The sequence below is a fragment of the Staurois parvus genome, unplaced genomic scaffold (genome assembly GCF_062004578.1).
Source record: "Staurois parvus isolate SC_StPar_1 unplaced genomic scaffold, SC_StPar_1.0 ptg000130l, whole genome shotgun sequence".
NCBI classification, from domain to species: Eukaryota; Metazoa; Chordata; class Amphibia; order Anura; family Ranidae; genus Staurois; species Staurois parvus.
In genome coordinates, this window is record NW_028317926.1 from 1 (window position 1) to 144,179 (window position 144,179).

At 41.6% G+C, this 144,179-nt stretch overlaps 2 protein-coding genes across 3 annotated transcripts; one reads left to right on the plus strand and one right to left on the minus strand.

The window, feature by feature from the left end:
- Positions 1-833: 833 nt before the first annotated feature.
- LOC149466411 (kinesin-like protein KIF15-A) lies at positions 834-79,399 on the minus strand (the record flags this gene model as incomplete). Its single annotated transcript, XM_089672544.1, has 24 exons — positions 79,188-79,399; positions 76,662-76,695; positions 76,382-76,565; positions 75,619-75,695; positions 72,841-72,878; positions 68,836-68,933; positions 57,634-57,813; positions 54,587-54,796; positions 46,392-46,517; positions 44,160-44,282; positions 38,153-38,276; positions 29,389-29,477; positions 28,425-28,634; positions 26,847-27,024; positions 21,745-21,883; positions 20,943-21,084; positions 17,900-18,100; positions 16,379-16,486; positions 11,440-11,545; positions 9,275-9,440; positions 7,180-7,330; positions 5,416-5,501; positions 4,938-5,016; positions 834-920 (listed from the first exon to the last, which is right to left on the minus strand). Coding segments are annotated over exons 1-24 (2,955 nt in total), but the record flags the coding sequence as incomplete, so codon positions are not given.
- Positions 79,284-95,098, plus strand: KIAA1143 (KIAA1143 ortholog). 2 transcript variants are annotated; one of them, XM_089672500.1, is made up of 4 exons: positions 79,284-79,437; positions 87,141-87,261; positions 90,987-91,131; positions 94,098-95,098. In XM_089672500.1, exons 2-4 carry the CDS (start codon positions 87,154-87,156, stop codon positions 94,298-94,300), a joined length of 456 nt encoding a protein of 151 aa, XP_089528626.1. In that variant the 5' UTR covers positions 79,284-79,437; positions 87,141-87,153; the 3' UTR covers positions 94,301-95,098. The 2 variants fall into 2 exon arrangements, with proteins under 2 accessions (XP_089528626.1, XP_089528627.1); XM_089672501.1 differs by lacking the exon at positions 79,284-79,437 and adding an exon at positions 79,476-79,562.
- The last annotated feature ends 49,081 nt before the right edge of the window (positions 95,099-144,179 follow it).

Consider the following 144,179-nt stretch of genomic DNA (forward strand, 5'->3'; position numbering starts at 1 on the left):
TATAAATACATCAGTAGTTTATACAGTGATCTTGGTGTAGAGTTATTCACCCTGAGGTCATCACAGAGGACAAGGGGGCACTATTTACGTCTGGAAGAAAATAAATTTAATCTCCAAACACGGAAAGGTTTCTTCACAGTAAAAGTTTTGAAAATGTGGAATAGACTCCCTCAAGAGTTGGTTCTGGCCAGCTCAGTGGATTGCTTTAAAAAAGGCCTGGAATCTTTCTTGGATACACAGAATATAACTGGATAATAACATTGATAAAGTTGGTAAAGTTGATCCAGCGAATATCCGATTGCCTTTTGAGGGATCAGGAAGGAATTTTTTCCATTGCAGGAGCAAATTGGATCATGCTTTGTTGGGGTTTTTTTGCCTTCCAACTACTATTGGTGTAGGATTATAACTTTTTTTTTTCTTATATGGTTGAACTGGATGGACTGTCTTTTTTCAGGCAGACTAACTATGTAACTTAGTGTATATCTGAGATCCCTGGTCTCAGTGCTCTTATGGTATTCAGAAAGCCATAAAAATCTACAGCAATCTGCAGAAACCTCTAGATGCCTAGATTTCATCCTTGCTAGTGGATTTTTATCTTTACAAAGAAAAAAAGGTTTTTTTCAACATTTCCTGGTAAAGTTCCAAATTTCCAGTTTAAAATAAATGTGAGGCACATATACTGAAGAAGGAAAACATGTGAAAATACCCCCCTTCAGCCCCCTTGCAAATTTTACCCTTTGCCTACTAACATGGCCTGGATTTGTGGAAAGGCAAAACAGGTCAATCTATTACTAGAAGTTTGGTGGCATCATTGACACAAATGGAGCTCCTACCTTATCTGAAGAACATTTTTTCTCAAGATTGGTTATGATTTCTTTTGAGGTAGTTAATTGGAGTTCACAAGTTTGTAGCTGTGTGATCTAAATGGGATTAGAATATAAGCAGCATTGCATTATCAGGCATTTTCTAAACCCCACACAGATACAAGGCAGACACATTCAATTAAAAGAAGACTATCAGCAAAACGCATATGATAACTGTATGCTATCTAGTAAACAATGCAACTGTATACATCAGAAAGGTAAAAACAGAATGCAATAATTTGCAAATCTCAAACCCATGTTAAGAAACAAAATAAGGTAATTTTGAAATTGCTGACAGCAACACATCTCAAAAAAGTTGGGGCATGGCAACAAAAAGCTGGTAAAGTAAGAGAAAGAGCCGGAAGAACATTTTGCAACTAATTAGGTTAATTGGCAACAGGTAACATGATTGGCTATAAAAAGAGCATCTTAGAGAGTCAACGTCTCAGAAGTAAAGATAGGTAGAGGTTCACCATTCTGTGAAAAGCGGAGTCTAAAAATTGTTGATCAATTTCAGAATAATATTATTTAATGTAAAATTGCAAAGACTTTAAATATAACATCATCTAGAGAAGGGGTGTGGAAATTTTTTTAAAAAACTACTTGTCCAAAAGGACTAAATTGGGGCCCCAATCTACTTGTCCCTCAAGACAATTTACTTGTCCCGATAAAAATACAGATAATTTTTTTTAACTGCTTAAAACTGAGGTGCTTTTAGGAATGTCTGGGGCTTTTGAAAACAAAAAGGAGGTTTATGGCGACTTAAACTTTTAATATTTGTAACATGTGTTGTTTATCTCCTCCTCACCTCCCTGCCTGGCTCCAGCACCCTACCAAGGGGACTAGCAGGGAGGGGAGAGATCTTGCAGTGTAATGAGCACCAACTGGGCTCTTTTAACGCTCAGCAGAAGCACGTCTGTTGAGCGAGTAAATGGCGGCTCATTGAGGCACCGGCCCCAATGAGGAAAAAAACAAAACAAAAGAAAAAAAACCCATAACTTTATTCCCTCAGGTTACCCTCGCACACAGAAGCACTTTGGTGCTTGGTACAAGCGCATGCTGAACAGCCAAATTAACCTTCGGTGTCCGCTCCTTTAAAGGAGAAGTTCACCTATAAAAAAAAAACCTTTTTAGCATGTAAAGAAAAAAAAAACAAAACTGCATTTACTTTTTTTTTTTTGGAGCCTGGAAAGCATTGCACCAGCGATCAGCAGATCATGGGTGTAAATGCAGGAAGTATCAATGAACTACCAGAGCGCTCAACAGTACCGTGGTAGTTCCGTGAGAACTACAATTGTTTTGCAAAATATAAAAGCGGAGACTTCACCGAGTAAATATGTCAAACCTTAAATCTGCATGCATCCATGAAATGGCAAAAAACTACAGTACCCTATATTTTCCATAGGCAAAGCACTTTCTATAGGGAAAAACTTTCTCAGCATGTATGTGGAAGCAATCAGGTGGCAGCGGAGCCGCCAAAATGCTTCCACCTGACAAACCCTGCTGTATGCCCACAGCACAGCTAAATGCAAAACAAAAACTACCTGCCTGGTACCCGCTGTCCCAGGTGTCATGCAATAAAAACTGTGCATCCCTGTACAGTACATAATATCAAAAGCACAATATTGGATGCCCATCATGTTTAATGTGGTTCTAAAGTTTTAAGTTTTGGGTTTTTTTTTTTAACCTTACTTCATTCTTTTGTGTGCAGGCTGGCAAGTGCTGGGAAATTTGTGTTTGTTAGAGATGTGCGTTGGTCTTCCATGTGCACCTTACAGGTTATAGGTTGGGGTGGTTGCCACATTATTGTACAGTTGATTGAATTGGATGTGGGAACGCAATGAAAGCCTTCAGCTGCCATTGTGCTTTTGCTGGGCATCCCTGTGCCTTTAATGAGGGGTGGGCTCCTTCCAGGCAAACCTGCCCTTAATCTATCCATTATTATATGTGCTCCATTTTAGGATTCTCTGGAAACTAGAGAATTAGGATTGCAGTACACAGAGGCACCTTGGCATAAGCACTGCGGCTACACATACATACCTGTGTGAGGTCCCGATTCATGTGATCACTGATTGGCCAATCAGTGATCACATGAATAGTAGTAAGCAAGATGTCACTTCTGACATCATTGCTTAGTATGTGTAGAATCTGTGAATGATCACAGAGGTCACATGGTACAAGGCTATTCACAACAGCCTTGTACCATGTGACAAGCTGTGACCAATCACAGCTCTCACAGTATTCTCAATGGCTGCAAGAATGCAGTTAGAGAGGAGAGCCGGTAATCTCCCCCACCGGAGGGGACATGTACACTAATCATCAGGGCACTGATGATCAATGTGCCCTGATCATCAGTGTAGCCCCAGCAGGGCCACCTGTCAAAGTCCACCAGTGCCAGCTGTCAGTGCGGATCAGTACTACGTGCCAGTGCCTATCAGTGTCACGTCAATGTCACATATCAGCGCATACCAGTGCACATCAATGCCACATATCAGTGCCCAATTGAGCTGCCTTTCAGGGTCATCAATCAGTGCCAGTCAGTGCCACCTATCAATGCCAATCAGTGCCACCTATCAGTGCTGCCAATTAGTGCCAGCCAGTGCCGCCTATCAGTGCCAGATATCAGTGCCGCCTTTCAGTGCCCATCAGTGATGCCTGTCAATGCCCATCAGTGCCACCTACCAGTGGCTCATCAGTGCCACCTATCAGTGCCCATCACTGCAGTCTCATTAGCGCACATCAGTGAAGGAGAAAAATCACTTATTTACAAAATTTTATAACAAAAACTAAGAAAAAAAATTTTTTCCCCAAAATTTTCAGTGGTTTTTGGTTTAAGAAAAAATAAAAACCCAGAGGTGATTAAATACCACCAAAAGAAAGCTCTGTCACAAAAACAATTATAAAAATTTCATATGGGTACAGTGTTGCATGACTGCGCAATTGTCATTCAAAGTGTGACAGCACTGAAATCTGGAAATTGGCCTCGGCAGGAAGGGGGTATAAGTGCCCTGTAGGCTAGTGGTTAAAAAAAAAAAAACAAAAAACAAATATTAAAAAAATATAAAAATTAAAAATTTTTTTAGAAAAATTATAATTTTTGGTTATAAACTAATGTGGGTTTTTTTTTTTACTAAAAAGATAACTGAATACATTTTGGCCAAAATTTATAAAGATTATTTGCAAAATTTTATAAGAAATTTTTTGGACTTTCATTTATATAGCAAAAAAAAAAAAATCCCAGTGGTGAATAAACACCACCAAAATAAACTTTTATCTGTCTAAAAAAAAAAGCTAAAAATTTCATATGGGTACACTGTTGCATGACCGCGCAATTGTCAAAGTGTGATAGTACTGAAAGCTGAAAATTGGCCTGGACAGGAAGGGGATGAAAGTGTCCAGACTTGAAGTGGTTAAAGCAACACTTTGCCGGACAGTGTAAAAACTTTCAGGGGTGAAGTGAAATACGCATCACATCATGGTCTGAGCATGCAACTTATTCCCATTACCCTAGGCCAGTGGTAGTGTCTCCTGCTGGTCTGGGATGTCACATGGGGGCAATGATCGATAAATCTGTGTAGGCTCTGCCAAATCAACAGGAACCTTATACAGGGCTTTTATTCTTTGGTTCGGGGGGGTGAATAGTTGTGTGAATGATGAAGATTGATGAAAATCGAGATGGGGAGTTAAGCAACTCATTTACAAAAGGAAAGGATCACTTTAGAGTAAAACTATCACAATTTTTTTTTACATTACTAGTAACAAATTAAACATTTCCACTCCTAGAGCCTAATCACACAGATGGTCTTTACTTAAGGATGCTTTTGAAAAAATGCCGGAGGGAAAAATGCAGCAGCTGTACCTATTGTTCTACATAGATAACTACACTGCGTGTAAAAGCAACAGTAAGAAAAAATTATGAAATGCATAGCATGGTTTTATTTTTCTGAGATTTGTTTTTTGCACAACAGCAATGGGTACACATTTTACCTTCCAGCACTTCCCTAGCTTTTCAGCCAGCATGAACTTAAAAAGACACAGACCCTACTAAAGAATCCATGCAAATAACTGCTGTACCTGCAGCTCACACTTTGTTGTCAGCTCAGAGCACTGTTTTTTGAGGATCACATTCTCTTCCAAAACTTTCAGGAGCTCTCTATATATAAAAAAAAAAAAGAATACCATTATAAAAAGAGACAATGGTTACAGAAAGATGAAAGTGCCTGACCCATTACAAAGGTGGTGGTTGTCTTTTTTGTAAAAGTACCCAGCTTAACCTAACACTGGGTGCTTAATTTAAGAGAGAATAAAATCTCTTCCTGTCACTGTTGTCTGTCCAGCTCTGCTTTTCTTGCCCCTCTATTGCCTTTAGAGTGGGATGGGGGCCAATAAGGAGGCAAGAAAAGCAGAAGGTGGTGAGCCACACAGCAGAATTTTTCCAGCAGCATCCAGTTTAAAGTAGACAATTTATAGTAGTAGCCTCTGCATGGAGGCACTGGTTGTGGCTGGACAACTGTAAGTGTGCTTTAATTATAATGTGATTTTGCTTATTTACTTGGACTTGTTTTCTTTGTCTTCTTCCAGTTGAGATTTCAAGTTTTGTCGGTGTTCTTTTTCAGTCTCCAAAAGCTCCAAAAGATTCTGCAGATAAGTGAATAAACATTCTTTTAACTAAAAGGTTTGTTCTATTTCAGGTTTGCCATTTCACAGAAAACAGACTTAGGCATGAGAGGATTAAAAAAAAAAAAAAAAAAAAAAAATCAATGGGTGGATGGAGCAGTTTTATAAAAATTATATTCTCACTAGTCGCAATCGTTTTCCTTCATATAAACTAAGTTTTTTCCCACCCACTCGAAAGCCATAAAAATGCAGGTCTGGAAGATCTTGCTTTTCTGATGACTGTGTGACCAGCTTGAACCACCTGTCGACCAGCAATTGAACTTTTATTGCTGGCCGGTGGTTCTGTTGTTCCTCTGCAACGTACCTGTACATTGCAGGGGAACTTCAGGGTTTACTGGTGATGTTCGTGCCGTGGTTGGACACAACACTAGTTTGTCAGCACGCTCAAAGCCAATGATTTGGATCATGAGGTGGGTCAGGTAATGGAAGCTCCTATGCTTGGCATATACTTTTTTTCAGGCAGAGATTTCTGCATCCACATTGATAAATGTGAATGAAGGAATCGGTTAGGCTCTTTTTCTCATTCAGCCCATAGGATAAACGAAAGAAAAAAGATTATTATATATATGCTCATCATTAGGAATGTGGCAGAAACTCCTAATGCTGGCTATACACATAATGTTTTTAAAGAATACCAGGACAGTTCAAACACCCCCCAAATTACCCCTTTTTGGACAGCTGACACTCAAAGGTATTTGATAAGAGGCATGTTGAGTCTTTTGAAGATCTTATTTTTTGCCACAAGTTTTTGGGGAAAAAAATAAATTTTATTTATTTTTTACACAAAGTTGTCACTTTACTAAGATATTTCTCACACACGTCATAGGTTTACATGGCATTACAGCCCCCAACCCCCCCAAAAAAAAAAAAAACAACCCAACATTCTGCTACTTCTCCTTTTTGGCCTAGCAGCGTACCGAAGCCCAAAATGCAATAAGCACCTTCTGCATTTCAGAGGGCGTAACTTGCGCATTTGTTTTCCTAACTGCCTATTGCAGTTTCGGAGGCTAAAATAGCCACGACAGAACAATCACCCCCCAAATGGCCCCTTTATGGAAAGTAGACTTGCCAATTATTTGCTACAAGGCATGACAAGCATTTTGCAGATCTCATTTGCTGCACCAATTTTTTTTGGAAAATGAAGACAGAAAACAAAAAATTATTTATTTTCTGTTTCCATTTTTCAAAACCTTGTGATATAAAATTAGATCTGCAGAATACACACCACCATACTTCTTATCAAATTCTTCGGAGTGCCTAATTTCCAAAAAAGGGTCATTTGGGGGGAGTGTTTGGGGGCCTGGGATTTCAAGTGCAAGAATCCTGCCAATCTAAATAAAATCTATTTTGCGTGGGCTAACCCTTTAATCAAATTTTATGCCCAATATACTTTGCTTCTGTCACATAATACAGTACGCATGTCCATCTTAAATAAAAGAAATGGCAGAACATGTAGGTCAATTAAAAAGTTTGCTGTGATTGAGAAAATAACAAACCTGGGGGAAAAAAAAAGTGCCTAAAACATGTGTGTGTGTTTTGAAGTGTTGGAATGGGCTGACCATTTCATTATCACAGCTTTGGACTTCTCAGCCTTAGGGACCGTTAAAGGAAAAACAAAAAAGAACATCACAGATCTTACACAAAGTTCAGCTTTCACGGTTTCATTCTCACGTTTGCTGTCAGAAAGCTCTTGTTTTAGTTGATCGGATTCAAACTTCATAACTTCTTCCAAGTTATCATAACTATCTTGAAGAGATCGCTTCTCCTCCAACAAACTTTCATGCTCCAACCTAATTTATTAAACAGAAGTAAAACATGGCTTGTTGGTCCATATCTCAGATTGTGACCATTTAACAGACATATTTACACAACGTAGTTTAAGATCCATTTAAAACAGTTTCCAAAACCACTCTCTACATAATTATACTACATCTTTACCTATCAGAGAGCATTATGACCCCCTAAAAATGTATAAAAAAACCAAACAAATACGAGTATGTTAATTTCAGTATACCATAATGTTATGAGGTTTTGGTAATATTCATGGGTAGTTATGCTCACACTTATCCAAGTGACAAGCTCTCTCTGAAATTCTGAACATACCTCTGCATCTATAGCCACATGGGTATTCCAGCCGTCATTCAATGTGCCAAGGCAGATATTGATTTTCCAAGAAAGTGTGAGGGTGTATACATTTTTTTGATCATTTGACATGAAGATTGGATTTAGCCAGTGGTGTGGCTATAAAATGATGGGGGCCATGTTCCTGACACTCACTGAACTAAAGAAATTGTGTAAAATACTTTTCTTAGAGTACAGTATAGGACACAGGCCCCATTAATGTCTTCTTAGCCATCAACCTAAAGTGATATTAAAAAGTTGTTTGTCTTTTTTTTTTTAAAAAAACAACAAACATGTCATACTTACCTGCTCTCTGCAGTGGTTTTGCACAGAGCAGCCCTGATCCTCCTCTTCTCGGGTCCTCCACCGGCTCTCCAGGCCCCTCCATCCCAAGCCAGTGTCCATTCATACACAGAATGCGACTCTCTCCTCATTGGCTTACTGGCAGTGATTGACAGTAATGGGAGCAATGGTAACTTTTGGTACAGGCAACTTTTTAAGGCAGAACTCCTCACTCCAGGAAGGTATACACTTTCCTCCATGGAGGTGTCTTTAGGGACTGGGACTAGCCAGGATTCGAATTTCTGCTTCCCTGAACCTGTAGAGCACTCTGCAGCTAACTACACAGGTTTGCACTGCGTTATCAAGGGAAAGGGCCACAGGCAGTGCTGAAGGCAAAATTACAGAAGCTGCAGTCATATTGCTACAGTGGTGCTTATGCAGTCAGGTGGAGAAGAGATATATTCATATGAAGAACCAAGCATAGTTTTTAGTCTTCCAGTAGAAACAGAATCCTAAAACAGAAACCTGCTCTCGGTAGAAAGAGGTTGTTCATCACCTAACGACATTAACAAAAACCTGATGACTGCTGGGAGTGGGAGGGGTTATTTGGGCTGTCCCAACAACGGTTTACCACTGTTCTCACCTTAATGTGGCAGCATACAACCCATGCTCAAAATTTAAGGGAGCCTGTGTCCTATACTGTATGATTAAGAAACATTCAGTAAAATGTGACCAACTACTACTAGCTATATGGCTTGGATAAAGAGAACCTACACAGACCTATCATGGTCATATAAACAGTCAACTCCAAAATTCCTGCATTTCTAACCAATACTGCTATACTTTAGCAGTGGCTCATTGGGTCAAGTCTTTTTGTGAGTTCATTTAAGACCTAAGATACAAGAACAATCTGTGCTCTAACAGGTTAGGAGCAGGCGCTTGTGTAATACACCTGCCAGAAAAGGCCTCTGCTATGCCTCTGAGATTGTTCCCCCCCCCCCAGCTGGAGCCTCAGCCACATGTAACAGGGCCGTGGTGGGTGGGGTTTATGCTCCAAGTCGAGAAATGAAGCACAGAGAAAGCATTTCTGGAGAGAATTAATAGTATGCGCCCTCTGCTACCAAAGGTTTGAGATGCAGTTCCCCAGCATATTCAACATGTTTTGCTTTGTAAACACTACAGCTAAGTTGCACTTTGCTCTACAGGCATAGAAAACCAAAATGGCTAGAGGGGCAAATTATTGCTAAAGTTATTTTAAAAAATGCAAATGAAAACATCAGAATGTCTTCCACTGCAACTATTGGCTTGTACCCACTCCAATCATGTAATACCTGACATTGTCCAATTGCAGCTGCACATTTATGTGGCGGTCAGACAGTTCACTCATCTCCTTTTCTTGTTTTTCTTTGTATGAACTATACTCCATCTTCACAGCCCGAAGCTCGCGGTCTGCAGACTGAAGTACTACACGTAGATCGTGGACCTCGCTTTTCAGAACTACAAACAGAAATCCAGCCTTCACAAATACTATACATAACATTATGAGGTAAACACTAGGATTAAAAATAATATCCATTGTTACTTGGCATGACAGGTTGTACTCTCCAGCGCTCCAGGAATCAATTGCCAAAGGAAAGCCAGGGGAACCTGGGCAAAAGGTGGCCTATGGATAGCGTTTTGGGGATGCAGCCCTCCTCAGACAGGGAAATCAACAATTGGAAAAAGAGTAAACAGGTGGCGCAAACACCTAGTGCATTATATTATTTAGTAAAAAGTAAAAAAAGGCGAAAACATACTCACAGACATAGCATGTTTGTAAAGCTTAGTATGGAAATTGAGATGGCCACAACAGTGGGCAGGGTGTTCCAACTGTCAGTGTGGTCAACACTGACGCGTTTCGGGGACAAGTCTCTTTCCTCAGAGCTAATCGCTGATCTCTGAGGAAAGGGACTCGACCCTGAAACGTGCCACACTGACAGTCGGAACACCCTGCCCACTGTTGTGGCCATCTCAATTTCCATACTAAGCTTTACAAACAAACATGCTATGTCTGTGAGTATGTTTTCATCTTTTAGACTTTTTAATAAACATTGAATAATGCGCTAGGTGTTTGCACCACCTGTTTGCACTTTTTTAATGTTACTTGGCAGAATTTGTTACAAGAAACAGTAAAATCCCTTAGGTAAATAATAGTTTACCCACTGATCCTTAAAGTGTATTTGTGTCAACATGCATCTAAATACAAAGCATTATTTAAATTTTGTATTGAGAAAGGGTTAGATGATGAGAATCACCCTTGGTGTCCTAGTGGCCACTGTCACCAGGACAGTAATCAAAGAATAATCCAAATATTTAACAGAAGGAAAATCTTCCAATAAGAAACCTTATTCTAGTGACAACACAGAAAAAAAAAAAAAAAAAAACATGTTTATTAACATGAAACACACTTATAAACTCTGCTGAAAGCATTTTTAGATTTAGGACTCCTTCATTCATGTGGTAGCCCTTGCCACCCCTTTGCGGTTGTGAATTGTTTTTCAGAGGTATTTGACAGTTGAGGGAGGAGACAATGTCACCTCTTGGCTGATTGTTTTAACCCTGTAAATTCCATACCTTCATGCATTACATGTGGTTGCAAGGCTGTTGCAACATGGCCTCTTAAATGGATTGTGTTTGAAGGTAATACTGCCTACTGAATGTAACATCCCTTTTAATTTTGAAAGTGCTTGCAAAACAAGAGCATCACCGCTGTGGCATGTGTACAATCCTGAGCAGCTGCATACTCTTCATTGGGTGAGTGGGTGGTTAAACCACAGCTCAACTACCTACTTTAAATTGCCCCTGGCTGCACATGGAAGCAAGCCCTTAGTCTCCCACAAAGGGCCCTTTCCAAGAGGAAGTCAGTCTGGATTGTCTATCAGTTTTTCCAGAAGGATCCAGACTGAATCATTATGTATATCTAAGGGCGGGTGAATGTAATGGATGCAAGTTAATTTACACTTACATTTAAGTCTGTGTGTAAATACAGAAGTGGTTGAGAAATGTTTTTATTGTCCCCTTTGGCAGCCAGATGGGCAGTACACATGTTGGAATGCATTGGAGCAACACAGTTGTGCCATTCCCATTAAAACAGCCCAGTTGTTAAACAAAAAAATACAAGTATTCAGGAGGTGCCAGTTTCTCCTCCTAAATTCCTGCACTGCTCTGTGAAAAGCAATCCACTGGGGACCACTCTTCATGAAGAGACCCAAGTGTACACAAGCACTTAATGAGGCAAAAAATTATCTGCACAACAAACACAGTCCATGTGTCCTTACTTTTAATGAGAACACAATTAGATTTCACCTGCTGTGCCACCTGCTGTGATATAGGTTATAGCATCGTTAGCATACAGGGCTTGACATTAATAACTTACTGCATTATTTGCTCATCCGCATTTTACATGCTATAATTATTAATTGGGACACATTAAAGACCACCCTCCAGTATTGCTTACCATCTTCTCTGCTTTTAAAGTCTTGCTGCTGTTTTTCAAAAACATTAATCTGTGCAAGAAGTTCTTGATGCCTGTTGTTCCAACTTGCCCTTTCTGATGAAAAAAGCTGTATAATACAAGATCAGGTTTGTTGGCAGATAATGGACAATAAGTGCAAAAGTCTGTCATCTCATAGGATTTTTGTACTACCTATAAAATCGCTTTCTTGAAGTCCATTGAGGAACATGGTAATTTCAGAGACTGTCACGTTATACTGCTGCCTACAGGAGGACTGGACACCCATATGAAAAGGGCCAACTTAGGAAACCATTTCCTTCTCGAAGCATGCCTGTTTTGTGGGAAGGCAGAACCAAGAGCATACAAAGAATAGAGTGCACAAATCACCATTTTCTTTCTCATCCAAAGAGGGACACTGGAATTCAGAATGTTAGAATGTTATCTGGAGGGTGAGCAAAAGCAAACCAAATACTAATAAACCCACATAAAAACAACAGAAATGGGGACTACCTGCAGCTCAAAGAATCTCCTAAAAGACATTATACCACCAGAAGCTGGTATCAGATGAGTCCAGAACATCCACCTGGTAAAATTTGAAGAACGTGTTAGCAGAAGTCCAGGTGGCAGCCTTGCAGTTCTAGGAGAGCCGATGCCAAAAAACCCAAGAAACATTCAGACCTAGTAGAATGCACCTGGACAAGAAAGGGGTACACCCAATCCCTAGACAACAAGCCATGATGCTATGTCTGAGCCTCAAAGAAGCTGGCTCCTTCTTTGGGCATCATGGGTCACAGAGTCAGTCAGGGAATATCCGATTACTAAAAAAAATCCCTTTTGAACTAAAGTGCCAAGAGAACAAATTTCAGGTCGCGCGGAGTCACAGGGGGCGTTAACAGGGGAAGCCACCCTGCACAAAGGTCTTGTTCAAAGAAATGGGAATCTAGTGACCTCTGGGAGAAAGAGCAAGCCCAGAAACCTGGCTCTGAAGGGTGCTAAGGGCCAGATGCTGATCAAGACTCATCTGCAAAAATACTGGGAAAAGTTTCTCCACTCACATCAAGTGAAATATGCCTTACAGGTGCAGTGAGGGGCCTTGCAGGAAGAAGACTTCTTAGCTTTTAGCATTGTGGGATCACTGACTCAGAAGTGCCTCTGTTCCTCTGGGATTCAAAAACCATTCCGTTAAGGCCAGCAACCGTGAAACAGTGTGGTATATCAGTCTCTGAGACAAAAGAGCCAGAATATGTGAAAAAGCTCATGGAGCATCTGCCAAGAGTGTTATCAGGTTGGAGTACCACATTTCTCTGGACCAGTCCACAGCTACATATGAGGATCACTGGAATGCCCTCAATTTGAATTTTGTGAAACAGAGGCAGGATTTTAGCGGTGTAAAAAGGCATAGATCAGGGTGTTCTGGCGGGAAATCATCTTGATATCCCACAAAGGGAATGCCCTGAGAGAGCAGTAAGGCTAGCGTAGGGGCAAGTATCTTGGTGAATACATGGAGGTGCAGAGGATAGTAGAGGGTGAAGGAATCACTAATGCGCTAGAAAATGGGCATGTGCAGATAAGAATCCTTGATGTCCACAGAGCCCAGAAAGTCTCCTTAATGAATGGATAGTGTAACAAACCTGGTGGGTTTGATTCTAAATTCCTTAAAAAGTAAGCAGATCAAAGTCCAAAAACCCCTTTTTGCTGCTCCACTATACATAATATTTGTTATGTATAGTAGAGCAGCAGTGCAAGGCTTTAATGTACTTATGCCAAGTAATGCTAATATGATGAATCTTTTTAGCTGACAGTTGCCTGTCCGTGTGTGTGTGGACAGGCTGTAAACAATTCCAAATTCAGGTATGGTTTAAGCAGAGGATTTGTGTTTCCTCTGCTCAGCTGCTTCCCTTTGGGGCAAGTAATATGCATCTGTCAGCAGTTTACTCATGTGTATGAGTTAGCGTGACAATTTTTGCTGGTATCTTATGCCTTCCCCACAGTTTTAGGTTGCTTGCCGACAAGCCTACCTGTGTGTATGTAAACTGATTTGTGACACCCATGCTACAGGTTATTATTGACAGCATGTGCGGCTGGTTTGATCAGCATCTGGGCATTGAATATTACTTTTGCACTATAATTGAGACTGGAATACCTGAGGTAAATTATCAGTGGTTAATCTAACAGCCGTCATGTTTTCCAGTGTTTTTTTCTTTAGATCATATATAAAATCATGTTTTATTCATTATCCAACTTCTGAAGAAGGAGTGAAGTATGCACTGAAATGCAATTACTTTTACCCAATCCTATTGAACTTGGAGTGTTTTTTCTCTTTTTCTTCTATGAAGCCTGGTGTGAATTACTTCATCTGGTTAGTGCTTGAGCAGATTGATTTTATACCCAGCATCTAAGGCTGGCCAGAGATTGATCAAAATTTGGCTGGTTCAGCAGGGACTGACATGCATTGTATCAAAGGACCAAATAAAATAAATATAAAAGCAAGAAATATAGTGTAGTACATCACAAAAAGGTTCCACATTCAAAATGTATACGTGCTCTGCTCACATTATTTTAATAATGCCATGTGCTTAATAAAACATCCAGTGTTTATCCGTGCAGTGAACTCCATGTACAAACTACTTTACCAGGTATTACTTCCACTTTTGCACATATCAACTTGTGAAAAGGCTTCCCTCTTTTCCAACATCCAGATGATTCTCACTTCCCAATGGTATGTTACCAAAAAGAAAAATACATAACAAATGTATTACTGTTTTTAACTGGGTCACATCAAGAGACATTGTCCTTCAAAGGAAATGCAGAGCAAGTTCTTTAGGCATGCAGGTTCTGCAGCCCGACACTTACGCTAAATGATCCTCCTCAAGTTATTTGGCAGGAGGCTCATACGGCATATGAGATGGGGGATCTCAAACAACCCTTCAACAAGGCTGCAAAAGCATGTGATTAAAACAAATACTCTATGACTAAGTGACCCACTACCATAGTGGTCAGGTTCCTTGTATTGGCCTTAGGCCAGTCAGCTAGAGTTTGAGAGATAAAGTTTGTGGCCAAGACTGGATACAGAGAATGTCCTCCCAGCAAGAGCAGAGTTCTAGAAAGGGCCTCCCAGCCATTTGGTGGTGTGGTCCTTAAAGTAAAGTATCCTCCACTGGGAGGCAGATGCTCTAAGCAGACATGGTGCTGCGATATACCTTTTTTGTTTAAGATTTGATACTGTGCAAGGATTTCTTTTTTACATTTTCTAAATGAGTAAATAACTCATCTGGTAGCTTTACGCTGGTGTTTCTTTCCACACGTCTTTCTTTGTTTAGTAACAAGAATGGATCCCCTGTGAGTAAGGATAGACAGAAATATACCAGTTAGGTCCACAGACTGGTCTTTGAAAAACTGAGAAGGAGAATCAATCTGAGAGGTAAGTGTTATCTAAAAAAAACAACTAAAGTGGAGATTTGATGCTTGATGGTACTCGCAGTACTTAAGACCCAATGCTAATCTAGAAGATAATGGAGAAAAGATAGGATTCATCAAAAGAAGGCTTCTTGTGATGGAATTTCCATGAAATACATATTCCAAGTATGGTAATAGACTTTGGGATGTCAATTTCCTGTCTATTTATCTTCTATACTATTATCATAGAAAGCGAAATTACAGAAAATCCCAAATTTTGGGTTGTCCCCAAGGGATTATCTTAAATTTGCTTTTTAGCTATGGGACAGTAAGTGAAGGGAAATCTCTGAAATGGGCCAAAGGTGGCAAAAAAAGACTAAAACACTTCCTTGCTCTATCTTTATCAAATAATGCCATCTGTGACGCAATCATTTGGAAGCAGCAAGATGTCCAGGTGAAGTCCATAGAACTGTAGAAACGAAAAATATTTCTTTGAGGAAAAAAAATTATGCCTATTCTCCTAGGAAACCAGAAAGAAAAAAAACAAAACACTGAGCCATGCAGGGAGTGGTTCTACTAGGCTATCTTTAAAGCTGTGTTTTGCCACTGTCCAATCTCCTGAAAGCAGCAGCATAACCCAACGTACCTGAATAGTCACACTGTGTCCCATTAATGTACAACTAGAAGGACCTCCATCTTTCTGGAAGAATTTTCCTGAGCTGGCCGTCATTTCCAACATTCTCTGATTCTCTCCTCAATGGATGAGAATTTTTTTTGTGTGTAATTAACTTGCGCTAACCAAACTGCTTCTAAAACATAATCTGCTGTGCAAGAAGCATAACAAAAAGGGTGCTATGTACATTGTACAATATCTCAGGGGATCAGTCCTCATATTCAGGATTATTCACTTCAGTAGTAAGCGCCATGGTCCTGGTAACTGTAGACCAGTTGACTAGTACACAATAGTAATATAAAAATAGGATGGGGGCCCTACTACCTCTACGTTACTCAAAATGATTTATAAAATTACATTTAACATTTTAGAATAGAGTACTACAAATATACGAATGCAAAATGTAAATCTCAGCTAAGGAACTCAGACAACAACAAAAAAAACAAAAAACAAAAAAGCCCCAGCATATTTATAAAGCAAATGTGTGTAAAGCCAAATTTAAAGAAATTAAATGAGAAGGGGGTGTTATCATGTAAACAAGTCATGTGACTTTCTGTCTTCCAGTGCTTTAAAGTGTTATTCACAAAACATTCCATGGGACATTGCAGGCTCCACACTGTGGTCTGTATTTTATGAATGCCATGTACAATATGAGTGTCCTTTGGTCTAAACACACACACCGAAAGCCAACATTGCACATGCATGTCTCAGAGTACATTCCTGGAAAGCCTTGGTAACTATGCCAATCATTTGCAGTAAATAAGCACTGCAAGCTACAGTATGTGAACAAGGAAAAAAAAAAAAACAACAAAAAACACATACAAATAAACCCCCCCCCCAAAAAAAAACCCCACTATATTATGGTGAACCAACCTCTTCCATATGTGTGGAATGATGCTCCATCTTGTTAACCTGTTGTTGTAACTTCATATTTTTGCTCTCTTCCTCATCAAGTTTAGCTTGCAGTGTTGTCACCTGCTCCTGTAGAATTATTTAAAACCGACAATTAATACAAACATTCCCTAGCATGTAACTCAGCTAGTCAGACTCAAAACTCAATTATAATCTGTTTATAACACATGCATTAAAACCTGGCTTTACTGTATGCATTTGTAAAAAAATAAAAAAAAATAAAAATAAAAGCCCCACCAAAGTATACTCTTCCTCTAATGTAGTTCTAAGTTGATTGCTCCCATGTAATGTTGGCTTTTGTAGCTTATAAAAAGGGCTAATGGAGACATCTTTACACTCTTTGCAAATTGCCAAAAATGCCCAACTTTTTAATATACCCTAGCTATAAACTGGCTAAGAAAATCTTCATTGTAGAACTCTGCCTCTCCTGTAAGCTCATTCAGTAAATATTCTAACATTACATGATGAGGGGGTAAGGCACAACTTGGAGGTAAACGTTATCAGCATGGATCAGCTAACCTAGTGTTTGAGGAGACAGGGCAGTGGAAACATATATTCAAACAGGTAACAGTTCCTTTAGAGTACGGGCTTTTAGGATTACCCAGTACACATACTGTATCCTGCATCCTTGTGTTATCTCAGTTGTGAATATGCAGCAAGCTAAATTGGACTATATATTTATTTTAATGTGTACATTTAAACATTTTGTGACTTGATTTTAAAACATGTAGTTTTGGAAAACCCACTGCATTTTAAACTGGACTCATGTTTCACTTCAAATTAGTGTTAAAGTGGAGTTCTACCCAAAAGTGGAAACTCCACTTATCTGCCTTCCCCCCTCCACTGCCACATTTGGCACCTTTCTGGGGAGGGAGGGGGGTAGCAGGTACCTGGTTTTGACAGGTACTCCACTCCCATTTCGCTGTGACGAACTGAGCTGGAAATTGGCCCCCCTCTCCCCCCCGCAGTCCTCTGGGACATTTCACAGGTTCCAGAGGACTGCACCCTATTCACAAAGCGCATCATGATTCGTACATTCACTGCGCAGTAGGAAACCAGCTGTGAAGCCGCACGGCTTCACTGCCTGTTTCCCTTAGTCAAGAAGGCAGTGCCAAAACTGACAGTCGATTGAAAAATCAGTTCGGGGTGAGGACATAACTGAATCCCCGGGCAGGTAATATTAAAAGTCAGCAGCTACAGTATTTGTAGCTGCTGACTTAATTTTTGAGAGGGGGTGACGGAACTCTTCTTTACGTAGGGATTGTCTGACAGCTACCCAAGAGAAAGCACTAGTTTGCACCACCAAAGTGCATGCTGAAGGGAACTGGAGTACCACTAACCTACTGGGAATACAAAAGTAAAGGCATCCTGCTGCAGACTAAGTTGAGGCTTCATTGTTACTGACCTTGCTTTGCATCAGTGAAGAATGGAAAAGCCCAGAAATGGTATGCACCAACTGGCATCAGCATATTTTAGCCTTACCTGCATCATTCGGAGTTCCTCGGCAATAGCTTCATAGGCTTGTTCACTCATCTCTGGAGGGATGGGTTCATTGATTATATTGTCCTCAAGATAGTCCCCAGATTTAGGAGTATCCAGCAAATCATCTAGGATGCCATCTGGACTGAGACGAGGAACAAGTCGTGACCTTAAGTTATAAGCTTTTGTTGGCGTAGTCAGAATCTGGTAGAACAGAAAAAAAAAATACAAGATCGCAAACTAAATTCAAAATGTAAAAAAAAAATATGACATGTCTACTTTGCAGTGTACAAAAGCAGAATAGACATTAAAGCACAGGTGACTGAATCACACTATGGATACAATTAGAGTCCCACTGCTGCCAAACAAACAATGGATGGAGATCGGACTCCGGTAAGTCCGGGCAGCACAGTGGCTAAATGGTTAGCTCTTCCGCCTGGCAGTACTAGGGTCTTTGGTTCAAATCCCAGCCATGGCACCTCCTGCCTGGAGTTTGCATGTTCTTCCTGTGCCTGCGTGGGTTTCCTCCGGGTTCTCTGGTTTCCTCCCACACTCCAAAGACATGCTGGTAGGTTAATTGGATCCTGTCTAAATTGGCCCTTGTATATGAACGTGAGGGACCTCAGATTGTACGCCCCTTGAGGGTTAGGGATTGATGGGAATGTACAATATATATGTAAAGCCCTGCGTAAATTGACAGCACTATATAAGTACCTGAAATAAATAAGTATAAGGGAGGCTGGGATGAAGCGGCACCCAAAAGATCTTTTTACATTGAGGTAAAAAACCTTGAGCCTTTAGAACCACTTTAAAGACTTAAAATTTATCTCTGGCTTTCCATATCTGCATAGTTTTTCTAAGTACTAAACTACTGTATATACTGTACACGTTTCACATAAGCGACTCAAAATATTGAATCCACTGGGTTTTGCATATGACAGTCAGGGGGGAAAAAATAGTTAATTGAGGAACACATTCAACAGACTACAAGAAAATTTTTTATCAAGTACAAAAATGTATTTTGTCTATCATCCACCAAGGGACACAGACATTGTAAAAAACAGTCAGGAAGTCCAATGACAGTCCATTGGAGGATTGGCAACATCCACTGATACGTCCAATAAATACTACCATCTGCACATCATAGGCATCTGAGGGAACAAACTCCTGAATCAAGGGCAGATAAGAATCCATTGCAAAAATGAAAAAAAACGCCATGACTTAGGGGAGAACAAAGGATCATACGTGTGTTTCAGAGCATGAATGAAGGTTGGACCTCTGCCATTGAGAGCTGGAGAGACAACTAACAAAATAAAAAAGAACAGGTAAACACCATCACAACACTAAATGGCAGAAGGAATGCAGAGTGACCAATAGTCCATCCAGCGGCTGATGTCCATGCTCAGTCCCTCAAGATTTAACCATTCTGAGGTAAAGCCAGTGGCAAGCGGGAAATTCAAAAGGTGCCCTGGGGTGCATATACAAACATAGCTCCTGGTGGAAAGTCTTCAGGCAATGCCAGCGGCTGTGGACTTTAAAAAAGCTGTGGCTAACTTGCTAACAGACTGGGCTCTGAAGAGTGCCTAAAGCAGTACACACTGCTAGAAGGTTATTTCCAGGCAAGTTCCACAAGGAATATTTACCAGAACACTGCAGAAGCAGGAATGGCTAATGCCATCTGTGACTTGTCACTGGAGACAGCAGTAAACATCCTGGATGATAATGGTGTGGCTGACAATATGGTGGGAGAGAGACTAAGCAGGCCTGAACATGCTTTAGAAAATGGCTTGTGCATGTACTGTATGACATACCAGAAAGGGGCTGCACATGCTCAGCAGGGATGCAAAGGCAGTGTAATGGCGTCAATTTAAAAAAATGGCCCTATGCCTCCTCCCGCCAACACCCTGCAGGTTTAGTAGCCAGAACTCCTAAGTCAACCCATTGGGGTACCCAAGGAGTAGTTTTTAAGCACACCCCGTTTCTCATAGGGGCGATTTCCTGACTTACTGCAGTTGTGTGGTCCTGGGACACACTGCAGTCCCAACTAGGCAGATTGGATTAGTCAAGATCCAAGGGACATGCGCCATTTAAATAGCCTCACATTCAGGGAGCTGGATATACTCCCCAAATCTTAAGGGAGAGTGTTCCACCACACAGGTGCACCGTAGCCCTGGACCTGTACAGCACTCTGCAGCTGACTTAGGACAGTACCTTCAACAAAGTCCAATGTGCTCTATTCTCAGAGTAAAGAAGACATCAGTTCTAGGACACTAGCAAAAACTGGAACATGATGAGAGTTGGAGCGATACTAAGCAGTCCTTATAGCTTTGTTTTGCTAGTGTTCAATTTTCAGGAGAGCATAACCCTATGTACCTGAATTACCCTTCCGTGTCCCTTAAAGCAGTAATAAGGCCTAGTGTTTATGGTTTATTTTTTTAACAGGCCCCCTGCAGTGGTATGCCATAATGTGCAATACTGCATATTAGCACACTATGGCAGACATTTTTAAAATTGAGCCCTCCAGTAGTGCTGCGACTGCTGCCAGTGCTCCCATTTTCCCTCCATGTTTGCGCCAATCCGGACACTTGAAAGGCTGGACAGCAATGATGTCACTTCTGCACATACACACACAGGAGTCATCATAGCGGCATAGCGTTCTGCATTCATTGCACTGTAAACCCTAAATGCAGAGCATCACTGCGCATGTGCAGAGATGTCAACTGCAATTGCTGATGTAAATATCTCCTTAATGGTGCATGTTTAGGAGATATTCACATTATCTACAAGTGAGCTATACCATAAGTTTAGCTGTAGGTACACTACCGCTTTAAAGTATGAATATGAATTATACTGGGCAACTAATAATCTTCCTTGCTCATCTTCTATGTGTCTATGTATTGTGAGTCCCTGATTGTCTTGAGGAACACAATACGGCCAATACAGTATGTATGGCTTTCCTTTGCATCTGCTGCACAATAGAAAGGTTCTATACAGATAATATTTAAATGCAGATTTATTTTGCTTGCCCAGTACTAAGGATTCTTACCTTTATTGTCTCTGCATGAATTTTGTTCAGTTGAGACACTTCATTCCTCTTGTGAGCTTTGATGGCCTCCAAAATGTTCTCAAGATGCTGATTAGACTTGAGCAAAGACTGAAGTTCAGATTCCTGTTCAACCTGCTTCTTCCTAAGAGATTCAAACATACATTTGTATAGATTAATTCTGTATTCCCTTCCAAAATTAACTTGACATTCAATATTAGGCACCTCTGCAGTGCTGATATTCCCAAGCTTGTGGCAAGGATTGCTCTTGTTGCAGAAGAATCCTTGAATACCAAGTAACTGTCATCAAGTGCAATTACACAATCTTTGCTCCAGTCATGCAATCCTCTGTGACAGCCAATACTTTGATCACTGGTGGACCCAGCAAAAGGAAAATTTGAAGAGGTTTAGGAAGGCTACTGGCTGTTATGAAATTGCTTACCTAAAGATGCAGTCTTCTGAAAACTTTATAATCTAATTGCTGTTTTCAGGCATTAAATATCTTTTTGAAAAAAATGTTCATGCATATAAAATGTGTGGTACTAGACCCAATATCCAAGAAGCATCACTAAAAATGGAAGAGAAAGGTGACTTAGGGCTAATCTCTCTTGCAAGTCAGAGCTCCTGATCTGTATAGTTGTTTGGAGTCCGTGTCAAAGCAATGGAGCCTTTGGATCAACATAGCAGCCAGGCAACAAGTACAAGCACAGCATATTAAATGCAAGCTCATCAATGGCATTCTCTCTCTAAATGTTATCTTTAGGATACATTGTATTAAAGGATCAGAAGAAGACTATCAACTAACTTTGTCAATTCTTTGAATTCTTCATATTCTTGTTTTGCTGTGGCCAGCTCACTTTGAAGCTGAAGTACCTTCTCCTTTAGTCTCTCCGTAGAAACTGCAGTATTTTCAGAGGGTATTGGTGTGGAGTGCATTGGTAAAGCTGGAGACAGGAGAAAAAAAAAATGTATAGAAAAATCACATTAAAAAAACAAAAAACAAAATCCCCACAAAACATTTAGGATAATATTTATAAAGGCTTTCAATGGATTTGATTACCTTTTTAAATGTTTTAAAAAAGGACTTGAGCAAAAGACACGTCCATGCAGGGGCTCTCAATGGCACAGTAAAAATAAACAACAATGTTATAACACCAACATTGCAGAAGGCAAGCCCATGCAGGGGATATCAATGGCACATAAAATACAAAAACAGTGAAGCTCAAACCATAAGCAAATATCTATCGCCTCACAGAAATCAAACAAAAATAAAGAGGAAAAAAAAAAAAAAAAAAGGGAGTAGAGAAGGAAGAAGACAAGACCAGAAGCATGGGTCCGGGAACGCCACCACCGAACAGAATTATACACCCAGACTAGGCAGGGGGAGCGTGGGAAAAGCATACATGTCAACCACGGCTCCCATATTTTCCAAAATTTCGGTTGGGAGTTATTACGCATACTCGACATCTGTTCTTGAGCATCAGAGTGGTCATATGGTCCTGCACCCCCTGAAGAGGGACAGATGTACTTTTCCAGACCTGAGCAATTGTTCTAGTTGCCGACAAGAACAAATAGGAAGCCAACAGGCCTGTTATGGGACAATGAAGCTTCCCGGATATATAGAGAGCTGGAACAAGGTGTAAAGAAGGCCAAATACACGAGACCAAAAACTAATCAGTCTTGGGCAAGACCACTATATATGCAACATCTCCACGATGGCCACAACCCCGAAAGCAGCGATCACTATAGGCAGGGTTCGCCTGGGATATATGAGCTGGGAGACAATACCAACGAAACAGTACTTTATATGCCGCATCCAGTGTGGCTGTATTAAATGAACATTTAGCTATAAGTGACCAGGCCTTATTCCAGTCCTTCAGATCTACGACCGCCCCCAAGTCGCGCTCCCACTGAGCGACATATGATAGAGATGTACGCGTTGAGCGCCTATTCAAAGGATGCATAGAGTAAGGAAACCCAGGGTGCCCGGACGCTGTTGGCTATAAAGGCTTTTAAATTAACTGTATGAATGTCACAGTTATATAAATATGCCCAACAGTATTTGAAGTCCCGATTTTTAGGTTTCTGATTTCATAAGTTGAGAAAGATTTCTAACCATTTCAAAATAAAAATAGGAAGGAAAAAAAACCTCTGCTAGACAGCAACTTTGTTCAAAGGAAAATTTCATATCAACACATTTTCCTTCCAAGATGGTTATTTTGCGCACCTGAGGCTTCCATCTTGCATTGAAGGCCATTACTGCCTGACCCCTGGAAACAGAGCTGGCATTCAGGTCTGCCATACTGTGCTCTGTTCTGTAACAATGCTGCAATCCCCTGCCTATAAACATTGCTGAGGTGACCTGGCCTCCAGGGCTAGGTGGAGGACCAGGCGGCCCACTATAAATCCCCCCTGACACGGTGAACTTTGATCTGCTCCAATTTGCCAAGAGAGAGCTCCACCTGCACTTAGCTGAGGTTACAAGATTAGAACTCCACTCCCGAAAGCAGACATATTTTGAGCAAGACAACAAGAATGGCAGACTTTTAGCTATGTTGGCACAACATGATGTTTTTACCATCTTGATCCATGAAATCAGAACCCATGATGGTAGAGTGGTAACTTCTCCGGATGCCATTCTGGATGAATTTAAAATGTATTATGAAAAGTTAAATACCCCTTCCTTACCATCGGCTCCAGATATACCTAGTATGTCCTCCCTATTGGACACAGTTGCCCTTGGTTGGCTTTCAAACAAGGAAAGATCTAGTTTAGTACAGCTGATCTCTCAAGATGGACTGAATAACTGCTTGCACTTCTTCTCTAATGGGAACCAGGTGCTGATGGTGTACCCATAGAATTTCACAAAGAACACATGGAGTTTCTAGCCTCTCGATTGGCGCTGTTGTTTACCCAATGCCTTGCAGTGGACAGACTTCCCTCCCCTATGAGTGAAGCCCACGTGATAATTTTTTATAAGTCTCCCAAAGGCCCCACACTTTGTGCCTCTTATAGGCTCATTGTCCTACTGAACAGTGACCTAAAGATTCTAACCAAACTTCTCACCTGCAGATTGAATTCTTTTGCATTCAGTGGTTGATGCAGATCAAACTGGATTCATGGCTCATAAAGCCACAGATATTAATTTGTGTAGACTTTTTATGAATATCCATGCTCAAAATTCCAATGTACTTACCAGGGTGGTGGCTTCACTTGACAGACAGGGCCTTTGATACCATGGAATGGCCTTACGTCTGGTAGGTGCTATTTATACGCTTGCTCCAGACTATATATCACAGCCCTACGGCTGTTCTCAGATTGGGAGGTGGTTTATCCTCCCCCTTCACCCTACATAGGGGTACCCAGCAGGGCTGCCCTCTCACCACTATTCGCTATTGCAATTGAGCCTGTGGTGGAGGCCCTGCGAGTCTAACCTTTCATTAAGGGTTTATGGATTGCTTGGCTGGAGGAGAGGCGTGGGACGTGGACGATTTATTTATTGTTCCTCAATGATGCAGATCCTTCGTGGAGGGAATTCTCTACCATTACGAGGCTGAGGGTTAACTGGTCCAAATACTTGCTATTCCCAATTGACCCTGAGACCAGTAGTTCGGCACAGTCACCTTTACAGCTACAATGGGATGAGTAATTCAGATATTTGGGAGCAATAGTATCAGGTAAAGCCACGGATTACGGCTCAAAGTGTGGGAGAATCTGCCCTTATCACTATTGAGCTGCATAAATTTGATAAAGGTGAAAAAGCTTCCCAAATTCATTTACCTGTTTAGACACTCCTCTCAATGGATTCCAAAGAACATGTACATTTGAATCAATTATTTTCTTCCTTTTTGTGATCTTGTCCTTCGTGAAACAAATCGACCACATTAATGAGGCCCACCACCAGAGGGGGTTTGGCTCTACCAGACTGCCACAAATACCTCTTGGCTTCCCAATTGGTGATGGGTAAGTTGTGGCTATGCCCCAATCTGACCAATACTCCCATAGTGTTAGAGGCAGCAATTCTACGCTCCTTAGAGGCCCTTCAACACCTTCTTTTCCGTGGCTCCAAAGCCCCCTACCTACTGACGCCCTCCTTTGTAACCACTATCAAAGCTTGGAAATTGGGCTTGGCTACCGAAGCTTTTCCACAGGCTGCGGTTTCCCCGAATACTCCACCTTGCCACATTTTTATACATTTCCTGACCCATGGGCCTGGGCCAAATACAGAATAACTCTGATGTCCCACATTGTAGACAATTGTTGCCTGCAACCCCCCATATTTCATCCTCAGCTTACAATGTTTCTGCCTGCTACTATTTTCAGCACCAACCTAGAGCAACTGCTTCGGACGGAGTTCTCCAAAATAACTGTTTTAGTGTTATACAAATATTTGCTTTTAGTCTCCATCCCTGATTCATCTGCTCAATGGTGTTTGTGGGACATTCTGGAATTAGACGATCAACACTGTGTGACTCCACAAAATGAACCCTGCAACCTCACCAGAGTGCCAATTCTCCTGGAGACTTCTCTCAGGTCTTTTGGAGCTGTCCTGCAATCACCAGATACTGGGGAAAGGTGATCCCCACAATAAATGGTATTGAGAGAAAGGGGGGGGAGAGAGAAGAGGGGGAGAAGGGAGAGAGAGGGGGGAGAAGGGAGAGAGAGAGGGGGGGGAGAAGGGAGAGAGAGGGGGGGGAGAAGGGAGAGAGAGAGGGGGGGAGAAGGGAGAGAGAGAGGGGGGGAGAAGGGAGAGAGAGAGGGGGGGGAGAAGGGAGAGAGAGAGGGGGGGGAAGGGAGAGAGAGAGAGAGGGGAGAAGGGAGAGAGGGGGGGGAGAAGGGAGAGAGAGAGGGGGGGAGAGAAGGGAGAGAGAGAGAGAGAGGGGAGAGAAGGGGGAGAGGGGGGAGAAGGGAGAGAAGGGGGAGAGGGGGGAGAAGGGAGAGAGGGGGGAAGGGAGAGAGAGGGGAAGGGAGAGAGGGGGGAAGGGAGAGAGGGGGGAAGGGAGAGAGAGGGGGGGGAGAGAGAGAGGGGGGGAGGGAGAGAGAGGGGGGAGGGAGAGAGAGGGGGGAGGGAGAGAGAGGGGGGAGGGAGAGGGGGGGGAGGGAGAGAGGGGGGGGGGAGGGAGAGAGGGGGGGAGGGAGAGAGGGGGGAGGGAGAGAGGGGGAGGGGGGGGAGGGAGAGAGGGGGGGAGGAGAGAGGGGGAGGGAGAGAGGGGGGGAGGAGAGAGGGGGAGGGAGAGAGGGGGGGAGGAGAGAGGGGGAGGGAGAGAGGGGGGGAGAAGGGGTAGAGGAGAGAGGGGTAGAGGAGAGAGAGAGAGAGAGAGAGAGAGAGAGAGAGAGAGAGAGAGAGAGAGAGAGGTAGAGGAGAGAGAGAGAGAAGGAGAGAGAGAGAGAGAGAGAGAGAGAGAGAGAGAGAGGGGGGGGGATAAACACACACCCCATGAGGATGCAGGCAGGGGGGATGAACTTTCACTCTGATCACCTACGCAATCCGAGCAGAAGTGGGAAAGGGTACTTATCAAAACTAGGTACATGCTCCCCCCTAACAAGAACAAAAACAAGAACAAAAACAAAAACAAAAAAAAAACTTTAGATGAAGTTGCACTTCAAAGACCAGTCCATACCACAGAGTGACAGGCCTACTGTTGCAAAGAATGCCATTTAATAAAAATCTTAGAGCCCTAGTAACATCTAAGTTTTAACCTACATCACAAAAGGCAATGAGACAGACAAGAGGATAACCTCTCACCTACCCATGTACCCATGTCCTAGGGCTTCTGTTCACTTCTGGTATATTATTTCTTTAGTTAGCTTTAGTCACACAAATTTGTAGTAGTGCTCATACCAATGATAACAGTTAATAAATATCAAAACAGCTTCAATTAAAACAAAAAAGAAAAATAAATTTACCTCCATTATTCTTTGCACATGAAGAAGCTTCCAAGAAAGCTCTCTCAAGCTCTGCGATCATTTGATTGTTAATTTCTTGCGCTCGTTTTACAGACTGGAGAGAGCGGAGACTCTTATTCTCTTCCCTTAGACTGTGGTTCTCTAAGGCATATTTGGCTACTCGTGGGTGATGCTCAATCTAAATATAGGACACATATATAGAGACAAGTCCATTATTTTCCAAGAAACTGAATTCTGCAACCTCTATGAAAAAATATGCATTAGAAGAAAAACATAGAAAGCAGAGAAAATGAATACTGCAACTCTATTCTTCAGGATTCTTATGTTACAGCAACACAGAAAGACCTTCAGCTCCACCATACCAATTAAGAGAAGACTGCCACCTAGCTATGCAGTTTACGATATTACGGCGTGTGAATGCTTCAAGTGAAAAACTGTCACGAGTGTCATGCAGTCTGTTTTTGGGTAGGCCAAGTCTGAATAATGGACATGGGTTCTAAACAAATGAAAAGTGATAGCAAGTGTGGCGTTTGAAAGTCACAAGTAGGTAAAAACTTAAATTAGATTGAACTGGAGAACCACTGCATTTTAGGATAAAGATTTAAGGACTGTAACGGGCCTATGCAAGCAGGGGTGCCTATGCCAGAAAATGTTGATTGTGCTACACATATTACTTATCGCTGCACACAGTGGGTTGACAGGAAAAATTATAGGCCCATTGTTCATGGTTAACTTAAATCTGATTAACTAAAGGGCTTTTAAAGCATCTATGAAAAATTTAGGGTACCAAAGTTTGTTGCTGCAGTTTTAAGGTTTGACATGTTGGGTATCTATTTAAATGGCACAGCTTTAGGAAACCTGGGTAATATATTGCATTTGTGAGTCCTAAAGTTAAAGTATTTTTTACTGACATCCCATTGCATCAATATCATGTGACAAAAAATTAAAGCTACTGCCACTTTATTCCTCAGGGTGTCTGCTTTCAGAAAATATATCATGTTTGGGGGTTTAGCTAAATCTTCATGCCCAAAATAATCTTTTAGGCGTGTGCAAAAGAAAAAACAAAAAGCACAAATCAATGTCAGTGAAAGAGTTAAATCTCATTTGTCAAATTAAATAGTGCAACACTGAACCTTAGACCATTCAGGAGTATGAATCATTACAGTGGTTGTCAACCTTTACATAAATCCTACTGAAGTGACTAGCCTCAGATGATAGATTAAATAAATGCTCCTACATAAGTTGTACCTGTTTATCTGTAGCTCTCTCTCCTGTACAGCCTTCTAAAATACATAGAAAAAGGGTTCCAGATGGCCGGGGGGGGGGAAATCGGACATCTCTCAGAGAATAAAGAGGAGAGTTCAATTAAATCTGGATCCTGAGTGAACACACTCTGAAGGAAACCTGGACAGCTGAGGATGTCTATCACCTGCTGTATGCTGGTGGGGAGAAGGCCGTCACCTGAAATTGTCTGGTGTCAACACATGCAGAGAGCAGCGATTCATGCAGACAGAGGAAGGAGACAGCAGAAAAAAAATGAAAGTTTGTGCTTTCATTTCAATGCATTTTAGTCTTTACCTGTCCTTTTAAAACTCTGAGTTCTTCCTTCATCTCTGCTATGAGGTCGTCCTGTTCAGTATTCGACAAGGTTGCTTGGCCGTCTCTGTGAGCCTTCTCAAGTCTAGCAATGTGATCTTCCCTGAATTTAACAATCATTTTGTTTGACTGGATGAACTTTTCTTTCTTGCTGCAGAGGTCTTCCAGCTGAGCTACTTTCTGTAATACGGCCTGCAGAATAATGTTGAACTTAAAAAGGTGAAGGGTTGCTCTTTAGATTTCAACAAAATGCATTATATTGATAAAAGTACATTAACATGCAATGAAACCATTAAAGTGGGAATTCAGTAACAGAACTGCCCCAGCAGGAATCATAGGTAAAGTAGACATACAAGTTAGTTGGCCACTATGCCCACCTTTGTCACAAATCTAGATAGAAACTGCTGAATGGACACAGCAAGCACAGTCATTCTTACAAACATCGGGTAGTTGTTTGCATTTATACATATCCAAAATTTATACTTTCAAGTCAGTGTATGGAAAGAGAAGCAGATCCCCAATAATGCAGACATCCACACGGTTGAGCTAAAATACCTGAAAAACATTTCAATTTTTCAAATATTGTACTAGCCCACTGTGAATCAGCAACTGCAGAAAGTGCCAGTAGGAAATGTTTACTGAATCTATTAATTTAGGCAATATTTTAAAGTGGAACTAAACCCTCATATCCTTTTCAGCCAAGGAAGCTTCCATCTTAGCCTCTGTTTAATCTGCAACTGCCATGATGCTGCACGTGGTCAGTTATGACTGCAGTCATTTGATGGTTTAACAGCATGGTTGAGAGCACAAGTAAATGTGACAGTTAGCACTTCTGGCATGCTGGGAAAGTACCCTTTCTTGAAACTGGTAAATTGATGGGATTAGTTCCGTTTGAAACACTGTGAAAATATTTGAACTAATATGACCAAATGGACCATAACTTTACCTTTTTCTCATTTTCAGATTTCTCCAAAAGTATCATTGCCTCTAAAAAGTTGTTCATGTAACCTGCAATGTTCTCATCAACAGAAGGTGCTGGATTTAAAGATATAGGGTTATAATAAAAGAATACATAAAATGGCCAAAACTGTACAAGAAATAAATGCATTTAAAGCTGAATTGCAGTCATCTAGAAAATGTCATGTAATGAAACTAAATACATTTTTTTTAAACCCCAAAAATTAGTTAACCACTTGAGCACCTGAGGATTTACCCCCCTTCATGACCAGGCCTCTTTTTGCTACTCGGCGCTGCACTAATTCAACTGATAATTGCGCGGTCATGCAATGCTGCACCTAAACGAAATTTACGTCCTTTTTTTCACACAAATAGAGCTTTCTTTCGGTGTAATTTGATCACCGGTGCGCTTTTTATTTTTCACGCTATAAACAAAAAAAGGCCAAAAATTTTGAAGAAAAACAATATTTTTTACTTTCAGCTATAAAAAATATATAGTAAACTCAAAGTTTGTTATAAATTTAGGCCAAAATGTATTCTGCTACATGTTTTTGGTAAAAAAAATTCCAATAAGTGTATATTGATTGCTTTGTGTGGAAGTTATAGCGTCTACAAACTATGGTATAAATACTGCAATTTATGCCATTTTTCTGCTATACAGCGCTGAGCTAGTTTAACGGACAGTTGCGCGGTCATGCAATACGGTACATAAATGAAATTTACATCCTTTTTTTTCCCACAAATTGAGCTTTCTTTCGGTGGTATTTGATCGCCTGTGCGGTTTTTATTTTTTGCGCTATAAAACAAAAGGCTAACAATTTTGAGGAAAAAAAAAAACAATATTTTGGACTTTTTGCTATAAAACATGTCCAGTAAAAAAAAAAAAAGAAAAATCAAATTTAGTCATAAATTTCTGCCAAAATGCATTCTGCGACATGTCTTTGCTAAAAAAAATCCCAATACGTGTAAATTAATTTCTTTTACATGAAAGTTATAGCGTTTACAAATGGCGGGAAAGATACTGGAATTTTAAATTTTTATTTATACTAATAATGGCGCCGATCAGCGACTTTTGGCAGCAATCAGCGACATATGGCGGCGACTTATGGCAGGACTGCGGGACAGCGGCGGACATTTTGACACTGGGGGGGGGGGGGGGGGGAACTGACTTGGGGTCACTGACATCCCTAGTGACACCAATACAGTGATCAGTGAAAAAAAACCACTGAAACTGTACTAATGTCACTGGGGAGGAAGGGGTTAACATTTTTAGAATTTGCAGTGTAAGGGGAGTGTTTTACTAGGGGGCGGGGGTGTGTACTGGACGGGGGGGGGAGGGAGGGGGGAGCTGATCCAGGGAGAGAAACTCTGCAGCTTCTCACAAGCTGTCAGAGAACTGACACAGAACAGGGCTGTGTGTAAACAATGCAGCCCTGCTCTGTGTTAGCGATCACTGGCAATCGCGGGAAAACGGCCGGTAAAAACCGGCCGTGACCCGTCGGCTGACACCCGCGGGACAGGTAGGGCGGGCGCGCGCCCCCTACCTGTTTTGAAGGCAGCCGTTTTAAAACGTGCTTTTGCCTACGAGCGCCGCCCTGCCACCGTTTATATGCGGTGGCTGGGCGGCAAGTGGTTAAAAACAAAACAAATATGTCTGTCCCACTGCTTGATTTGTACATGCAATGTTGTTGCTGTAGATGAATGGTGGGAGTGTGCCAGCAGCTGCGCACAGACAACTCACATGTGTTAGGGACAGACCAAAGGAGGATCACTTAGATCAGGAATCTGCAATCAGTAGATCACAGCCATGTGACTGGTAGATTGTGACCATGCTGACTCGCCATCCCAGAGCTTCAGAGTGCAGTGCAGAGGAGCTACTTGTAAAGTTGGAGCTGTAGTAAGGAGCAACTGCCGTATAAGCTGATGCCTCCTCTGTAGTGCTGGCTCCTGCTCTTCATGGAGTGATATCAACTGCACTCCACCTCTTATCCTGGCTACCATTCTCCCGAGTGCCAGCAGCAGGGAAGAAGAGATCTTCAGGTCAGTGTGAAACAGAACACTGGGCATTATACTATAGGGCTGCTTTCACATTGATGTGCTGTGGTTTACCCACACCACGGGTGCAGTGCAGTGTACCTGCAACTTTCGTGTGGGTTTGCTGCGCTTATCTATAGACTTCTATTGTATCCTGCAGGTGTGTTGCACTTTCTGAAAGTGCACCAAAACTCCTGAATACAGGAGTTTCGGGGGAGCTTTCAGAAAATGCACCACACCTGCAAGATATAATAGAAGTCTATGGCAAAGTGCAGCTAACCCAGGAAAGTGGCACATGCACTGTGCTGCACCCACGGTGCAGTGTGAAAGCAGCCTTATAGGGTGGTCAGAACAGCAAGGGTTCATTTACATTTGCAGTTTGGGGGGGGGGGGGTGAAACCCCATAGTTAAAATGTGTTTTTACCACCCCCACCCCCACTGCAACCCCTTTAGCTGATGTGCCGGAGGTGTACACATCACAGCCGAAGCAGGAGTTATACGCCCTATCGTGGTTGGTAGGTTTAGCACCTACCAAGCATGACCCATTCAAGTGAATAAGGCAGCTCTGCAAGTGCCCAGCAACCTTGTGCAGTACAGCAAACAAGGTGTTAAAACAGGCAGTGTTGTGTTGCTCTCTCACTACCTGCTTTAACCCCTTGGACCCTGCAGAAGCATACAGTTGTAGGGCACTTCCAGAGTGGCCCCATTTACTTGAATGGGTCATGATTTGCAGGCGGTAGCACCCACCAAAAGCAACAGTGAGTTCAATTGCTGCTGCAGCACGTGCACACCTTTGACAACTGCTACCACAGGGTTTTACCACTTCCCAACTTTTGACAACTGCTGCCACATGGTTTTACCACCTCCCAACTTTAGAAGTGAACAAGCTCGAAAGGTGCCGCTGCCAAAATGCAATTAATTCTCATTCACAAATGCAGCAGGCACTACTGCCCCTCTGAAAAGCGATCCAAGTGTGTTTGACAGGTGGGGAGGAGGGGATATGTTACCTCCTCACCACCTGATTTAAACCCATGATTGCCAAATAGAGGTTTAAATCAGGTGATGAGGAGGGGACATTGTGCCCAGTGATCTTTGACGTATCCCATGTTGCTCAGGTAGATCACCTCTTTAAGGTTTTCTGTCCCTGACTTGGATACAGTTAGCCAGCTGGAACATCTATTGCAATATATGCAAAGCAAGAATCCCTGTTCTTATGCAAAAGTTTGCTAAAAGCACTTCAACATTTTCACATATTGGAACTTCAAAAAATAAATATAAAATATATATACATGTTTAACAGCTTTAGGGCATTCAACATTTCAAATGTAACACCATAGGGCCTTCCATAACACAGCAGACTGAGAAGTGAGCAAGTCATTCCTCTGATGGTGTAGCATCAGCCGTTGAGCTCTTTAAGTAACAGGCTTTTTACTTCCTCAGTACGGCAACGAAGGGTAACCTGGAAAACCTGGGGACACTTCCAAAAGTGGGCTCTTTGATTCTAGGTACAAATAATCACAAAAGTCTATGAGTGCATTTTATGTTGCCATAAAATGCTTGAATTCCATCTAATGAAAAAAAAAAAAAAAATTCTTGCTCTCCACTATACAGCATGGGTAGACAAATCTCCTGCTGTGTCCACTATATTTTGGCAGCCGGCCCCTGTGTTGCCATGGCTACTTTAAAGTTTAAATAAATGGAATAATGCATTTGGTTACCATTTATTAGAACCTGGGCTTTTCCATGTATATGCTAATTAACTTGTTTGGCTTGTTATGCAGCTAATGAAGTAGGAAGTGATGTTGGCAGGAAGTTGGGGGGAGGGGGAAAACAAAAAAAAACTTGAACACAGGCATGTGTTCAACACAAAGCATTAGATTTGGAAGACTATGAGGAGCAAGGGGTAGTCTGGAAGAGATTTTGGATAGAAGGAAGAAGACTTCATAATAAAGACTGGAAATAGGAACTTGACTTGGGTTGTAGATTTAGTGTCATCCCCATCACATATTTTGTCTATGCTCATTTGCTAGAAAGGATAGGTAGCTTGTGCATGTGTATATCGTACTGTATGCATATTTTTTGATACTCTGTTTACTAATATTGTACAGGTGTACGTCGGTTTACGAACGCCTTGGTTAATGTAATTTTCGGTTTACGAATGAAAATCCATTGAAAATAATGCCTCGGTTTACAAATTTTTTTTCACAATACAAAGAAGTGTAGGTCAGTGCCGATATTTAAATGCAAATGCTGGCTTTTTTTTTTCTTCACTATAGCTCACAGAATTAGCTGTCACTTTCCCCGGAGTTAAAAGAAACTGTTTCTTTTAAGAAACTAAAAGGAAACACCTTTTATGTGGTTTTTAATGAAGTCCATATGTAGTTAATTTTGATTTTATACAGTTATATTTGATTTTTACTGACCCTGTGTTTTTAATTATAATTTTTAACACAATTTTCACAATTTTAATTATAATTGATGAATAATTGTATTTTACTGCTAACTGTACAATGATCACCCTAGTCTTTTGAGGAGTCAATTACTCTATGGGTCTGACTGTATTTATGATCTAGAAAAGTTGGATACTTATGTGCCATAATAACTGACCTAAATTGTTTCTGTCAAAGTGCAATTTATATCGGTTATTCCCACTGCGCATGCACAGATGCTACGGGTTTTGCACATATTTAAGGAATTGTAGAATTTTCCTGCCTATTGTTTTAAGCCACATTATGTTGCTGTTATAAGACTATCGGAGTAGCTGTTTGTGCACTCTGTGTTCATTCTCTTTGAGATGTGATCAATGTATTTATTCAGAATCCACCATAACAATGGCACGGAGATGCACGCGCATCGTTATTAGATCCTATTTAACTTTGCACCGAAAATCCACAACAAAATGGCGCCCAGATATCGCGCATGTGCAGGGACATTTGTGAATATGGAATCACACGTTCCGCGCATGCGTGCAATAGCCGCGAAAACGGCGGGCGCAACCATCCGCGTGCCATTTTTCATTATTTATAGAACCAGATGGACGTCAGGCGTTGATAGCATACCCCCTATGAATATGTGTGGTAGCACGAAACGCGTCAGGGGGGAGCTACAACGCTGTGACGTCAAGCTGCCGAGGTCCTGTGTTGGTCCGGCAGCCATCTTTCCTATACACATGGTCAGTGTCTTTTTTCTTTTGTTTTGCTTTATATTGTACCTGTGACTGGATTATTAAAATTTGAAGCAGTATCATGCTATGTGGCCTCCTCCTTTTTTGGACTCTTGAGGAGTCCAACCATCCGCAGAGTTCTTTGGGAAGGAGAGAGAAGCTGCTGTCATCCACGGGCCCGTGGATGACAGCAGCTTCTCTCTCCTTCCCAAAGAACTCTGCGGATGGTTGGACTCCTCAAGAGTCCAAAAAAGGAGGAGGCCACATAGCATGATACTGCTTCAAATTTTAATGAGGAATCCATACCAGGCTATAGAGGCTCCTTTAAGACGCTACAGGTGACCTTCTGAGATATTTTCTCAAATGCGCAATATTATTGCGCATCTGGTGAGTGCGCAATTTATTATTTGATTATCACCAGAAGATTTGGGAAGGAATCACTCCTGTATTTGATATCTCACCATTAGACCTTCACATCTGACCGTTTATGTGGACATTTGTTTGCACTTTATGCACAAATTTTCACTTTAATGAGTGATTGGTTATTTGACACACTTCATCTTCCAACGTTGGACTATTTTATTGCATGATTTATATTGCTGATCATATAAGCGCTGCACCTTTATTTATACTTTGTTCTTGAGAGGTTCTTTTGGTACCTTTTTGGTGTCCCAGCTGCTCTACAATATAGCGCTCACTTTTTTCCTTTTTTGAATAAAAAGGAAACATGGTTTCTTTTTACTTGGGAAATAAACTAAAAGGAAACTCTTTTTCTTTTAGTGACAGCTGAATCTTTGAACTACAGTGAAGAGAAAAGGAAAAAAAAAAAAGTGGTAATTACATTTAAAAACCAGCACCATAAGTAAAACAACGTTGTGGGGTCCCGCCTCCATTCGTACCAAGTCCTTCGGGTCTGGTATGGGTTTTGAGGGAAACCACATCAAAAATGTGTTGAAAAAAAAAAAAAAATAATAATATGGTGTGGGGGTTCCCCCCAAGATCCATACCAGACCCTTATCCGAACATACAGCCTGGCAGGTCAGGAAAGGAGGGGGGGGGGGTTGGAAGCGAGCGCCCCCTCCTGAACCATACCAGGCCACATGCCCTCAACATGGGGGGGTGCTTTGTGGCGGGTGTGGTCCTCCCCCTCCCCCCTCCAAAGCACCTTGTCCCCATGTTGATGGGGACAAGGGTCGCTTCCCCACATCCCTGGCCGGTGGTTGTGTGGGTCTGTGGGCTTATCGGAATCTGAATCTGGAAGCCCCCAGATCCTGCACCCCCCATGTGAATGATTCTTTGACAAGTCCTTTATTAAAAGAAAAAACTAAAAGAATGTCCCCTGTAGTACAGTATCTCCAACGTCAATCACGGTGTCCGCTGCTGACCCGAAACAAGAATAAAAAAAAAGGCTCCGCTCCAGACGCTGACACCAAGCTGTCTGCCTGCTCCACTGGCTTGACAGTTTTTAAATATGTAAGGGGCAGGGTCACCCAGTGACATCACATGTGTGGCCCCACCTCCTTGTGTCATCAACCAGGGCATGCTGAGTGAATGTCGTCACAAGGAGGTGGGGCCACACGCATGTTGCCACTGGGTGGCCCCACTCCTTACATATTTAAGAACTGTCAAGCCACCTTAGAGTCAGACGGCTGGGATCCATTGTCGGGAGCGGAGCCTTTTTTTTTTTTTTTAATTCTTTTTTCGGGTCGGCGGCGGACAATGTGATTGACGTTGGATCTACTGTGGGGGACATTATTTTAGTTTTTTCTTTTAACAAAGGACTTGTCAAAGACTGTGTCCTGTCTTTTTTCACACTACACTTTGTTTTTTGTGAATGAGTAGCAGGACCATGTACCCCAAACTCATTCACATTGGGGGGGGGGCACGCGATCTGGGGGCTTCCAGATTACAATAATCCCCCTGCCCACAGACTCCAACAACCACCGGCCAGGGTTGTGGGGAAGAGGCCCTTGTCCCCATCAACATGGGGACTAGGTGCTTTGGGGGGGGGGGGGGGGGTCCCAAAGCACCCCCCCATGTTGAGGGCATGTGGCCTGGTATGATTCAAGAGAGGTGGGGTGCTCGTTTGCCCCCCCCCTTTCCTGACCTGCCGGGCTGCATGCTCGGATAAGGGTCTGGTATGGATTTTGGGGGGGGGACCCCCACGTCATTTTTATTTTATTTTGGCGTGGGAGTTCCCCTCGAAATCCATACTAGACCCGAAGGGCTTGGTATGGATGGACCTCATGCCGTTTTTTAAATTATTTTTTTAATTGCTGGCAATTCTCTCTCTTTTACATTCAGCGGTCAGTGAAGAACACTGCTGACAGCAGAAACATTGTCACTACTAAAATATCGCAAGACTTGATAAAATAACTCATGCGGTATTTTAGTAGTGTTTACGTTTTTCTGACTTCTGGAATGGTTTAATTGGTTTTCAATGTATTCCTATGGGAAACAGCGTTTCGGTTTACGAATTGTTCGCTATACGAAAAGTCCCGCAGAATGAATTAACTTCGTAAATCGAGATATGCCTGTACGTAGTTTGTAGGTACAGCATTTTTCCTTTAATAGAGCATGTTAAATTACAGAAGTTTGCTTTAAGGTCTCCTTGCTTTTAGCGTAAAGTACCCTTAAAAAACAAAGCAAAACATCCCCCACCTACTGTCAAAATACCCGATCAGCGGTTGCATCTGGTTGGATGCAGCTCCTGTTCAGCTAATTTTTCAATTGAAAGATGTTGGGAGGGAGGTGGCAAACAGGGCCACCTACTGATCAAATTTGGTTCAGGGTATGGCCAGCTTAAGAGGTAACGTTTATGTCAGGTTTTAGTTTCAGCCTATGAGCCCATTAGTAAGAACTGCTCTCATTTTCCTGTTACTCCCATACAGGAAACAGGGGAGGCAGCTGTCCACAGACATACACTGAAAAGAGATAAAAAGACTTCTAAGCCTCTCTCTAAATGGTAAGGTGTGTCTGTTTCCCTAAGAAGGATATTTCTATCACTTTGTCTGGAAATGAGGGGATCTTCCCAACTGATAACTCTGCCCGAATCTAAATACGGCTGGAGTTAGGCTTTAGTTGTAAATGACTGCCATAACAGCACAGCAAATCATAAGTATAGCATCTAGCAGTAACTCGCCAGTGGTATAAAGTTACAAGTGTCCATATTAGGGGAAAAACAAAAAAACAACACATTTTTTAGCAATCAGAATGACAGCTAAGTTCTTTGGGAAGCCAAAGCAAAGGTTGCAATGGCAGATGCAGATTTCATCAATAAACAGTTAGTACAGCCTATCAGAACTATACACATTATTAGATTCTACCACCAACATAGTCTCCAAGAATATGTTTCAAAATCTGTACAAAGTAGATAAAAAAAAAATCTTAATTAAAAGTCAAATAAAAATGTCAGTTTCAAGGAGTTTGACATCCAGAGCCATGACAAATTATTTATGCACTGACAGCTAGAGCCATCATTATCATGCCATGCACACAGTGTGAGGGTGAAGGAGTTAAGCAGGTAATAGGAAATGCTTTTGATTTCTCATCTCACCTCTGGCAATAGAAATATCCTGTGGCATCTGTCCGGAAAGGAGCTGAGAAAGCTGTTCCTTCAGCTTCTTCACCTCTGCTTGTAGCTGACTCACATTCCCCTGGGTGTCTTCATTAACTACAGCCTGGAGGTGTTCAATGATGACAAATTAGAATTAACTCTAGGGAAGAGCTGGACACACAATTCAGTGGCTTACTAGGTAGCACTGCAATATACAGTATCATTAAATATAAGTCCTATTAAATAAAGAAACACAAATAAACAAACATTCTCTCCAAGCCTAATGAATGGACATCTCCAGTGAGTGTGAAATGCTGCTAAGGGAGACTGTAAAAATAACCCAAAATATTGCAGCAGCATTTCAAATCTCAAAATGGTACTTCGGACGGATGTACTGCAGATACTGAATATCTCCCAAATGTTCAAAGAAAAAAAACAAAACAAAAAACCCCAATTTGTTTTGCTGAAAGAGCTTCTAACTATGCTACCAGGACAAAAACAAAACAATAAATCAGTGTACATCATCAAAGCACACGGTCAGATATAATCATCATTATTCCTGTAATTCTATCAAGACAAATATTGCCTTCTGTTCCAGAAGTTTTTAACCACTTGACCTCCGGAAGATTTACCCCCCTTCATGACCAGGCCATTTTATTGTGATAATACGCTACGTTACTTTAACTGACAATTTCACGGTCATGCAACGCTGTACATAACTTTATGTAATTTTTTTCCCCACAAATAGAGCTTTCTTTTGGTGGTATTTTATCATCTCTGTGTTTTTTCTTTGTGCTAAACAAAAAAAGACCCAAAAAAACAAAAACAAACAAAATTGGCTGCTTGCGATAAAACATGTAAAAAAATACAATTTCTTCATAAGTGTATATTAATTGGTTTACATGACAGTTATAGTATCTACAAATGGCGGTGTATATATACTGGAAATATTTTTAATACTAGTAATGGCATCGATCAGTGACATAGTGGGACTGCGGTGAACATTCTGCCACTTACTGACACTAGGTGGGAACTAACTGCCAGTGACACTAGTACAGTGATCAGTGCTAATAAAATGTACTGATTGCTGTAATAATGACACTGGGCAAGGAGGTGTTAACATCTGGGGCGATCAAAGGGTTAACAGTGTACTGTGTTGCGATTACAGTGTGGCGTTTTACTAGGGGATATGCTGCTTTCCATCTCTCTGCTTTGCAGAGAAATAGAAAGCAGCATGTCCCCGCTGACAGGAGAGAGATCTGTGTTTACATACAGATCTCTCTGCTGTCAGCTTCTCCACCGATTATGGAGTCCTGGCCATGAATCTCTGGTCGGGATACAGTGATTGACATCTTCCGGAGCCCATGAGAGCGCAGGTAGGGCGACATGTGTGCGCTTGTCCCCTATCCAGAAGTGAAAAATTATGTATATATACACACACGTGATTTTGCACAGCGCAAACCACCCTATAGCAATGCATCTGCTTAGGGGCGGTCTTTAAATGGTTAAGGACTGTGGAATGATAATCAAAATCTAAATTCATACTTTAATCACCAATGAGCGGAGTTTGCTGAATCAGAGCTGCATTCAGTAAAAATAATATCTATCGGCAAGTACCATTTCAATTAAATTCTAAAATGTTCGACAAGTAAACATTTCATAAAGTTCCAGAAGTAAATGTCCACATACGCACATTGTTATTGCCATAGTAGTTCAGTAGTGTAGCAGGAACAATCCAATTCTATAACATATGTAGCAGTCTTCCCCACAGCATAATGACAGAGTGCATATAATTTTTGCTCATAGTCCCCACACAATGGTATCCAGGTCCAAAGCTATTAAGTCCTGTCTTATTGAAGCTTTAGAAAATTGGGAAACAGAATCCTGATGCAGAAATGTCCCAGTGGCACTTAAAGAACTAGTAGCATCACCTGCACAGGAAATGTTGGAACCCAATCCTTAAGACCGTAAGCTTGAATAATTGTCTGTCTGAGCCACCTAGAGATGATGAAGCAAAAAGCTAGTGCATTGTCGCAGGGACCATCTGGATACAGAAAATCATGCTTTGAAGGAAGCAGTGGCTGACAGGCTTAAATCGCGAACCACATCCAGGCAATGGAGAGAAATCTCCTTTTGATTAACTGCAACAGGACAGAGGGACAGAAAAACATCCTGGCTGAGGTAAAGGCAGAAACTACCAAGACAAGGAATGAAGTTCTGGGCTTCAATACCACACTGTCCAAGACAAGAAAGGATAAAGCCTCCAGCTTAGACCATTGCCTTGCAGAGGTCACGACTACAAAAATACCTTTCCACTTGTACCCATAAGGGAAATGTCCCTGGTACATTCAAAGGGCAGTTTAGAAGTGGCAAAAGAACTAGATTCATATCCTACAGAGTCAAAGAGGAACAAACATGGGAAGCCCCATGGGAAGCATCCTGAACAAAGTTCTTAAAGTGAAAGCAAGGTTGAAAAATGGCTGACAAGTAGGACTTTTATGTTGAACAGGAGCACTTAGACCACATTACTGGAGGGGATCACTTGTAAGTTTGGCAGAAAAGCTCCGGGGGCCCATTTTTTTTTTTGCGGAGGTTTACTTCTGCTTTAATCAATTAATAAGAAGTCAATAGTCCATAAAACAAAATAGCAAGAGCAAAAGACCCTTAAATAGTACGGAGAGCCAAATGCTGGTCCAGATCAAGCAAGGAGAGGATTCATTCAATGAAGAATCTTCTAGGGTGGAAGCCTGGAGACTCACACCATATGCCTTCCTCACAGAATAAAGAGAGACAATTTATCCAAAAACAACTGATATGTTGCACACAAACAGTTGAAAAACAATATTAAAATAAAATCCAGAAATATAAATAGGTCTAAATTATACTTTTTTTTTTTAATCTACAGTATTTGTTTATTTGAATATTTTTTAACAATTTGAATGCAACATATGGGAGGGGGGAGAAATATGGCATTCCTGTAAAAGGAACAGGTGTTCCCTTGCTTTCCAATGGGATTGGGGAGTCCAGGACCGCTGCTTTCTTTTAGGCCAGCTGAATACAGAGGGGAAGGTACATCCATATGTTCCCCTCCTTTGTGACATATTAAGCTGAAAGCGACAAGGATTTCATCACTTCTGGTTTTGGTTTGTCATTTCCCAACCGTTACCGATCACACAAGCATCTGATCAAATCGATCTTGGTATGATCAGATGCTTTTCAGGACAGAAGAGAGAACTGGGGTCTGACAGAGACCATGGAAAAAAAAAAAAGTAAAATTTAAAACTTTTTTTCTTTTTAAAGAGCCCCTATCCCCATGTGTCATTGCAAATACACAAGTAGGACCCACACGCATATGTAAACTGTGACCACACCACACATATGAGGTATCGCCACAAATATACAAGTGAGAGCAAATTTGGTACCCTGTAAAGGCTTTTAAAGTGTCAGCTTTGAATAATTTAATGTACTGAACTTATGTCGCCATTCCATGAGCATACACAATTTTAAAAAGAGTGACATGATGGGTATCAATTTACTCTGTATTATATCATCATCCTTTATGTAGTGTTTGTGTTCACTAAAATTCATTAAAGTATCTTTTCCTGAAAATTTGCACTTGATAAACTGTTGCGCAAATATTGGAAAGATATACAAATTGCAACAGCCATCATTTTAGTCTCCAGGGGTCTTGCTTTCAAAAAAATTTATACATGCTGGTGGTTCCAAGTCATTTTCTAGCAAAAAAAAAAGAATGCAGATTTTTACTTGTATGTGTGAAATATCAGAGCTGGCCCAGTATGTAAAGTGCTTAACCAGAGTTCTATGTGCCTCTGCATGGCTAACAGAGGCACATAGATGTGGCTCAGTAGTTTAAAGGTTTGTAGCAAGGTAGCAAGTCATCAAAGCTGAAGCATAAGGCTCCAGACATCTCTTCCACCTATTCAATCAAAGAGGGTGCTATCTAGGCGGTGAAGAGGTCCCTTTTTGAGGCATCTTATCCCGTTCTGATACAGGTTGACATAGTAAAGTCACTGCCAACACAGGACTGAGGGCAGAACTTGCCAGAGCAAAACAGATCAGTAGAATCCTTAACCACTTGCTCTCCTGAGGATTTACCCCCCTTAATGACCAGGCCTCTTTTTACTACTCGGCACGGCACTAATTCAACTGATAATTGCGCGGTCATGCAACGCTGCACCCAAATTAAATTTACATCCTTTTTTTCACACAAATAGAGCTTTCTTTCGGTGGTATTTGATCACCTGTGCGCTTTTTATTTTTCATGCTATAAACAAAAAAAAAGACCAAAAATTTTGAACAAAAACAATATTTTTTACTTTCAGCTATAAGAAATATATAGTAAACTCAAAGTTGGTTATAAATTTAGGCCAAAATGCTACATGTTTTTGGTAAAAAAAAAATCCCAATAAGTATACATTGATTGCTTTGTGTGAAAGTTATAGCGTCTACAAACTATGGTATAGATACTGCAATTTACGCCATTTTTTTGCTATACAGCGCTGCGCTAGTTTAACGGACAATTGCGCAGTCATGCAATACGGTACATAAATGAAATTTACATCCTTTTTTTCCCCACAAACTGAGCTTTCTTTTGGTGGTATTTGATCGCCTGTGCGGTTTTTATTTTTTGCGCTATAAAAAAAAAAAAAAAAAAAGGCTGACAGTTTTGAGGAAAAAAAAATATTTTGGACTTTTTGCTATAAAACATGTCCAGTAAAAAAAAAAAAAAAAAAAAAAATGTAAAAATCAAATTTAGTCATAAATTTCTGCCAAAATGTATTCTGCGACATGTCTTTGCTAAAAAAAAAAAAAAAAACCCAATACGTGTAAATTAATTGGTTTACGTGAAAATTATAGCGTTTACAAATGGCGGGAAAGATACTGGGATTTTTAAAAAAAAATTTTTATACTAATAATGGCGGCGATAAGTGACTTATGGTGGCGATCAGCGACTTATGGCAAGACTGCGGCGTGACACCAATACAGTGATCAGTGCAAAAAAAAAAAAACACTAACACTGTACTAATGGCACTGGGGAGGAAGGGGTTAACTTTTTATTTACTGAAAGGGTTAACTGTGTGAAGGGAGTGTTTTACTAGGGGGCGGGGGTGTGTACTGCACGGGAACAAGGTTGATCCGGAGAGATAAACTCTTCTCTCCGGATCAGCATGTCAGGAGTTGACAGGGGACTGACAGAAAACACTGCAGCCGTCCTGTCAGTGATTGCCGCTAATCGCAGGGACACGGTAGGTAATGACTGGCCGTGACCCGGCGACTGACACCCACGGCCGCGATCGGCGGGACAGGTAAAGCGGGCACGCGCCTCACGTACGCCCCCTACCTGTTTTTCAAACACACGTTTTAAAACGTGGTTTTGCCCAGCCGTGCTGACCTGCCACCGTATTTCTACAGTGGCTGGTCGGCAAGAAGTTAAGGGAAAACATGCCATCTACCTTCCAAGTTGTTTTCTTAATAAAGAGGAATCATTGGCACATCCAATGTGGGTACAGTCCACTGTTTAATTCCCTCTTGATGGAGGGAGAAGTTCTGTTACACACTCATCTGGGGCCCAGAACCCTTCAGGGTGTTTCCAGTTTGCACAGAAGAGGATTTCAAACAGCGTGTGTAATGGAAAGGTTTGTATTAGTGTAGAAGCTCTGAAGAGACCCAAGGTTGGAGAATTTCCAAACGTGCAAACAGAAGTGCTGCCAGTTACACAAGAACAGCATATTCTGTAATACCTGTCATTGGACAAAATTGCTGTATGCTGCAGCTGTAGCTCCCTGGTGCCACAACAGGTATATTTTACTTTGTACAGACATGTGCAAGAGCCCTTGATTTACAGTGTTGACTAAAGTGAATCCTTCAAAAAAAAAAATTGAAGCCTATGTAGTTGCTTATTGGGCCATAATTAAAAATTCTCTGTATCAAAATTCAAACTCATTGCTCAAGAGAGTAAACAACAATAGTAAAATTTAAATATTACCTTGTTTTTAATTAGTTTTGCTCTCTGAGCAAAATGAAGCGTAGAAAGCGTTTCCCCGAAACTCTTGGATCCAGGATGAACATTTGCAATGATAAAGGTTTTTGCATTACCTCCAAGAGAATCCTGAAAATTTAAGAGTGAAAACAAATACGTCAAACAAAAACACAAATTCTGAACAAGGTGGCACATCTTCTAACAGATCTATTTTTAAGTGCCTGGTCATACTGGTGCGATTTTCGAATTGCAATCGTACCTGAAATCGCATCTAATGATTGTGAATGTCAGTGTCTTAACATGTGCAATTTACTGCAGTGCGATTTCTAAAGTAGTTCTTCCATTACTTTTTCTGCATTTTTGTTGCAATTTCACATACATAGAATATAATGGAAATTGCACTGCAAATTGCAAGAAATCATTGAAAATCTTCACAAGTAGCAATAAAGTCATTAGAAATCGCTCCTGAAATCACGATGAAATTGCACACAAATTGCACGATTTAAAATCGCAGCGGTGTGACCAGTGACTTAAGGAAAATTCTTTAACCTAAAATAAAGGCAGAAAGGGTGGTGCTTGGATACTGGAAAAACTTTGCTAATTAAAAGTTTGAAGGTTACTTCCTTTAACCATTTGCAGTAGGTAATACTAATCAAGGAAGGTGCAGTTAAAGTAGTTGGAAAGACTCAAGGTTTTTTACCTTCATGCATTCTATGCAAGGTAAAAAGCCTTCTGTGTGCAGCAGTGCCCCCAGTCCCCTCATTACTTACCTGAGCCCCATCGATGTGCATAACAGCCTCAGCTGTCCCTGGTCTCTGTCTCCTCATTGGCTGAGATAGCAAGCGAGAGCCATTGGCTCCCACTGCTGTCAATCACAGCCAGTCAGCCAATGAGGAGAGAGAAGGGGTGGGGCCAAGTCATAGCTCCATAGATGAATGGACACATGGAGCAGCGGCTTGGGAACAGCCTGCTTGAGTGCCCCCCATAGCAAGCTGCTTGCTATGGTGGCACCCAACGGAAAGGAGGAGCTAGGAGCACCGACGGGGCCAGAGAAGAGGAGAATCCAGGCTGCACTGTGCAAATCCACTGCACACAGCAAGCAAGTATAACAAAACAATATAATAGTATTTTACAAAAATAAAAAATTTGCCTTTAGTATCGCTTTAATCTAACCAGGGGTTTAATCATAATGTAGGATTAAGTCCCTGCTGGGGTAAAATGTGTTAAAACTATAGCTGAGCAGTTAAAGCAGAAACTATTCATAATGTTTCACATCTTAAATTAAAAGAAATATGTGAGATCTATATAGATTATATAAAAAGATACATGTACATTACAGAAAAACACAGAACAGCATTCAAGTAAAAGCAACATAACTTTTGGGTAAATGGAATACAAAAACAAATACTCTGAACATGCACTGTATATTAGTTTTCCACTTATGACTGCAACCAAAAAACGTTCCATCAGTGGTCTGCACTTCCGTCTTGAGCGCTGGGTTCCCAGGTCTGAATCCAGGTTAGCCAGGACACTACCTCCTGGAGTTTGCACATCCATCCTCTCTGTGCTTGCATGGTTTTCATCAGTCAGCCAGTTTCCTCCCATACTCCAAAATATATGCTGGTGGGTTAATTGGCCCCAAGTATGCGTGCTTATAAGAGAGTAAAGCCGGCCATAGACAGGTTGAATCCCGAAAGAAGTTTCTTTAGAAAATCTTTTCTAAGAATTTTCGTTCGAAATTTTGTGGGTCAGAAACGGCTGATTTTCGTGTGACCATCGAATTTGAGTGATCGGGCATGTTGGAATCTTTTTGAAAAACAAACAAATTTCAAAGCAATGATGGGACAATCGTACGAGAATATAAACTAAAGAAAGAAAATTCTGGATAGAAAAGAAAATTCTTGGCTACAAAAATTATTTTCTGTAACATGAGGTGAAATTGAAGGCTTGGTTATTTGAATTTCGAAATCAATGGTGGCGCCATCTGATTTCAAAATGCACAAAATTTCCAAATCAACGGTGGAGCCATTTGATTAAAAAAAAAGTATGAAATTTCCAATTTTCTAAAGAATTGTTCAGAATTTGACCCATGTATGGCCTGCATTACCTTAGATTGTAAGCATCTTGAGGGCAGTGACTGATGGAAATGAATAGTATGTACAGCGTGAATCAAAAGTGCTATATAAATACTTGCAATAAATACATATATGTTCAGTATGTCTATGCATAAATGCTTACCCGTAACAAAAATGTAAGTTTGGAGTCTCTGTAACATATGTGTCTTTGCCTTCCATTAGCCACATCCACCAAGGCTGTGATCACCTGACCCAGGCAACTCAGCGATCGATTTATGCTGCCAGCCTCCTACAAAAAAAACAAACAATTAAAATGAACAGGACTTCCTGTGAAACTAGCAATACAATTATCAAAATTTCACTTGAAATTTTATTACATGCAATTTTTTTATGCAAACCACTTTGCAATTACAAGTAAAAATAGTACATGCATGCAACTTGTACCTCTGTAGACTTATTAATAAAGCACAGAATGTGACTTTCACCAAACAGTCACTGCAGGTGAATCGCAGCTTTATAAATACATCCTTCAACCACTTCGCCTCTCGCACTTGTTCACCCCCTATGGACCAGAGCAATTTTTACATTTGTGCTATGGGCCTGTTTATTTGGTGATAACTTTGTGATTACTTAACCCCTTAGCGCCGGTGCCTCCCGGCCCTTTAAGGGTTTCAGAAGCCGGGAGGTGGGGCGAGGTTTAGGGTCATGTGACCACCGTGACACGCAGTCATTGCGGTCACATGATCGGGAAAGGTCCCGATCGAAAGATCATCGGGACCTTTCTGTGAGTACTGGACGTGTGTACTGGGAGAGTGCAGGGCGCGCGCTCTTAGCACATATGTTCTTTTTTAATAGAACACAAATGTGCGGCCGCTCGGCGTCTAGGGCTAGACACCGGAAGGCCACACATTTGCGTTCAGCCGGCGTGAAGAGGTTAAGAAGATAAAAATGTAATACATGCGTTATTATTTTTCAGGACAAACAAGGCTCTCTTTTCATGAATATTGTCTTGCAACAATGATTTTTTTTCCCCCAATCATTAAACAGAACAAAACACACTTATTTTTTGGAGCAGTGTTCTTTAAAAAAAAAAAAATTGTGCTACTGCACATAAAAATGCATATTTTACAGTATTTGGTAATTTGTCCGGTTTAAAATGACACTAAAATTATGATTCTGGTACAAAAGGATTGCAAAGTTATTTACAAATTAAGTAAAGTGGGGTTTATTAAAGTCTGCACTTTTTTCAAATGTGAAATTTTGTAAATTTATGTTAAAAGATGTAAAAATATTAACGAACAAAAGAAGACAAGTTTAAAATGTTGATAAAATAGAAACAAAACAAAAAAATTAGCAGGAAAATAATTGAATGGAGATGTAGAATAAGGAGTTAACTAGGGCTGATTAAACCGAGTGTTAATAAGGGGTTAAACAGAGGAAGATTTAATTTAAAAAATATTTATTTATTTTAAACTTGTCAATTTGCTTTAACTGACTTCATCTGCAGATAGAAGGTCACCTCTTTGCTCTGTAGCTGAATAAACAGAAAGATACAAAAATGAAAATTGTTTCTTTGTATGTCTCAGTATTCATGGTTGAGCAATGTTGCTAAACATTGCCAGACAAAAATTTTTTGACAGCTCCAGCTGTCAGAACTTTCTCTGTGTAGTGGCCAATGCCACTTTGATTAATCAGAGCTGAACTGTACTGGGACAGGGGAGGTCCTGGCAGGGGGGCAGAAGGATTGGAGATGTTACACACACCCTGTGTACAGTGACACTTTTTGGGGGCGTTTCTAACTTGCCGAGAGTCTGCAACTGGAGGCGATAAGCCACAGAAGGTCTTCCTAGTGCCAGGGAGAACAAGAAGAAGGCCTGTTCAATGCCTGGAGAACTCCCAGCAGCACCAATAATTAGCATGTCTCATAGCCTCTGCCTGTGTACTAGGTACAGGTTGATAGAAGCCCCTGCATGTTTTGGTAGAGGTTGTCAAGTAACCTAAAATCTAATAGCTGACCTTGCACTTTTCTTCACACATTCTTTTTAATTCCATTAGAACTGAGCAGCAAGATGAAAAGCGGGAACACACACACGCATACACACACTATACAAGTACCTTAGCATTGTCTAGTAAAAAAATAAAGAAAAAAATGTATTCCGAACATGCAATGTGTATGTAACTGAGTAAATATCACCTTCATGTCTGAAATATCAATTTATTACTGTGTTCCATTATATTTGCCTTTGCAGCTCTCAAATAAAAACGTGCCTCGTGGTTGCATATACACTTATACTTTATGGGTCCTGCAGCCACCGTGTAACTGGATTTTGTACTAACCATAAACCTCTTTTCCTGGAGTCCATCAAGGACACAGGAAGCCTCTTGTCACCTACAGAAGGTCTGGACTGGCACAAAACAAATTGAAAAAAAATCAAAAAACAGAAAAAAAAAAAAAAAAAAAGATAGCCACTCCTATCACCATGCCTCAGTTTTGCAGCAAAGCAGTACCAAGAGCATGATTAAAAAAAGAGGGGCGAGACATGTGTCCCTTGATTCTAAGAAAAGGATCTTGCGGCAATTACAGATATCCTATTTTCATTCTCAGTACTATAAATAAAATTCTATACAAAGAGGGGGGAGAACAGGGTGAGCTCTATGCGTTTCGCGGTCCAAGCTGCTTCATCGGGACCAGTACATATCAGACTCTATATTCCAATCCAAGATGCATGTGGCTATTCGGGTGTAACCGTCAGCAGTCAGCCCAAGACCTGCCAGTGAGGGAGAGACATCCCCAGAACCATGCACCATTCCCAAAGCTAGAGACTGGAGCATGCTAGGACAGACTGGGTCATCACCTCAACAAACTCCAATATTTGCAATGTACCCAGATAGAACATACTTAAACCCTTAGCACTATTGGTGCACCAAAATGAAAATTCTTGGACCGAAACGTTAGCCGAAAACCGAAATAGAGTTTAAAAAAACCCAAAAAACTTAACATATATAAAATTGTATTATATTTGACTTTTTAATATCCTGAATTTAAATTAATATGAATTTATTTTCAGCATCTTTTGGCCAATAGGCTGCTTCTACACTGAGCAGTTTTTGCAGCGCTTTTGCATTTAAAAAAAAAAGCCTTCGAAAAATGCATCCCTTTAATCACTTACTCTCCTGAGGATTTACCCCCCTTCCTGACCAGGCCATTTTTTGCGTTACAGCGATTCGTTACTTTAACTGACAATTGCTCCCCCGCTCCACATTAAGGATTGGCACCTTTGGGGGGCGGGGGGGAGCAGGTACCCGAATTTGACAGGTACCCACTCCCACTTCCGGTTAAATCGCCTATGCGATTGGAAGCGGAAGGTGTCCTCCCTCTCTGCAGTCTTTTGGGACACGTGACAGGTCCCAGAAGACTACAGGACCATTCATGAAGTAAAGCGCTACTTGCGCATGGGCAGTAGGTACACGGCTGAGAAGCCACAAGCAATCACAGCTGGGTGGCCATACTGAAGATGCCGGCCTCCTGGAATACAGGACGGCCGGTGAAACGGGCTGCGTGGGACACACCACGGGACAGGTAAGTGGATGTTTTTTTAAGAGTCAGCAGCTACAGTTTTTGTAGCAGCTGACTTATTTTTGACCGGTGAGTGGAACTCCACTTTAAGGGGGTAAATCCTCTGGAGGGAAAGTGGTTAATACAAGTTGTTTTCTCTCCCCATAGATATAGCTGCGGCATGGTGTAGAGATTATCAACATCACCGCGGACCAAGCCATCCGTTTCATTTTCTTTTAAGATCGATAATTAACTTAAATGAACTTAACGGAGTTACATAAGGGCAGCACAGTGGCATAGTGGTTAGCACTCAAGCCTTGCAGCATGGTTAAGTTCAGTAGAGTAGAGTAGGAACTAAACAGAAAGGGATTACTTTGACACAGTTGGCCAGCTTAAACATGCATAGCAATGTATGGGAACTAAAAATCCCTGATTTTATGCAAAGTTTCCTAGAAAGGCTGAATAGCAGTGTGCAGAGGATTCATTCAGAATTTGTAATAAAGTGTCGGAACAGTATTTGTATCAAGCTGGTCAAGCATTAATTATCATTCACCTACACACATGCATAGAATATCATAAAAGGAAACTCATCATTGTCCACATTTTCTCTATTGATATCAGAAATGTAATAAATCAGACACAGCCATTCATACAGTAACTATATTTCTATTCAGTTCACGGTAATTAAAATGTTCACGCTACCCAACTAAAGCTAGCCATAGAAGGATAGAATTTAGAACAAAAATTAGTATGAAAAGGTGTATGAAAGTTGTCAGAACATTTGAATGTCAATCAAAAGATGTATGAATAGACTTTACTAAATGAAAACCACATACTTGGTTAGAAAATTGTCTGTTTGAGAAATAGTTGGCGTCAGTGGAAGGAATTAGGTTTCATCATTGTCAGTGGCAGGAAAAGTGCCCCATTGTTGGCATCAGTGGCATGAATAGTGCCTCAAAGGCCATATAAAAGGCAAGCAAAGGGCTGCACCCAGCCCCAAGGCTGAAGTTTGGAGACGACTGGTCTACGTCATTATGATGGTGTCACAATCTTGCCATTAGATTCATGTCTAATTTTTTCCGCTAAATTCCAGAGGATCAAACAAATGAGTGACACCTTTACTAGCTTTGAAACATCTCAATGGAGCACCTTCGGTAAATAGGAATTCATTTGGTGAGGCAACTTTGTTGGATATAAAGCAACTATCAGTTTTGGGCAGCTGCCCAAGTTTAGACTTGCTTAGTTTTCTATAAAATTATGCATGAAGGTAAAAAACTTCAGCCTTTAGAACCACTGGGTACACAGTTTTTTTTTGTGTTCCCATTCAACCCAGCGTAGTAATGAAAAAAACTGACAGATCGCTGTACCAACACAAAGATGTTAGTGTGGGCTCTTCCCCGCTGTGCTACTGTGTTCTGAGAGGGGGACTGTGTTCTGACAGGGTGACTGGCCATTGGCTGATCGACTGCTGTTTGGTTGCTGGTTTTCCAGCATGTCTGTTTGACAGAAGAAGTTTGTGTGACCATACAGGTAACTGTACACACTGACTGAATGTTGGCCGATTTCTGCTGAATTGGCCAATATTCAGATTGTGTGTACCCAGCTTTATTGTTAGTGTATTTTATGTGTAGCCCAAGACAATTCCTTTTTTCTTCCAATGTGGCCCAGGAGGGTTAAAAGGTTGGACACTAGTGGTGCACCAAAATGAAAAATCTTGGACCGAAACCGTAAATTCAGGATGCATTTGGCCAAAAAAATTAAATGGAGTTTATTAAAAAAATGTTTTAAATATATAAAAATTGTATTATACTCGACTTTTTAAATGGAGTTCACTAATGTAAAATTAATATGAATTTATTTTCAGCACCTTTCGGCCAATAGGCTGCTTTCACACTGATCAGTTTTTGCAGTGCTTTTGCGTATAAAAAAAAAAAAAAAAAAAAAAAAAAAGCACAAAAAAAGCTCAAGAAATATGCATCCCTTTAAATTAAATATACGTCGTCTTCACACTGGTCCCATTGTGCTTCCCTTGCAGCGCTAAAAATCCTGCTTACTACATTTTTGGTGCATATTTGGCAAGTTAAAAAAAAAAAACAAACAAAAAGAAAAAAAAAACAAAAACACAAACCACGCACCAAGAAATGCACCTCCCCATTGAGTCCTGGTGCACACCACTGCGGTTGTTGGACTGTAGTGCGTTATTACAAAAAGCCCTATTTAACATGGTTTATTTTTGGACTTGTTCCCATCCATGCATTTTTTGAGCTGCTGCGTTTTTGGAATGGGTCAGGGACTTTAAGCGCAAAACGCTGGGTTTTTGGTTCAATAGCCTTCAAATGGAGATGCTACAGAAAATGCATGCAGTATTTTTGATGCGTATTGACAAGCTTGTCGTGTTTTGAATCTGCCCAACAACTAGTTGGCCAACAACCCCCCCCCCCCAAACATTCAAAACTGCGTCAAAAAACTTGTGTATAAAACACGACACGGACTGAAAAAAGCACGGACAATAACACAACTGCATTAGTGTGCACCAGGCCTGAAATGCAATGCAAATGCAGCAAAAAACACACGCTTTGCATTTTATATATGTTTTGCATTTTTAATCTGCCCAGCAAAAAGTTGGCCAAAAAAAAAAAAATTCAAAAACCGCAAAACACATCAAAAAATGCATCAAAAATGTGCAAACTCAAAAAGCACTCCAAATATGGACAAAACGCAAACTGTGTGTTTGAATCAGGCCTGTAATGCATTGAAAACCCATCAAAAACGCACACTTTTCCCCAGTCACATGACCTATGAAAAACACACACCCAAAACATGGTAAAATCGCAGCAAAAATCATGCATTTTCGTCGCCCATTAATTGGCACCTTTTTTTCAATCTGCAAAATGCCAATAACACTATTTTCGGCCAATACATTTCAGCTGCTGATATTTCGGGGCATCCCTACTTAGCACATCAGGAAGATATTCAAACACCACCACCATCACGGACATGCACCACTCAAAGAACCACCTGAAGATCCCTTATGCCCAAAGTTGGCATCAAATATCCACCCATCCTGGTACAACTGAAGACCAGGTGGAAGCCTTGCAGATGCTGAAAGCAGATGCTGAAAGCACAGTTGCTGGATGCTGAAAGCACAAGAAGCTCTTGCATATCTGATAGAGTGTGTCCTGACAAGAAAGGGTGGAACCCCATTCTTGAGACCATGTTTAGATGACTGTTTGAGCAATCTATGTATGTTGGAGGAAGACACAAATGAACCTTCACAGGTGTACCTTTACATTTGTAAAACCATGACTATCAGCATGGGATGAAGGACAGAGCAGCTAGCAAGTGCAGAGTTCAAGAGGGCTTCCAACTACTTTTTGTTTGGTACCCTAAACACAAGCATGTCTTCCACTGGAACAGTAAAGCACCTTGTTAAAGCAGAACACTGCTGGATCCACAGTGGAGATAAATCCCTTTTCCACAAAATTTTTCAGCCTGACATCACACGGATCATGGGTACAATGCTTTGCAGGCTCCTGTAGGATTTTTTTTTATCCTGCAAAAATATGTGCATTTATTATTTTTCCTTAAAGCTGAACTTAGCCTTTAAATGTTCCACACTGAGGCACTGTTACTGTCCTACACAAAGACTGATCGTTTGAATTGTTATATATCGAAACTTAGACTTCTACAAGAAAGGTAAAAAGGAACTTCAGAACCTTCCACCAATATCCGCTATCTCTTTTACATGAACCTGACAAAAAACAAAAACAAAACTAGCCAGGAAGCACTAAAACTTTTCCTGACAATATTTTCCATAGTCAGCAAAACATTTTGGGGGGAGAGGATCAGTAAAGCCTCAACAACACTTTTCTGGCTGTATGGTACTTTTTGCCAGATTGAAAAATACCTGCTGATTTACTGATACGTGCAGCAGATTAAGGTAGTTCTTAGTAGCGTCACTTTCATAGAGAAATACACTGGAGGTAATGTCTGTTCCTGCAAATTGCTGTAGAGGGACAGGCAGTATGCCTGTCTCTGTACATGTTTGTCACCGCTACCAACAACCCCCCCCCACCTCTTACTTGTAAGGATGCTTTCGATTTCACAGCCAACAGGCTTCTAGTTACTTCTAACGCTGACAGTGCACAGAGCTTGATGGGTAAGATGAGACACTAGTTCCCCATTAGGGCTGCTCTCTCCTTGTGCTAGACAACAGGCAGTGGGTGGATTCTGTAACCAAAAGCAAGATGTCTATTGGCTATAGGCTTACTGCCTGCTGTCAATCACAAGGGTAGCAGGCCTAATGAGAAACTATAATCCACATCAAGATCGGTCCACCCACCTTCAAGAAATCCTTTGCTGCATTTGTAAAATAGACCACGCAGAAGCCATGAGAAGAAAGCACCACTGCACTGAGGACAGAGTGCGAGTATGGTCATTCCTGCCTCAGTGGACCTCTGTACGTGGTGCTGGCCCCAAATTCACGTACCTGTTTCCAACAAGCACATCAATCTGTTTTCCCCACAAACATTTCATGTGCCCAGGCAAGATGGAATACTACAGAATGCCACAGTCACCCTTTATGAATTACCCCATTTGTGTGCACCCAGGGAACATCTGAACCAAGGTACAGTCTGCACCCCATTCCTTTACTTCAGTTTCAGGTCAGAGCATGAACACATCTTCCATGGCATCCGATAATGCAACGCAGACATCTTAAACATTAGTAGTACTATAAACCAATAGCTCCATATACAAAAATGACTGTTAATAGGAATTAAAGATATCAATGTTTAGCTCACCTTAAGCCTGACTCCTTCAGTATGAGTGTCTTTCTGTCTTTCTGATCCAGCAAGATCCACGAGGTTAAGTTGTGAAGATCTTATGTTTACAATTTCATTAACTTTTTCCATAGATTCAATTGTGACAGTGAAGACAGCATGAGACCTGGAGGATTCTCTGTTCATCGAGGTTGAAGCTACTCGCCTATTCCGCCATCCAGTAGAAAGAACCTGGCAAGATATCAAAAAAATATGGCATTACAAAACCAAAGCACATTACCAAGCATACGATACATATATTAAAAATAAGTTCACGGTCATGAATTAGGATCAGAGATTAGCATGCTGACCAGCTCCAGCAGCTGTCCATTCCTGGATGCATTAGGGGGTAGTGTGGCTCCCTTTTGTTTTGTGCAAACTATGAGGTGTACAAAATGTATACTTCATTGATGGTGCTGTACAGCAGTGCAATGTGCTGCGCTACCATACAGTACCATGTGATTCTGTATGATACGCTACATTAAAATGCAACATACCTGCATTTTGTAGCAGCATGCTGAATGGCACACCAAGACAATTGTTTCATGTGTGTTCTTGCAGTGACAGATGTTTTACAATGCAATAAAATGTCTGTCAACGCAAGAATTAGTCCCCATGTGCAAAGGCCAAATTTCCTGGTAAATTTAGTAATAATTGCTCATTGGAGCTCCTACTCATGCGACTCAGGATTCCCAAGAAATTTAAAAGGCACAATTCTGAATTATCAGACAGGGAACAAGAAATGTTGCCTGGATACTAAGTAACCCTGGTTTTCCACCACTATATCCAAGGAACCAGACAATACATGAGCAAGTGTAGGGGGCCTAACATTAGCAAGAGGAAAGTAGCTTGCACTTCAATATAGCATATGTGCAAAAAAAAAAAAAATTGTGATTTGTTTCCCCCCTGTAAAATCATTTTCTTGGAGTACACAAAAAACTTCATATTCATGACTACTTGGGTTATGCTTCCATCTTCAGGTAAATGGATACTGCCAAGGCATAACCCTCTTAGCTCAGGTAAGCAATGAGGACCACCCCCCCTGCAAAAAAAGGATTTTAACAGACAAACTAAAAATCCTAAATTGTAGATCACAGGACACAGAGAACTTTGTATTTATGACTACTTGGGATTACTTAGGGATGATGCTGAATTGCCCCAGAAGCACCAACACTCCTGGTGGAATGGGCCCTAGCCAGGCATGGTGCCTAGCCATGAAAGCTGCCGTATGGAATCTTTATGGCATTTTACACCCCACAGGGATCAGCCACAAGCCTAAATACTGAAAGTGGTAGTCAAACGCTCCCAACAAGTCTCCCCAAATACTTTCAATGCTACTGTGGTGTAGTTCTCCGCCCAAGAAAACAGCCCAAAAAGGCGCAACACCACCAGGGGGAAAGGCTGCTACCTGCACCCCCTAGCTCAGGGGTGCTCACCTGTCCATTAAGCTAGGCTAACAGGCCCAATCTTTAGCCATCATGGCCGCACCCTTCAGGGACTCCGCTCCCACAGACCTGTAGAGTAAACTAACAGCGAGTTCACCTGGTATACTACCCAGGAGACCGCTACTCAAAGGATCTAGTGCCAACTGGTGGCATTAAAAGCCACCACTGCTCTTGCACGAAAGGTCTGGGTACCATCCTTCTTGGCCTAATGGCTGCAGCGACCAATTGGGATGAACCCATCCTCTATCCCATCAGGTGTGTTAGGAACCAGGAAAACTAAAGCTTACAAGAGGAAGTCTTCAAAGATGTAAGTAGGCAAATCCATAACCTATGGACACTAGCAAAAACTGAGGTATAGCTGAGCTGGAAGGGGTTATGCCTGGGCAGGGATTGCTGACATTTTTGGCAAGTGTCCTGGCATTTGCAAGGCCTCTGAAACTATGATAGGTAGTCAGGAAGTGTAATGAGGAAATGAAGCCCTTTGAAAGCCTGAAGGTGCTTATTGGATTTTGGGGTCCTGTACTTGGCTAGACTGAAGGATGTAAAACAACTGGGTAATAAATTGCTCTTGCGTGCACTAAAACTAACCAGTTCATTTTTTCTGAAAGTATTCATTTGATAATCTGTTGCGCTAATTTTGTGGGACATTAAAAAGAGAATAAAATTGTGGCAGTTGCTTTTTTTTTTTTTTCAAGGGTTTCAGCTTTCAAAAAACATATGTTTGGGGATTTTAACTCATCTTTAGGCCTAAACTGTGCCATAAACAGCTCTGGCAACAAAATGGTTAAAAGGACCAATTTACACTTGCCTTGCAGTAAAACACAAATTTTACTGCATGAAAATAAATCTCAAGTAGAAATCCTATTTCTTTCCTGTATGGCTGGTTCACCTCCATGCACTGCAGGTTAGGGAGTTTTTCAAAGTGAATTTACACTCTCCGGCCACTTTACTGGGCACACCTGTTCAACTGCTTGGTAACACAAATTGCTAGTCAGCCAATCACATGGCAGCAACTCGGTGCATTTAGGCATCTAGATGTGGTGAAGACAACTTGCTGAAGTTCAAACCAAGCATCGGAATGGGGAAGAGAGGGGATTTAGGTGATTTTGAACGTGGCATGGTTGTTGGTGCCAGACAAGCTGGTCTGAGTATTTCAACTGCCAATCTACTGGGATTTTCATGCACAACCATCTCTAGGGTTTACAGAGAATGGTCCAAAAAGAGAAAATATCCCGTGAGCAGCAGTTGTGTGGATGAAAATGCCTTGATGTCAGAGAATGGGCAGACTGGTTTGAGATGATAGAAAGACAACAGTAACTCAAATAACCACTTGTTACAACCAAGGATTGCATAATATCATCTCTGAACGACCAACACGTAGTAACCTGAAGCATATGGGCTACAGCAGCAGAATCCCACACCGGGTAGCAAGGTGTACCTAATAAAATGTCTGGTGAATGTATATTTCACAACACACATAAGCACGCTGCAGCACAAAGGCATAGATGTGAATGGTGCCAAATATAATCCAACACATGGAATTCCCCTCCTAATGTTGCAAATGTAATACATTTAAAAACATACCTGATATGCCTCAGCAGCAGAGGTCACTACTTGTTCAATAGCACCAACAACAAAGACTCCTTTCTTTATATGTTCCCTAAGCAAAAGTCCTGAAGATGCAGAGTCCAACAAGTCAAATATCTGTTCATTGTAGATTTCGATAAATGAACATTTACACAGAAAACTTTTGCCATCACCAGCCTGAAAAAGTAAAAAAAAAAAAAAACACAAATGTTAAAAATAGTGGGTTATGAGAAAAACAGGATTTTACGGTTAGTACAAAAATCCTTTCTTGCATTCCATTGAGGGACAAAAGAAGACCTAAACTCCACTACTACACCAGCATGCCTAAGTTTTGTGGCAAAGCTGTCCCAAAAACATGACTATAAAACACAGAAGGATGAGACATTTGTTCCCCCAATTGGCTCCAAGGAAAGCTTTTTAAAGCAATATTAAACCCCAAACCAAAATTGTATATATTTCAGTTTACCAGTCATTACTTTGTTACCCACTGTTTTCACCTGGTGACCTGGCCAGTATCACCTCCTGTCTTAGGGTGCCTACACTCTGGATGAAGAAGCAACAGATACACCATTGGACAGCAGCATGGTCAGTCTGGTGGGAGGGTAGTGTTAGATGCAGTTATAGAAACAGTTTTATTCCTTTTGGGATAAAGGTTTTACATAAATTGTGCTAGTAGTGTTAAATAGTTTGGCTCAACAATGGCTATATCTGCAGGACAGATTGTTCTGTTGAAAAACAGACTTACTGGCAGGATCACCAAGGGAAAATATAAAGGAAGAAAGACTAAAAAAAAAGTTTTGAATTTTTTTTTTTTAAAAGATTCTCATTCCAGTCATAAAAAATATCCAAAAAACTAAAATTTCATCATCAATTTAGGCCAAAATGTATTCTGCTACATGTTTTTGGTTAAAAAAAATCCCAATAAGTGTATATTGATTGCTTTGTGTGAAAGTTATAGCATCTACAAACTATGGTATAGATAATGGAATTTACACAGCCTTTACTTTCTGACTGCCCATCACATTTCTTGAGGTGCTAAAATACCAGGACAGTACAAACACCCCCAAATGACCCATTTACGGAAAGTAGACACCCTAAGCTATCCCTCAGCTATCTGATGAGAGGCATATTGAGTCTATGGAAGATTTTTTTTTTTTAACACAAGTTTTAGGAAAATGAAAAAAAAAATATATATATATTTTTTTTTAACGGTTGTCACTTAAATGATATATTGCTCACACAAGCCATGGGCATATGGGAAATTACACCCCAAAATACATTCTTCTACTTCTACCAAGTATGGGGATACCACATATGAGAATTTTGGGAGCCTACCCACATACAGGAGCCTGAAATCCAATGACCATTTTGAAAGCCTGAAGGTTCGTAACTTCCTCATTTCACTTCCTCACTACCTATCGCAGTTTCGGATGCCCTGAAATGCCAGGGTAGCACCAAACCCCCCCTCCCTAATGACCCCTTTTTGGAAAGTAGACACCCCAAGGAATTTAAAAATGGAGGCATGGTGAGTATTTTGCAAATTTCTTTTTTTATATTTCAAAACCTTGTGAGAAAAAATGAGAACATAGATGGGACTCATCAACATAGATTTTTTGCTTGGGAGTATAGACATCTGCAAATTTTTGGTTAAGGTTATTTGTGAGGGGCCAAATTTTGTGGAGCCGGTCAAATTCAGGGTCACCTCAGGGACGATAGAGTGTATCTTCGTTGAAATGCATAAAACACATTATACTCTCATATCTACGCCTGGCCATGGCAGCAGAGAACACAGGCATATGATGAACCGGATCTGTGGACCAATACAACCACAATTAATTTTTTTGTTTTTTTTTACTGATGCCCATGTCCAAATTTTAATTTGGAAACCGTAATGGGTTTCCATGCGAATGGTCTGGCAAGGTTTGAATTTGGGTTGGCAGCCATAAATTGTTGTGCATATAAATTGCCTTGATCCACAATCAATGCATACAGATCTTCCATGAAAAACAGCTCAAAAAGAAAAAAAATCAAGTGCTGTTTCCACCTGAATTTTGGGTTGGGCAGTGAAAGGGGGAAGTACGGGTGCCAATTCTGCGAACACTGCGGTTTTGTGTGCATTGTATCAAGTGACAGTGACCTACTGATACTGCACTTGCTGGGGGATTTTTGGGGACACTATACTAATGTGAACGCTGATCTGATCAAAGATATTGATCCGTTCAGACACTATACCAGCAATGGAGGTTTATTGTGTATGAGCATGTTCCTGGCAATCAAGGGGTTAAATGTGATTACTGGTGTACTGACAGGCAAGCTGACGCTATCTTGGAGGGGTGTGAAAACCACGGAAGCGCGAATCACGTATATATACACACACGTGATTTTTTGTACCCGTACCACCCTGTAGCGGTATTTCTGCTATAAGGCAGTCAGGAAGCGGTTACAGAAGTGGTTTGTTACGGTTCTGCATTACTGTAACTGACAATTGCGTGGTCATGCAACGCTGTACCCAAATTCAATTTGCGTCCATTTTTATCCATGAATTGAGGTTTCTTTGGTATTTGATTGCCTTTGCGGTTTTTATTTTTTGCGCAAAAAAAAAAAAAAAAAAGGTTAACTGTGTGATGGGAGTGGTTTACTAGAGAGCGGGGATGCTTCACTGTAAGCACGCTGATCTGACGGTTGTGCTAAGTCATCCCGAGCAGTGTGTAAACTATGCAGCCCTCCTCCCTGTTGGCGTTTGCCGGTAATCAACGAGCTCCGGCGGGTAATCACCAGATGGGACCCGGTGTTTGACACCTGCAAATCGGCGGCGCGGGTAGAGCGGGTGCGCGCTCCTACCTGGAAATGCAAAATCATATATATATACACACACACGTGATTTTGTGCAGTGGTGCCGCCCTGCCACAGTACAAGTACTGTGGCTGGTCGGCAACCAGTTAAACAAAACACACGCCACACCTGAGGGACTTTACATACAAAACTGGTATCAGACGAGGCCAGAACATTCACCTGTTAAAACGTGGGGAATGTGCAACACCCTGGTCACATCGGGTGCGACTTGGCATGCCATTTGCATGCCATGTGAGTTTCAAATTGTATGCCAAGTCGCACCCTACTGTCCGCTATTAAAGCAGTCATATTGGTGCAGTACCGACTTGGTCAGAGCCGCACCAATATCTATCTGTGTCAGATGTCTTGCAAGTCGCAGCTCAAATCGGCAAGTCACTCGACTTTGAAATCAAGTCGCATGACTTTAAAATCGGCTTTGGTGTGACCGGGTGTTAACATAAGAACAGGTGCCAGCCTTGCAAATCTTAGAAACAATAGCCTGATGCCAAAGAACCCCAGAGGTATTTACAGACCTATTAGGAGTACCATGCAGGGTGGCATTCTATCCTTGAGAGCATAAGTTTCCACAATGGTCTGTCTGAGAATCTATGAAGTGGTGAAATGAGAAGCTGGGTTACCATTGTCGGGACCATCAGGAAAGATAAAGCCAGTCTTTCTGAAAGAAGCAGTAGCAGCGAGAAACTCTTACAGCCAGAAGTACATCCAGGAAATGGAGAGGGTGGAGACAGAGGGACGGAAGAACTACAAGTAGCAAGTGGTTTACTTAGAAGATAAGTTAAGGGAGTAAATTGACTTTAAGAAAGGGAAATTGATTGTAGCAGGGATTTAAATTTGTGCATAGACTCCCAGCTCGATACATCATCGAGTGCACAGAGGGATAGAGGTAAAAGGTCTAAGATCTATTAAAAATTATATCAATGTCAACTAGTAGATGCATCAAACATGTAGGAGTAAGACTATACATTTTATTCTCCTGTACATGTGACATACGCTAGGTTGGATTATATAGTGATAGAACATAGATTATTGGAGTCCCTAATTAAATCTAATATTTAAGTTACATCATTATCAGACCATGCTCCTGTTACGATGAGATTGAAAGTGAGTGGGGTGCAGAATAAAACATATGCTTGGAAACTAAATGAGACACTCATCCAAGATCAAGAGACGGAGGTGAGAGTACGGGAAGAAATCGAGCAATATATTTTAGCAAATGAAACGGAGGGAGTCACAGTGGCATCAGTATGGGAAGCACATAAGGCGTATATAATGGGTATCCAGATTGCTATAGGTGTGGAAAAAAAAAAGAAAAGAAAAAGAGGGCAGAAAGGATAAAAAATATTTATAGAGGAACTACATACAGTTACATAAAAAAAGAACAGAAACAGAAGTACAACATATGATTATTATAAAAAGAGAAGAACTAAGTAATCTATTAGAACAAGAAACAAATAAGGTCTTTAATATGGTATTGAGAGAAAGATATCAGTGGGGGAATAGACCGGGCAAATTTCTGGCAAGGAAAGTCAGGGAAAAGAAAATAAATACATTTCATAGAGAAAATCAGGAATGAAAAAGGATTAGTTTACCCAACTAAAGTAATTGCTAGCGTATTTCAAACAAGATTATAGTTCCTTATATGCAGTTACTAAAGAATAAAAATCTGGAGGGAGATAGAAATATATAATGGAATGGGTGTATAATCCACAAGGGAAAAGTTGGGTAGGGATTGAATTAACAGAGTGAAGCACAATTAGATAAAATTATTTGGATTCCACAACAGTATCGAATGTTTTCTGAAAATACTAGCACTTTAACTAAGAATGTATTTGGATATGGGATGTAAAGCACAATCAAAATGGATGGGAGTATATTTCACCACTAATACCACTGGTGGGATGAGCACTATTGTAGGAACATGGATTATAGACAAGAATGCATGGTTAAAGGATGTTATGAAGAAAGGGGAGTTAAACACTGTACAGGAGTTGAAAAACAGAAAAAGGAAAAATGTTTCAGACTATGGATGAATGGTGGTACTACCAATTGAGACATTTCGTTGTATCACTCCCACAGCCATTGAGAAAGGTGAACAATTTGTATCCATTAAAGCAATTATTGAATTTAAAGGAACACAAACATTGCACTTCGCGCATTTACAGGACACTTTCTACTGTGGCTGAACAGTTTGTTTCACTGTATATGTGTAAATGGGAAAAAAAGAATTGAAAACACAGTTGAGTGGTCAGCAGAGAATATTTTTTAGGATTGTACATGGAGTTGTTGGTATGAACACAGTGGAGATGAACTACAAATTTATAGCAAGATGGTATATTACACCCAGTAGAGCTCATAAGTCACATCCACAGAATTCACTGTTGTTGTGGAAGGGATGTGGGAGGGATGGCACAATGGTACACAAATGGTGGGAGTGTCCCAAAATACAGGAATTTTGGCAGGATGTAGTTCAACAAATAGGAAAAATTATAGATGAGGAAATATCCAAAGATCCATGGGTGTGTTTATTCCAGAACACTGACCGAAGAGAAAAACAATATAAGAATAGAATGATTCCTCATTTAATCAATGTGGCACAAGGGTTGATCCCTAAGTTTTGGAAGGCCCCGGAGACCCCCAAGTTAAAAGAGTGGATAAAGAGGGTAGAATTTATACAAAGAATTATATTATAGTGGAGAAGATAAAATGGGTAAATTCAGAAAAATCTGTAAAGGATGGAGTGAATTTAAATCTACAAAGGGGTTCGTTGAGTTGATGGTGTAGATAAACAAAGAGAAAAGAGGAATGAGTAGAGGGCGAGAGATAGTGATAAGAGGTTAGAGGAGAAATGAAGGTGTGAAGATGGACCACTAGAGGAATGATAAATGGAAAAAGGGTGGTCTTGGGGGGGGGGGGGGGAATATGATAAGGGGTTTTGGAAAAAAATTGTAATAAATTGTAGATGATTGGTCATAAAAAACTAAATCTTTGGAATTTAATAATAATAATAATAATAATAAAAAAAGAAACTCACCTTGCAGAGGTCATGTCAACAAGAAACACAACCCTGAGAGAATGGAAAAGGTAAAACCAGGATAGGTTTAACCGGCAAATTTGTGGTCTACAGAGAGAGAATCAAAATTCAGATTCCCCAGTCACAGGGGAGTGATATGGGAGACACCCAGCACCAAGGCCTTAAAGAATGAAATGCCATTTGCCTCTGCAACAGAATTATAAGTGCAGGAACCTGACCCTTGATGGTGCAATGGGCCTAATGCTGATCCAGACCCATCTGCAAAAATGCAAGGATTTGTCTCACAAAAGTTCCTGGGGGTAATAGCCCCCCAACAAGCTAAGAATGCCCTCCACATGCAGTGACAGACCTTGTGAAAAGTAGACTTCCCAACTTTTAGCATCATGGGAATACCAGATTTAGAGATGCCTTTGTCCCCCAGAAGCTGGGATTCAACATCCATGCCACAAAATTATTGACTATGAAGCAGGTCAGTAAAACTGGTCATTGAGACAGAAGATCTGGAAGAGCTAGAAGAGCCCACAGAGCATCCTCCAGTAGTCTCATCAGGTGGGAGTAACACATCATCATGGACAGCTATAAGGACCACTGGAATGCCCTTCATCTCAATGCTGCAAAGCAGACGTGGAAGGAGATGTACAGATCAGGGAGTATTGATCCCATGAAGCCATAAGAGCATCAACTGCTTCCAATAGAGGATCTCTGTACCTGGAGACAAACCCGCTCAGTGTAAATGACTTTAAAGGCCAGGAGGTCCAACACTGGCATCTCCCACCTTTGACACAGTTCCTGAACAGCTACAGGTGTTAGGACCATTCCCCTGTGTCATAGGTGTCAGCTGAAGAATTCTGTCTGCCAAAAATAACAGAAGTTCTGCCCATGATGGGATCTGCTCTATGAGAGATGGACAGATTAGATAGATAATTTATTTTTAAATTTTATTTCTTCCCCCTCTGACTCCAGTCACCACACCGGAGATTACCAGAGAAACTCAAAAAATTTGAATATCGTGCAAAAGTTCATTTATTTCAGTAATGCAACTTAAAAGGTGAAACGAATATATGAGATAGACTCATTACATGCAAAGCAAGATAGTTCAAGCCGTGATGTGTCATAATTGTGAGGATTATGGCTTACAGCTCATGAAAACCCCAAATCCACAATCTCAGAAAATTAGAATATTGTGAAAAGGTGCAATATTCTAGGCTCAAAGTGTCCCATTCTAATCAGCTAATTAAGCCATAACACCTGCAAAGGGTTTCTGCGCCTTTAAATGGTCTCTCAGTCTGGTTCAGTAGGAATCACAATCATGGGAAAGACTACTGACCGGACAGTTGTGCAGAAAACCATCATTGACACCCTCCATAAGGAGGGAAAGCCTCAAAAAGGTAATTGCAAAAGAAGTTGGATGTTCCCAAAGTGGTGTATCAAAGCACATTAGTTATGTGGAAGGGAAAAGTGTGGAAGAAAAAGGTGCACAAGCAGCAGGGATGACCGCAGCCTGGAGAGGATTGTCAGGAAAAGGCCATTAAAAGTGTTGGGGACTTTCACAAGGAGTGGACTGAGGCTGGAGTCAGTGCATCAAGAATCACCACACACAGACGGATCCTGGACATAGGCTTCAAATGTCGTATTCCTCTTGTCAAGGCGCTCCTGAACAACAAACAACGTCAGAAGCGTCTTACCTGGGCTAAAGAAAAACAGACCTGGTCTGTTGCCCAGTGGTCCAAAGCCCTCTTTTCTGATGAGAGCAACTTTTGCATCTCACTTGGAAACCAAGGACCTAGAGCAGTGATGGCGAACCTATGGCACGCGTGCCAGAGCTGGCACGCAGAGCCATCTCAGTGGGCACACCAGGAAGAAGAGGAAGATGAGCGCACACGGACCACACACACTGACCGGCCATCCAGATCTCGTCCACACTGGACCCCCATCAAACTACATCTCCCACATGTCTCTGGGGCCAGGATGGGCGTGGAAGAGAGGAAGAGGCTCCCACACTGCTCCGGGGCCAGGGGTGATGTAGCCGGGGATGGGCGTGGAAGAGAGGAAGAGGCTCCCACACTGCTCCGGGGCCAGGGGTGATGTAGCCACGGATGGGCGTGGAAGAGAGGAAGAGGCTCCCACACTGCTCCGGGCCAGGGGCGATGTGTTCAACGTGGATGGGAATGAGCTGTTGGGTTGGAAGCCACACCGACACTGCCAGAGGTGAGATTAACTGCTTGCAGTGTCATCCATCAGTGCCCAGAAGTGTCACCCATCAGTGCCCAGCAGTGTCGCCTGTCAGTGCTGCCCAGCAGTGCCACCTGTCAGTGCTGCCCAGCAGTACCACCTGTCAGTGCTGCCCAGCAGTGTCGCCCGTCAGTGCTGCCCAGCAGTGTCGCCCGTCAATGATGCCCAGCAGTGCCGCCGATCAGTGCCATCTGTCAGTGCCTCCAGTTTGTGCTATCAGTCAGTGCCGCTTATCAGTGCCCATCATTGCTGCATATCAGTGCATCATCAGTGCCTCCTCATCAATGTCCACCAGCGCCGCCTCATCAGTGCTACCTATCTGTGCCGCCTCATCAATGCCCATCAGTGCTGCCTATTAGTGCAGCCTCACCAACGCACATCAAAGAAGAAATATTACCTGTTTGCAAAATTTTATAATAGAAGCAAAGAAAACCTTTTATGTTTTTAATTTTTTGCTCTTTTTTCATTTATAGTGCAAAAAATAAAACACCCAGTGGTGACTAAATACCACCAAAAAAGCTCTATTTGTGTGAAAAAAATGAGTGTTGCATGACCGCACAATTGTCATTGTCAAGTGCAACAGCACTGAAAGCTGAAAATTGGTCTGGGGAGGAAGGGGGTAGAAGTGCCTGGTAGGCAAGTGGTTAATTGCAGTGTTGGCACTTTGAAATAAAAAAGTTGGTTTTGTGTTGCAGTTTTGGGCACTCGGGCTCAAAAAGGTTCGCCATCACTGACCTAGAGTATGGAGGAAGAATGGAGAGGCACACACTGCAAGATGCTTGAAGTCCAGTGTGAAGTTTCCACAGTCTGTGGTTATTTTGGGGAGCATGTCATCTGCTGGTGTTGGTCCACTGTGCTTCATTAAGTCCAGGGTCAATGCAGCCGTCTACCAGGAGATTTTGCAGCACTTCCTGCTTCCTTCTGCAGACAAGCTTTATGGGGATGCGGACTTCATTTTCCAGCAGGACATGGCACCTGCCCACACTGCCAAAAGCACCAAAACCTGGTTCAATGACTGTTGGATTACTATGCTTGATTGGCCAGCAAACTCGCCTGACCTGAACCCCATAGACAATCTATGGGGCATTGCCAAGAGAAAGATGAGAGACATGAGACCGAACAATGCAGAAGAGCTGAAGGCCGCTATTGAAGCATCCTGGTCTTCCATAACACCTCAGCAGTGCCACAGGCTGATAGCTTCCATGCCACGCCGCATTGAGGCAGTAATTGCTGCAAAAGGGGCCCAAACCAAGTACTGAGTACATATGCATGCTTATACTTTTCAGAGGTCCGATATTGTTCTATGTACAATCCTTGTTTTATTGATTGTATGTAATATTCTAAATTTTCTGAGATTGTGGATTTGGGGTTGTCATGAACTGTAAGCCACAATCATCACAATTATGACAAATCATGGCTTGAACTATCTTGCTTTGCATGTAATGAGTTTCACCTTTTAAGTTGCATTACTGAAATAAATGAACTTTTGCACGATATTCTAAATTTTTAGAGTTACACACACACAAACTATACATTTTTTTTTTGTAATTTTCCAAAAATGAAAAACGTGTGGGAAAAAAAAAAGAAATCTTCACGGGACTCAACATGCCTCTCAGCAGATAGCTTAGGGTGTCTACTTTCCAAAAAGAGGTCATTTGGGGGTGTTTGTACTGTCCTGGTATTTTAGCACCTCAAGAAATGTGATGGGCAGTTAGAAAGTAAAAGCTGTGTAAATTCCATTATCTATACCATAGTTTGTAGATGCTATAACTTTCACACAAACCAATTAATATGCAGTTATTGCGATATTTTTTTACCAAAAGACATGTAGCAAAATACATTTTGGCCTAAATTGATGATGAAATTTGAGTTTTTTGGATTTTTTTATGACAGAAATGAGAAAGTTTTTTTTTTTTTAATTTTTGGTCTTTTTTTATTTATAGCGCAAAAACAAAAAACCCAGAGTTGATCAAATACCACCAAAAGAAAGCTCTTTGTGTGAAAAAAAAAAAAGGACATAAATTTCATTTCTGTACAGCTTTACAATTGTCAGTTAAACTAGTGCAGCGCTGTATAGCAAAAAAATGGTGTAATCTATATCTATATCTAATATAATATAATATATTATATTATTATATAATATAATAATAATATTATAATAATAATAATAATAATAATATATTATAATAATAATAATAATAATATATTATAATAATAATAATATAATATATTATATTATATAATATATCTAATATATATCTAATATATCTAATCTATATCTAATCAGTATCTATACCATAGTTTGTAAACGCTATAACTTTCACACAATGCAATCAATATACACTTATTGGGATTTTTTTTTACCAAAGACATGTAGCAGAATACATTTTGGCCTAAATTTATGACTAACTTTGTGTTTACTATATATTTTTTATAGCCGAAAATAAAAAATATTGGGTTTTTTTCAAAATTTTCGGTCTTTTTTTGTTTATAGCACCAACAAAAGAGTGCTCCATTTGTATGAAAAAAAAAAAAAAAGATAAATTTCATTTATGTAAAGCATTGCATGACCGCACAATTACCATTTGAAAAAGTGCAGCACAGAACAACAAAAAAAAAAAAAGGGCCTGGTCAGGAAGGGGGGTAAATTCTCAGGAAGGCAGGTGGTTAATTAAAGTGTTGCAGACTACCTCTGATGGAACATGCAAGAAGTATTGTGAGAACCATTTAAAGCTTTTCAATGGAGGAGTTCAGCAATGGCTGACGCCATCTTTCCCTTTGGCACAAGTTTCCTTTAATACTTAGAACATGATTTCTAAAAAGGCTTTGGTATATTGGCACCAAGTAGGTTTCTAATCATTCGAGGAATATAAACCCCTGTAGAGCAAGTATATAGCCCCAAAGAAGAGATGGACCTACCCGTACTCAATGGACGCTCAGTACAAGCTAATAAGACAAGGAATAATAAATAATCTTGGATTAACTTTGCCTATGCATACAGGTAGGTGCAGCAAGTAAATCATGAAACCACAACTGCATTGTTTTTCTTTTCAAATAAGGCAACAAAAATCAAAAACACATACCTTTTCTTTCTCACGATTAATTAAGAAGAACAAATACTCAAAACTTCTTGGAATAACCCCCCTCAGGTTATGAGTAAAATTATCAGAGTCAGATGGCCCTAGGAGAGAATTAGCTCATTTAGATGGTCAATTACGAATGCATGGTTGTACGCCAAAAGCCACAGCTGACTGCAAACACCTGTGCATAGCCACCACAGAAAATGCTGACTCTTGGCTTGTGAATAAACCCTTCGGTACATTAAGGAGATTATTAAACAGAATTAACCTTAGAGGAAACTCATTTTCATACTGTTCAACAAATGTAAACATGGCAATTAAAAAGGGTGCATAAAATTGTGGGGCTTTTATCGGCATGACGTTCACATAAGAAGATTAGATATGTAAAACTAGGCAAACAGGTTAGAATAATGCACCCATTCAGAATTGGTAATACAGGGGTGTAGACATTTTTTAAAAAAACTACTTGTCCAGGGACTTAATTGGGGTCCAATCTACTTGTCCCTCATGACAATCTACTCGTTCAGATAAATAAAAAAAAAAAAATTTTTTTTAACCAAAACCACACTTTTAAAATCATAAAAGGGCCTTGATGGTGACAAACATTTAATATTTTTAACACTGCGCTGTCTATCTCCTCCTCCCCTCCTTGACTGTCTCCAGTACAGCACCCAGGGACTAGCAGGGAGGGGAGAGACCTTGCATGAGATTACCGCAAAATTTCAGTAAGAAAAACCCCCCACAAATTTTAGGCCAAAAAAAAAAAGCAATAAATTACCCTATTCTTTTTGTAAAATATAAAAGCTGTAGTTGCACCAAGTAAATAGGTATCCAACAGTTCAAACCTTAACCGCTTGCCCGCCGCCCCATAATAGAAGTACTGCTACAGGGCCAGGGCTGCGCAAAATCACATATGTAAATGTGGTTTGCATTACTGAGTAGGGGGGAGCACGAGAGCCTCCCTACCCTCGCCACTACTGGCGGATAGAGATGTCAATCACCGGGTCCTGGCCGGTGATTCCCTGCCAGCACTCAGTAATCGTCAGGGAAAGCTGACAGGAGAGAGACCTGTGTGTACACACAGGTCTCTCTCCTGTGAGCAAGGACATGCTGCTTTGTATTTCTCTGCACAGCATAGCACATAATATGAAAACATATTATGTGCTATGAAAAAATACATAGCACATAATATGAAAACACACAGCACAGATATCCCTTTGATCCCCCCAGATATTAACCCCTTCCTGCCCAGTGTTCATTGTATTAAGTGCCAGTTAGTTCCCACCGAGTGTCAGAATGCCCGCCGCAGTCTCCCTATAAGTCACTGATCGCCATTACTAGTAAAAATTAAATAAAAATAAAAATCCCAGTATATACACCGCTATTTGTAGCACAATACATTTTGGCCTAAATTGATGACAAAGTAAGATTTTAATTTTTTTTTCGATATGTTTTATAGCAAAAAGTCAAAAATATGGTTTTGGGTTTCTTTCCAAAATTGGCCTTTTTTGTTTATAGCGCAAAAAATAAATAAAGCAGAGGTGATCAAATACCCCCAAAAGACAGCTCTATGTACAGCATTGCATGACCACGCAACTGTCAGTTAGGAGGTAAATCCACTGGAGGGCCAGTGGTTAAATTTGCGTGCGCTCGTAAAATGGCGACAAACTTCAGTACCCTATATTTCCTATAGGCGACACTTCTAAAGACCCTTATAGGTTATAAGTATAGTGTTACGGAGGATGTCTCATGCTAGAATTATTGTTCTCATGCTAGTGTGCTTGGCCATATGTAACGTGTATCGCAAACCAACGTTTTCATGCGTAGGCGCCCCAGCATGTGCTTTTACATTTGTACGTGCGTATATGTGGGGGTGGCCTCAATTTCTTTTATTTTTTTTGAAGGGAATGTTATGTGCTTGGGTGTAACTTTTTCTTTTTCCATTACATAGGGGACAAAGTCTCCTATGCATTACATAGGCCGGGAGATCTGTCACCCGGAAATACATGTCCTGTGTGTCGGGCAATGTAAATTCAACATCCCTGTAATAGTATCAGACCACAGAGGCTAGATGCAAGATTCCTCAATGCACCAACATGGTCATCTGGCTGTGCAGTGTAAGAGAGCTTTAAGGCTTCTCCCACGTGGAGAGAGTGTATTAGGAAATTAAGTTATTTTAGAAGAAAACTATAAATAATTCACTATATAAAACATGCAATAGCAATGTGGATACTTTTATTAAATAATATTATTTAAAGTAAAACTAAAAAGGGAAAACTTTTTTTTTTGTGTTTTGGATAGAGTAGAGATGGATTAGCACACCTGTCAGTTTTTATTGCTGCCCATGCCCGTTAGGAAGATTCACACATACACACTTATTTTTGCCTTAAATTTGTTACACTTTACTGGACATCAACCAATCCAAATGCCTTTAGAATTTATAATAAATTAAAAAAAATATATGGGGGGAAAAAAAATTGCATTCTGTCAAACATTCAATTTTAACTATAGACCTAGATTTTAGGAAAATTCATGCTTAAACCAGCTGCCAGCCACATGTAGGGTGGAACTGCCAAAAGGGCCCCATAAGCCCCACTCCAAATTAGTTTTTTTTTTTAGGCCTCAAATTTTAGGTTTGGTTCATCAGTTAGCAATATGTTTTAGGGCTTATACAGACAAGTGCTGAATATGTGCTTAAAGTGTTTTAATAAACCCACAACAGTAAAATATGTCTGTATATGGAGTAAAGCATGCTTGCTATACTCACTGAGGAACCTAAGGAGTTAATCCTCTGCATTGGGTAAAAAGGCTGTTTGACCCTGTCTTCTCTGATCCGCCCCTTCTTTTACTGCTCCCAATCCATCTGCCCTAGTACAGAGCAGCAGTGGCAAGTCTGTACATGGTCTGTTTTGTGTGTGTTGCTAGAGAGTTTTTTTTTGGTTTTTTTTTTGGTGGGGGGGGGGGGGGGGGGGGTTGGAGGGCTCTTGTGATCGACACAGGGCCAATCAGCCCTGTCCGGACAGAGGGTCAGGGGTCATGGAGCCTCATAAGACAGTCAGAGGGAAATGAAAACTCCTCCTACATGGTTAACCAGTGCTCGGGCAGACACTGACAGAAATCACAAGACTGCTCTTAAGAAAAAGGTATTTAGCAGTTTATATTTACTAAAATAATTGAATTTCCATGTTCTGCGTACTGTGGAAGGCCATATATAGTGAATAAATGTTTAGTAACACTTTAATGTGAGAAAATATATCAAAATGGTATGGATGAGGCGTTTAGATCAAGTGGAGCAGAACTGCAATTATCTACCATATACTTAAGCACAGTTCACGAGTGCAGTTTACGTGGTTCTAAAAAGGTAGAAGTTATTTCTACCTTAATGCATTCTCTGCAGTAAAGAAAAACCAGTTTGGAGCTACTCCTCCCACCCCTTCTGTTTACCTGAGCCTGATCCCAATTCAGCGCTGCACTCAAGAACAGCGTCTCTCTCTGCTAAATCTCCCCCCTTACTAGAGACCGAGGAAGCAGTGGGAGACATTGGCTCCTGCTGCTGTCAATCACAACCAGTGAGGAGAACGCAAGGGATGGGACCCGAGTTGCGCTCACTGAATAGTCTGCCCTTGTGTGTCAATGGACAATTCCTTTAAAATCACTTTAAGCAGACTTACTATTCTGTATAGCACTTAGCTGGTGTATATAAGCTTAAAAAAATTTTTTGTAAGAATTTTCTCTCACTTTTTCAATGCTTTTATATCTTAATAAAGTTTGACGAGGCAGGAAAGGTGTATGGAAAAACCATACAAAAAAAAAAAATAAACCCCACACACAGGAAGGAAGGAAGGGAGGGGGAAAAAAAAAAAAAAAAAAAAAAAAAAAGAAAATCCCCCTGTAACGAGCTGACATTTTGAATCCAATTGTAAGTGCAAGCACCAAAAAAACCAAACAGAGTAAACGGTTTGAATTGCTCGGGCTTACTTCTTTGACCATAGACTTGTATATGCTTACCAAGCATTGTAAAGGTCTTTCCCGAACCTGTCTGCCCACTGCAAAAAAATACAAAAAAGAGTTTTTGTTAGTGTTACATATAAAAATTCACAAACTTTACAACTAAGGAACTTTTCACACAAAAATGGTAAATATTCTGCCTTTAAAAGACACACATGGGTGCCAATGAATTGTTATCTCGCATGCTTGTGGCCCCCATGCAACTGGGTGCAAAGTTGTGCTTGCGCTACTTTTTGGTGTTCCTTTCGCAAATGTCAAAACTGCACAGGAACACATTCTGGTATGAACCAACCCCAAAAGAGCATTGCCTTGCAGCTTGAAATTTGGATGGCAAAAAAAAAATAAAAATAAATATATAAACAAACAAACAAACACAAAAAATTAAACTTCCCTTATGTTTTTAGAAAGTAAGTTTCAATGGGAGGATGCGTTTCAGAGGCATTTTCACTTTTATCTATTTAGGGGAAGGGACAGGTTGTCTTGTGGTAACTGATACCATCTCACAATACGAAGTTGTACATTATGGTAAAACTACCAGCTCAACTGAAACAGTGAAAAGCACTGGCATTTCTAAGCATCAAGAGAGGCAAAGATCTGTTTTCCTGGTTCAAAGAGAGATCAAAAGGAGGAAGCGTGATCATGTGTCTAATACATATAGTGCCTCTGTCAGGAAACTAAACAGTATCAGTATGATGAGTGGAATCTTTCAATTACTAGTATGTTTCTTACTCCTATAGTAATGAATAGAATTACAACACTGTCATTCAAAGCAGGATTCCAAAATAGAAATGCTATCTTGCCCTTATTGCTGTGTACATCCTAAAAGCGTATACACTTTTTAGAAACCCTGCTCTAAGTGTTCGATAACTCAATGCAATGCTCCAGAGTCCTGACCATCCTTCCACAGAGTTCTGCTTTCTTATTTATTTTGTTAATATAAATATCCAAAGACAAAGGGCAAACTCATTTCAATCATGACTGATTTCTGCATTCAACATCTGTATTTCAATGTAAAGGCAAAAAGAATATCTCAGTTAGAATATATTTTTAGGCACAGCTCCATCCAGTAGTAAAGACTAAGAAAAGAGGACTCCTTCTTACCCTAGCAGTGCTGCTTTTTAGCTGCAATACTTATATCACTGGCCTGAGCAAATTCAGATTCCTATAAAGAATCCACTAGATGGAAGGTGATGCAGCATATACAAGGTGCCAATTTGATTCCCGGAATGGACCGGTAATAACCCTAACAAACACCTCTGTAGTCTTTAAAAAAAAAAAAAAGATGAAATTTGAAGACAACGTTCTTTCTGATCTTCGGTCAAGATTCGAAGCACCATCTTTGCAGAAACCTCTCTCACTCCCAAATCCACCTTTAGAATCTGCCACACTGTTTTCATTTTCAAGTTCCTTCTTCTGCCATCATTTTCACACTCAGTCTTTGATAAGAGCATACAAGGGCATGTGCACTCTTTCCAAATTTGCATGCGCCCTTTGCGTTTTTTGCTTCCCAGTTCTTGTCTTTGAAGATATCTTCTCGCTCCTCAAACCGCTTATGCCATTCAAAAATACTTGCTTTCTTCATGGAATGTTAATCATAAGCCTGTAGTAATGAAGCTAAACTTTCACTTGCACCAATTTTAAGAGCAAAGTTTGATGTTAATCCACTGCTCCAGATTCCGGTCATTAATATTCCGCCAGCAGCGCAATGCACACCAGTTATTTCTTCTGCTACTCCGTAAAGAGTCAACTGAGACCCAGTCGGGCGGCAAGTTAGAATATGTCAGAACACACTCGAATCTGAATGGCTGTGTGAGTCCCCAACACAGTGCTACACTATGAGCATTCCAGTAATTAAATTGTCACACATCGTAAGCCTGTATAGTGAAAGCAGTAAACATCCTGCAAGAGTTTAAAAAGCATGATCATCTGCAGCCAAGATTATTATTTGTAAACCCATATTGTTAAAAGCAAAGTTCACCTTTGGGAACATGTTCCACCCGTTTTTAGGCTGGAACATGTAATATGTTCCCAGTGCTGCAGCCACCATCTGCTGTCCCCCCTCCCTGTGACAGAAATACAGGGATAAGTTCTCCATACTGTCTGTCAGATTTGCAAACAGTGCAGCTGTGTGGGGCTCCACCAACATCATTCATTCGCAAGCTTACATGAATGAATGAACTGCAAGTTGTAGTTTTCAATGAAGTACCACAGCACTATAAAGCACTGTGATAGTTCACTGACTATTCCTGTCAGTATATCAGCTTGCTCGTACATCCTGTGTGGGCAAGCAGATATACCGACAGATCTGCAGGAGACCTGCATGGCACCAGTGATCTACTGATCGCTGGTGCAATGCTTTACAGGCTCCTGCAGACAAAAATAATAAATGCAGATTTTTTTTAATCTGCAAAAAAAATGTGCATTTATTATTTTTGTGCAAAAGGTGAACTTATCCTTTAAACATACTGGTCAACATACTCCATGTCATCTTTTCATAGTTATAAGCATTTAATAAATCCAGGCATGTTTTTAAATCAAATTATGAATGAGGAAATGTCAAAACCTTGTGAGGGTTTGATGGCAGTTTTTTTTCTGTTGAGAAGACATCTCCGTTCTCTGCTCTGTCTTCAAGAAAAGAAGTTACGTGGAGCAGGAACATTCCCTTATAGAGACACAGCAATAAAACCCTACAAGGCATCTTACCCTTCCAACTTTATTCAAAGATTAAAAATTTGAATTAAAATTTAAAAAGTTTGACATAATCAGCTGTATACTTACTAGGCAAAAATTGTGCCGTTGTAACCATTCATACAGGATTCAATAATATTTTTTGCCACACATGAAAAAACCGACTCCTGTAATTATAAAAAGGGGAAAAAAAAAAAAGTTTTAACAAAAACAGGTCATGTACTGCAACAAGAGTTGAGTGCTACTTTACGATTTTCTAACTCCACCCAAAAATATAATTTTTTTATTCTCATCATAAAATGCTTTTGACTCCATTAAAAGGACAAGTTCACTTTTTTTTCCCCCTTCTAAATTCCAGCTCCCCCATGTACCAATATAGTATTAATGTAATGCTGGGAAACTGATCAGAACCTGCCAATGATGGAGCACCATCCCCATGACAGTTCTGATATTTTTATAACTTTCACATATCAAGGTGTAATTGAAGTTAAGTGCATGGGCTGATCAGATCAGATCCGGTCCGTCTGTCAGATTGGAAGGTCCATGCATTCCTATGGACTGGCGGGTGTAAGAGGACTTGTGTCCTAACTACCTCTGGGTCCGATTCCCCCTCCGCGTAGAAAAAAAAATAAAAAAATTACAAATGGACTGCGTCTGTCTCCATTTGGGTGAGTCAATTTTGTGGCCCATAGAGCATAGCGGGCTCTGTCCTGGTCTGCTCTGCATAAACTGAGCAGACATGGGCTGGTCATCCACCTGCTCTGCTCCGATCAGCAGACCTGCTGTCCAACGATGTGCAAGGGACCTAAAAGAAAGACAAGTTAACATGTTAACATTTAGGAAGCACACAAACCTGAGTTGCATCCATATTTGCCACATAATCAAATGTAAAGACTTTTGGCTCCGGTTTGGAATGCAAGCGAATCATTTTGGGAGACAGTACAGAGAGGCATAGCCCCTGGTCACTATCACCGCCCAGGCTTCCTTCAACAGGTGGCCGAATTCTTACAAATACTTTTATGGAATCACCATCAGGGCTGCAAAGATTAAAGAAAGGAAAAGAATCTCACATCATTCAAGAGTAAAATATATATTATCAAAACTTGAACAGAATCACAAAGAATTTTCTTTACCTTGATGAGCAGGTGGGAATATCAACTAGATCACCTGTAAAACAAACAATTCTCACAATTAAAGACCAATAAATTGAGCCAAGTCAATAAAGTAAGTATGAAACCTTTCTAAAAAGGGTTCTTAAATGAACTCCATAAAGGAGTGCCCGTCGCTCCCTCCGTCCCCTCCGTCAAGGAGTGCCCGTCGCTCCCTCCGTCAAGGAGTGCCCGTCGCTCCCTCCGTCCCCCCCGTAAAGGAGCGCCCGTCGCTCCCTCCGTCCCCCCCCCCGTAAAGGAGCGCCCGTCGCTCCCTCCGTCCCCCCCCCCCATGAAGGAGCGCCCGTCGCTCCCTCCGTAAAGGAGCGCCCGTCGCTCCCTCCGTCCCCTCCGTAAAGGAGCGCCCGTCGCTCCCTCCGTCCCCTCCGTAAAGGAGCGCCCGTCGCTCCCTCCGTCCCCTCCGTAAAGGAGCGCCCGTCGCTCCCTCCGTCCCCTCCGTAAAGGAGCGCCCGTCGCTCCCTCCGTAAAGGAGCGCCCGCCGTCCCCTCCGTAAAGGAGCGCCCGCCGTCCCCTCCGTAAAGGAGCGCCCGCCGTCCCCTCCGTAAAGGAGCGCCCGCCGTCCCCTCCGTAAAGGAGCGCCCGCCGTCCCCTCCGTAAAGGAGCGCCCGCCGTCCCCTCCGTAAAGGAGCGCCCGCCGTCCCCTCCGTAAAGGAGCGCCCGCCGTCCCCTCCGTAAAGGAGCGCCCGTCGCTCCCGCCGTCCCCTCCGTAAAGGAGCGCCCGTCGCTCCCTCCGTCCCCTCCGTAAAGGAGCGCCCGTCGCTCCCTCCGTCCCCTCCGTAAAGGAGCGCCCGCCGTCCCCTCCGTAAAGGAGCGCCCGCCGTCCCCTCCGTAAAGGAGCGCCCGCCGTCCCCTCCGTAAAGGAGCGCCCGTCGCTCCCGCCGTCCCCTCCGTAAAGGAGCGCCCGTCGCTCCCGCCGTCCCCTCCGTAAAGGAGCGCCCGTCGCTCCCGCCGTCCCCTCCGTAAAGGAGCGCCCGTCGCTCCCTACGTCCCCTCCGTAAAGGAGCGCCCGCCGCTCCCTCCGTCCCCTCCGTAAAGGAGCGCCCGTCGCTCCCTCCGTCCCCTCCGTAAAGGAGCGCCCGTCGCTCCCTCCGTCCCCTCCGTAAAGGAGCGCCCGTCGCTCCCTCCGTCCCCTCCGTCAAGGAGCGCCCGTCGCTCCCTCCGTCAAGGAGCGCCCGCCGTCCCCTCCGTAAAGGAGCGCCCGCCGTCCCCTCCGTAAAGGAGCGCCCGCCGTCCCCTCCGTAAAGGAGCGCCCGCCGTCCCCTCCGTAAAGGAGCGCCCGCCGTCCCCTCCGTAAAGGAGCGCCCGCCGTCCCCTCCGTAAAGGAGCGCCCGCCGTCCCCTCCGTAAAGGAGCGCCCGCCGTCCCCTCCGTAAAGGAGCGCCCGTCGCTCCCGCCGTCCCCTCCGTAAAGGAGCGCCCGTCGCTCCCTCCGTCCCCTCCGTAAAGGAGCGCCCGTCGCTCCCTCCGTCCCCTCCGTAAAGGAGCGCCCGCCGTCCCCTCCGTAAAGGAGCGCCCGCCGTCCCCTCCGTAAAGGAGCGCCCGCCGTCCCCTCCGTAAAGGAGCGCCCGCCGTCCCCTCCGTAAAGGAGCGCCCGTCGCTCCCGCCGTCCCCTCCGTAAAGGAGCGCCCGTCGCTCCCGCCGTCCCCTCCGTAAAGGAGCGCCGTCGCTCCCGCCGTCCCCTCCGTAAAGGAGCGCCCGTCGCTCCCTACGTCCCCTCCGTAAAGGAGCGCCCGTCGCTCCCTACGTCCCCTCCGTAAAGGAGCGCCCTCCGTCCCCTCCGTAAAGGAGCGCCCGTCGCTCCCTCCGTCCCCTCCGTAAAGGAGCGCCCGTCGCTCCCTCCGTCCCCTCCGTAAAGGAGCGCCCGTCGCTCCCTCCGTCCCCTCCGTAAAGGAGCGCCCGTCCCCTCCGTAAAGGAGCGCCCGTCGCTCCCTCCGTCCCCTCCCTAAAGGAGTGCCCGTCGCTCCCTCCGTCCCCTCCCTAAAGGAGTGCCCCTCGCTCCCTCCGTAAAGGAGTACCCATCGCTCCCTCCGTCCCCTCCATAAAGGAGTACCCGTCGCTCCCTCCGTCCCCTCCATAAAGGAGTACCCGTCGCTCCCTCCGTCCCCTCCATAAAGGAGTACCCGTCGCTCCCTCCGTCCCCTCCATAAAGGAGTACCCGTCGCTCCCTCCGTCCCCTCCATAAAGGAGTACCCGTCGCTCCCTACGTCTTATCCTACAGTAAAAATCCATGTAACTGCAAAGGAAGAGAATACGTGAATTAGTGATGGAACACAGCCCCGTCCTGTGTCCTTCCCCACCCTGGGGAGATGAGATGGGGGGGGGGTGTATGTATGTGTGTGTGTGTATATATATATATCCCATTCATCAGGACTCGTTATGTGGTACTGAGATGTATAGAAAACAGACCCATATGGATGAGGCTGACTACTACCATACATATATATAAAATGACCGGGACACAGGAGAGCAGCCCTCACACACTACAGACTTACTCTTTGTCCCCGGCGCCATCCTCCTCCTCCCCGGTCTCTCCCGCTGGGTCGCGGTATCTCTCGGTCACTTTCACAACAAAAATGGCGGATCCTTCAAATTTGGCGCTTTCACACGGAGCCTGTCACAGCGCCACATAAGATTTCAAGCTGTCCGAGTCATGTGACCGGCCTGGAGGAGGGGGCGGAGTTAGGGGCCTGCTTGCTGCTGCCAATGGAGGGTGAGCGTCGCTGGTAACTGTTGTGTATGGAGGTGAGTGAGGGGGAGGCCAGGGGGGTTGTTGTACACGAGCGGGGGGATGCTGTAGAACTACAGGGCCCGGTGTGAGCTGTGCATGCTGGGAGTTCCGCACGACCTGGACAGCAGAGCCCTGTAATGTATGTGTGCTCTTCATATTTCCCCGGATGCTCTGTGCCCCTTCTGTCTGCATAGGTTTTTTTGCTTTGTTTTCTTTGTGACTTCCTTTATTGATGTCCACATACATGTCCTTCTACATTGCTCACCCAGGTATGAGTGAGGTAGCCCCCCAGCCTACTAGAAGACCCTTGTCACACATCCCAGGAGTCCCCAGGGCCATCAAAAAAGCATGTGCCATGGCATTTCCTCAGGAGCTGGCTGCCTCTTCCTGGTTCTCACAGCTGGCTCCTTGTGTGTCCTCTGTAGAAATGAGCAGGGGCGTCCTCTGAACTTGCCTGTACCCCAACTTCAAAGTCATGCCTTTTTATTGGTCCAGTCAGCTGCGAACTGGGTCATTCACCACCCTGTAGCAAATGTCGGGGTGCGATTAGGGGTGCCACCTCATCCCTTTAAAACCGAACACATTAATTACAGGTTCTGAGGATAATGTAATGCAGATAAGGCACCAAGCGAGTTTAATGACCACCTTAACCACTTCACGTCCAGACTCTTTCACCCCTTTCCTGTCCAGGCCAATTTTCAGCTTTCAGTGCTATCACACTTTGAATGACAATTGCGCTGTCATGCAACACTGTACCTATATTAATTTTTTAGCATTTTTTTGAGACAGATAAAACTTTATCTTGGTTGTATTTATTCCCCACTGGGATTTTTATTTTTTTTTACTATGTAAATGAAAAAGTCCAAAAATTAAAAAAAAAAGTGTTTTTCTTATAATATTTTTCAAATAAATAGTATTTCATCATAAATCTTGGCCAAAATTTATTCTGTATATCTTTTAAGTAAAAAAAATAAATAACCCAAATTAGTTTATAACCAAAAATAAAATTTTTAAACATTTTGTTTTTACATTTTTATTTTATTTTTTATATTATTATTATTTTTTTATTTTTTACATACTGTCACCCTAGCAGTACAGTGTCACCATGGTGACACTGAACTACTTGTGGGGGGGTGATGATTTTTTTTTTGCATTGATAGCGTTTACACCCATAAAGGCTGCAACAGCAATCATTTCTCCTTCTCTCTGGCTGCATTCTTGCAGCCATTGAGAACTACTGTGTGAGCTGTGATTGGTCACAGCTTGTCACATGGTACAAGGCTGTTGTGAATGTGATCATTCACAGATTTCACATGTAGTAAGCAATGATGTCAAAAGTGACATCTTGCTTACTACTCTGCATGTGATCACTGATTGGCACCTCGCACAGAGGTCCTGTATGACGATCGGTGTTCCACTGTGTCCAGAGGACACAGCGGGCACCGGATCGCAGTGCTGCGCGCTCCCAGGGAGTGCGCACAAGCAGGGGGCGGGGAGGCCATTTATAAATGGCCACCCGACCCTGCACTGCCTCCGTCTGACTGTTTATATACAACAGCCGGACGGGAGGTAATCTGCCACAGAACCTGTGTAATTAATGTGTTCAGTTTTAAAGGGATGAGGTGGCGACCCTAACTTACCCCTACGTTTGCATGTGCTACGGGGCACTGAATGACCCGGTTCACAGCTGACTGGACCAATAAAAGGGCATGACTTTGAAGTTGGGGTACAGGCAAGTTCAGAGGACGCAAAAAAACTGAAAAAGAATTCACAAAGAGAAATCGGTTACATTATTGACAGAAAACGATACCCAGGAAGTCATCAAAAAGTATGCTTTTTGCAGACTTTGCACATATATAGATACTTAGATAAAGACCACAGTTAGCCATCACCACAAGATGAGACCGTACCAAAGGAAACAACCTAAAACAAAAATAATAAAAGGACGTCATGACCGGCCATGTATGTAGTTATGCTGTAAAGACAACGACACTAGGTCTTATGTATAAACAGCACAGGCACATGGGAAACACCACCATGTTGGGGATGTAGACGATAAATATTGATATATAAGGCTGTGCATCAATAATGTAAAAACATTACACTTGTACCAATGAGATATATGGACTGGGGAGCCCAACTAGACAGTGCTAGAGATCTGGTAAAAATTCAACTCTGGGCATGAATCAAACAAATATGTACACAGCACATAAATATGAACTAAACTGCTAGTATGTGCGCCAATAGAAGATATAGAGACTCGTAATGTCATTGCTCAACTACGCAATCATCAGGTAAATGTAATGTGCCTTTTTGAAGGGCTTCCAGATTGAACATGACTGATATAGCTGAAGATAGTGCTCAAAATATGACATTTGGGTGATCATGGAACTTAGACGAAACTTGGTATTAATAATGACTTCTCCATGAGACATCCGCCATCTGAAGTTGGAGTGGCAGGGCCCTGCCAATGATGATATAAATGTAATTCACCGCTGGTATGCGGCCTGAATGCCTCCCTTAATATATAGCAGACATGAAAACAATATGAATATCCACACAGGATAGTGGGGGTAGGGTGCTGCGCACCATCTATGAAGTATGACATTGTGTCCCTATCCTGTGATAAAGAAGTTCAGAGGATGCCCCTGCTCATTTCTACTGAGGACACACAAGGGACCAGCTGTAAGGACCAGGAAGAGGCAGTGAGCTCCTGAGGAAATGCCATGGCACTTACCCCTGACTCTAAAGACACTTGTGAGCTGGGGATGGGTATAGGGTTGCTGGGAGGATCTATTGTCGCTGCTGGGGATCTATTTTACTGCTTTTCTTGTTATCACAAACAAATTCCATACAATTTACTTAGCATCACAAAATGATACTTGGTTCTGTATTCTTTTAAAGGGACGATCCTGAGAGGTGGGTAGGGGGTGGAACCAAGGAATTGTGCTCAGAGGTGGGAACAAGGAGTGACTCGGAAAGAGGGAGTTTCTGCACCTATCCTGAGGGGAAAAAAAGCCTTGCCGCTAAGTCTGTCATAAGGTGCTGGTATGCGGTGCATACCGGTACATTATGACTTAAACCTGAAGAGGCCCGATTGTGGGTTTTTTTTTGTGTATGGCAGTTTACAATGCTTTAAAGCAGAGCCAACCGAACTAAGCAGAGCCAACCGCAAAGAAATGCTTACCCCCTCTTTTCAGTGATGTGGTGTGTGACAGTGCAAGGCCCTTCCATTGAGAAAATGGAAGTAGACATGATACAGGGATCGCAGTGCGGGGCTCTGGAATATCTGTTTACAACGGAGAAAAATGATCTTTTGGTTTTCTCCAGGTTTTGGCATTCCCGGATTGGGTTCTGGAGTTTGGAGACTTGAAAGAGTTTTGGGAAGGGAAGAAGTCTCCAACCCAGAAGTGTCCAGGTCTTACAGAAGACCAGCGAGCTGTGTGCGCAAGGGCAGGGGCGGACTGACAACTCATGGGGCTCCTGGGCAATAGAGGATCATGGGGTCCCTGTGTCCTTGCCCAAACTCAAAAAAGCCTATGAAAAAGGTACCAGGGGCATCTCATGGGGCCCCCTACTGACCCCGAGCCCTCGGGCAGTGCCCGAGTTTCCAAATGGTCAGTCCGCCCCTGTGCAAGGGTGTACACCCATTCTAATGACAGGTTTGGGCATAGTTCAGAGCTCCAGTTAGGAGACAGGTGTGCTCCACTCAGGAGACAGCATTTTGTGCTGGAGACAGGAGATTCCTTGTCCAGAGGCCTGACAGAGTTAAAGCGGAGTTCCAGTTGAATAATAAAAAAAAAAAAAAAGTCAGCAGCTACAAAAGCTGTAGCTGCTGACTTTTAAAATACAGACACTTACCTGTCCCTTGATTCAGCAGCATCCTCGCCATGGCTGCTTTCACTGGAAGTCTCCTCTCCCTGGCTCCAGCATCTTCACTGTGGGCACCCGGCTGTGACAGCTTGCGGCTTCGCAGCCATGTACCCATTGCGCAAGTGCGAGTAGTGCTGCGCTTTGTGAATGGTCCCATAGTCTAGGACCTGTCACGTGTCCCACAAGACTACAGGGAGGGAGGACAACTTCCGCTTGGGAGCAAGTGCCTGTCAAATTCGGGTACTCCCTTCCCCGCTCCCTGAAGGTGCCAACCCTTAACTGGGAGCATGGGACTAAGGTTTAAAGCAGAACTTCCCCTTTTGGGTGGAGCTCCACTTTAAGGTGGCTGAGCTAGTCTGGAAGACTGAGGAAGTTGAGTCAACTAGGCAAGTCCAGGACTGAGGAAGACCAGGGTGTCTGGAGAACCCCTATGAAGAGGTCAGGGAGTGGGCCCACGCAGCAGGCTGCTGCAACTAAAAGGGCTGAGAGAGCCAGGGACACAGACACTGGGGTCAATTCACTAAGAGATAAAAACCACATGAATTTTTGAGGTAAAATAACTAATGCGGTATTTGTCTCAAATGTCATCAATTCATTAAAAAACATGCATTATTTACCGAATCTGTTAACTATTGGTTTTGCAATATTATAACTTAAATTTAGCATTATTTTTTGCATGCTTTTTTTCCACTTTTTTTTTTAAGTTGCTAACACTGAATCAGAGGAAGATCCAGTAGTTCTGTAAATAAATGCACACAGAAATGTTATGAATCTGTGAAAACATTCTAGTGTGCTTTTAATCACAGAACCAGCTTCCTCTGGTGAAATGTTACAATTTATTTTCATTGCTGGGCTCAGGGCAGAACATTTCCACACTGATACATTGTATACTTTTAATTTACTGGCCAGTGCAGAGTTCCCATATTGTTATTTTGTACATTCCTAACATACCAACTACCTACTGGCAGGTGATAAATAACGAATCTGTGTGTGCTTTAGTGAATTGATTTTATTTATCTTTTTTTTTTGCAGTATTTACCACACATTTTTTAACATATGCAGAATTTACTTCCTAGTTTATATTTTACTTTGATGAATTGATTCTTCTGTTCAGGGGCGGACTGACCATTTGGAAACTCGAAGCACTGCCCGAGGGCCCGGGGTCAGTAGGGGGCCCCATGAGATGCCCCTGGTACCTTTTTCATAGGCTTTTTTGAGTTTGGGCAAGGACACAGGGGCCCCATGATCCCCTATTGCCCGGGGGCCCTATGAGTTGTCAGTCCGCCCAGCTTCTATTATCTCATGCAATATTTCCAAAAAATGGGTCACAAGACTCTTGTCACATGAGAAATCCTTTAGAGAATTGACCCCACTGTGTAAGATGGTCTCAGGGACCAGCCAAAGGACAAGGTTTAAGGCTTAAGCAATGGCACTACTGAAGAGAGAGCCTGGAAGCACTGTATTCTTTTTATTGTGCCTGTTTTGATGGTGAAAATTATACCTGTTTGCAAATGTTTATAATAGAAACAAAGAAAAGCTTTTTTTTTTTTCACATTTTTTGCTTTTTTTTTTTTCGTTTATAGTATAAAAAATAAAACGCCCAGTGGCGATTAAATACCACCAAAAGAAATCTCTACCTGTGTGAAAACAAAATGATACAAATTTCATAAGCGTACAGTGTTGCATGACCGTGCAATTGTCATTCAAAGTGTGAGAGCGCTGAAAGCTGAAAATTGGCCTGGGCACGAAGGGAGTAAAATTACCTGGTAGGTAAGTGGTTAAACACAATTGGGACTGGCATGGTCTCACTAAAAATGCCTCTACTATTGAGCTAACAAACCCCAAATTTCACAGGTGGTTAAATCCCTCACCTGCCGCTGCCATCTTCTCCTCGGCCATACTGGGGTGCTGGGTTTTCAGCCTCTTGATTGGTCGGTCAGGAAATGATTTCATCCAGCACATTCTCACAGGAGTCCATTATTCCTACAAAGCCATCTTTTGCTGGGAATGCACAGTAGAGCTTTGCATGCGCGGCGCAGTGGGCATTCAATAAAAACTGCAAGGAAGCAGGTGTTATTGCAGAAAAGACAGCATGACAAGAAAGAGCTCACTGCTCATTTTTTTTATCATTCACATTTAGTTCCGCTTTAACTGGTATGCAGATCAGTTCACAATTACTACGAAAAAATGCAACCAGAAATAGCCAGGTGACTTGAATTTTTAGAAGGATGTTAGTACTGGAAGTGCCCACATTTCTGTCATTATACTCTTTACATACATTGAGATTAAAAAGGATCTTCATCCCACTTTCTTTTTCAGTACACCATTTCCTGATTCGTTTGCAGCCGGCCACCAGATGACTAGAGGGGAGTTTAGGCGTACTTCAACCAACTCTCTTCTATCTAGTTGTACTCTTGTTTTGGTCCAGTCAGTGACCTGGCCGGAGGCTGATTGTACGGAGATAAGAGCGTGATTTAGAACAGTGTTTCTCAACCTTTTTTCAGTCGAGGCACCCCATAAAATTATGGACAGTCCCGAGCCACCCTTTAAAATCATGGACAGTGTTGAGGCATCCCATTCTAAAATGGGGTGCCTCCTAGACTGTCCATAATTTTAAAAGGCACCCCATTCTAAAATGTGAAAAACTATTCTATTTAGTTTTATATAACACAGCAACATCCACACATGTAGGACACCCAACATTAGAGGTGATTTATTCTTCCAAAGCAAATACACTTTTGCACACTGGTACTGACTAGTATTCCAATGTTTCTCTTCTCCCTCAGTTTTTCTCTATCACTGCGCTAATGTGACCCCAGCACTGATGGAGAGGGACATGGGAGGGTCAAACTAGGATGCTGTGCAGGCAGCTAATATCCTCCTTATCAACTGATCATGTCATTGGTTGTCAGGCCCCTTGTGGCTAGAAGGTCATAATGGTGCACAATGAAAACCTGTGGCTTTGTGTAACTAAAAGGCAGGCTTGTTTCACCTGCTGGCTTGCATACAAGCTTTGGGCAATTTTTTAGAAATTTTGGCAAGGCACCCCTGAAGAAACCTCAAGGCACTCCAGGGTGCCTGGGCACCCTTGTTGAGAAAGGCTGACTTAGAAGAAAGTCAAAACTCAAAAATAGTGGACTCCTGACCTGTGGTGAGCTCAGATGTTTTCAGACACAAGTCTGAACCTGTCTGAGCTATCTGCCCAAGCTAATGACCAATCATTTTCAGCAGAAGCAATTCCTACCCCACCACCGCAGGTATACACACCCCTTTCAAATGTGCAGCTGTGGGGAGGGGAATGCCTCAGCCGCCTATGAGTGGCTGTCAACTTTGACAGCTTCCCAACGGGATAGCTCAGGTAGTTTGAACTTGTGTCTGAACATACCTGAGCTCATCCCTGCTCCTGACATAAGAGAGGAAGCTGGCAGTACGGAAACGGTAAGAGTACTGCTGAACAACGCTGGATTTGCTGGGTATGTGGGTATGTTTTCTATCCAGTCAAACAGGCCCTTTTACTACTCAGTTATTGGTAGATAAAAAGAAAATTGTACAATTATATTTTAACCTGCTTGTTGAACGTAAAGTGGACCTTTACTTAGAAATATGTTTGCACCATTCTAACCGTGCCCCCTCCACAATCTAAAAAGCAGAGCTTGCAAGGTATTCGGTTTAATAACCTTTTCATTGGAGCAGCCGTTAGACTCTGCTTTCTGTTTTGCAATACTGCCCTATAGTGGTTGTGTGTTAAAGCTCATTCTCATAATGTAAGTCTATCAATAAGAATGCACTTGGTGTTTACCTAATATCTTTATACTTTCTTGTTAATACTTTGTTATCTGTACAGTTGCCTTTCAGCCATGAGTAAGAAGAATCGGGTGTCCTATGTTAAGCCTGCAGAGCCCTCCTTCCTGACAAAGTTTAAGAAAGATGTTGGCTACACGGAGGGTCCAACTGTAGATACTAAGGTGTGTATCTGTTTATGTATATTGTCCATATTCAAAGGGTTAGTTAGCATTTTCAGAAAAGATGATCTAACACCCTTAACCCACCCTCCACGTCCGCAGTCCCCGTTGTACTTGCCTCATTGGGTAATGAGCTCCCAGTGCTGACTCAGCCACTGTAGCGGTCTGGGGATTTGAAATCCCTGCTCTTATCCCTCTTCTTTCTGCAGGGATTGCAGAATTTCTAAGTATTAAAAAGTAAGATAAGTATGAGTAGCAGAGGAGGTAGGTCATAAATAGAACTGAATAATCTACCCATTTAGGGCAAAGTGAACAGGTTCACTTTAAAGTGGTTGTAAACCTCAGGCATGAAATATGAACAAAGCATATTCCAATGCCTCAATTATCTCAATTAAGATCACTGAGTGCCGTTTCTGTCTGCTTCTTTGTTCCTCTGCTATCAGCCTGAAATGCTTCTGACATGTTTTCTGGACACTACCAGAAAAAAGGTGACAGGGGAGGGACCTCCAGCAGCTTGACAGCCTCAGAGGTGCGTGTGTGTGTCTTCCCTCCAATCAGCTGTCAGAGCTCTTCTCAGTGAGCTCTGCAGTGTGTAATTTCAGCTCTCTGCCCCCTTTTTCCCGAACACTCAAATTTTTAAATTCATCACTTTGAATGGATGTATAGAAGGGAGGACTGCAAATAGATGGGTTCAACATATGTACGAGGATTTGTTTAATCTCTTTGTATCAATTGAGGCCAGTCACTTCACTGGGTATATGCAAAGATTACAACAATTTAACTTTGAATAGTTAATTTGGACTAACCTGGGCGAAACAAGCTATTTACGTCACTAACAGTGTTTGTTGTTTACAGGAATTATGTAAGGGTTTAAAACCACTTTAAAGATTCATCAGAATTAAAATTACTAGTTAGGTTAGTCACTTAAATTTTTCACAGATACTGTAGATCTGTAAATGTTTCAGGAGACTGAGTAGTGATGATATCTGAGATAAAACTGTAGACCAACATAGACAGTCACAGACCGCAACCGCTTATGAATTTGATTCCTGATTTGGCCACATGACCTATGCAGTGCTGATAAATGGAACAACATGCTTCAGATAAAAGGAAGTCCCCATTGCCATAAACTTGCTTGTCCAACTTGTTAAAAGCAATAGTTGTATTATATGCTGTTATTGGGTTGTGTGTAAGCAGCCTTCTTTCTTGTTGATAATCCTATGGAGGAATACTGGTAACACACTTAGTAGGCACTGGTGAAGGTTGATGAACAGAACAATAGATCTGTAGTTTGCTGCCCTGTAAATGTTGGCATAATTTGACCTTTTGTTTAAAGAACACCTGTCTTGAGTGAGACATGGAAGCTGCCATTGCTATTTGTCATTTTGCCGATGCCAAATTCCTGACTGTTATGTTCACCCCCTTGCGTCATACATTGTATCCTTTTCCTGGAACAAGAATGCAGATGAGGAAGTCTGACTTAAAGTGGTTGTAAACCCTTACGCATACCCAGTGAAGTGATTGGTCTCAGGTGATACATAGAGATGAAACAAATCCTACATACGTTTTACCTATTTATCCAGCTGTCTGTCCCCTACATACATTCAAAGTGCAGAATTTACACAGAATCTCTCAGCTCTGCAATGCAGGGGGCAGGAAGCTGACGTTACACTCAGTTTGGAGAGTTCTGAGAGCAGTTTGGAGGGAAGGAACACCCCCCTCTCCACACAGCAAATAAGAACAGAGATGAGGCTGTGGTTCACAGGCTGTGCCCTCCCTGTCACATTTTTTCCTCTTGGTGTTAGGAAAAACTTGTGAGGCGTGAGTCGTGTAGATAGTAGGAAATGACACTTGGTGCTTTTCTGAGATAAGTACACACTATAGAGCAGGGGCGGACTGACCATTTGGAAACTCGGGCACTTCCCGAGGGCCTGGGGTCAGTAGGGGGCCCCATGAGATGCCCCTGGTACCTTTTTCATAGGCTTTTTTGGAGTTTGGGCAAGGACACAGGGGCCCCATGATCCCCTATTGCCTGGGGGCCCCATGAGTTGTCAGTCCGCCCCTGCTATAGAGGGATGTGCTTTTTAATATTTCATGCCTGAGGTTTTCAACCACTTTAACAGATGTGCATAATTGTTAGAGGTCAGTGACACAGACTTCTTTTAATCACATTAGCCAGTGAACTAACCAGACAGCTAATATCTTCAAAATTGGCAGTAAAAGTTTGTTGAAAGCTGAACATCACTCTTATAAAGATCCCCTTTTAGTTGCCACCCCATAGTAAAGCTGGCCTTGCACAACGCAAATTTTAGCAAATACTGAAGCAGCTCAAATTTTTGAGCCTTGGGTGGCTCTGTCCACACCTCCTGTCTTTGAGTCTTTCTGTTTTCGCTACATGAGAAGGAGCTAACATACACTTTCCATAGTTATGTAGCCTAAGTTCTCTTTATATGCTACCCATTATAAGATGTCGATGTCAGATGTGAGACTTTTGCTGTGGTAATAATCGCTCATAAGAATATATATGGGGTTATTTACTAAAACTGCATGGTGCAAAATATGCTGCAGCTCTGCACAGAAACTAATCAGCTTCCAGGTTTTATTGTCAAAGCTTAATTGAACAAGCTGAAGTTAGAAGCTGATTGGCTACCATGCACAGCTGCACCAGATTCTGAGCGCTCCAGTGTTAGTAAATCAACCCATAGAGTGAAACTATGTGGACATGAATGCACTTGTGTTTGTTTTTCCTTTTCCTTCAAACCCATTTGTTGTAGTTCAATGCTGTTTTTATTGCCGGTTGTCATTTGCATCCAAGACCCTAGCTTGTGTCATTTCCATCTAAGGCCTTGGCTGGTAACATAACCAGGACAAATTCAAATCCATTCTGATATGCATAGAACATCTTCCAAGTGAGCCTGATGGAGAATTGTCTGCCAAACAGTGACTGCATCCTATCAGATGTAGTCACTGTTTGCATATTCAGGAAGCCATAGGTGTTGCAGTTGATTGAATACAACACTTGGCAGTGAAGATACTTTTCCATTTAGCATGGATGGGTGAAATGTATTGATTTTCTTTGTTCGGCTCACAAGCAAGAGAAATCAAGCCATGTATGGCTATCATTAGACTTTATTGCTCATTTACTGTAGGGAATAAACAGAGAGGGATACTTGCCTTATTCCTCATTACCACTGCAGCCAGGACTTGTATGATCTCCGGCCCTGGATTGTGAGCAGGTTTTAACAGCCTTGGGTAGTATTTATGATCGCCAGTCCTGCATCGTACACATAGTCGGCAAGGGGGCAGCTATTGACTAGCAAAGAGTAGTGCATTTGTGGCACTGGTTGTCCTCCGAGAATAAGAAATATGTTCATAGTAAAGATTATGCACACAGTGTAGCACATTCCATCCAGGTCCACAGAATAACTTGCAATGATGCATTTAAAAAGGTCAGAGATGAATGGTCTCTACTCAGCAAAGGTTGCAATTAGGAATGTCTGCTATCTCATGGAAATAGGAAAACCAAATCCAAATATATTCCTGTAGTGTGGATAATTAGAAGAAAGAATAATGACTTGGTGTGAAATATGTCCTAACTGTAAATCTTAGTATGTGGATCTTCAGGTAAACAGATGCAATTCTTTATTATGCATTCTTTAAAGCGGTGCTTCTACAGAATGGCTGGTATAACATGTTCTTTTTTTTGTTCTAAAATGTTCTCCCATCAGCGGCAGGACCTTCCTACTGTAGCAGATGACAGTGATGGCAGTGACAAGGAGGATGAACAGCCACAAGTTGTAGTGCTTAAGAAAGGTGACCTTTCAGAAGATGAGGTTATGAAAATTAAACAACAAATTAAAGAAAATTCAAAAGGTTAGTAAATATTTTGTTACGGTTAGTCAATTTGTGCTGTATTTTACAGTTTTGAACATATCTATTCTATCCTTGTTCATAAACATTCTGTTCTTTATCAAAGGAGCAAAGCTGTTTGCTGCACTATTAACAAGCCATTGCTGCATGATTACGCTCCTAGGGAGTAATGCTAAAGTTGCCACACATGATGTATAATGGAAATGTAGGATGATCAAATCCCTACATGCATCGTTAGCTGCAGCATTGATTTAAAGCCAATCTCCTGGTTTCATTAACTTAACTAAGCTTGTACAAACAAACTGTTTACTTCACTAACAGTTGCAGCAGCTGAGAGGGCTTTATAAGCACTTGAGCTCCAGAAGATTTTGTCCCTTCATGACCAGGGCATGTTTTGCTATTCAGCACTGCTCTACTTTAACTGACTTTAATATATATACATTACACACACTGCACTGTCACAAGTGCAGTACAGCACCATCATATGACTGTTGTGGCAGTAATGAGGAATACTGACTGGTGACAATGTTTAAAAAAAATAAGTAAATTTTTTTTTTTTGTTTTCCATTAATTTTTGAGTTTTTTTTTTTTTCTTCCCCAACACAGTAATACAAATTGGTACAAATCTGTACAAATTAAAAGAGAGTATCAAGATATGATACGTACATTATTTTACATTCTTGTGCATAAAATTATGACTTAGTACTTGGTGGCAAATCCCTTATTGGCAATCACAGAGGTGAGACGTTTCCTGTAGTTGGCCACCAGGTTTGCACACATCTCAGGAGGGATTTTGGCCCACTCCTCTTGGCAGATCCTCTCCAAGATATTAAAGTTTGGTGGCTGACGTTTGGCAACTCGAACTTTCAGCTCCCTCCACAGATTTTCAATCGGATTAAGGTCTGGAGACTGGCTAGGCCACTCCAGGACCTTAATGTGCTTCTTCTTGAGCCACTCCTTTGTTGCCTTAGCCATGTGTTTTGGGTCATTGTCATGCTGGAACACCCATCCACGACCCATTTTCAAGGTAGTTAATCCAAGGTTCCCAAATTCTTTCAAAGTTTGATATCTTCTGCTGCAGAATGGCTTGAGAGGCATTCATTCAGCATTATATAGGACAATTTAGACTTTACGAGATCAAAAGGGATCACTGGAGATTTCCAAGATCTCGCTACCATGATCCTGGCCACTATGAAACTAAATGTTATGAGACTTTGCGAGTTTTCAACTTAACCATTCATCACAGGTGTGATCACTAGTGATCTGTGATTTTGTTGACTCTGTGATCATGTGATCTGTGCAGCATGCGTGTCAGGGCAGGGCTGTGGAACGGACAGGTAGGCCTAGTGGCAGGGTAACGCACTGGCTGACGACAACCACCACCAACAGACCGAAGTCCCTCAGGGCGCGGAGTCTAAGTCCCAGGCTGCCCTTCACCAGGGCCCCTGATGGTGGGGATGGACTTGACGCAGCCAGGAACCAGGTCGCGGCCCCGAGACACCCCGGCTGCGGTAATGGCCGCCGCCAATAGCGTGTAGCTGGTGAGAATGACAATAGCGTAATCAGGCAAGCCGGGTCGACAACAACGGGACAAAACGGTACAGAACAGTAGACAGAGAATAACAGGTCACGGGCCGGGTTCAGCAACGGAGGGTCAGATCGCAGGAAAACACAGAGAATGGTCAGGTCACAAGCCGAGTCAAATACCAGAAGAGTCATGAGCATATACACAGAGCTGTAGCAAGACAAAGACACAAGTGCAAAGAGCATGTGCGGGCCACAGGCTTATATATCATCAGCCACACCCCTCTGGGGGATGGACCTCAGAGACCTGAAGGCATAAAAGGATTCCCACCATGCACAGCAGAATCCAAGATGGACGCCAGCACATGGAGTAACATAACCTCAGGGAAAAGGTAGGACCTTGACAATGCGGGGGGAAACAGCTCAGCGATTTAGAGGAAACTATGAATGAATACAAAGCTTCCTATAATTGGCTGAGGTGGAGATCATTAAGTCATCAGCCTGCCTCTCTGGCCCAGCCAATTAGATGAAGCTTTGTATTCATTCATAGAATACAAAGCTACCTCTGACTGGTTGAGCAGTGCTCAACTTGCCTCAATTCTGTTACCTGCGTGGGATGGCAAAGTCTTGTCCTGCTGTTGCAATACAGCGCAATATACTGAATGTAACTGAGGCTACATACAGTTTATACAGCCTTCCCAGCCGCTGCAACTGTTGGTGCCGTAAATAGCTTGTTTCACCCAGCTTAGTCCAAATTAACTATACAAAGTTAAAGTGGTTGTAACCTTTGCAAATACCCAGTGAAGTGACTGGCCTCAGGTGATCCTACGTAAGTTGTACCTGTTTATCTAAAGCCATCTGTTCTCTACATCCATTCAAAAATCACTGTCAGTAACATATATACTGGCCCTTTCCCCTACACTTCTTCCTGAAACATCCCCCTGTGTGCCTGTGGGAGAGGAGGGAAGCCAGAGACGCTGTGGGGAACTGGAGGGGTGCACACGGGGAGGGGGGCGCAGGAAGCATGGCGAAGAGGATGGTGCACAGGTAGGGTGATCAGTGTGGTGGGGGAGGGGGGAAATTAGTACAACCTATCCCCTGTATCGGTCTTTCTGCAGCAGCTGAAAGAAGAGGATGGGAAGCCAGCTTTCAGCTGCTGCAGAGACAATACTACAGGGGATCAGTATAGTAATTGCCCCCAGCTGCGCCCATCGCCTTTCCTGCCCACATCCAATTCCCACTGCTGGCCCGGCCCTGATACGGGAGGACCATTGGTATCCCCAATAGTGGCTCTGATGGTAAAGATCATCTTATCAGTACTAAACATTTTTACAAAGATATCTGTTACAGCATCTGTTTTTCTAACTAAGACTCGAAGAACTGTATCAAGCAGATTATAATTACAAATCACACCAAATGTTTAAATCATCTCTTCATTCATGTAGATGATGATCCAGTCCCTGCTGATGGAAAGATCCTGTTCAGAAAGCCAGTTAAACGCACCACTGATAGCAAATTTTCAGGTATAAATGCAACTTCAAGCAAGAAGAAGAAGCCGGAAGAAAACCAGGAATCATCCAGCAAATCCAGCCAGAAACAAGTTCGAAATAGCAGTTTGCTGTCTTTTGATGAGGAAGATGAAGATTAGGCCTTGACTTTTCAGGATGGATGTTTTGAAGTTATTTACAAAATTCATAAAGTAAAACATATTTGATGTTTGTAAACTAGTTTTCCAAATTAGGTTTGCTTATAACCCTTGTTCAAAAGAGTTTCTGTTTTTTTTATCTGGTGGTACTTTTTAGTGCTGTTTGTACGCATGTTAATTTTTGATATAAGACTACTGAAAGCAAAAATATTTTTCTTTTATTGGCTTAAAGAAAAGCTGTTTTACTCTGGATGGAGGTCAGAAGATCACTGGATGCTAACACACCACCTAACTCTTAGGGCCTGTGTCAGCAGGCTTTTGTTCTATTCAGATGGAATTTGCATTCCTATGCAAGTCTTTGGGAATGCAAAACCCACTTTAAAGGGTAACTCCACATTCATGGGGAAAAGAAAAAAAAATAGTGCAGCACAGTGGCTAAATGGTTAGCATTTTTGCCTGGCAGTACTAGGGTTGTTGGTTCGAATCCCAACCACGGCACCACCTGCCTGAAGTTTGCATGTTCTCCCTGTGCCTGTGTGGGTTTCCTCCAGGTACTCTGGTTTCCTCCTACATTACAAAGATATGCTGGTAGGTTAATTGGTTCCTGTCTAAATTAGCCCTAGTATGGATATGCATGAGTGTGAGCTAGGGACCTTAGATTATACGCCCCTTGAGGGTTAGGGACTGATGCGAATGTACAGTGTGTGTGTATAAGTACCTGAAAGAAATAAATAGTAGAGTGTACACAGGTCATATTGTAATTGAATGTTCTTAAAAATTAAATTTCCCTTTTACACTGCAGTTCTGTAATTTTGTATAAAATGCAATACAGCTACCTGGAGGCATTCTGCACACAGATGGTGTACAGAATGCCTCCCAGAAATTTAATTTTCTGCTTAGGACATGTAAACACATATACAGAAGTACTGGAGAACATGTTGCCTAAAGGTAAGGAGAAAAGCGTCATGTGAAAACATACAACTGGGAACCACAATGAAACATTTGGAAAAAATGCAATACAAAGGGGCGTAAAGCAGGGTTATGGTTTAACTAGGGTGTACTGCACCTCAGAACTACCTATAGGTGCCATACAAAGTGTAGGAAGAAAGAAAAAAATGGGAGCAAGTTGGAAAGAGGAAGGAAAGAATAAAGGAGACCAAGAAAGGGAACAGAGGAGTGGGAGAGGGGTGTGTGATTTCCAATAGAGAAGGGGTAGTTTGGGACTGGACCAGTGTAGGAAATGGCATGTAGAACCATCATAGGGTGAGACTAAAGAAAAAAAAAATGTTAAGGGAGGAACAGGGAATCGTCAAAATTCGGTGAGAGGAAACGTTCCACCCAGGGGTTCCAGATCTTTAGAAATTTGGTGACAGAGTCCCTAATGGTTACTTCCACTTTGCCGTGAATCATAGCTTGCTTTACCTTGTTTCTAATAGAATACATAGGGATGGCAACTTCCATGATTTGGCCATAATTTGCTTAGCTGCCGTGGTGACTTGTAGGAGAAGCTTGAATTGGGATTTAGATATGGATGGAGGGTGAAGGTTTAGCAGGACTATGATTGGGTCTGGCGACAGTGGCTTTGCAAAGAGCAAGGACAGCTTATGAACAATTTTGGCCCAAAAAGCTTGGGCTACCGGCAAGACCACCAAATATGAAAATATGTTCCTACCACCACACAGCCCCAAAAACAATTAGGGGAATAACCGGGATATATTTAGTAATCCTCGCCGGGACCAATTACCATCGGGTCAATACATTTTAATTAGTCTCTACAGCTATTACGTTCTGCGAGGAGGATTTGGTAGCCAACCAGATGCGTTCCCAATCTGTAGGACTCAATTGATGTCCAAGATCTTTCTCTCACTTAGTGACATAGGTAGGGCTTGGCGAAGATTCAGGGGTTGAAAGGAGGTTATAGAGGGCAGAGATAAGGCCTCTCCTGTGAGGGTCCTGTAGCAAGAGAGTTTGAAAAATGTCATAGATCGGGCCGAATAGAGTTGAGCAGTGAGCGGGGCATAAAAATGTCTCAGCTGGAGCTATCTAAAGTTTTCCGACGCCAGTATAGAGTCGGATTTACTGAAGAAAAGACTTGAGGCTCTTATTGGTCAAAAAGTGATGGACGTGGAGCAAGTTTGCTGAAGACCAATGCATGAAGCAGCGTGGAGAGGACCAGGCTGGGGGGAAAGCCGGATTCCGAAGGTATGAAAATAGGGGGTTGTGCACGACTGGAGAGAATAACAGGACTTTAGTTTGTCCCAGGGCAAAATGTAATGATACGTTGGGTTACAAAGCGGCTGACGATCTGGAGGCCTAAGTTATAGGAGGTTAGCGACTGAGAGAGGGTCACAATCAACCGATTCAATTACAACCCATTGAAGGGTTTTGTGTGCCGTATGGTATTTAGGCAATTGTGCAAGATGCACAGCTTGGTAACGGTATAATCTGGGAGACCCAGACTGCCCAAAAGCTTGGGTTTATGTATGGTCAGTCGAGGAATGCGAGGGCGGATGGAACCCTAGATGTATTCAAAAGCTCGTCGCTGCAAAATGCAGAGGAAGTGTGCCGGCACTGGAATAGGCAGAACTCTGAACAAGTATAGGATTTTGGGAAGAGTGGACATTTTCCCTACTGTGATTCTACCCATCCATGCCAATGGCAGGGAGGACCATTTGGTCATGAGGCTAGTAAGGTGGGCTAGCATAGGTAGGTAATTGGCAGAATAAAGGCTCGACGAGTTAGCCGTCAGCTTAACGCCTAGATAGGGAATGGAGTGTTGGGACCAGGCAAATGGCTGAACCTGTTGCCAGTGGGTCAGCTCCTGAAGGGGTAGGGAGATATTTAATGCTATCGACTTCTGGGGGTTAACATGGGGTTAACGTGAAGGCCGGAAATGTGGCCAAAATTCTGAAGGCGTTGGAGTGGAAGTCAGTGGGGAGGTGAGAAAGAGGAACACGTCGTTCGCAAAGAGACAAAGCTTATGATGAGAACCTCGCAACTCAAGTCCACGTATATCAGGGTCGGCTCTTATTAGGAGGGTCAATGGTTCGATGGCTAGGTCTAAGAGTAACAGAGAAAGCGGGCAACCTTGGCGGGTGCCCCATACAATTGGAAACGTGGCCGACTTGTGCCCCAAGTATATAACACAGGCCAATGGTTCACAGTACAAGGAGGAATTCCATGACAGAAAGTGAGTCCAAAACCCCAGCAACGTAGAATGAAGTTAAGGTAAGGCCATGAGACTGTGTTAAAGGTCTTCCTAATATCCAAGGACAAGTAGCAGGTGGGGATGTTGCGAGTATGGGTATGATAGGAGAACCATGTGTCTTACATTGTCACCCGCTTGGCATGAGGGTATGAAGCCTACTTGATCGTTGTGGACTAGAGAGCCTATAAATGGGTTAAGGCAGGTGGAAAGGATTTTCACAAGGAGTTTAATGTCAATATTGAGGGAAGTGGGCCTATAGTTGGACCATACCGAGTCGTCTGCAGGGTTTTGGGATCATGGAGATAGTGACCGTCACACTTTGTGTCTAAAGGATTGACCCACAAGGATGGCACTGAAGGCATTTGCTAAGACTGGGGAAAGCAGGTGAGCAAATTTCTTATAGTAGGCGGTGGAGAAGCCGTCCGGGCCTGGGCGCTTACGCAACTTCAGGCCCTTGATGGCACTCAAAGTTTTAACAGGTGTGATTGCTTTCTCAAAAATTTCCAATTGTTGTGAGATGCTGCAGAGGGAGCAGGCAGGAGGGCTCTTTATGAGCAGATACCAATACAGAGCCCATTGTGGAGGACGGCTTGAGGTGCTGCAGACTACCCAGGGGAAGGGGTTATATCTCTCTCTGACCAGACCAAGCTTTTTACATCCTTAAAGGGACTTCCGGCAGACAACACATATATACAAATGCGTATTATGATTGCACATCTGGTGAGTGCATAATCTTAACATATTCAAGACACATCACCTGGATAACCTTTGAGTATATGGGGCACTTACCTGAGACCTTTTTGGATGGATCTTCACGATTAGCACTTTTGTGCACATTCCCACGATTATATATCTGAATATACATTCAGCACTATTTAGTGCTCACCATTGTCACTTTATTAGCACTTTGATGTGTATTATTTATTTACACCATGTTTGCACTCTGTCACTCTATATACCACTTATATGTGATTTGTGCATTCATACGGAGATATATTATATAAGATCGCATTTATTGATTCATCTTTGGTCTGCACCTTTTCTGATTTTGATTACCTTGGAGGTTGTTTTGGTTGCCTTTTCAGTGCATTGGCTGCTTACGGTCTTTTAGCGCTCGCTTACTTTGCTTTATATTTTTAATTGATGTGCTGACAGTTGCGGGAAAGTAAGGTGAGCTAAGAGGGTTTCAGCACGAGACAGATTAAATGGTTCTGACGGGGAGTATAGTTGAGACAGGTGTTTGCGTAAAACTTGTAATATACGCACTGGTTTGCTAGTGTGACTGCCTTGGGATACCCATAGGCGGATCGGCTTAGTTGTTCAATATAGTATGCAGAGTGAGAGGGCTAAGAATGTGTCTGGTTTGTTTGCTTTAGTATAGTACTTTTGTCATGATCTATGAAGAGAGAGTTATGCTTGGTCTGTGAGAGAGATCCAGTTCCAAACGGGAATGCTCAAGGGTCTGATGGTTACTGGGTGATGGGGTGGCTTGGAAGGCTTGATGAGACTGAGTATAGTTGGTCTCAAGGCGGGAGCGCAGATTAATTTTTTCTTTATTTAAAAAACATAATTTGCTGATACAGAACCCTCTAAGAACAGGTTTGTGTGCCTCCCAAAGAAAGAGGGGAGAAATATCTGGCATGGAATTCGTGGACAGATACTCTTTAAGAGCTATCTCTACGTCCAGGCTGTGTGAAGGATGGGATAGTAGGTTGTCATAACCCAAGAGGCATCCATTGTCAAGGGAGCTAAGGATGAAATGGACGTGATGAGAGCACTATGGTCGGACCAAGGTATGGGGAGGATGTCAGAGGCGAGAAGTTGAGAAGAAGAGCTGACAATCGTGAAAATATGATCGATACGCGAAAACATTTTGTGGGGGTGAGAGTAAAAGGTATATCGGAGTTTCACAGGATCAAGCTCTCTCCATGTATCGACTAAAGAGTGACGATGCAGAAGTTCTTGGAAGGAGATTTTGGAGGACAGCGGGAGTGGCGGTTGAGGGGATTTGTCCAGAAAGGGGTATACTGTGTGATTAGAGTCTCCGCAAACAACCAGAGTACCGTGCTTATGGCAGTCGATGATAGTCATTAGGTGGGAGAGGAACGGTAGCGGGCCCTGCTTGGGGGCATAATAGGTAACAATTGCAACTTCAGAATCGAGGAGGAGCCCCGATAGAATAAGGTACCAACCCTCAGGGATCTCGTTATGAAGCGTAAAAGGGGCTGTGCGGTGGAAGGCTACAAGGACTCCTCTACGCTTGTTTTTTGCGGAAGCAGTGAAAACTTGGGGATATTGGGGGCCAAAAATTCTTCGTGTTGAAGTAGCAGTGAAATGTGTCTCCTGTAAGCAGACGACATGTGCCTTTTGGACACAAAAGATCGGAAGGCTTTGTTACATTTTTGTGGGATATTAAGGCCCTGAGCGTTCAGGGTAAGGATATACAGGGGACCCATGGTGTGGAAGCATACGAAGTGGTAAGTCTGAAATTGAGTATACAAGGTATGGTGCCAAGGGGAAAAGAAAAAATAGAGCGGGGGAAAAGAAACAGGTAAGTCACACGGGGGAGTGAGAGAGGGTGAGAGAGTGGTAAACAAAACCTGATAGTAAAGAAATAGGGCAGCAAAGGCCCAACGTTTGGCCCCCAGGATATCCGCATAGCGGACACACCGGGGGGACAAAGGTAACCCAGGCAGTACAAAACCCCGGTACTGCATGGGTTAGTGGTGGGTACGCAGTGACAAACATAGGAGGGAAGACAGCCCAAATACAAACATGTTAGTAGGCTCCCACTGGATCAGCAAGAGCATAGGGTTCCGAGATGCTGAGGAAGTCCAAGGGCCCGGCAGCACTTCCGGCCATCTCAGCCTATGATAAGGATGATACAATGCTAAAGTTGTAGGAGGCCGTCAGCGCCCCCAGGCCTCCCAAACATGTTGAATGATGCTTCTGTAAGCATATATAACAGTAACAACAGACCAAACAGAACAACCTCAAGTTTCATAAATGCAGTCAACAGCCTGTAGGCCAAGTCAGGCTAAGGGGTGTCCTACCATAGCCATCAAGGAGGGTGAAGTGCATTTGTATCAAGTTGTGACGGGGGACCGAGCAAGACGGTCTCAGGTGAAGACTCAGCCCATCGGAGGGCATTAAAGGGGATCTGTAGGGGATTTGTACTTGCAAATATCAGTCCATTGAGTCCTGGGGGACTGGAGCTGGAGAGGAATATCAACCTTGTTTGTAGGAGCTAAGTTGACCCATGGCGGAGTGAGAAGGGCGGCTTTTTTGCAGAGAACCTGATGCTGACCGTCGGCGAGAGCTGTCTGGAGTGGCTGCTTGGGGTTGAAGTTGGAGATTCTGCGATGTGTCAAGTAGGTCATCAGGGGTCCTGTAGGTGTAGCCCCAGGATTGGAAAGAGAATCAAACCGCAAATAGGAAGCTCCATCTGTACGCTATGCCATGTTGCGGAAGGACCTGGAGGTGGGGTCTCATGGCTCTATGCTTGGTAATCGTAGTTGGGCACAAAATCTTGGAATAGCTGGTAGGTATGGCCCTGAAAGGTTAAAGGGCCAGCATTGCTTGCTGCTTGCGGAAGCTGCTCCTTAAGCAGAACTATCCTTACCTTGGCTCCACTGCATTGATGTCTTGGAGCGAAGCCGGCCACTTTCATTCGCTGGGCGAGGATGGCATCACTCCCACATATGCACGCTAGTTCTATAGCTGGATATTTACAGTGAGCTACTTGTGCCCAGCACACACTGTACAGGGGCGGACAGGCACATAGGTAATTTTAATGCAGAAGAGACAATGCATGTCTCTTCTACATTAAAAATTTTGCTTGTTTATTACCTAACGTTCCACTTTAATTCTTCACAAGCTGTCATTCACTTATGTGTGTGTTTCTTGGGGATACAGAAATGAAGGGGGGGGGAGCTGTGGGCTGCTTACATTTCTTTTTGCATTTTGTTCAACTTTTTATTATTTTTTTGAGACTATTACAGGTCCTCTTTATAGAAACATCAGTAGTCTATTAAACTCTGAAACTGAAGATACTGTAACTTTAGAGACTTCAAGAAAGCTACCTGAGACTTGCGTAAAGTTTCTCCAAAAGCCTGCTGTACACATTGCAGTTTCACATACTAAATCCCTTATTTATTTACTGTATTTCAGGTACTTATATGGCGCCGTCCATTTATGCAGCGCTTTACATATATATACAGTCAGGTCCATAAATATTGGGACATTGACACAATTCTAACATTTTTGGCTCTATACACCACCACAATGGATTTGAAATGAAATGAACAAGATGTGCTTTAACTGCAGACTGTCAGCTTTAATTTGAGGGTATTTACATCCAAATCAGGTGAACGGTGTAGGAATTACAACAGTTTGCATATGTGCCTCCCACTTGTTCGGTCCTGACCTTTGCACTGTATACATAGGTATAATGATCAGGTGTGGTTATCACGCATGGATAAGATGATTGGTCATGTACAACCCGGGTGGGGGGGGGCGCAGTTTGGCATGTTTGCCCTGGTCGCTGGATGACCTTGTCTCAGCACTGTGTGATGAGACACCTAACAGGTGGGAAGCCTCACTTTCGTCATTCACTGTATGTGCTGCTAGTAATACGAAATCATGTCAGAGCTTTCTGAGCTTCAAAGAGGGCAAATTGTTGGTGCCTGCTTAGTTGGTGCCTCTGTTGCCAACTTATTTGCTCCGTCTTGAAGTACAGTATCAAAGCAGGGGCGTCCCTAGGGTTGGTGTCACCCGCTGCAGAAACTCTTGGTGACACCCCCTCTGACAATCCCCGCAGAATGGATCGGATCTATGGATTGAGCATAATGGATCGGACTCCAATCCATTATGCTCAATCCGCAGATCCGATCCATTCTTGCTTTACAACTTACCTTTTCGTGGAACTGGGCCGGTGTCACCCCGTATAGGTTGCATCCATTATGCTCCCCAATCTGCAGATCGGATCCATCCTGCGGGGGTGACACCGGACCCGCTCCAAGAAATGGTAAGTTGTAAAGCAAGCTGACGATCCCCGCAGGATGGATCGGATCTGCGGATTGAGCATGATGGATCGGAGTCATTATGCTCAATCCATCTTGTGGGAATCGTCGGCTTGCTTTACAACTTACCTTTTTGTGGAGCGGGTCCAGTTTAAACCAGAACAACTTTTTGCATTAAGAAAAGTCCCCGTCCCTTTCCAAAAAACACACCGGGTGAAAACACGGAGATGTGAGCATGTGCCATAGGAAATCATGTTAAATGGACTGTACTACGTTTCTGCAAAATGCTGCAGAAAAAGCTTAGGTGTGAACCTGGGGTAAGGTATAGTGGTCTTTACAGTATCTAGAGTAAAAATAACAACAAGTAAAGCATATCTCCACCACGTGAAGTAACTACCAATATGTATAACAAAGTATATTACCATCAAATAATTGTTAAGTAAATCACGTTTGTAGTTATTCTAAGATAAAGAAATTATATAAACTACTCACACATTGAATCATTGAAAATTGTATACTTTTAGGGCCTGTTCATACCAGGAATCGTACAGGAATGTGTTGATGTCTCTGTACAATTCACATGCAATCTGGATGCAGTGAGATTTCCACCCATTCATTCGAATGGGCTGAAATCGTGCCGGAATGCAGCAAAAGTAGTGCATGTAATACATTACAAAACGCAGAGCAATCGTATCACATGGTACTTCTGAAGAATGTGAGCTGGTGCAGGCTGCGTTTGTGACCTGCGTTTGGAGTGTTGTTAGCATTGCACTGACACCAGCTGCAGTTCGCAAGTACAGAACATTTTGAACGTGTAGGAAACACAAATGGAATGCAGGTTTCCAGCACATGTTCTGGGGTATACTGGCCCTTAGGCCTCCAAATAAAAGGAAGGATTAGGGTAATATTATCCTTCCCCATAATTGCACGAGCCCATGTTAGCTAAAGAAATGACTCTGCAGATAGGAAACAAATAGCTGAATAAGGGAAGAGCATATCCCCAAGTGGAGAAAAAGATTCACAGGCCCCCACCTAGGGTTCTTACCATCGTTGCCCAAACCAGACAACCAAGCCCCAGCACAGAGTCCTGTTCCCTTTCTTGCCTATACTATCCACGCCATCAGGGGCGGACTGACCATTTGAGCACTTGGGCACTGCCCAAGGGCCCTGGGTCAGAAGGGGGCTCCATGAAATGCCCCTGGCACCTTTCTATAGGCTTTTTTGGGTGTGCTTTGAGTGTGGGCAAGGACACGGTCCCCATGATCCCCTATTGCCCGGGGGCCCCATGAGTTGTCAGTCCGCCCCTGCACGCCATCATTGCCCACTGGCAGCATCACTTCCAGTGGGAGGGAATGGCTCTTCCTACCAAAATTTCACATTCAGGCTCCATACACACTAGCGCTTTTCATAAGCTCAAAAAAACTGGAGAAAAAACGCTGGATGAAAAACGCAGATAACAGCATTTTTGTGCCGGCTTGTAGCAGTGCTTTAGTAGTGTTTAGGAGCATTAACGTTTTTACAGTATATGAAAAAAAAAAAAGAAAAAACACTTGAAAAAGCTGTGTTTTAGTGTTTTAGTAGTCTTTAGAAGCAGTGTTTCCATTTCTATTGCATGATGCAGCCATTCATCTCTCTGCTGGGTAAGGAGCGTATGTAAGCTGGAAGGAGAAGTCCATAGGCCACCTATTGAGGGAACATACAGGAATATCCAGGAGCTCTGGAGGGAGGCTGTCATACTGCAGATCTTATCCTGACCAGCTGATGACCCTGAGGGGAATTTATTTTGACAAACGCTCATTTTACTGTGCGTTCTGGTGAGTGTGCATTCCTTCAGCACTATTTCGCACAGCGCCTGAGTATTAGGAGGATACGAATTAGAGAAAAGCACTTGAAGTCACCTTATACTATGAACTGTTGCATTTACTGATTCCTCTATTTATTTATTTATGCATTTATTTATTTCATCTGGTATCTGATGTATTTATAGTACTCCTTCATTCACTATATGTAGTACTTTTTTGTAGCGCTGCATTTTTGATATATATTGTTTTTTTGGGGTGTTTGGTTACCTGATGTTCAGCTGCTACTGTATTCTCATAGGTGCGCTCGTACGCATTTTTCACATTATTTGATATGTAGCAGAATACATTTTGGTCTAAATTAATGACAAAATTGATTTTTAATTTTTTTTTTACTGGACATGTTTAATAGCAAAAAGTCCAAAATATTGTTTTTTTTCTCAAAATTGTCAGTTTTATTTGCTTATAGCACAAGAAATAAAAAACGCACAGGCGATCAAATACCACTGAAAGAAAGCTCAATTTGTGGGAAAAAAGGACGTAAATTTCATTTGGGTGCAGCGTTGCATGACCGCACAATTGTCAGTTTAAGTAACGCAAAAAATGGCCTGGTCAGGAAGGGGGGTAAATCCTCAGGAGGGCAAATGGTTAACTTCTAGAGGCAGGAAAAAATTCTAATAGCAGCTTCTAGGAGCTTAAAAAAGCTAGTGTGCATGGAGCCTCAGGCTCTCAGCATCTATTGGCTTTTAGTTCTCAATTATTCTTCCTGTCAAGTTACAGTAGAAAATACAACACATAGTACAGTTCAATACATATACTTCACTTCTAACAGGTATAAAGTATACTGGAGAAGAATACATTTTATAACCACTTAGCGGGGTAAATGATATGCTGTGCATAGCAGCAGGAATAACAGAATTGGATAAATACATAGATTAATTACTGCACTGATTTATCCATGCAGAAACTCCCTTTAATCTATGTATTTTTCTAATTCTGGTATTCCTGTTGTTACGTACATGACCTTCTTGCTAAGCAGTTATGACATACCTCCTAACTGTCCCTGATTTCAAGGGACTGTCCCTGATTTGAAACAAAGTCCCTCTGTCCCTCATTCCTCATTTGTCCCTCATTTTTGTCTGATCTATACAGTTGTATATAAAATGCACTATTAGGCTTCATGTACATGAGCAGCTCCTATTTTTGCCAAAGCTCCTAAACTCAACTCTGCTGCACGTTTAGGTGAGGTTAAACCTCCCTCTTCTGAATGCAGAAGAATTGTGTTCAGGATAGAAACGTTTTGACCGCCGACCACGGGAAAACGCAGTACCGCGGTTGCAGCAGTTTTGCCGCAATTTGCATTTTCCCGCGGCCAACGGTCAGGGTAGGCTCGCGTACATGGAGTCTTTAACGTTCAAAAGGTGTTTCCCAGTGCCAAACCTTGCATCCAACTTCTAAATGGTTGCATTTGTACACTTCAAAAGCCAGTATAAAGGAATAGTAGTGGTTAAAAAAGTATTTGTTGGCTTAACTAATCTTTTTTTTTATATACTTCTCCTTTAAGGGGGCGTGGCAGTGGTGTGTGCCCTATGCCTACATACATTGTGCTGATAGGTGTTCCTCATTCCCATCTCAAAAAGTCAAAAGGTATGGTTATGGGTTTTATTGCATTGTACATTAATAGTTTGTATGTGTTAAAATGCAATATATATGTATTGAACTTATTATGTTATGAACTTGAAAATGTTATGTGTTGTATTTCTTGCTGTAACTTAGATCGTTGATTGATATTATTATGTAGATATTATTGTAAATATTATATGATATTTGTAAACAAGTGGGGTGGTGACCCTATGCATCACATGGTAGTAAAGTGTTACTAAACCCACAACAGTAAAATCAGTCTGTATATGCAGTAAAGCATGCTTGTTATACTCACTATGGAACATAAGGGGTTAATCCTCTGCATTGTATAAACAAGCTTTTAATGTCTCCAATGGAAAATATAGGGTAATGAACAGGGGCGGACTGACAACTCATGGGGCCCCCGGGCAATAGGGGATCATGGGGCCCCTGTGTCCTCGCCCACACTCAAACCACACCCAGAAAATCCTATGAAAGGTAGCAAGGGCATCTCATGGGGCCCCCTACTGACCCTGGGCCCTCGGGTGGTGCCCGAGTGCATGAATGGTCAGTCCCTGGCCCCTGGTTATGAAGTTTGCATGTAATTTTAAGGTTTGGAATGTTGGGTATCTGTTTACTCAGTGAAACTTCATCTTTTATATTTTGCTAAATATTTGGGTAGTTTATTGCGTTTGTGTGCCCCAAAATTAATTTTAGTGTATATTTTTACAGAAATTTTGCACTTCCTAAACTGTTGTGCTAATGTCCTGTGACATGAAAAATTGGAACTACCACTATTTTATTTTCTAGGGTGTATGCTTTCAAAAAATACAATGTTTGGCATTTTATGAAATTATTTTTTAATGTGCGTGTTTGTGAAAATGTACAAATGGCCCTGGCAGCAAAACGGGTGAAGGATGGATTAATCTACCCCTAGTAATAAAAAAAATAGCAACCAAGAGAATAATGGAGAGGAAAAGAAAAAGAAAAAGTATGCAAAGAATAAAAAATCTGCAATTATCTAAACATTCTAACCCCAAGGATCACACCTATGTGTTTTGTTCATGTGCCCTACAGTTCATTTATCATGGCTTCCTATGTATATAGTTCACATCTGTATGTTTTGAGCCAGTGTGTTTTTTGGCAAGGGCCAGGAACGTTTTTTTCCCACAGCAGATTGCGTTTTGCAAGTAATAGAGTTCAATGGACCTGTACCAAACGTGCAAGTGTTAAATTTTTTTTATGCATTTCTGTTGCCTTTTGTGTTTTTTTTTGGCTAATTGGGAAAGTATGACAGTTCTGTTCATACAGAGATACCTTGATGCAACTTTACACTCTCTGGCACTCAAGTAGCATCATAGTAGCATCAAAAGTAGTGCAGGAACCTATATGCGTCCGAATTCACATGTTTGGGTTAGGGTTAAGGGCTAGGGATAGGGTTAAATGTTAGGGTTAAGGGCCAGGGTTAAAGGTAAGAGCTAGGGATAGGGTTAAGGGTTAGGATTAGGGGCTATGGTTAGGGTTACATTTTAGGGTTAAGGGCAAGGGTTAGGGTTACATGTTAGGGTTAATGGTTAAGAGGTAGGGTTAGGGTAAATTGTTAGGGTTAAGTGCTAGGGTTAGGTTTAAGGGCTAGGGTTAAATGTTAGGGTTAGGGTTAGTTGTTAGAGTTAAATGTTAGGGTTAGGGCTAGCAGTAATTGTTATGGTTAGAACACTGACTCTAATGATTACTGCTACCCTAACCCTAATGATTACCAATAACCCTAATGATTACTAATAACCCTAACTCTAATGATTACCAATAACCCTAACCCTAATGATTACCAATAACCCTAATGATTACTAATAACCCTAACTCTAATGATTACCAATAACCCTAACCCTAATGATTACCAAATAACCCTAACCCTAATGATTACCAAATAACCCTAACTCTAATGATTACCAATAACCCTAATGATTACCAAATAACCCTAACTCTAATGATTACCAATAACCCTAACCCTAATGATTACCAATAACCCTAATCCTAATGATTACCAATAACCCTAACCCTAATGATTACCAATAACCCTAACCTTAATGATACCAATAACCCTAACTCTAATGATTACCAAATAACCCTAACCCTAATGATTACTAATAACCCTAACTCTAATGATTACCAATAACCCTAATCCTAATGATTACCAATAACCCTAACTTTAATGATTACCAATAACCCCAGTCCTAATGATTACCAAATAACCCTAACCCTAATGATTACCAATAACCCTAATGATTACTAATAACCCTAACTCTAATGATTACCAAATAACCCTAACCCTAATGATTACCAATAACCCTAACCCTAATGATTACCAATAACCCTAATGATTACTAATAACCCTAACTCTAATGATTACCAAATAACCCTAACCCTAATGATTACCAATAACCCTAATGATTACTAATAACCCTAACTCTAATGATTACCAATAACCCTAACCCTAATGATTACCAAATAACCCTAATGATTACCAATAACCCTAATGATTACCAATAACCCTAATCCTAATGATTACCAATAACCCTAACCCTAATGATTACCAATAACCCTAATGATTACTAATAACCCTAACTCTAATGATTACCAAATAACCCTAACCCTAATGATTACCAATAACCCTAATGATTACCAAATAACCCTAACCGTAATGATTACCAATAACCCTAATGATTACTAATAACCCTAACTCTAATGATTACCAAATAACTCTAACCCTAATGATTACCAATAACCCTAATGATTACTAATAACCCTAACTCTAATGATTACCAAATAACCCTAACCCTAATGATTACCAATAACCCTAACCCTAATGATTACCAATAACCCTAATGATTACTAATAACCCTAACTCTAATGATTACCAAATAACCCTAACCCTAATGATTACCAATAACCCTAATGATTACTAATAACCCTAACTCTAATGATTACCAATAACCCTAACCCTAATGATTACCAAATAACCCTAATGATTACCAATAACCCTAATGATTACCAATAACCCTAATCCTAATGATTACCAATAACCCTAACCCTAATGATTACCAATAACCCTAATGATTACTAATAACCCTAACTCTAATGATTACCAAATAACCCTAACCCTAATGATTACTAATAACCCTAACTCTAATGATTACCAATAACCCTAACCCTAATGATTACCAATAACCCTAATGATTACTAATAACCCTAACTCTAATGATTACCAAATAACCCTAACCCTAATGATTACCAATAACCCTAATGATTACCAAATAACCCTAACCGTAATGATTACCAATAACCCTAATGATTACTAATAACCCTAACTCTAATGATTACCAAATAACTCTAACCCTAGTGATTACCAATAACCCTAATGATTACCAAATAACCCTAACCGTAATGATTACCAATAACCCTAATGATTACTAATAACCCTAACCCTAATGATTACCAATAACCCTAATGATTACCAAATAACCCTTACTCTAATGATTACCAAATAACCCTAACCCTAATGATTACCAATAACCCTAACCCTAATGATTACCAATAACCCTAACTCTAATGATTACCAATAACCCTAACTCTAATGATTACCAATAACCCTAACCCTAATGATTACTAATAACCCTAATCCTAATGATTACCAATAACCCTAACCCTATTGATTACTAATAACCCTAACTCTAATGATTACCAATAACCCTAACCCTAATGATTACCAATAACCCTAACTCTAATGATTACCAATAACCCTAACCCTAATGATTACCAATAACCCTAACTCTAATGATTACCAAATAACCCTAACTCTAATGATTACCAACAACCCTAACCCTAATGATTACCAATAACCCTAATCCTAATGATTACCAATAACCCTAACTCTAATGATTACCAATAACACTAATACTAATGATTACCAATAACGCTAACTCTAATGATTACCAGTAACCCTAACTCTAATGATTACCAATAGCCCTAACCCTAATGATTACTAATAACCCTAACTCTAATGATTACCAAATAACCCTAACTCTAATGATTACCAATAACCCTAATCCTAATGATTACCAAATAACCCTAACTCTAATGATTACCAATAACCCTAACCCTAATGATTACCAATAACCCTAATCCTAATGATTACCAAATAACCCTAACTCTAATGATTACCAATAACCCTAACCCTAATGATTACCAATAACCCTAACTCTAATGATTACCAATAACCCTAACCCTAATGATTACCAATAACCCTAACTCTAATGATTACCAAATAACCCTAACTCTAATGATTACCAACAACCCTAACCCTAATGATTACCAATAACCCTAACCCTAATGATTACCAATAACCCTAACCCTAATGATTACCAATAACCCTAACTCTAATGATTACCAATAACACTAATACTAATGATTACCAATAACGCTAACTCTAATGATTACCAGTAACCCTAACTCTAATGATTACCAATAGCCCTAACCCTAATGATTACTAATAACCCTAACTCTAATGATTACCAAATAACCCTAACTCTAATGATTACCAATAACCCTAACTCTAATGATTACCAATAACCCTAATCCTAATGATTACCAAATAACCCTAACTCTAATGATTACCAATAACCCTAACCCTAATGATTACCAATAACCCTAATGATTACTAATAACCCTAACTCTAATGATTACCAAATAACCCTAACCCTAATGATTACCAATAACCCTAACTCTAATGATTACCAATAACCCTAACTCTAATGATTACCAATAACCCTAACCCTAATGATTACTAATAACCCTAATCCTAATGATTACCAATAACCCTAACCCTATTGATTACTAATAACCCTAACTCTAATGATTACCAATAACCCTAACCCTAATGATTACCAATAACCCTAACTCTAATGATTACCAATAACCCTAACTCTAATGATTACCAATAACCCTAAACCTAATGATTACTAATAACCCTAACTCTAATGATTACCAATAACCCTAACCCTAATGATTACCAATAACCCTAACTCTAATGATTACCAATAACCCTAACTCTAATGATTACCAAATAACCCTAACTCTAATGATTACCAACAACCCTAACCCTAATGATTACCAATAACCCTAACCCTAATGATTACCAATAACCCTAATTCTAATGATTACCAACAACCCTAACCCTAATGATTACCAATAACCCTAACTCTAATGATTACCAACAACACTAATACTAATGATTACCAATAACGCTAACTCTAATGATTACCAGTAACCCTAACTCTAATGATTACCAATAACACTAATACTAATGATTACCAATAACGCTAACTCTAATGATTACCAATAGCCCTAACCCTAATGATTACCAATAGCCCTAACCCTAATGATTACTAATAACCCTAACTCTAATGATTACCAAATAACCCTAACTCTAATGATTACCAATAACCCTAACTCTAATGATTACCAAATAAACCTAACTCTAATGGTTACCAATAACCCTAATTCTAATGATTACCAATTACCCTAACTCTAATGATTACCAATAACCCTAACCCTAATGACAGTTCTGTCTGATTTTGGAATTTAAAGGAGGTAAATATCATGGTCCACAAAATGTATGCATTTTTAATCATATATTAGGTTTCATTACCTAGTGTATGTGGAATGAGGTGGGAAACAATTGGAAACTTTAGAAACATGAATCTCCATATTAAATGGGATCTGGTTTCATTACAAAACCACAGAACATGGCAGTTAAGTTCAGTGGCGAACTTCAGACGGGCCTGGACATGTGCTTTCTTGAGCAGAGGGACCTTGCGGGCACTGCATTTCAATCCTTGTCGGCGTAGTGTGTTACCAATTGTTTTCTTGGTGACTGTGGTCCCAGCTGCCTGGAGATCATTGACAAGATCCTCACGTGTAGTTCTGGGCTGATTCCTCACTGTTCTCATGATCATTGACACTCCATGAGGTGAGATCTTGCATGGTGCATCAGACCTAGGGAGACTGACAGTTGTTTTGTGTTTTTTCCATTTGCGAATGATTGCACCAACTGTTGTCACCTTCTCACCAAGCTGCTTGGCGATAGTTTGGTAGCCCAGTCCAGCCTTGTGTAGGTCTACAATCTTGTCCCTGACATCCTTGGACAGTTCTTTGGTCTTTGTCATGGTGGAGAGTTTGGAATCTGATTGTTTGATTGCTCCCGTGGACAGGTGTCTTTTATACAGGTAACAAAATGAGATTAGCAGCTCTCCCTTTAAGAGACTGCTTCTAATCTCAGCTTGTTACCTTTATGAAAGACACCTAGTAGCCAGAAATCCTGCTGAATGATAGGGGATCAAATACTTATTTCCCTCATGAACATGCAAATCAGTGCATCATTTGTTAGACATGCATTTATTTTAAATTTTGTGTTGCTATTCTGTCTCTGTGTTACAATACACCTACCATTCGATTTTTAGACTGATCATTTCTTTGTGAGTGGGCAAACATTCAAAATCAGCAGGGGATCGAATACTTATCTCCTTCACTGTATAATCATAAAATATAGACTTTGTATCCTATCACCACTCCAAAAATATTCAAAACTTGAATTTTGGACCTACCCCAATAATCCAATTTAGCAGGAAAGACTATCCTCCGGTGACTGATCAACAAGCTCCACAAATCAGTGATAAAGATTTAAAACAGATGCAATTGGTAATGCAGATCCTTCACAGCATAAAATTCATTTATTTAGTATAGGCTGCTTGCTTTCTAGATTTATTTACATTTGCCTATACTAAGTAAATGGATTTTATGCTGTGACGGATCCAAGTTACCAATTGCATCTATTTAAAATAAAATATTCACATCAATTTCTCACACATATATAGATATGTATATTAAGATATCAACATATCCCATATTATTACAGTAGGAGGTGTGGGGTTGAGTCCAGTGAATGAAAGCCCATTATATAAGCAAGCAAACATTATACCATCGTTGGCATATGAAAAGCCAACTTTCGATCCACCAACCTCTATATTATGGGTCCTAGACCTTTCCACTGCGCCACTCCGCTCTGGATGGGCTCAATCCCTCACATACCTCCATATAGTTGCCAGGGGAGAAGCAAACGAAAATACTACAGTGCTACCTCTGAGTCTGTTGTGGCTGATGACATGAAAATACATTATATACAGTATGTCTACACTATTATTTGTGTACATTCTTTATTTTTAATATTTCGTAAAGGTTCTGTTATGTTACTTTGTTTGTAAACCATGGTGGGATTTCTAAAAAGAAAGCCTAGAACTGTGCAATGCATGTGTAGCCTCAAAGGTAAGGAAGTCACTTTTGTTTTATTTTTATCATGACTAGACTGACACTCATTATAATTTCTCTAATTTCTAATTATTAGTACTATAAAGCAAGACCCTGCATATTGCATATAAATTACAGGGAATTCTGGCCTATGTGTGAATGATGAAACTCAACCCTATGGGTAGTCTGACATACCAAATTTCTTAGAAGAGGATGAAAGAAAGAGCGCACAAACCTTGCGTATTACCTCAATAAATAGTGACTAATTTTATTTAATTTAGGAAATATACTCACAAAGGTGACAGTAAAACAGGCATAAGTTAACCATAATCCACACAGGGTTACAGGTAAACAGGTAAATCCAAAGGGGGGGGGGGGATAAAAGCTAACGTGTTTCGAAGGGTGCTCCCTTCTTCATCAGAGCCTGGTTGAGCAGATAGAAACTTCAGTATGGCAGAGTTCCCATGGCAAGGAGACATTCAGCCACTGAGTGTCAGTATTACAGCAGTTCAGCCTGTTTACCAAATTTCTTATTTGTGACTTTAACCACTTGCCTACCGGGCACTTTTACCTCCTTCCTGCCCAGGCCAATTTTCAACTTTCAGCGATATTGCACTTTGAATGACAATTGCGCGGTCATGCAACACTGTACCCAAACTAAATTTGTATCATTTTTTGAGACAGATAAAGCTTTCTTTTGGTGCTACAGTATTGAATTACCACTGGGGTTTTTTTTTTGCTAAACAAACTAAAAAAGACAACGTTTTGAAAAAAAAAATTTTTTTTTTGGTTTCTTTTAAAAAATTTATAAATAAGTAATTTTTCTTCTTCACAGATGTGTGCTGATGAGGCGGCGCTGACAGGCTGCACTGATGGGCACTGATAGGTGACACTGATAGACAGCACTGATAGCCGTCACTGATGGGTACTGACAGGCATCATTGATGGGCACTGAAAGGCAGCACTAATGGGCACTGATATGTGGCATTGATGGGTATTGATAGACTGCACTGATGAGGAGGAACTGATGGGCATTGACAGGCATCACTGATGGGCACTGAAAGGCAGCACTGATGGGCACTGCTATGTGGCACTGATAGGCGGTATTGATGGACATTGTTAGTGGTTACAAACCCTTTAAAGTGTTACTAAAGTCAAACTTTTTCAAATTAATATAACAAACACGTTATACTCCCCTTCTCTGTACAGTGGTATTGAACAGAGCAACCTCGCTCCTCCACTTCTCGGGCCCCGTAGGCAGTAATCTTTTTTCCTCCTCATCTTCATATGTCCCCATAGCAAGCCGTTTGCTATGGGTACACACAGTGTTTGCTCACCCCCAAGCTGTATGTCTATGGAGTGGAGCTCCATAGACTTAGCCCCGCACCCCCACTTCCTCCTCATTGCATTTGATTGACAGCAGCAGGAGTTAATGGTCAATGTTTGAGTCCCTGGAGGGGAGAAGAGATGCTGTGCTGCACAGCACTGGATCTATTCTCCCCTCTTTTCTGCCCCGTACACACGATAAGAAAATCATACGAACATTTTCATACGAGGACCATTCGTCCGATAATCTGATCGTTAGTACACAGCTTTTGAGAGCCGATCATGGCAATTCATGTGACAATATTCAAAGGGACAAAAATGTTTCTTGTGCGATACTAGATCGTACAATTTTCATTTAATCAGTACAGTAGTCGTCTGAAAATACAATACAAATACATGACATTACTTTCGAAATTCTATTCAGGCTTACAAGAATTTCCATAAGTTGAGTAACCTCTTCATTTTTGATATGAGACTAGCATGCAAAAAAAAATGGACGATCATTCGTCTGATATTCTCATTGTGTGTTCCCTTTACACAGGGAAGGTGGAGGACAGAGGAATAGAAAACATACCTTAAAGTGTTACTAAACCCACAACAGTAATATCAGTTTGTATATGCAATAAAGCATGCTTGTTATACTCCCTTGGAATCTAAGGGGTTAATCCTCTGCATTGTGTAAAAAGACTGATTTATCCTTTCTTCTCTGTTCCTCCCCTTTTTCAAGCGACCACCTTTTATCTCCTGATAAGATAGACTGAATGGTAGACATTATGCACATGCTCAGTTTGGTGTAAATTGCTAGAAAGATTTTTTTTTTCTTGGGAGAGTGCATGTGATCAGCACAGGGCCAATAATCACTGGTCAGAGAGAGGTCAGGGATTCTGCATCCTCCTAGAGCAGAAAGAAAACTCCTCCTACAAGCTTTAACCAGTGCTCTGCTGAACACTGATATAAGTCACAAGACTGCTTTAACTTCTGATGAGAAAAGGTATTTAGCAGTTTATATTTACTAAAATAATTGCATTTCCATGCTATGTATACTGTGGGAGACAAGATATAGTGGATGCAGGGTCCTGACTTTAGTAACACTTTAAGAAATGCATTAAAACATTTTTAGCTTTAGTATCACTTTAAGATAATGGAACATTTCCATATAGTTCAGCTGGTACTGGTACAGCCGATGCATTACATGCATCTGGAATATGTGGTTGCATTAATGAATATTTATCGCTTTGTACTTCTTTTATGGGTCTTTTTATGGAATTTTCTATTAACATCTCTGTCTTACCCTCCCAGCCATCTAAGCCCCATATAATTATCCCTTTATTTGCCTCTATAAAATATTGTATCACTTGGAGTTTGAACCAATCAGCTCCTAGGCTTGCAGTCATGCTACAGAGCACTCAAGTGTCATTTGTAGTATAGTTCAACATTCTTCTGCATTGTGTTTAAAAAGGAATTGTGACATCACATATGTAATAAGACTCAAATCTTGCTGTGGAAATAGGAAGAAATTGCCCGGCCGCTGCACACCTCGTCTGACCCGAGTGGTAGCAGCTAAAAGCAGCCTCAGCCGATTCATCCAAGCCGTGCCCCAGTATGTTTTTCCCTGCCCCTAGGGCTTAATTATGCTGGTGACAGGGAAATACATTCATCATCATAAATCAATCAATCAGTCATCAGCTGCCTCAATATTAGTGTGATTAAACTATTCAGAAAATTTAAAGGGACAAGTGAATGAAAAGTGCACAGTATAAGTCCAAGCCCCTGAAAAGCGATCACAGCCAGGAACTTCACATGTGGCAACAATGAAAATTATTTGATAATTTAGAGGCATGCATACATGGGTGCAAAAGGTAAACAGGGATTGAAAACAATGAGTGAGCCCAGGTTCACATATGTGCGGTGCGGTACATCACATGTGATTCGCACAGGAAACGCACCGCATTCCTGTGCAAATCACATGCGATTTGTGTGCAGTGCGATTGGAGCCGTACATTTTGTATGGCTCTATTCACACCGCACCCACACCAAAAGGTGCAGGACCATTTTTTGGGTCTGCGCTAGAATCGGATCGCATGGGTATTCACACCTTTGAGATCCTATTCTGTACATCGCACCACGTTTTGCAGACTGATTTCGGGGTGTTGTTAACTTAACATGCACACCTGCAAGTGGTTTACATGAATGGGGTGTGATTCTGATGCGGTGCGGAATTCGCACTGAAAATGCTACGAATTCCGCATCGCATCAGTGTGTACTTAAGGAGAAAGAAAAAGAGTAACAAATTGTCACAAGCAACCCTACATAAGTCTAATCCCCTAGTTAAAAACATTATTTACTTTATTGGTATTCACTGTAAAAATATTCAACACAAAAAAGCTAAAAAGAAAAACGTCTTAAAAAACAGAAGAAAAAGTTTTCAATCAACCAGCACTAAATCAATCAGGAGGTAATATAAAAGGGCAGAGTAATGAAGCAAAGAAAAACAAGGGAAGGGGGGAGAGGAAGGGGAAGGGAGGGGGGTTATGAGAAGGAAGTAAGAGCGAAAAGAAGGGAGGTGAAGAGGGGCTGGAGCGGAAAAGGAGGGTAGGGATAGATAAAGGGAAAAAAAGGAAGGGAGAAAACATACTCATAATCTATTGCTATGTGCTATTCATGATTCAAGCCAATTATCATTCATGGCATGCTTTGAACTTAAATGTTTTAGAAAACCATTAAATCGATGGGTTTAGTTCAGCTTTAAAGTGCTTGTAAACCTCTACATTTACTCAGTGACGCGACTGGCCTCAGGTGATACACAGAGATGACGCAAATCCTCCTACAGAGGTTGTACCTGTTTATCTGCAGTTTTCTCTTCTCTATAGCATTCAAAGTCCTGAATTTATAAAGCTTGTTTGAGTTGTCAGAAAAAAGGGGGCAGAGAGCTGAAAATACACACTGCAGAGCTCAGTGAGGAGAGTTCTGAGAGGTGATAGGAGGGAAGAGACACACCACCCCCTCCACACAGCTCACAGGAACAGTGCTGAGGCTGTCACTCAGCTGGAGCTCCCTGCTCTGTCATGTTTTTTTCTGTTGGTGTCAGGAAAACTTTTAAGAAGTGATTCATGCTGATGCTCATGCAAAACAGCAAAACAGCAAAGAAAATGACACTTAGTCCTTTGGATTCTGATAAGTGCACACTATAGGGGGATATCCTTTCTCCCAGCTTTTTATGCATAGTAACTTTGCATTTTTGGCCATACAGTGGTTCAGTGGTTATCACACCTGTCTTGCAGCACTGGGGTCTTTGGTTTGAATCCCAACCAGGAAACAAGGACACATGCATGGAGTTTGCATGTTTTGCTTGTGTTGCATGTGTTTCCATCGAGTATGCTGATTTCCTTCTACCCTCCAGAGACATGCTGGTAGGTTAACTGACATCTGTCTAAACTGGTCCTAGTATGCATATGAGGTAGGGATCTTAGATGGAAGCTTGTTGAGTGCAGGGACTGATGTAATAAATAGCATGTAACAGCGCTGTAAAAAGTGATGGCATTATAGTACAGTCTTATGTAAAATTCTTGTAGATTTTGCAAATATTTTTGAACAAATACTTTGACTTCAAAGGAGAGAAAGTATTTGGAGTTTCTCTTGCTTCAGTAGCCAACCATAAGGAATAGATCTGTAGTTTATAAGTTTTTATGATCTATTCCCACAGAGGTACAGTATATGGATAGGTGGGCTGAATCAGAGTCAAAACATTTCTGAAAAAAAAAACCACTCTGGGACTTAAGGCTGCATTCACACCTGAGCATTTTGTAACACGCAGCTCGAAGCTCCAAATTGCTCAGGGGGAAAAAAAATCAATATTACTCTATGGAGATAGTTCACATCTCCACTCCAAGTTGCCTGAAGCAGAACGCCTGAAGCTCAAAAATGTTTTTTAGCTACTTTTGTAGCTTAATTTGGGTAGATGTGCATGTATTTGGCGCTTTTTTATTGCCATAGAAAAGAATAGAAACGCGCGATTGGCGTGTTTATGCACTCGTTTTGTGCGATTTTCTATAAAATCAAATCAAATAAAAAATAGTAATAGTATATGAATAAATAAATGTAAAATAAATATACATATAAATAAAAAAATCATGATTAATAAATCATAAATAAAATAATAATAATAATAATTATTATTATTAATAATAAAAATAATGTATGTTTTTGTTTCGGTTTAGATGTTTAGGTTTAAGTGTTTATGGTTTAACATTATTATTATTATTATTATTATTATTAATGATAATAATAATAATACTTTTTTGTTTATTATATTTTTAAGGGTTAGGGGGTTAGGGGTTAATTATTATCTATTTATTTATTAATACATAATATTTATTTATGATTATTTTTTTTACTTGTGTATTTATTTTACATTTATTTGTTCTTATCATTATTATTACCCTAACAAAAAATAAATAATGAGAAAATAATAAGTAAAATACTAGAAATAAAATGATAAATAAATAAATAATAAGAAAATAATAAATACAAAACTAATCCCAACCCAAACCCAATCTTAATTCTAACATAACTTTAACTCTAACCCCTTACCCTATTAAAAAACAAAATAATAATAATAATAATAATAATAATAAAAAACTAAAACTGACGGAAAAACTTAAAAAAAGAAAAACCTAGCAACAAATAATGCAACAGATGATATTTTTCTCTATTGGCTAATAAAAAAATGCCAAAGTTCAAAAACGCCTAAAAACGCTGTATGAAAAAGCGCAAAAACGAGCCAAAAACATTGCAAAACCCTACTCTCAGATGTGAATGGAGCCTTAGGGGAAAAAAGATCTGAGTATGGCACCAACAATGAACCATATCTTGCCAACTCCTGCCTCAAACCATAAGATTGCACTGATGGCATTATAAGGAGGTGGGTAAAACTGGAAGAGTTGCCCGGTGTTAGATTGCTACAGCAATCTCATTGCAACCACACAGGTCTGCAGAATGCATGACAAAGTGTACCTAGGCAAAAGAATAGCTGCAGAATACCTCCTGAAAATGTATTATTATTTTTTATTATTTTAGGTACTTATATAGCGCCACCAATTTACACGGTGCTTTACATTTATATATTGTACATTCACATCAGTCCCTAACCTTCAAGGGGCGTACAATCTAAAGTCCTTTATTGACATTCATACATACACATACTAGGGCCAATTTAGACAGGATCCAATTAACTTTCCAGCATGTCTTTGGATTGTGGGAGTAAACCGGAGTACCCGGAGGAAACCCACACAGGCACATTTACAATTTAAGATAAATATAAAACACTCTGACAATTCATGGGGCCCCCGGGCAATAGGGGATCATGGGGCCCCTGTGTCCTTCCCCAAACTCAAAAAAGCCTATGAAAAAGGTACCAGGGGCATCTCATGGGGCCCCCTACTGACCCCAGGCCCTCAGGCAGTGCCCAAGTTTCCAAATGGTCAGTCCGCCCCTGCTCCGCACTCTCCCTACAAACAACCTACAAAACTGCAAAAATGAAAAATATCAGTGATAACAGCAGCCTGTGTTAGTAACAAATAAATAAAAAAGCCCCAAAACAATAGAAATGAAATAAATAAAACATTAATAAAATTAAAGAAAAATGGCTGTATGTATTGCTCTCACACCTTGGCGTAAATCTCTACTTATTGCGATCTTCAAATAAAGCCAGATCTCATAAGTTACTCTACCGTAGCATGCACACCTCCACCCTAAACTGAAAATGCATATAATCACAGTCTATCACACTGTGCTGCTTACCAGAAAGTATGACCCCATAAGAAAGAAGAAGCCCATACAGCACTTAAGTGAAACCAGGCGTCATGGTGCCATGGTGCCAACCTACCCTGTGGGAGATCTTTTATAACTAGATCTTTCCCATTTTATCTGTATGCTCTGCTTCACCTGAAGTATTCCTGACCCTGGCAGTTTGCACCACAAATAAAAGAAAGGGGAGAAACTTTTTATTGTGTAGATTATTAAAGTGATTGTAAAGGTAATTTTTTTTTCAAATAACAAATGTTATACATACCTGCTATGTGTAATGGCTTTGAACAGAGCAGCCCCGATGCTCCTTTTCTCGGGTCCCACACTGGTACTTTTGTCCCCTGACCCCCCCCCCCCTTCATGAGTGTCCTCTTAGCAAGCTGCTTGCTCTGGGGGCACTCTTGCGTGCTTGATTCTGAGCTCGCTCTGTGTGTCCATTGACACACAGAGTGCAGTTCGGCCCTGCCCTGGCTCCCTCCTCACTAATTGTGATTGACAGTCTCTGAGCCAATGAGGAGAGAGAGAGCCAGGAGAGCCACTGCTCTTGTGCACATGGCTGGATTGAGATCAGGTTCAGGTAAGTATAAGGGGGAGCTGGAGGGGGGGGGGGAGCTGCATGCAGAAGTTTTTTACCTTTATGCATAGAATGCATTAAGGTAAAAAGCCTTCTGCCTCTAGGACATCTTTAAGTTTATCAAATAAAAAACACATAAAATTCATATAAAACCTTACCACTTAGATATTAGACATCTTACATCTACAGCAGGGCTTGAAATTTCCACTGGCCTGCTTGCCAATGGCGAGTGGAAATTATGCCAATGGCGAGTGTGTCCCCCAGGGCAGGGGCGTATCTACCTCGAGGCACTGCTCCCCAGAAGAAGGGACCTTTTGGGCAGCAGTGGAAAGAGCCACGCAGGGCCACCAGCAGAGGGGTCGCACCGGTACCCTTGCAGTGATGAGCCGGGACCAGGGGACAGCCTGAAGCAGGGAGAGGAGAAGTGTCAGATGAGGAATAAGCCCGGAGCAGGTGAGCTGTGCTGTGTTCTGTGTGATCTCCCTGCCTCCCTTCCTATACAGATCGTATGGGGCTGCAACCCCCCCCCCCCCCTCCTGCTGCCCGGAGATCAGCAGCCCTTGGAGAAGGTGTTTGTGTGCGGCCCCATACAATGTGAGAAAGGAAGAGAGAGAGAGAAGGAAAGAGAGAGAAGGAGAGAGGGAGAGAGGGATGAGAGAGAGAGGGAAGAGAGAGAGGAGGAAGAGAGAGAGAGAGAGAGAGAGAGAGAGAGAGAGAGAGAAGGAGAGCGAGATATGAGAGAGAGGGAAAAGAGGAGAGAGAGGAGAAAGAGAGAGGAAAGAGAGAGAGAGAGAAGGGGAGAAGGAGAGAGAGAGGGGGGGGGGGGAGAGAGAAGGGAAGGAGAGAGAGAGAGAGAGGAGAGAGAGAGAAGATGTGTATTTCTGTGTATGTACATGTATCTGTGTGTATGCGTGTCTGTACGTGCCTGTGTGTGTATACATGTTTCTGTATGTGTGTGTGTGTGTACATGTGTCTCTGTGTGTATGTGTACATGTTTCTGTGTGTGTGTACAGGTGTCTCTGTTTGTGTGTGTTTGTTGGTGGCGAGTAACTCTAAGGCCTGGCTAGTAGCTCAGGACTTGAAATTTTAAGCCCTGATCTGCAGTATGTATTTAAAGAGATACTAAAGGTTCATTTTTTGTTGTTGAAAAATAACAAATAAGTTATACTTACCTGCTGTGTGTTGTGGATTTGCACAGAGATGCCTGAAATATAATGTGCCTCCATGCTGCCTGCCTCCCAGCTGTGTTGGTTTGGCGTTGTGTCCCCCTCCCGCCCGGTCATTTCTGCATTCTGTGATACAATCTTGTGTTGGAGGTGTGGCTGTGACTTTGGGTGGCTATGTCCGGGGGGAGGATCCTTCTGCTTGCAGTACTGAGCATGCATGAGGTCTGCCATCTTGGGTGGGCTGGATGTGCATGCCCAGTAGCACATTTACACCATGCTAGGGCATGAGCAGAGTGCGGTCTTGGTGTGCTGGGTGGATCTAGGTGAACTCCACTCCATTTTTAATCAGCTGGCTTTGCACTGATGCAGGCTCCCCCTATTCTATCAGGAGGTAACACAATTTATCATTTTCTCTTTTTTTGGGTTAAAACCAGGGGCGGACTGACAACTCATGGGGCCCCCCGGCAATAGGGGATCATGTGCCCCTGTGCCCTTGCCCAAACTCAAAAAAGCCTATGAAAAAGGTACCAGGGGCATCTCATGGGGCCCCCTACTGACCCCGGGCCCTCGGGCAGTGCCCGAGTTTCCAAATGGCCAGTCCGCCCCTGGTTAAAACCTATGTTTATTTACACATTAGCCTTATAAAATGAGTAGTGACAAATGGTGACAATCTGTTACTATTTTTTTTTTTTCTTGAAAGTCCATTTTTATTTGGAGGACTTTGTACTATCTATATTTATTGGATTGATACCATCTATATACTGACATAATGCCCATTCAGGGTATGAAATATAGTTTGGAGGGGTTTGCACATTATGGGAAGTATACTTAGATATAGATATTAGACTTTACAATTTATTTTATACAATACATTTTAAACCAGAGTGTTTTTTTTGGTCGCCTGTCACATCTGTTCCACCAGTGATTTCTTGGGAATGATTTTGGTCCCAATGCCTTGTGCCAACATCTGTATGTAGCAAGTAAATGAATAAACCTCCCAGTAATGCTATTACTAAGCTGCAGCTAGAGGGAGCACTAATTATTTGTAGTGTGACTTCAGGAGACTAACAATCAACAAGCTCACGTTAAACTTGGAATGGGCAAGTGAGCAACATATGTTTTCCATTCTCCTCTTAAAACAGGTTAGGCACATTTTGTTTATGCTATCTTTGTTCAGTTTTGTGTTTGTTCTGAAATTCACTTTCTCTGTTTAGTATCCTATATGTTAGTAATGGTAACTCTCTAACACAAATCGATACGCTTTTCCATTTGGCCTGTGCTGCTACTATAAAGAAAGTAATTAACTGTATAATGTGATCCATTTCTCTTTGTCACATTCAATTCGAAATGAGCAAGTGAGCAACATGTGTTTTCTGTTCTCCTCTTGATACAGATGCAATGGAAAAACAGAATGGTTGGCTGCACAAAGAGATGTGGTGGATGAAATCCTTTATTGGAATCCTTTACATGCAATATGATAAGAGCATGACAGCTCCAAGACAGGACAGAGGAGCAGAAGATGTGTTTCACATGAACACGTGCTTAGTCATTACTAATAACTAAGCACGTGTTCGTGTGAAACGCGTCTACTGCTCCATTGCCCTGTCTTGGAGCTGTCATGTTATCATATTGCATGTAATTTGTAATTTGATTCCAATAAAATATTTAATCCACCACATCGCTGTTTGTGCGGCCAACCATTCTGTTTTTCCATTGCATCTGTGATCACGGATCAGGTCAGCACCTGCGTGTCTGTGGAGGGGTTATGCAGATACGGCACTCACCTGGAGCAGATCTTTTGCTCTTCCTCTTGATACTGATACTGTGGGCTGCATCTTTATCATACCTCACACCCAGATCACCAATAATCCTGTACAATGTACATTGGGCATTTATTTCTGAACAACTACATATTTAATTCTGTGAACTGTGATTTTTTCTGTTCTCACTATTATGTCCTTACTATGTTATACTCATTATTATAACATACTATATATCACTACTTGCTATATCCTGACTTTTGTGATCTGTTTTTATTGTAGCACCCTGCTGCTGAAGAAGCTTTATGCAAAACATGTCGAGAGGGACTCTATCCACAAAATACAGACGGAACATATACAGCTTTGCACTTTATACTTGTGCCGTTAGGTTTTAGACCTATATATTAATTGAAACAAATATTTGGTTGTTGTGGTTAAGCCCCAATGGGGTGTTATATACTCAGTGTAGTATTGTTTTTATTATGATTTTAATCATAGGTTGTGTATGTAGTGCTACCCCCTGTAGAAGCCACTAGATCCTCTGCTCTCCCTAGCCCTAGGCGAGGCCTCACCTTCACTGAAACCAACAAAATACTTAGCAGTCGTACAGGAATTGCACACGCTGCCCTTTGAAAAGATAGGCAGACTGTGCTGGCAGATTCAAGTCATATAAAAAACCAAGCAGTTTGGTACATCAACATCAACTCAACCGAGGTACTCATAGACTTACAACTTACACTGCAGTATTTAGGGTGTAAACAATAGCACTCCACATGAGAAAATGTGACTCAAGTGCCTCAAGTGCCCAAAAAAAGAATTATGTAAAGGTATAGGGAACTAAGTCACTTGATGGCTCTCATACAAAGGAGCTAGGCTTAAGTCTTCGATTTAAACTCAGTAAGTGCAACCCAGTTCTTCCCTCAGGAATGAAATTATTTTGACAGGTCTTTATGGTGAACTTCTGCCAGGGGCAGATATAGGGGCCTGTGACAGACCCAACCGGGTTAGGGGCTTTCGGAGGGGACTAGGGGCCAGTCTAGGGCCCACTGATTATGGCCCATGGAGAAGACCAGGTATTTTGTCTGCTTCTCCTGGTCAAAGCATGGAAAAGTGCTCAGTTCAGCCTCTGATCTCATGGAGATAGCAAATCAGTCTGTGATGATGGATAATACCACAATGAATGCTGAGAGCGAGGCTTGGATTAATTCTCTGAATAAAGACAATACAGCTTCCCTTTTGGAGTGGATGGAAAGGTGTAATATTAACCTTGTACAGGTTAATGGTCAGACGAAATATGGGCCCTCCTGAGGACTGAGTTGGAGAAGCTCCTCCACTTGGGACAGAAATATTTATCAACAATCTCCCTCAAGAAATCTATGAAGATAAATTAATTCCACTTTTTCTTATGGTGACTTTTCTAGTCGACAGACTATTTAAGTGAAAGGCAAACACCTGAAAGACAGCATGTGTAAGGTACTTTGTATATTCAGGGGTGTGGGCTTACTGCCGAGCTGTCTGGGGTGGGGTCCTGGCTGGCCGGAGTGCCTGGCTGTTGATTAGCTTACTGTTAATTAACCGCTTCCCTACTGCCCTATAGCAGAACCAGGGATGGACTGACCATTAAAGCACTCGGGCACTGCCCGAGGGCCCAGGGTCATTAGGGGGCCCCATAAGATGCCCCTGGTACCTTTCAGAGGCTTTTTTGGGTGTGGTTTCAGTGTGGGCGAGGACACAGGGGCCCCATGATCCCTTATTGCCCGGGGGCCCCTTAGTAGAACTACTTCTACAGGATGGCAAGGCTGCGCAAAATCACGTATATATATATGTGATTTTGTATTTGCGGATAGGGGGCGTGCGCGGCTGTCAAACACCGGATCCTGGATGGTGATTACTCGCCGGCGCCTGGTGATTTCCAAGGATCTCCGACGGGGAGGAGAACTGTAAACAAAACAGTTCTCCTCCCTGTGGCTCATGCACATTGCTTTGGATGCCCTACCTGTGCCACCTTTGGTGGCTTTAGCTGTCGATCACCAGGTCCTGGCTGGTGATTCTCCGTCGGCACCAGGCGATCGTTAAATATCACTGACGGGGGAGAGATCTGTATGTAAACAATACAGATCTCTGCCCTGTCAGCTCCAGCATGCTGCTTTGTTTTGCTCTGCATAGCAGAGCAATTCAAAGCAGCGTGCTAACACTGTAAAACACACAGCACACAGTTAACCCTTTGATTGCCCCAGATGTTAACCCCTTACTGCCCAGTGTTATTAGTATAGTGTAAGTGCTTTTTATTAGCCCTGATCACTGTATTAGTGTCACTGGGGATGTTAGTGGCTGTTAGTCAGTTCCCCCCTAGTGTCAGAATGCCCGCTGCAGTCCCACAGTCCTGCTATAGGCCACTGATCGCCACCATTACTAGTATTAAAAAAAAAACAATTCCAGTATATATATCGTCATTTGTAGATGCCACAACTTTCACGTATACCAATTAATTTACACGTATTGGGATTTTTTTTAGCAAAGACCTGTAGCAGAATACATTTTGGCCTAAATTTATGACGAAATTAGATTTTTTAAAAAATTTTTTACTGGATATGTTTTATAGAAAAAAGTCAAAAATATTTTTTCCCCCAAATTATCGAGCTTTTTTGATTATAGTGCAAATATAAATCCGCACAGGCGATTAAATACCGCCAAAAGAAAGCTCCATTTATGGGAAAAGGGGATATTTAATTTGGGTGCAGCGTTGCATGACCGAGCAATTGTCAGTTAAAGTAGCGCAGCGCTGTATCGCAAAAAATGGCCCGGTCAGGAAGGGGGTAAATGCTCTGGATGGCAAGTGGTTAAATTGCTGTTAGCTATTCATTAGATGTACAGATGATACAGTGATACCTCGGTTCACGAATGCTTCTGTTCACAAACAACTTGCTTCGCGAACAGAAGAGTTTGCAAAAATTAGCTTCAGTTTGCAAACTCCACTACGGTCAATGAACACGAGCCGTGGCCATCTTCCCTGCTCTGACATGTGGTTCTGACTTCCTTGCGAGATTGCGGTAACAGACAGACACTGGAAGTGTACTGTGAAAAAACTTACAGTACTGTGAAGCTTTTTGGTGTGCTTTTTAGTACATACTGTACAGTACTGTTCTTTACATCCCTGTGCACACTTGTTGTAAAGCTTTTTTGTGTGCTTTTTAGCACATACTGTATCAGACATCCAGTATGGCTCCAAAGAAAATTCAGAGCAAGCATGGTGGCAAGAAGAAAGTGCGGAGTGGTAATGAAGGTGACAAGAATGTGTAGAGCAAACATGTTGAAAAGAAAGTGCAGAGCGGTAATAAAGGTGACCAGAACGTGCAGAGAGGTAATGAAGGTGACCAGAAAGTGCAGAGCGGTAATGAAGGTGACCAAAATGTGCAGAGCGGTAATGAAGGGGACCAGAACGTGCAGAGCGGTAATGAAGGTGACCAGAACATGCAGAGCAGTAATGAAGGTGACCAGAACGTGCAGAGCGGTAATGAAGGTGACCAGAACGTGCAGAGCGGTAAAGAGGGTGACCAGAGCGTGCAGAGCGGTAATGAAGGTGACCAGAGCGTGCAGAGCGGTAATGAAGGTGACCAGAAGCACCACCCCAACATAACTGTAACGAACAGAGTGTTGAATCTGATGAACCATAATATGGTCTCTCTTTTCCAGAGGGTTATGCAGCGCAGGAAAGGACAAGTGACATTGGACAGAATTTTCACGAAAACTGCTGCAGCTAAGAGACAAAGAAGAAACGAAACCCCTGAAGGAGATCTGCCCAATGTCCTCATGAAGGGGAACTCTCCCTCTGAACAATAACTGCCTTCCACTTGCCTTCCTGTCCTCCACGCCAGAAGTCGTCTTAAGCAAGGTTAGTGTTCTCTCTCTTCATACTGTACTGTACTTTGTTTCATATTTTTGAGGTTAAAAAGCAAAAACAAAAGCTCAGAACGGATTAACCTTATTTACATTGAACCTTGTGGGAAAATTTGATGCGGTTGGCAACCAAATTCGGTTCACGACCACATTCGTAGGGGTCAGAATGGATTAACCTGATTTACATTGAACCCTATGGGAAAATTACTGTATTACTGTTTGCAGTATGAATACTTTAGGATAATGTGATCAAGCTCTTAACTGATTCTGTGTGGTATAAATTCTGTGTGAATTTTCAATAAAGTTGAGTGCCAGTTTGCAGCTAAGTTAGTGTCGTCTAATCCTTGGGTACAATGCCTAGCTATATTACCTTGGCCCTGTGTTCCAGTGGCGAGGAAGCAGTTCTCTGATGGACACACCCAGGTGCTAGCCATTCAGTCAAAGGGTACAGTATCCAAGGTTTGTTAACAGTGTAAAAGGACAAAAAAATATTCTCACAAACATAGCATGTGTGTAAAGCCTATAAGGCCATAGAGATGGCCACAAGAATGGCAGAGTATCCAACTGATGGTGCGTCGGCCCTCTGATGCATTTCGGGGATGATTCCTTTTTCTCATAGCTTTTATATGGTCTTTCCTTCTCTCAGGTGCTTATGGGCCGTATAGTTGCAACCCATGAACAGCTGTAGATAGAATCCTCATTCAAGACTACATCCCCCATAATGCTCCTGGCAACCTGTAATCAGTCACAGTTATACAAGTCTAATTGACAGTGCCATCATGTGAACAAATAAGGTATTGCAATCCAGTAACATATCCCAGTGTTACATGTATAGTAATAAAATCCTGTCATTTTATACAAATGTTGATCTTTGTGAAATTCTTGTTGAAAGAACAAGAGCTCTAAAGTCTATTTTTTTGGTTTTACTCTGCCTGTTGTGATGTGGTACTCCTATCCATGGGCCAGCCTTTCTTATTATTGTTCTTGGTAATTTGTGCAATTAGACAGATATCCCACCATACTAACTGATACAGAGATTCTGCCATATTATTTGTAATAATTCATATTTTTGGATGCTTATAAGAAGAGAAAACTAGATTCAGGTATGTGAGTCAGTCGTATAAAAAATTACATGTAATTCTTTAGGAGATATTTAACTGACAGGATTAAATGGTCATCTTTTATGACTGCCCTTTGTCAGGTCCAGCTATAGTTATTTTTTTGAAAAAAATAAAAAAATGTCTACATTTGATGCCCATCCTAACATCTTATTATGCTACTTTTTCATTTTTTTTTTTGTTACAACAACTCTATTATATTGTTAAGGCTCAAATTAGCAGTAGGCAGTGTAATCTATATTGCCTGTTTTCTCGCACCATTCATGAGGTTTCTCCTCCTGCTGTTTGTCTGGTCCTGCTCTTTTGTTCATGTTGATAGCTTAGTCTTGCTCCCGCCTCTTTAGGTTTCCCTGCATGCTGGGCTTATTTTTGCACTCTACAGATTAGCTGCTCTGTAATTGGAATGTTCTACAAATAATACCATATGATCGATAGGGAAACAGCAGGGTGTGAAAGCACAGCTTACTACATTATACACTCATCATATGATAGCGAATAGTAGCATGTCCCCTGCCCATCACAGTACAGGCATACAGTGAGATTTCTTTTTTATATTGGTTCGTTATGTGCATAAGATTTTGCAACCATTCATTCCCTGTTGTTTTGGTTTTGTGCTTTAGCTTGAAATGAACTCATCTTTTTTGTCATGTCAAACTAACTTGATATGACCAAGAAAGGACACATTTATTCTTATTTATATAAACTACCAGCTTGATCCATGTCACTTTCTAGACTACATAGAACCATTTAAAGATGAACTGAACTCAGGAAGCTATGCCCAAAAAAGGCAAGCAGAGGTCAAAGGACTAGTCATTAGAATTATCGGTGGACTACATGCAACTGATCATTCCCTTATTACTGACTCATTAGGGGGGATTTACTAAAACTGGAGCACTCGAAATCTGGTGAATCTGTGCATGGTAGCCAATCAGCTTCTAACTTCAGCCTGTTCAATTAGGCTTTGGCAATGAAACCCGGAAGCTGACTGGTTTCCATGCAGAGTTGCAGCAGATTTTGCACTTTCCAGTTTTAGTAAATATCCCCCGCTGTGTCTTGTTCCACACTGTGGGATAGACTTACTAAAACTGGTGCTCTCAGAATCTGGTGCAGCTGTGCATGGTAGCCAATCAGCTTCTAATTTCAGCTTGTTCAGTTAAGCTTTGGCAACAAAACCTGAAAGCTGATTGGTTTCTATGCAGAATTGCACCAGAGTTTGCACTTTCCAGAGTTAGTTAATAACTTCTTTGTCTCTGTGTGGAGACAGCCATTTTGGTAGAGGCAGGGTTTTCCTTTTTAATGTCAGAGCCCCCAGCTGCCCAATAGTGACATCACTAAGGCTACTTTCACACTGAGGAGCTTTTGAAGTGTTTTTGCGTTAAAAAAGGCACCTGAAAAGCTCAAGAAAAATGTTTCCTTATGTATGTGAATGTATATCTATGTATGTTTCCACACTGAGGCGTTGCTCATGCGGTGCGGTGTAAAAACTCCTGTTTGCAGTATCTTTGGGGCATGTTTGGTGAGTTAAATAAAACACCCCAAAAATGCCTCTTCCCATGGAAATCAATGGAAATGCCTGAAAAGCGCCTCAAAAATGCCTTTGAGAAGTTATTTTGGTGCACATGTCACATGTCCTTTGAAAACACTCAAAAAGCCTGGTAAAACTGCCTATGCGTTTTTGCTGTGTTTTTGCAGCAGATCAGTGTGAATGTAGCCTAAATCTCATTCCAAATTCCAAAAACTAGCAGTATGTGTCTTAAGCTGGCCATACAGGATAGAAATTTGGCCGAATTTTGATCTATGTATGGGCAGGCATTTTATACACAAGTCGAACTATCAATTGACTTTGTACAACCAGCCTGTTGGATTTTCCCAAATGGTCAGTGCCGCTGGCTATAGCTGGCAACACTGATCATTGTATTCTGATAGCAGGGAAGTCTCCCAGTTGTCAGAATACTATAACACAGTGTGAAGGATTCTCCCATCCACCTCGAATGCGTGGATAGGGGAATCAGCTCATTTTTTTTATTCAACCTGCTGGTTGAACAAAAAAAAAAATGAATTGTGTATGGCCAGCCTTAGACCTCAACCTGAAAAAATACAGCCATGCAAGTTTTACAACAGGGGTGGATGGGCACCCTCACATACCAGGAATTGCATGCTACTTTTCAGGAGGAATTCAAGACAAAGGGCATTTTTTTTTCAGGATACTGCACAATTAGCATTTAAAGTGTTTGTTACCCCAACATTTCATATTCCTTGTATGTGTCTGTTGTACCATGTACTTATGTTAAAAAGTATTCTGTTCTCTTTGTATTTCTTCCTTTGTGTGAAATTCTTGTGATCCTGCCTGCCACCTGCTTTCTTTTTTTAAGCTGACTACGCTAGTCTGGAAACTCATCCATCCCAGTGTGGTCAGTTTTCTGGCTGAGCCGGGAGCACACCCTGCCTGTCCTTCAATGATCAAACATATACTGACACTCCCCCTCGTACAGACATTCACAGGGAAGATCAGTGTACTGCCCTTACTCTACCTCTTGTTGACATGCCCACTGCCGTCTCCATCCCCACCTCTCTTAAGCACCTTATGCAGCCGAGAACAGAGATTATGTGATAATTTATATATAAAAAAAGGAAAAAAGGTATTTATAATTGCTTTTATGTCTATTGACAAAGGTCTTGCCTTCAATTTCTATTTTAAACTGAATGGGTTGTTTTACAAGGTCATATAGTGTATACTTACATTGTTCTCAGTAGAGCTCACGACATACTGCTCCTACAACCAGTACCATAGCATCAGGGGTACCAGAGCTAGTAACTGCTGTGGAGCCCCTGGCCACTACTAATTCAAGAACACTTGCTTCTTTCCTCTCCTTGCATTGAAAGAATATCATAATATGTTTAGTAGCTAAAAGATACTTTTATGCTTACAAACTTATAATATTAAACGTGTTGTATACTAAACATGACATCTGTGAAAAGTAAAACTCCATGTGAACTTTTTTTAATGCTTTGGATACAGTGAGAAAGGGTTGAAAGTACACTTATGGCACTTCCTGTACCAGAAACACTAGAAAAAGAGTGAAAATTTCCCCATAATGAGTAACAGTCCCACCATCAAGAGTTGTCCAAACATGCCAAGTCATTTGATTTTGAGTCTCATGTCCATATACTCAAATCTTCAAACCCAAGCTCCTGACCTTATTTTAAAAACCTGATGGGGCACCATTTTATTTTAAATAAATAGTGCCTGGAATCAGGCTTTAACATTATTTTCACTTTGAACAGTCAATATGGAAATGGGGATGAAGGACAAGGAAAGAAAGCATATCACTGGTGGGCCACAGGATAACACCCATCAGTTGGGTTAGTACTGCTTGACTGATCTAACAAGGCTGACTACAATATGAGTAAAAACAAGTGAAAATGAGTGTCTGGATTCAAATTAGTTAGTTCATCATAAAGTACAATGGATATTGTTAGGCTGCTGTCAACAAGAACAAGGTGTTATGCAACAAACTGCCTGAAAGTCCAAAAATCATTTATTATTAGTATTGGTTCACAAAGGACAGCATGGAGCAGTCAACATGTTTTGGGGTTCCAAAAATCTCCCTCTCCTCAGGGCTTAGAAATAATGGGTAATCATAAGGACTCAAAGCTGGTACAAATTACTGCTGAATTTCAGTAAAAAAAGTAAATAAATGAAAAAAAAATCCCCATAGCTATAGTCACACTACTTACCGGTAATGAAGTATGCCCCATGTTGTGCAGGCTGCTGGATCCTGGAGAAATCTTCACTGCAGGGCTGCCCTGTCCTCTTGCTGTGTCTGAACTGTTATATCTAAGCCATTGTTTTTAATTTTCAGAGACTCTTTAAAGACTGGAATGGTACCACTGGAATGGGTTAAGGCCATTGTGGTGTACATATTTAAAAAGGGATCAAAGTCTTTACCAAGTAACTACAAACTGGTTAGTTTAACTTCTATAGTTGGGAAGATACTTCTAATAAAAGACAACATAGAATAGTTTTTGCTGGAAAATAATATTTTAAGCAACAGACAGCATGGATTCATAAAAAATCGATGTTATCAAACAAATCAGATTTTTTTTAATGAGGATGTAAGAAAAAACTTGCATGACAAAGAAGTGGCTGTAGATATAGTTTACTTGGATTTTGCCTTGTGTTTGACACAGTTCCCAACACAATGTGTAAGCTAAAGTCTACAGGCTTAGAAAATTCAGTTTGTAAATGGATAGAAAACATGCTAAAAGATGGTATTCAGAAAGTAGTGGTTAATGATTCATACTCTGAATGGTCTAGGGTGGTTAGTGGTGTAACCCAAGCCCAAGCAGGGCTGCTGTTAAAAATCACAGGGTCCCATACAGCCAACCTGACAGGGCCTTGCCCCCATCCACAAAAAAATATAACTGTTTACTATGCTTCAGTTATGAATGACCACAGTGAGTGATTGGTACCAATCACTAATTGTGTTCATTCACGGAAGGAAGGGTCTGGTAAATACAGTGACATATTCCCCCATTATCATTCCTGAAGGATCCTATTATGTGCTTGCAGCTGTCGGAGGGAAGGAGAGGAGGGAAGCCGGCAGCACTGTGGGGGTGGAGGCACACACGGAGGGCTTGGGCAGCAGGGGGAAACATAAGGTGCACAGGGAGGGAGATGGGTGCGGTGGGGGGCAATTACTGGAACCGATTACCTGTATGGCTCTCTCTGTAAGAGCTGAAAGTCAGTAGGAGGGAGAGGAGAAGAAGCCAGAGAGAGCCATAAAGGGGATTGGTTTCAGCAATTGCCCCCCATGCGGTGCTGATCACCCTTCCTGCCGACATCCCATTCACCTGGTTGCCTGGGCCCCCCTGCTGGCCTGAGACCTGTACAGGAGGACTGGTGGTACCCCTTATCCATGGCCCTGACCCCAAGGTTCAGTATTGGGAATCTTACTTTTTAATATATTTATAACTCATATAGAGTTTGGGATTTAAAGTATTATTTTAGTCTTTGCAGATGACACCAAGCTATTCAGTGGAATGACGTCCTTACAGGATGTCTCCAACTCACAAGCCAAGCTCAATGCTCTGTTTAATTTGGCAACTAATAAAGTTATGCACTTGGGGACTAAGAACATGCATTCATTACACATACTAGGAGGAGGACAGCTGGGGGAGTCAATAGCAGAGAAGGATTTGGGTATTCTGGTAGATCATAGATTTAATAATAGCATGCAATGCCAAGCTGCCGTGTCTAAGCTAACACAGTCCTTTTTGTATTAATAGAGGAATAGCCTGAAAGAGAGACATCATTTTGCCCTTGTTGAAATCATTACCTCATACCTCATCTGGAATATGTAGTTCAGGTTTGGGCACCAATTCACAAAAAAGATATTGGAGAACTGGAGAAAGTGCAGAGAAGGGCAACCAAACTGATAAGAGGCATGGAGGCGCTCAGCTATGAGGAAAGATTAGCTGAACTGAATGTATTCTCTCTAGAGAAGAGGAGTTTAAAGGGGGATCTGATCACAATGTATAAATACATAAATGGTCCATTTAGTGAAATTGGGGTTGAGTTATTCACTTTCAGGTCACTACAGAGGACAATGGGTTACTCTTTACTTCTCGAGGAAAATAGATTAACCTTCAAATACAGAAATACTTCTTCACTCTAAGAGCTATTAAAATGTGGAAAAGACTCCCTCAAGAGCTGATTCTGGCCAGTTCAGTATATTATTTAAAAAAGGCCTGGATGCATTCATAAGTGCACAAAAGTTAACTGGATACTAATATTTAGATGTAATAACACCAGAGGTTGTCGATTCAAGGAATATTCAATCAGGATCAAGAAGGCATTTGTTTTTCCCCCACTGGAGTAAATTGGGTCATGCTTTATTGGGGAATTTTTTTTACTTTCCTCAGGATTAAATGTGGGTATAGAATTGTGTATGTAGGGTATTTCAATATCTTTTTTTTGTTTGTTGAACTAGATAAATTAGTGTCTTTTTTCAACCTCACTAACTATGTAACTTCTGGCACTGCAATAGCTAACAGCTTCAAGTTTTAAGGCAGAACACTTGTACATCCACTATATTGCCCAAAGTATTAGGACGCTTGCCTTTACAAGCACATGAACTTTAATGGCATCCCAGTCTTAGTCCATAAGGTTATTATTATTATTATACAGGATTTATATAGCGCCAACAGTTTGCTCAGTGTTTTACAATATAACGAGAGACAATACAGCAACAATACAGTTCAATACAAGAGGGCTAGGTGGGCCCTGCTTCTTGGAGCTTACAATCTAAGGGTGCAATATAATAACAGCTTCACCTCTTCTGGAAAGGCTGCCCACTAGGTTTAGGAGTGTGTCTATGGAAATGTTTGACCATTCTTCCAGAAGCACATTTGTGAGGTCAGGCAAGAAGGCTTGGCTCACAGTTTCCGCTCTAATTCATCCCAAAGGTGTTCTGTTGGGTTGAGGTCAGGCCAGTCAAGTTCCTCCACCCCAAACTCGCTCATCCATGTCTTTATGGACTTTGCTTTTTGCACTGCTACACAATCATGTTGGAACAAGAAGGGGCATGAAATTGTCCAAAATGTCTAGGTATGCTGATGCCTTAAAAGTTCCTTTCCCTGGAACTAAGGGATCAAGTCCAACCCCTGAAAAACAACCCCACACCATAATCCCCCCTCCACCAAACATTACACTTGGCACAATGCAGTCAGGCAAGTACCGTTCTCCTGGCAATCGCCAAACCCAGACACGTCCATCAGATTGCCAGACAGAGAACACGTCTTCACTGCTCTAGAGTCCAGTGGCGGCGAGCTTTATGCCACTGCATCCAATGCTTTGCATTGCACTTGGTTATGTAAGGCTTGGATGCAGCTGCTCGGCCATGGAAACCCATTTCATGAAGCTCTATGAACTGTTGTTGTGCTAATCTGAAGGTGACATTAAGTTTGGAGGTCTTTGCCTATTGACTTTGCAGACAGTTGGCGACTTCTGTGCACTGTGCGCTTCAACATGCGCTGATCACACTTTTTCACAAATATTTGTAGAAGCAGTCTGCATGCCTAGGTGCTTGATTTTATAGACCTGTGGCCATGGAGATGAATGGAACACCTGAATCCAATGATTTGGATGGGTGTCCCAATACGTTTGCCAATACAGTGTATGTCTGATGAGGAGATGCCTACTCCTACCTCCTCCTCCACTGAGAAAAAAATCTTTCATTGATTACACTTCTTGTTTATGGAGGAGATAATCCTGTGACAAATCAGACTAATCAATGAAAGAAATTATCGCACTAGATAAGGAGGAAGGAGGGTGTGTGTCTCAATTGAACAGATTTACATTTGCAGTTGGGGTGTGGTAAAAGCATGTGCTTTTACTGCCCCCCCCCCCTAAATGATGCCCCTTGAAGGATAAGTTCACCTTTCGTAACATGCTACATGTTACACCCATATTCGGGGTGTAACATTTAAAATATTACGAACGGACTGGCCTCCAAGCTCCTTGTTGTGATAGCTAGCGGGGGATTTTCTCCTCCTTGCTAGTTGTCACAATTAAAAGAAAAGTGGCTGTGCGTGGCTCCGCCTGGCTGCACCATTCATTCATGGTCTTCTCTGAATGATTGAACTACAAGTCCCAAAAGCCTTTGCGACTGTTGGCTTGTAGCTCTCAATGAACTATCCCAGTGCTGTGGAGTGCTGTAATAGTTCATTGATTCTTTCTGTTTGTACATCTGCTTGCCAATACATGATATACAGGCAAGCAGATATACTGACAGGTCTGCAGGAGACCTGCATGGCACCAGTGATCTGCTGATCGCTGGTGCAATGCTTTAGAGGCTCCAGAAACAAAAAATAAAGATTTCACATTTTTTTAACCTGCAACAAAATGTGCATTTATTATTCTTTGCTAAAAGGTGAACGTATCCTTTAAGCTGCAAAGGCAAAGAACAGGAGTGTACATATACCTCAAGTGCTATGTTTTGTATTGCAGTGTAATAAAATTGAGCCCCCCTACCGAACATCACTCCTGAATGGGGATGCAGTGCAACCACTCTGTGACTGCATGCAATGGATGAGGTTGTGGTGCTGTGGTGTGGGCTTTTTGTGGTTAAAACCAGCAGTGAGGAGGGTCCATAATGTCTCCTCACTGCCTGTCAAATGGCCTCTGAAAAGCAATCTACCACTATCCAACAAAATTAAACTACATTTATTTGTTTCAACTCTAAAGGGCCTTGATTTAAAGTATGGTAAAATAATTACAGGCCATTTTCTTTCATTGTTCCCAGTTTTCTCATAAAATCTCACCTGGTTTTATTCCAGTCTGTAAACGTTTTATTTGCGAGGTTGTGATTTCAAAGTGAAGTAAAAAAAAAACAGCAAAAGCAGATGGTAGAAAAAAAAAATAGCAAAATAAGGAATTATGCAACCTTAAGGAAGAGACCTTCTCCAGCCTCCCATTGTAAAATCAACCTTTATAAATAGGCCTGTAACACCTGGATACAGTGTACTTAAAATCTATACAAAGGATTCTAAAATAGAAAACCAATGCTATATACCAATCTTGTTTTCCTATCATTTTTCAAGAACACTTTTAGAACTTAACCAGCAGGAGGCAGTAGGGGACTGCCAAAAAGCCCTCTATTGGTCTTAAAATGATCAGCTATAAAATAGAGTTACTTGCTGCAGACGTCACTGCAGCAGGGGAAATGTGACTGCCTATATTTGTTTTTAAATGGATTTTATCTTATATATTTTTTTCTTTATGAACGATGCTAACATCTGGCATTCAAAGAAAATAATCACCCCAGACTATCGGTTTGGGTACTGATTCACATTAAATTTATCTTTCCTGCAAAATACCTTTCCTCTCCCATTTCTCCCTACCTCCTCCCATTCCTAGTCTCTCTTTTCTGACCTTTCATCTCAGCAGGGGGCCTGACTAGAAAGAAGCTTCTGGTAACTCAGTGTGTTTTTCATTAGGTTTTTAAGCTGCGAGTTGCATGCTGCATTTTTTTTTCTCCTACATATCTATACCAGCACCTGCTGCCTATATTTTATTTAATTTAAGATGCACAAAAGCTCTGAAAAAATATATGTTTTTTTTTTACTTAAACATTTCCATTCCTGATAAATACAAATAATGAGTTTCTAAAAAGTTTCTTATAATTGTGTGTTTGCATACTTTTTACTTGTATAGAATGCTCAATCCCCAAATGCTATTCTGGCGTTTCGTGATAGGCGAAAGCAGCTGGTGGATGTTCTCCTCCTTCTAACCCAATTAACCGGTCCCATTTGGTATGTCAGCAGAAAGCTATACGAAGACAACAGTAAATGTAACAACAAAAAAAAAAAGACACCAGTAGTGATGTGATTTGTAATCTAGAAGTATGGTATTTTTGGAAAATTATGCAATTTTGCTAATTTGTGATGCTTCCTAGTTTTAAAACAGATGTTCTTTTATTTCGTTGTTCCCAGTTTTTTTTTTTTTTTCTTTCTGGAAGAACCTGCTGTTCACTATACTGATTGCAAGTGTCATTATACTTTTGTGTCAGATCTCTAAGCTTAGCCATCAGAACACTGAAAATCAAATTGTATCTACACAAACTATGCCAGCAAGATGGTAGAGTCAGCGGGGTTCCCCAACTAAGCATTGTACACCAGCAATTTTTATGCTCCAAATTTCTGCCGGTTGTTAGCTGTGTTTCTTAATTAAAAGAAAGGATTATGGTTTCCCTGTCCTGATAGTCTCTAGACTGTCCCAATGGCCACTAAAATATTACTTTTTGCTATGGGATGCCAAGAACACTTCTTATGTAAGTCTAGTTGATCCTTTACAGAGCTCTGTTATTTAATCTTGGCTATAACGTGTTCTTCATCCACAATTGCCCGTTATTACAGTTGTTAGCCCTTGCCATGTAACACTATAGTCCAGTAATTCTCTTCAACTGAAAATGTTCAAAGTGATAGGCTGGGGCAGTACCACCTTGTCTGCATTCTGTCTTTAGGACAAAATGGCTAGGGCAGTGGTCTCCAAACTACAGTCTGCAAGATGTGGCCTTTTCCTTGTCTTTATCTGACCCTCAGGTACTATTCCTTCCACTGTTAAAATGCACTATTCCTCCCACTGACACCAATAATGGTGCACTATTCTTTCCACTGACCCCATATATGGGGCACTATTCCTACCACTGACACCATATATTGGGTACTATTCCTTCCACTGTTAAAATGCACTATTCCTCCCATTGACACCAACAATGGTGCACTATTCCTTCCACTGACCCCATATATGGGCACTATTCCTTCCACTGACACATATATTGGGTACTATTCCTTCCACTGACCCCATATATGGGGCACTATTCCTTCCACTGACACCATATATTGGGTACTATTCCTTCCACTGACACCATATGTGGGGTGCTATTCCTCCCACTGACACCAACAATGGTGCACTATTCCTCCCACTGACACCAACAATGGTGCACTATTCCTCCCAGTGACACCAACAATGGGGCACTATTCCTTCCACTGACCCCATATATGGGGTACTATTCCTCCCACTGACATCATATATGGTGCACTATTCCTTTCACTGACACCATATACGGGGCACTATTCCTTCCACTGACCCCATATATGGGGCACTATCAGAGGCAGACTGACAACTCATGGGGCCCCTGGCAATAGGGATCATGGGGCCCCTGTGTCCTGGCCAAACTCAAAAAAGCCTATGAAAAAGGTACCAGGGGCATCTCATGGGGCCCCCTACTGACCCCGGGCCCTCGGGCAGTGCCCGAGTTTCCAAATGGTCAGTCCGCCCCTGGGCACTATTCCTTCCACTGACCCCATAGATGGGGCACTATTCCTTCCACTGACACCATAGATGGGGCACTATTCCTCCCACTAGAAATTCTGAAGGACCCTCTGCACACTGGTATACCCTTTCAAGCAAACTATGCAATACATGGGGATATTTAGTTCACACATATTGCAATACATGCTTAAGCTGGCCAACTACGTCAAAGTAATCCCTCTATGGCCAGTCCTACTCTGCTCTGCCTACGCAAGTGCTACTGTGGACACAATGCTAGCATAGGGGAAAAGACACAATGGGGAGAGCTACAAGGTTCAGGTCTGGCTACTGACCCAACAATACAACAAACAAGAGATCCCTGTGCTCAAATAGGGATAAATAGGGATATTTAGTTCACACATATTGCAATACATGCTTAACATATTGCAATATGTGTGAACTAAATATCCCTATTTATTGCATAGTTTGCTTGAAAGGGTATATCAGTGTGCAGAGGGTCCTTCAGAATTTCTAGTGTTATGTGGTTACACCCCTTTAGCACCTGATGGATAAATGCATGCACTAGCTGTATGGATTTGAGCACAGGGATCTCTTGTTTGTTGTATTGTTGGGTCAGTAGCCAGACCTGAACCTTGTAGCTCTCCCCATTGTGTCTTTTCCCCTATGCTAGCATTGTGTCCACAGTAGCACTTGCGTAGGCAGGGCAGAGTAGGACTGGCCATAGAGGGATTACTTTGACGCAGTTGGCCAGCTTAAGCATGTATTGCAATATGTGTGAACTAAATATCCCTATTTATTACATAGTTTGCTTGAAAGGGTATACCAGTGTGCAGAGGGTCCTTCAGAATTTCTATTGTTATGTGGTTACACCCCTTTAGCACCTGATGGATAAATGCATGCACTAGCTGTATGGATTTGAGCACAGGGATCTCTTGTTTTTTGTACTATTCCTCCCACTGACACCAATGATGGGGTACTATTTCTTCTACTGACACCATAGATGGTGCACTATTCCTTCCACTGACACCATAGATGGGGCACTATTCCTCCCACTGACACCAATGATGGGGCACAATTCCTTCTACTGACACCATAGATGGTGCACTATTCCTTCCACTGACACCATAGATGGGGCTCTATTCCTTCCACTGACACCATAGATGGTGCACTATTCCTTCCACCGACACTATAGATGGGGCACTATTCCTTCTACTGACTCCATATATGGGGCACTATTCCTCCCACTGACACCAACAATGCTGCACTATTCCTTCCATTGACACCATATATGGGGCACTATTCCATCCACTGACACCATAGATGGGGCACTATTCCTTCCACCGACACCATAGATGGGGCACTACTCCTTCCACTGACACCATAGATAGGGCACTATTGCTTCCACCAGCACTATGCTTCCCACTAGTACCAATACCTCCTACTGCCCACGGGATTTATGTAATTATTTTATCCCCACTGACCACCAAGTTTGAGGCATGTTCTACTCCCACTGGCCACAATCCAGACCTGCTAAAGTCTGGAGGACAGTAAACTGGCCTTTTGCTTAGAAAGTTTGGAGACCCATGGGCTAGGGACATTTGGCTAGTGTTCCCCTATCCCTCGCACCACGGCAGGAATCTGAATACATGGAAACCAGGGCCCTCCTGTGACTTCTGGAGAAACAATAAGTGTTATCTCTACCAGCTGGAGTAACTCTGTTTCAAATTGTTGGATTACTTGCCAACTTGGTCTCACACTGTGTTTTGGTAGTATTAATTTTATACACACATTGGGAGAGATTTTCTAAAACTGGTGAACACAGAATCTGGCTCAGCTGTACATGGTTGCCAATCAGCATCTTCAGTTAAAGCAGTGTTTCTCAATTCCAGTCCTCATGGACCCCCAACAGGTCATGTTTTCAGGATTTCCATTATTTTGCACAGGTGATTTGATCAGTTTCACTGCCTTAGTAATTACCACAGCTGTTTCATCTGAGGGAAATCCTGAAAACATGACCTGTTGGGGGTCCATGAGGACTGGAATTGAGAAACACTGAGTTAAAGTGCTTGGAAAGGCAGAAAGCTTTCTGTATGCAACCCATACAGCATTTTTGTACAAAACGCCTCCAGGTAGGCATATTGTATAGCATTTTACAGAAAATTACACTGCTGCAGATTGAAAAGGAAAGACAATTTTAAATAGCTTTTAAAGTGTTGCTAAACCCAGAACCCTGCATTCACTATATCTGGTCTCCCACAGTACACAGAACATGGAAATACAATTATTTTAGTAAATATAAACCGCTAAATACCTTTTCTCATTAGCAGTATATAGAAATCCTGTGACTTCTATCAGTATCAGTGTCCAGCAGAGCACTGGTTAAAGCTTGTAGGAGTTTTCATTCACCTATCACTGTCCTATGAGGCTGCATAACACCTGACTCCTGTCTGGACAGTGCTGATTGGCCCTGTGCTGATCACATGCACTCCCCCAGGAAAACAAAAACTCTCTCGCAATACACACCAAATGGAGCATGTGTAGCTTGCCCCCAAGGATATGTTCTATCAGGAAACAAAATTGGGGACAGTAGAAGAAGGGGAGGATCAGGGAAGACAGGATCAAACAGCCTTTCCACACAATGTGGAGGATTAACCCTACAGTGAGTATAACAAGCGTGCTTTACCGCATATACAGACTGATTTTACTGTTGTGGGTTTAGTAACACTTGAACAATATGACTTGTGTAGCAATTGTATAAGCTAAATTATTTTGTTTCATTGGCCATTTTTATCCTACGAAAGTGGAGTTACCCTTTAAGTCCTGTAAGTTGTGAGGTGGAGCCTCCATGGATTGGACTTGTTTTTCCAGCACATCCCACACTGTGTTCCTCAAACCATTCTTGAATTCATCAGACCAGGCCACTTTCTTTCATCACTATGTGATCTAATACTGATGCTCATGTGTCTATTGTAGGAGCTTTTGGCTGTGAACCCGGCTCAGCATGGGCACCTTTACCAGTCTGTGGCTATGTGTTCTGACACATTTCTGTCGGAACCAGCATGAACTTTTTCAGCAATCTGAGCTACCGTAGCTCTTCTGTTGGATCAGACTGCATGGGCCAGCCTTCACCCATGTGCAACAATGAGCCCTGGCCGCCTATGACCCTCTCACCATTTTTCCTTCCTTGGATCACTATTGGCCAGTCTTGACCACTGCAGAAGCAGAACATCTCACAAGAGCTGCAGTTTTTGCAGTTGCTCGGACCCAGTTACCTAGCCATTACAGTTTGACCCTTGATATAGTTGCTTTATATCGTATGCTTTTTTCTGCTTTCAATACATCAACTTTTGGGACAACATGTTCACTTGCTGCCTAATATATCCTACCTACTTTCAGGTTTACTTTGCAGATGCCCCATAGGCTTACCTCCTTTCTCCTCCAACAAGCCCACATGGAAGAAAAATATATTTGAAATATATTTTAAAAATATTCTTCCCAAATGTATTGACATATATCTGAAATGCTACAATTTTGACCATATTCAATATATATATATATATATATACTGCATGTTGAAATGCGTTTTTATTACAAAATATATGAAAAATATTTTTTAAAATACATTTCAAATATACTGTATGTCTTTAAAAATACAAATCAACATTTTTGTAATGCATGTACAAATATATGTAAAAATATATGTTAAAATGACATTTTTATATGTTAATATATATTTTTAAATAAAAAAAGTAATTTTAACATATATTTTTACATATATTTGTAAATACATTCCAAAAATGTAGATTTGTATTTTTAAAGAAATACAGTATATTTGAAAAGTATTTTTAAAAATATTTTTCATATATTTTCTAATAAAAAGCATTTCAACATGCAGTATATATATATGTGTGTATATATATATATATATATATATATTTATTTATTTATTTATTTAAATATATTTTAAAATATATTGCTTATGACCAAAACTGTAGCATTTCAAATATATGTCAATATATTTGGGAAGAATATTTTTAAAATATTTCAAATATATTTTTCCTCCATATGGGAGCCTAATGAAATACATTACCAACAGAGGCGTTGCATGCCCCTCAACAAGTTTATGAGTGTTTGTATATCTACATGTGCTTACTATTCTGTACCTCTGACACTGGCTCACCTGCTAAGATTTTTGCTCCCTCTTGCTCCTTTTTGTTTGGACACATTCAGGTAAATAATATCCAAAATGTATAGACACAGAGCAGAATGCATTAATGCACACTAATAAGATATATGTATTTCTTAGATTTAGTGTTAAATCATCTCTGGCTCCTGATGAAGTGGATAAAATCCAAGAAACGCATCTTGGATTGGCGGCAGTCACATGAT

Excerpts from the sequence above, each read along its gene's own strand:
- KIAA1143 (XM_089672500.1), top strand. The coding sequence starts at position 87,154 with ATGAGTAAGAAGAATCGGGTGTCCTATGTTAAGCCTGCAGAGCCCTCC. Across the intron at positions 87,262-90,986 it reads GTCCAACTGTAGATACTAAG|CGGCAGGACCTTCCTACTGT; the intron begins GTGTGTATCTGT and ends TTCTCCCATCAG. Across the intron at positions 91,132-94,097 it reads AATTAAAGAAAATTCAAAAG|ATGATGATCCAGTCCCTGCT; the intron begins GTTAGTAAATAT and ends TCATTCATGTAG.